This window comes from Zalophus californianus, chromosome 5 (assembly GCF_009762305.2).
Source record: "Zalophus californianus isolate mZalCal1 chromosome 5, mZalCal1.pri.v2, whole genome shotgun sequence".
NCBI classification, from domain to species: domain Eukaryota; kingdom Metazoa; phylum Chordata; class Mammalia; order Carnivora; family Otariidae; genus Zalophus; species Zalophus californianus.
This window is the reverse complement of record NC_045599.1, coordinates 10,838,537-10,982,715: the sequence shown is the minus strand read 5'-3', so window position 1 is coordinate 10,982,715 and position 144,179 is coordinate 10,838,537. Positions and strand designations below refer to the sequence as shown.

The following is a 144,179-nucleotide window of genomic DNA, read 5'->3' as shown; positions in this document are numbered from 1 at the left end:
CCAGAACCTCACTACTGGCAGCATTTTCCTGTGTCAGGTCCTTGAGTATCAGCATTTTCCTGTGTCAGGTCTTTGAGGCCCAAGCCCCACAGGACAATTCCAAGAAGGCCCGATGACCCCTCCATGTGCAGTGAGTTGCATTACAAGAGAGGAACCCTGAGCTTAAGAAAGCCCAATGTTTTATACACGGTGCGAGAAACATGCCTGCTCTTTGCTCTGGAGGGAGACAGGATCTCTGTTCTCCAAGGCTGTTCCCTGTACAAACATCCTTGAAAAGCTATGTCCAGAACAGAGGCAGCTGGTGCCTCTTTTCACAAGGCATGCAGCATTTTGAGAGACCCCAGGGAGAATTATCTCCCAGTAGATGTCGTTGGGCTATAAGTGAGTAGAAAAGTTAAATTATTTCTCCGTAGCAGGAAAGTTTAACATTTCTTACTTGGAGCATTTGACTAGTCCTCTGTTAGAGTAAGAATTGCCCTGTGTATGGTATGTTGGGTGGGGGACCAGAAATGTTCCTGGGCCCATATAGCAGAAGTCTTTTTTTTTTCCTTAAAGATTTTATTTATTTATTCGAGAGAGAGAGAGAGCAAGAGAGAGAGCGTGAGCAGGGCGAGGGGCAGAGGGAGAAGCAGGCTCCCCGCCCAGCAGGGAGCCCGACACGGGACTTGATCCCAGGACCCTGGGATCATGATCTGAGCCGAAGGCAGACGCTTAACCGACTGAGCCACCCAGGTGCCCCTCAGAAGTCTTAATAGATGAGGTGAACTTATTATGTATAATCAATACCCATGTACACAACTCTTACTGGCATATCTTACAAATGACACAGGCTAGTAGAAACTCTAGCACGTACATGGAAAACCCAACACAACACTCATCCACAACCAGATAATGTCTCCTCCCCTTAAATTAAATGGGCACTGAAGAGGCTGGATGCATCTGGAGAGAGGAGGATTGGCTTGTCTGTGAAAAGAGAGCAAGACAGAGAATGTTCAACAGGAGAGATCCATAGCTACGCAAAACTATCATTTAACAATAAACAAAGAGACAAAAGGTTTTCTGTAAACGTACAACAGCACCAGACCTCTACTTGAGTATCACAGCAGAAGCTGAACTTTGCTGCACTGATCCTAGCTCTTAGGACTGCAGTGGACTTTGGAGCCCAACAGACACCCCAGCCTCTGCAGCACGCCAGCTGTGTGAGCGTACGCGGGTTTCGCACTGAGGAATGTTTCTGTTCCTTCACTAAAACATAGAACTAATAGCATCTACCCCATAGGCCATTTTGAAGAATAAATTCTGAAACTGAGCTGAGCATAAAGCCCAGCGCACATTGTCAGTAAATGGTGGGTGAGATGCTTGCTTAAAAAACTTTACTGATGAGGGCGCCTGGGTGGCACCATCGGTTGGGCATCTGACTCTTGGTTTCGGCTCAGGTCATGATCTCAGGATCCTGAGATTGAGACCTACATCCAGCTCCGCGCTCAGTGGGGAATCGGCTTGAGGATTCTCTCTCCCTCTCCCTCACTCGTGCTATCTTTCTCTCTCAAATAAATAAATAAATCTTTAAAAAAAACTGATGACAGTCTTAATAATATATTCCCCAAAATGTGCCGTGTCTTCCATCTGTGTTTCTCATCAGACACATGTAGGACAAAAAGGCCATTTCATAAAGCACCTACCCACCGGGAGCTTAGACTGGTCATCAAAAGGATGAGGCATCCCAGAGGCTCAGTGCCCCCTGTGCGCCACCATAAGGTCTCTCCGGGTAATGCATCTCTCCATTTCCCGGACTGTGCGTCTGCAGAGCCAGCTCCCAGCTGTCGGAGTGATCAAATTCTAGAACTTTGGGCATGCATCCCAGCTCCTCATGTTTTTGACTGTAAACGGATCACCTCAACAAGGATTTGTAGTGCTTAAACAAAACACACTTGTTTTCTTTTTATAAAAAGATTTTATTTGAGAGACAGCACATGCACGTGCACATGTTGGTTGGGGGAGAGGGAGAGAATCTTAAGCAGACTCCCCACTGAGCGCAGAGCCTGAAGAGGGACTCGGTCTCACGACCCTGAAATCCCGACCTGAGCCAAAACCAGGAGTCCGACACTCAACTGAGGGCACCACCCAGGCACCCTGAAAACACATTTACTTTTAACTAGCGCTGTTTCTGGCACATTTTACACACTCAGTAATTACTTATGCCTTTCTTCCCATCCCTATTAAAATAGAACAGATGTTTTTCTCCAAGAGCTTGTCAAACTGTCACTTTTGGGTGGCTAGAAAGGACCAACCATTTCAGCGAATCTTGAACTCTTTAACTGTTAGCTGCAGAATCACTTGAGAAGCTAGTTAAAAATGCATTTCCCCAGGCCCCATGCACAGAGATGTTGCACGAATAAATCTGGGACGGTGCCCAGCAGTCTGCATTTTTAGCAGACTCTCCAGGGGATCCTTTGGGTGTTGGGGATGTGTGGACCACAATTGGAGAAACGCTGTCTCCGATGTACCAGACTGTGCTGGGCTCAGCGGTCTCTCTAGTATGGCTAGTGTCTTTTTTTTTTTTTTAACCATATTACACAATGAAAATTGGCTTTTCAATGTGAAATGTAGAGCAGTGGCAGAGGGGATCCACCAGGGTCCCGGAAGGCAGCTCCGCATTTCTATTTGAGAATCTTTGTTTGCTCCTTGGGGACCTAGAGGTGACCCTGTAGATAAAAAGTGAATTTTCCCGTGATTAGGAGACTTGATCGTGGTTGGAGGGAAGAGCCATGGAGGAGTGTTCTCACTGTAACAGCACTGAAACACACAAAAGTAAGGGCTTGTCCAAGAATAACAGAAAGGACTTTATGAAACCAGAAGAACACAATCCGGGGGCACCTGGGCGGCTCAGTCGGTTAAGCATTGGGCTCTTGATCTTGCTTAGGTCTGGGTCTCAGGGTCGTGAGTTCAAGCCCTGCGCTGGGTCTGTTGCTGGGCGTGAAGGCTACTTAAAAAAAAAAAAAGATGGAGAAGAAGAAGAAGAAGAAAAGAAGAAAAAGAAGAACACAATCCGCTAATGTGGTCAATGAGTATTCAGGTTATTATACAGATGAATTCAGAAGTGGTGTTTATAATTACTCGGGAATGAACATAGAGCCTCAGCTTCTTGCTCTGTTCATCTACAATGCTGATATCTCCTGTACTTGAGAAAACTCGTATGCAGGTAAAATTGGTAAGAAATGCCCCGCCCTCTTTCAAGATATAATATTGCACGTGAAGTGCCTGGTGGGGAATGGCTGTCACTCCTTCCCTACAACACGGGCCTTGGGATAAATGGGGTATCGTGGCCTAGTCCCAGCTGGCTATTTCTAAGCAATGAAGTATTTCTGTGACAGAGACTCCGTTCCTAAGGGAAGCTCCCTATTCATTATTCAAATCCATACACATCCCTGGAATGGGTTCAGCAACAGAAGATCCTTGCTTTAGGATGGTGAGGCATAAATAGTTCTGTAGAATTGAGTGCCCGTCTTATCTCATAATATTGAAGGCACTGGAATGTAGCTGTGAAGCAGGTTTCAAGCCGTTGTACTGTTTCTTGGGAGAAAAAATGACTTTAATTCATCCCTCCAAGGTCTAATGAATTTAATTGCTCCTATTTTGAGCCTAGCTTCCACCAGTCCGCCCAGTTAACCTGGCTGTATTTAAAGGAGGCGGGGGAGGATCATCAAGTCAATGAAGAAGTCAACACTCAGAAACACAAAACGGAAAAACAATGTTGATGAAATCGGCTTTGGACAGGAGTGGCGGACCTGGGGAGAAGTGTGACATCTCCGGGCCATCCTAAATTTGCGAGCGAACGTGGACACGGTGATGTGGAGGGACTGCTTTCCTTCACAGCGCCGAGGGGAGAAGCACCTTGCTCCTCGGGTTCTGAAGGAGACAATCTCACACCCCCCTGCCGTCCGTGGGGAGGAATGCCTTCCTCCAGCACCTTCCCAAATTCCATGGCAGAGGACAGACAGTGTGTGCGCGGTGCTGGAAACAGAACGCTGTCTGCCAGACATTTTCCATCTTTGGAACAACCCTGACTTTCCCTACATACTACTCTGCCCTCGTCCTTACTTAGATGCAGCGGTCCAGCTGTCCGTCCATCTCCTCCTCCGGCCCGCTCAGCCTCGCTGTCCCGAGATCTCGCTCCCGGCCCTTTCCCCAGGGTCACTAACAGGTCTAGCTTCCTGTTCCCTCTGTCCAAAACTTACCAAAGGAGAGTGAGGAAGCCCAGGGAGCTTGTGGGCACCTGCATCTCTGTGTGTGTTTGTGAAAAGCCCTGGTGTTGGGAAATCAAGCAATTATCACCAGCTGATAAGTTAGGAATGCTTGTCATGTGCCCCGCCTTGTCCTAATGTATTTAATCCTCGCATCAGGCCTGCGTTTCTTTCTCTTTTTTTTCATTAAAGCTTTTATTTATTTTTTATTGGTCAGAGAGAGCGAGCACAAGCAGGGGGAGCAGCAGGGGTACAGGGAGAAGCAGGTTACCTGCTGAACATGGAGCCCGATGCGGGACTTGATCCCAGGACCCTGAGATCATGACCTGAGCCGAAGGCAGACGCTCAACCGACTGAGCCACCCAGGCGCCCCAGGCCTGCGTTTCTTAGGTCTTTTCCAGAGAAGTAAAGCAAGGAAGGGAGAGGGGACGTCGCTTGCCCAGGGTGCCAGTTTGCAAGGCTTGGAGCCTGGCCTGGATCCTCAGAGTCTGAGCCTTTAACTGCTCTCGAAATGAGATGAACCGACAAGTTTCGCTCAGCCCCCGTTCTCCTGGCCAGACCTGACATGGACCGTGTGACTTGAAAAAGGAAAAAAAAAAAAAAGTAGGGGAAAGAGAGCACTGTGGCTGCTTCTTAGAGGCAAGAGGACTGGCTTGGCTCCCACCTGAGAACCCCTGCGGAGGAAGCGGACCTGGGGGTCTGGCAAATAGACGTCCTTCTTTCCAGAACACACAAGGCTCTTAGAAGAGCAATTTTCACTGCACTGAGCAGAACTACCTCTATGAAGAAGGTTCCATTTCGCTTGGAAGGGTCAGGACCCCTGTCACATGTTGGGGGGGTGGGGAGGAAGGTCATCATCTTATGTCCTGCACCTGCTCAGCTTCATTCCCCAAAGCAGAGGTGCTCCAACTACCCCCCCGCCCCCGCCAGTGCCCCTCTGGCTGGGCAGTGGTCTGGAGGTGGGAGGAGGAGCTGCCGGGGGTGGGGGGGGGGGGGCGGATTTTCCTTCTGTGAGCACATGCGCCCCCCCCGCCCCAGGCCCGGTGTAGCAGTGGGAGGGGGCTCCCCACGCTCAGGGCAGCACCTCCTGGCCCCCAGGTTCCCCTTTGTTAATATGTCCTGGGGTCGGATTCCAAGTGCAGAGGAACACAACAGGCTCTAAGTTACTTCAGATAGATACAAACGCTCAGAAAAAAAAAAAATCACTACTTGTTCGTTGCCTTTGTCTTTTCTTCTCCGGCACAGGCAAAGAGCGGGCGCCTTCGGCTGTGTGCGATCGCAGTTCACCCCCTCCACGGTGTTTGTCACCATAGTGCTTCCAGTAGTTTCCAAACTGAAACACAAGGCAAAGCTTGCTTATTTGGGACAAGGAGAAAAGGCAGTTTTGCAGAAACAGAACCGAAGATAAAGTGCCTGTTTATGTTTTTTAGTACGTCTGCATTAACGTGGAGGAGCGGGTGATGAGAGCACACCAGGTGACGAACCGTGGTTACCTCGCAGCGGGGGTGACAACAGAGAAGCAGCAGAGGTGGAGGGTGTATGCATATTATTTAGGTTTTCTCTATGCTTCTTTTTATCGTTTCACTTGTCAGGGTAAACAGGTATTATTTTGTAAATTAAATCAAAATCAAGAACTTTTTTTTAAAGATTTTATTCATTTATTTGAGAGAGGGAGAAGCAGGCTCCCCGCTGAGCAGGGAGCCCGACGTGGGGCTCGATCCCAGGACCCTGGGACCATGACCTGAGCCAAGGGCAGACGCTCAACTGATGAAGCCACCCAGGTGCCCCAAAATAGAGAACATTTTAAAAGGAATAAGTGGACTTCCATGTGTAGGAAGCTGGAACAGACACGCCTTTCTCTATCCTTCCCACTAAATACAACTAAAAACTCTAGACATTATATATAAAACAAAGATAAAAGACTCTGAAAGGTGACGAGAGGAGGTGGACAGTCTCTGGGCAGCAGGGATCCCCCAGAACAACTTGGCATTGGATTAACTGGGTTTTTTTCCTGCCCTCCTGCATCTCTCTCTCGGAGCTGAAGATGCCATCCTGCCAGGAAAAGCTCGCAGGGACAGACACACAGAGGCCCAAACAAAGCCTGCTCTCTGTAGCCAGAGGATGGGGAAAAGGGCAGCCTAGCAAGGCAGAGAACTTTGACATAACTTTACCATTTTACCCCAGCCACACACCACAGAGAAAACTGGGGCCCCAGCGCAGCAAAGGTTGAGCGAGGGCTTCTGCCTTCCCCAGGCTATAAGAAGGTGGTGGAGACTCCCCTCCATGGTGTTTGTAATCATCATGCTTCCACTGATTTCCAAACTGAAATGGTGAGTTTTCACTCTTTTCTTATGGCTGAGTAATATTCCACTGTAGATACGCACCACCTCTTCTTTACCCATTCATCAACTGATGGACACTTGGGGCTGCTTCCATAATTTGTCGACTGTAGATAATGCTGCAATCAACATGGGGGGAGGTATCCCTTTGAATTAGTAGTTTTGTGTTTTGGGGATAAAGACCCAGTAGTGCAATTACTGGATTGTAGGGTACTTCTGTTTTTAAGTTTCTGAGGAAACTCCATACTATTAAAAACTTTAATTTTAAAAAAAATTTGCACAATACATGAGTGTATTCTAATCTGTTTTCAAAGTTCAAACTTGGAGTGCCTGGGTGGCTCAGTGGGTTAAGCGTCTGCCTTCGGCTCAGGTCATGATCCCAGGGTCCCTGGATTGAGCCCCACATCGGGCTCCCTGCTCAGCGGGGAGTCTGCTTCTCCCTCTCCCTCTGCCGCTCCCCCTGCTTGTGCTCTCTCTCTCTGTCCGATAAATAAAATCTTAAAGAAAAAAGTCCAAACTCTATAGAAATATGTAGAAGAAGGCAATCATGGCTAACATCCTTTTAGTTTGATATACATCCTTCCAGACAATTTTATGTCCATTTATATAAATACATATTTATAGATCTACATTTAGAAAACTACCCATTGAAATTTTTTTAAATATAAGTGGCATCAGATTTTTGGATGGTTCTACTACCTTTTTTCAAAAGGTTTTATTTATTTATTTATTTGAGAGAGAGCAAGAGCACAAGCAGGGTAACCGCAGAGGGAGAGGGAGAACCAGGCTCCCCGCTGAGCAGAGATCCCAACGCAGGATTCAATCCTAAGACCCTGGGATCATGACCTGAGCCGAAGGCAGACGCTCAAACGACTGAGCCACCCAGGCGCCCCTTAAAGCTTTTTAAAAACACATTATCATGCTTCTACATGCTCATACATGATATTTACAGTCAGTACAGTTTTTTCCCCACTGTTATGAATATGTCACACAATTATATCATAAATCAATCACTCTCTTAAGGGACATATTGTTCATACTCTTTTTACATGTGTACAACTATTTTTCTGGGGACAATATCTAGAATGGGAATTTCCTGATTGAAAATCATGCACCTTTAAAGTGTTGATCCCGGGGGCGCCTGGGTGGCTCAGTCGGTTAAGCGTCTGCCTTCGGCTCAGGTCATGATCCTGGGGTCCTGGACTCGAGTCCCACATTGGGCTCCCTGCTTGGTGGGGAGTCTGCTTCTCCCTCTCCCTCTGCCCCTCCCCCGCTCATGCGCGCTCTCTCTCTCTCTCTCTCTCTCTCTCTCTCTCTCTCTCTCAAATAAATCTTAAAAAAAAAAAGATAAAAAAATAAAGTGTCGATCTGTTCTGCCACATGATTGTCAGTGGAGTGTGGACTGATGTGTCCTCCCAGTTGTGTGTCCCTGTCCCCACACGGGGAACCCAGCATCTCTGAGCTGAGAGCACTGGCCAGAACAGCTCCCACCCACCCCTGCGGCAACCATCTCCAGCAATGTCCTCTGTAGTCCAGTCCTGTCTTCTTTCTGCCTTCTGGGCGGTCCGCAACACGTCCTCCACGTCATGGTAACTCTTGTCTTCTAGCATGGCTGTATTACTTATTTTTTTAAAAGATTTTATTATTTATTTGAGAGAGAGAGAGAGAGAGAGAGCGCGCGGGGGGGGGGAGGGGCAGAGGGAGAAGCCGACTCCCTGCTGAGTGGGGAGCCCGATGCAGGACTCCATCCCAGGACTCCGGGATCATGACCTGAGCCAAAGGCAGTCACTCAACCAACTGAGCCACACAGGCACCCCAAGTATTACTTATTTTTTAAAATATATATCCTGTTAATTGAAAGGGTTTGGGGAGGTGGGCACGTGGGCTCAGTCTGACATCATATTTTCATCTTCCACCTCTCCCATATGGAGGGTGAGTGGTTCAGAATTGTCAAAAGAGAGGCCCTGGCTCTGAATCTTTACATAGAAACTCTCTAGGAAATTTTCCTCTTTTGGAAATCTCTGACCCTGAAATCCACCCGTGGGCTCTGTGAAACATCATCTGTACTGTTAGTTTTTCTGGTGAATGCCTCTAGCTGTGGGTCATGGAACAGAGGATGGAGATTTTTATATCACCCTAATGGATTAATGGCTCGAAATCAAATCCTGGCAGAGTATCAAAGACTCACATCAGAAACACAAGGGTAAAAGTTCTCTCTCTTGAAAATGTAGAATTGTGAGCTTGTTTGTTTGTTTTTTTTTAAACGCTGAGTATATTTATCATATTCTTTTAACCTAAGAACCCAAAAGAAAACCCCACAGTGCCAAGGAAAAAAAAGCCTCCAAGGAATAAAAAATCATTTTGGAAGCAATAAAATATCCCTTGAAAGGTTTGCTTGTTTTAAAGAGCAGCTAAATGACCTCATGTTCCATACAAAATTCTCAAATCTGGACACAGGCATTCTGTTTTCTATTTAAAATCCTGTACAAGAATCCAAGCAAATGCTTTGTCCTGCTGCTGTAATACCTTGAGCTACCACAGGATTTCATCTGCTCAAATCAGCAGGAAGTTTCTGGCCACAAACCCACCCTCAAGGCTGGATCTCAGCAAAGCTGTGAAGTAGAGAGATTATTATTATTTTTTTTTTTTTAGCACCTTGGTTTCCCAGTTTGGACAATCTTTTTCTTCTTTGTGTTTTCTTCTGTCTCCCAGCCCTTAAAAACGTAGATTCTTTATTAGATTTAGTGCAAATGACTGGCATTAGCTTCAACTTTTTACTGCTTGGAAAATACCTGCTTGTAACATACATGCTATAGTTTTGGAAGCCTGGAGTGAGCGAGCAGGTGTGGAGCAGGTGCGGCAGGACTATGGGCACCAGAACATTCCAAGTGGGCAAGCAGGTGCGGAGTGCCTCCTTCATCTGCACCCCTGGGTGCCACTTCAGTGTCTCACCAGGGCTTTCATCCAGTTGTGGCCGAAACAGGATGATACTTCTGTGCCTCTTAGGTTCAGAGACGAGGTAGGAGTCAGCTGGGCTTTGAGCAGTAACTGCTCAGAGATAAGCCTCTCAGATGCCTCCAAGGAAGGAAAGTGGTGAGAACAGGTGGGACCTTGACCCCTCCTCTACCTTCTTTTTAAAAAAAATATTTATTTAAGAGACCGCAAGAGAGGAAACACAAGCAGGGGGAGAGGGAGAGGGAGAAGCAGGCTTCCCGCCGAGCAGGGAGCCCGACGTGGGGCTCGATCCCAGGACCCTGAGGATCATGACCTGAGCCGAAGGCAGACACTCAATCGACTGAGCCACCCAGGTGCCCCTCTCCTCTACCTTCTTCTTCAACCAAAACAATCCCTGTTTGTCCTTTTTTTTTTTTTCCAGTGTAAAATGTTGAAGAAGGGAGTTCTGTGTCCCAAATAAAGATGGAAAACAATAGTGAAGGTGATCACGTTCTCTGGAATGGAAAAGGGCCCTTCTTCCCGCTTTCTGGAGCTCAGGTGAGTTCAGTATACAGTGGCCAAGATGAAGTAAGTCTCAGTCAAAGAAGACTTTGGGGCCCCTGAGTGGCTCAGATGGTTAAGCATCTGCCTTTGGCTCCAGTCATGATCCCGGGGTCCTGGGACCGAGCCCCCCGTTGGGCTCCCTGCTCAGTGCAGAGCCTGCTTCTCCCTCTCCCCCCTGCCATTCCCTCTGCTTGTGCTCTCTGGCTCTATTTCTCTGTCAAATAAATAAAATCTTCAAAAAAAATTAAAAATTAAAAAAAAAAAAGACTTTGGCCACAAGTCACATCAGGTCGAAGGAGATTGTGGCCTACAGCCATCCCCCAGCTCAGGCTGCACATTCCTAGGGAGGGGGCCTCGGGGGCAGGAAAGATAACATAGATGAGAGACATTTCAGTGACCAATGGAAAATCAGACTGTGGCAAAGGACATGTTGTATTTTAACCAACGCCCCGAGCCTCAGTGTCCTCATCTGTCAAATGGGAATGAGGATAGGCCCCTCACAGGGCTGTGGGGACAGTTGAACAAGTAATATGCAAAGCTCTCTGCCCAGCGTTTGGCCCGCGGTCAATGCACATGCGGGCTGTTGTCACTAAGCATATGCTGGCCTATGTCCATCTCCTTTCCCTTCATGGGGGAACCACGTGGCGCCCAGCTGGACAGGAAGTGCTTGGAGAGCATTATTCTTCCAGCCCATGTCCTCCCATCTCTCCAGCCAGCACGGTGTCGGGTGGGTAGTGAGTTCTCAACAGATACTTGTCCGTTGACTCCTAAGCTCTGCAGCTGAGCTCAGGCACCCCCTTTCCTCCTGTAGCCCCTGAGGTCCTGTGGCTCCACCTGCCCTTGTTTCTCTTTGCTCTTTTATAGAGAATGCCACCTGCTTCTAAGCACTTTCTGATTTTTTTTTTTTTTTTTTTTTTTTTTAGAAAAAGACGTTTCTGTGATTTGATCTTTTGGTCTGTCTACATGAGGTAAAGGAAAAGAAAGGAGAAAAATCAAGTTTTTTTAAGTGTACCTTTTGAGTCCACCCAGTAAGAGCTTGTTTTTTTTCTGCTCTTAAACTATAGGATATTAAGGGAAAGAAAATTTGGTTTCACTTTGCTTTAGATTCTCCACCTGGAAATAAGAAGGAGAGAAACACGTTTTTGAATGCAGTGGCGATTGTCTTGTTTTTATAAGATGATATCAATAAAGAGACACCCCATAAAATGTATTCAAGAGAAGGGACATGAAGGAGGTTTACATTCTCCTCCACCACTGGTGTGAATTTAGGTTAAAGGTAGATCTGATATAAGATGAATTTTGTACTCTGTCAGATAGCAAAAGAAATCATTGAATTAAATCTTAAAATATGCATAATAGATATTAGTTAATGTTGAACTCACAAAGGAGTTTTCTTGTTTAACATATACTTTATTTTTTTAAGATTTATTTCTTTATTTGAGGGGGGAGAGACAGGGAGAGGGAGAGAAAGAAACCTAAGCAGACTCCCTGCTGAGCCTTGAGCCCGATGTGGGGCTTGATCTTATGACCCTGAGATCATGACCTGAGCTGAAACCAAGAGTGGGATGCTTAACCCACTGAGCCACGCAGGAGCCCCAGTTTAACATATACTTTAAAAATAAATAAAAATAAAATAGTACAGTCACTTGGGGATACCGTGTGTGAGTTTCCTGAAAACGAAACATGCACTTTGTATCATCTAGCAATTGTGCTTGTGGGTATTTATTCCAGAAAAAATGAAAATTTATGTTTATACAAAAACTTGCCCATGCATACTCGTAGCTTTATTCACAGTATTCCCAAACTGGAAATAATCCAAATGTCCTTCCTTGGGGAACAGTTGAACAAATTGTTGCTTATTGCTACGTCCATACTGTGGATCACTCCTCAGCCAGAGAAAGGATGAATGCCAGATAGATGCATCAGGAATTTTGTGGAGGAAAGAAACCAGTCTCAAAAGGTTACATACTGCCTGACTTTTTATTTATGTGACATTCTTGAAGGAACAAAATTACAGAGATGGAGAACAAATCACTGGTTGCCAGACGGGAAGGAGAGAGGCCTTAGCTATAAAGGGGTAGCACAAGGGAAGCTTGGGTTGATGAAGCAGTTCTATATTCTGGTTGTGGTGGTGGTGATACTCCTCCACACCTGTGATAAAATTGCAGAGAACTACACACACACACACACACACACACACACACACACACACGCACACAACAGCATATAACACTGGTAACACCTGAATAAGCTCTGTGTCCTCGGCCAACATCAGTGTCCTGGTTTTGATGTTGAACCCTAGCTCTGCAAGGTGATACAGTTGGAGCAAGCTGGGTGAAGGGCACATGGGACCTCCCTGCACGGATATTTTGCAACTTCTTGTAAATCTGTAATTCTTCCAAAAATAAAAATTTAAAACAAAAATACGAAAAGGAAAAGTAGGAGTTCTGTGCAAAATAAATTTCCACTGCAGACATTAGTTTTTCTCTGTAGACATATCTAAAAAGGGAGCCGTGTGGTATTAGAAATGATATACAGAACGTGAGCCTTGGGGCCGCCTGGGTAGCTCAGTCAGTTAAGCTTCTGACTCTTGATTTCAGCTCAGGTCGTGATCTCAGGGTCGTGAGATCGAGCCCCTCATCCAGCTCCGTGCTCAGCGCAGAGTGTGCTTGAGCTCCTCTCCCTTTCCATCTGCCCCTCCCCCTCCTCATGTGCCTGTGTGCTCTCTCTCTCTCTCAAATAAATAAATACAACCTTTAAAAAAAAAAGAAAGCTTTGGGGCTCAAAAATGTAACCCAACAAACTTTCTCTTTGACTCAGCTTGTGAACACAGATGGGAGTCGGTTCGACCATAAAAACTTCACTCTCCAAAATAACAACTAAATTTGAACTCCCAAGGATTTTGATTGATCTCTTAAAAATCCAAGAGAGCTCCCAGCATATCTGTTAAAGAACACACACACTTGTCCATATTTTCAGAGGAAGAAAACGAAGCATGAAGTTTCTCCCTGAATGCATTCTACACACTACAGACTTGCTGTTAAAATTCCTTATTCTCCAGAATTCTCTGTATTCCTTTCTCTTCTATTTGATCCTTGTAATAATTGCATGAAGTATGTAGAGGAAAGGACAGATGCAGAAAAATCCTAGGCTGCTAATACTGCCATTTTTCTATGAACTGCCGAGATGATCACACGTAGCCAGATGCAGGTGTCCCCAGTAACTCAGAGGCCACCTCCCGGGCATCCCTCATATATGACACCAAAAGGCCACAAAAATGTGAAATGACTTGACAACTCCTCCAAAGCACTGGGCTGATGTAAACGTTGTACTGTTTGGTCCATTCCATTCCCCAACGTTTTATTCTCCTTATTACCCTGTGAGCTAGGCATCTGATAGGTAAAGAAACCACATCACTCATAAATTTGCAAGTGAAGCCTAGAGGTGACTGAGTCTGGGGCTTGTCCTGGCCCAGCCACACTCGTGGTGACTTGGCTGTCAGCTTCTGGAGCCATGCGGCGTGGGTGTGAATCTCAGCTCCGCCACACATGAGCTGTGCCACCCGGGCCAGTTACATGACCTCTCTGTGCCACAAGTCCCTCATCTATAAATTAAGGGCGATTTTGAGGATCAAAGAACTTCGTGTATGTAAATCACTTAGGAGTCATCAAGCTTGTCCACGACTTTGGACAAGCAATAGCCTGCTGCCTGTTTTGGGAAATTAGGTGTTATTGGAACAGGCCCACGCTCATTCCTTGTGTGTTACCTGTAGCTGCTTTCTCACTCCAACAGCAACATTGAGCAGTGGTGACAGAGATCATGGCCCAGAGCACCCAGAACATTTGCTAGCTGGTCCTTCCCAGAAAAAAGTTTGCCATCACCTGATTTAGTTGAATACGTGGCAAAAGTTAAGTGTTCAGTAAGCATTAGCATTTTGTCCCTGTTGCTGTTAACGTTCACACGGAAGGCTTGGAGGACAGACTCCCCCATCCACTGAGGGCCCGGGCACAGTTCATACGTCAAGTGATGTGTGTTCCGATCATAATTCACTTAGAAAACCCATACAGCTGGTTGTGTCTCAGGCCTGTGTTATGAGGGCAGCCTCCTGGTAGAACAGGTTTCTCCTTACTGAGAAAACTGCAGAGTCACTTTAGTTAATCTTTCGGGTTTTTGTTTTGTTTTGCTTTGTTTTGTTTTGTTTGTCTTGTCCAAAAATCAGTTTGGGGCATAGTTGCAGCATGAGTTTTCCAGGTCTGACCAACCCATGCATTTGCAAGACAGCATGAAACAGTGGACTGCGCCCCCACCAACCTGCCTCCCGGCCACCTGCTGGGTCCCCAGGGTCATGTTCTCTGCGGAGGGGAAGCATCATTACCTAAAAGGCCCTGCTGTTTAGGCAGTCCTCCCTGGAGGACTCCCCTGTCCCTCCCTTGAGTAAACCCCTTGAGTCACCCACCGAATTCTCATTTTAGCATAGGATCCAAATTCCATGACCCTGCTCCAACTTCTTCTCTGACCTTAGTCTGCCATTGCTCTCTCCCGCTCACTCCCCTGGGCTGACCACGGAGGCCTTCTTTGGTCACTAACCCTTGTGCCTGCTTTGCCCCCTCTTCTCCCTCGTTCCTGCTCATGTTTTTGGGTCCCAGCCCCAGCCAACTTTCTCTGGAGATCACTCACTCACATTTTTCCAGCACTCCTTCCCACTTGAGGTCATTCATCACCCTCATCACCAGCAGAAAGGATCTCGTTGATTTGCTTGCTGACTCCCTGGCGGTCTTTCTGCGCTAGCACCTAAGCTCTGGGAGAGCCTGGAATTTCTCTTACAAAATCGATACTTGATAAATAGTTGTTAAGTGAATGAATGAACGGGTGAGATTTTTAACCACACAACTTAAAAAAAAAACAAACTGGCTGAGATAGAAGATAAGAATGCTTCAGGGAACATTTATTTAGGTCAAGGAGCAGTATGTGGTTGGAGCGCAATCAAGGGACAGAAGACTGTGTCAGAACTATTTGGAATGTGCTTTCAAAATGTCTTCTTCTGATACACGCTTCCTCTCTCCTGCCATTTAGGCAGCTACTTGGAAAGTCTGCGGAAATATGTTTTAACCAGCAATTATACTCCTCCTTGTTAATCTTCCTCAAACTGCCCATAAAACCAGCAGGTGGATGCAGTTGCCCTGAGCACTGAGTCCCCTAAGTGCCTGCAGGTCATCATTCCCTTCAGTGTCTCTGGGATCATGGTCAAAAAGCCAAGTCCCTCCTTCAGAAGGCGAATGCAGATATCATTTATGAACACTCTTTGAACTTTCGGTTTATGGCTCCATTTCCTGTATTTAAAAAAAAAAAACATATATGTAAAGTTGGGGCACCTGGGTGGCTCAGTCGGTTGAGTATCTGCCTTCAGCTCAGGTCATGATCCCAGGGTCCCTGGATTGAGCCCCATGTTGGGCTCCCTGCTCAGTGGGGAGCCTGCTTCTCCCTCTCCCTCTGCTGCTCCCCCTGCTTGTGCTCTCTCTCTCTCTCGCTTGCTCGCTGTCAAATAAATAAATAAAATCTTTTAGAAATATATGTAAAGTTATTAACATAGAAAAAAGACCGTTAAGGAAAATAACCTTGCACCTCAGAGTAGTTCTTCAATATTTTCACAAAAAGTAAAAGTAGGCTTGTCGTAGGGAAGAAACGATGTCGTTAGCCCTTGGAAAGCCCTCTAAGAGAGTTCTATTTTTTTTAAGTTTTATTTATTTAAGGAATCTCTACACCCAACGTGGGGCTCGAACTCACGACCCCGAGATCCAGAGTCGCACGCTCTTCTGACAGAGCCAGCCAGGTACCCCCAGAGTTTTTTTTTTTCACTAGTACTAAAATTAGACAAACATTCCACACAGAATGAGAGATCTAAATAGCCCCTTAAATTACCTACACTAGGTTGCTGTGAAAACAGGCATGGGGGGCGCCTGGGTGGCTCAGATGGTTAAGCATCTGCCTTCGGCTCAGGTCATGATCCCAGGGTCCTGGGATCGAGTCCCACATCAGGCTCCTTGTTAAGCAGGGAGTCTGCTTCTCCCTCTCCCTCTGCCTTTCCCCCTGCTTCTTCTCTCTCTGTCTCTCCCACAAATGAATAAATAAAAATCTTTAATAAAAAAAAAAGAAAAGAAAGAAAACAGGCATGGGGCCCTGCAGGATCCACTCTGAGGACCAAGCATGTCCAGTGCATTTGACCAACCGTACATGGATATCATATTGAAAATGTATTTAAATTAACATACAACATAAAATGCACAACATAAAATGTGGAAAGCTCTGGATGAGCTTCAGAAATTAAAGGAAGGGGAGAATTTAAGATAATTCATTGGATTTGGAGGAAAAAAATGCATTTTGATGTAAGAAGCTCCTAAGTAGAGACCTTCATTTCTAGCTCATACATTGTTTTTCCAGTTGTGCAGTAAAAAACCTTGCTGCTTCATTCATTTGTTCATTCATTCATTCATTAAAAAATGACTTTTTTTTTAAGATTTTATTTATTTGAGAAGGAAAGAGCAGCAGAGGGAGAGGGAGAAGCAGGCTCAATCCCTCGATGTGGGGATTGATCCCAGGACCCCGGGATCATGACCCGAGCCGAAGGCAGATGCTTAACTGGCTGAGCCACCCAGGTGCCCTTAACAATGACTTCTTTTTTTTTTTTTTTTTTTTTTTGTAATGCAAATGAAGCATGGTCATCGAAGAATGCTCTGCATCAGAGGAGGAATTCTGGGCAGAGGTATGAGGCATTGACACTAAGGATTCTTCTTTTTTTTAATTAATTAATTTTTGTATTAACATATTATTTGTTTCAGGGGTACAGGTCTGTGATTCATCAGTCTTACACAATTCACAGTGCTCACCATAGCACATACCCTCCCCAGTGTCCATCACCTAGCCACCCCTCCCACCCCCTAAGAATGACTTTTTTTTTTTTATTAAAGATTTTATTTATTTGAGAGAGAGAGAATGACAGATGGAAAGCACGAGAGGGAAGAGGGCCAGAGGGAGAAGCAGACTCCCCGCTGAGCAGGAAGCCCGATGTGGGACTCGATCCCGGGACTCCAGGATCATGACCTGAGCCGAAGGCAGTCGCCCAACCAACTGAGCCACCCAGGCACCCCTAACAATGACTTCTTAACTACTGATTATGTACCAGGTGAAATTCTAGGCTCTCACAGAACTTATGTACTAGTGAAGCAAGACAGGGAATTATCAAATAGGCAAAAAAAAAAAAAAAAATTTCCAGATTTTAAAATGGAAGTTCTGAATGTCAACCAAAATATCTGAAAGAATTATAGTCTTGACTAATCTTTAATATTCTTCAGGTAAATTTAACATCTCTCTGGACAGACCTAGGGAATATTAACTCTGGCGAGAATTCTGAATTTCGCACAGACACAGATTTGAGTGAGAATTTCAAAGCAGGGCAGGCGAGACGTGTGTCTTCTGGGAGGATTACATTTTTATTGCACCGAAAGGATTGGGCTCAGATTTTATGGAAGCAAATTAAATGTAGGGCATTCGTTCTCAACATGGAATGAAAGGTATTTTCTAAATGGAGTTTATCAAATAAAATAAAATTTATGTATTTGGTGCAATAGAAAGATTAGTGTTTCATGGAGTGGGACATTTTGTGTTCTCCACAGAACGCACACTGAAGGAGAGCCCACCTGTACGGGAAAACGTGGGGCCTTGTTTGCAGATTGCTTGGTCTCTGCTAGGTGCGGGGACCTTATTCACACCCTGACCTCACTTAAACCATGGATATGGGAAACAAGGGGCTGATTACCAAATGGAGAGGGTTTGGGGAGCAGGCAAAATATGCAAAGGGGATTGAGAGGTTCAAACCTTCCAGTTATAAAATAAACAAGGCATGGGAATGAAAAGTACAGCCTGGGGAATATAGTCAATAATATCATAATAACTTTGTAAGGTGACAGATGGCGGCTACATTTACCATGGGGATCATTTTGTAAATGTGCAAAATAGTGAATCACTATGATGGACACCTGAAACTAATAGGATATTGTATGTTGATTATACTTCAATTTAAAAAAATTTTTAAGATTTATTTATTTGAGAGAGTGTGCAAGTGGATCCACAAGTAGGGGGAGGGCCAGGGGGAGAGGGAGGGAGAGAGAGAATCTCAAGCGGACTCCCCACTGAGCACAGGGCTCAATGCAGGGCTCCATCCTACAACCCTGAGATCATGACCTGAGCTGAAATCAAGAGTTGGACACTTAACTGAGTCACCCAGGTGCCCCAATAAAAAAATTTTTAATACATAAATAACCCTGACAAACAACCTGACCAGGCAGGTAGGAAAAGGGAGTTTAGCAATTTGCCCATGGTTGCCACACCTAGTAGGTCTGCAAGTTTAGACCTGCCTCTGGGGTCCATAAGCACTAAACCACTTTCCTGGGATCTCTCTCTTAGTTGAGAAATGTCCATTAAACTTGAATCTGAATCAAGAGGGCGTTATGGTTCATTTGGCTGTTTCTTTAAAGCGAAGTGCTCAGAGCCACTGGCCAAAACCCTAGGGTCTTTGAAGGGCTCGTTTTGACAATGCCCAGCAAAGGTGTTTGGTCTTCGTGCCTTGGTTCCTCACTGTGGATCATAATGCAAATGAAGCATGGTCATCGAAGAATGCTCTGCATCAGAGGAGGGCTTCTGGGCAGAGGAATGAGGCATTGACACTAAGGATTCTTCTTTTTTTTTAAGATTTTATTCACTTATTAGAGAGAGAGAGCACAAGGAGGCAGGGCGGCAGGCAGAGGGAGAGGGAGAAGCAGACTCCCCGCAGAGCAGGGAGCCTGATGTGGGGCTCGATCCCAGGACCCTGGGATCATGACCTGAGCTGAAGGCAGACGCTCAACCGACTGAGCCACCCAGGCGCCCCTACACTAAGGAGTCTTCTAACTTAACAATTTTAATTATGAAATATTTCAAATGCACAGAAGAGTACAGAAAATAATATAACAGATGCCTGTGTAACCACCTCCAGGATTAAGGAGATGCTAACTGCTGGGGAGAGAGTGGGTGCATTCTTATGCAGTCCTAAAATTTCCTCCTCTGTGAAGGATGCTGACGTACTGACACATTCCTGGTCTCTGGCCCATGGGAGGTGGAGGGTCTGCCCTCACTGGCAGGTTTGCAAACGGGGACTACTCATGCTCAGGGTTGTTCCTTGCTCCGTCCTTCCTCTTAAGAGCATGCTTGCCCACCGAGAGCATAAGCTCTCCATGGCTTTCTGCCAGGTAACAAGCCAAGTTTCAAAGGCACCCATGTGGGGGACCCTTTGAGGGTCCAGCCATGTTGGTGACTGGATCAACACTTCTGTTTCTGGGACTCAGTATTTAGAATTACAGAATTCCACATTTCCATCATTTGTTTACTTTAGTCATAAATATGATCTTTTGTTGTTGATTGGTCTGACTCTTTACCTTTCTTTTATTTGACTCAGAATTTTGGTGGGAAGAGGGGTGCTGTTTTGAGGAACCCTCAAACCGCAGCATTAGAATCTAACCATGCCAAGAGCCCACCTTCTTAAAATGAGTAACAGTTACAGGTGCACTGGGTGGCTCAGTTGGGTGAGCATCCGACTCTTGATTTTGGCTCAGGTCATGGTCTCAGCGTCCTGGGATTGAGCCCCGCGTCGGGCACCTCGCTCAGCGGGGAGTCTACAGGAGATTCTCTTTCTCCCTCTGCCCTGAAATAAGTAAATCTTTAAAAAAAATGAATAACAATTACAGTTACAGCTAAAGCTCTCCACCCACCTCATTTGCCTTTCCTTCCCTTCCCGGTGCTGACCCCTAACCGGAATGCTCCCTTCCCATACAGGTTTTTTGTATTTTTACTATATTGGCGTATGTCTGTAAACAATATTATGTTGTTTCATGTGCTTTAAAATTTCGTCAGATGATACCATCCTGTGCACATTCTTTTGTAACTTGCCTCTTCTGGTCATTATTGGTTTTGAGATTTTTCCCTATCGATATACATGGAGACTTCTTCGTTTCGTGTTTCACTGTATGAGTAAACTGAAGTTGTGTTCTCCCACGTATTTTCCTCGGAGTGAACAATGCTACGGTTTGTTTTAATTTGCAGATCTAATTGGCTTTATTAATTGATTCAGGCGCCAGGCAGCAGAGGGGAGCCCCTGAAACATTATCATTGATACGTTATCTGTTTCTGAGCACAAGAGATTTTCTAAGGCAGATACCTCTCTGAGTTAACACACGCTGGATGATTTAACAGACACACCCTGAAATCTCGATGATGTAACATAAGGGAAGTTTGTTTCTTGCTGATGTGAAGTCCCAAGTCCGAGGTGGGAGTGAGGAAGGCAGGAGAGAATTCTGTTCCAACAGAACCATTCCGAGACCAGGCTGAAGGACGTCCAGCCAGAAGACAGAGAAAGGGAAGGAGTGGGGAAAGTACACGAGCTCTTTACCCTCTTTGGTCCAGATAGTACACACCTGACTTCTACTTACCTCCCACTGGTGAGCACCAGTGCACCTGCCTGCAAGCTGGCCAGAAAATATTGACCCACTGCCTACCGAGCATGGTGTTTCAAATGCAGGATTAGAATCCAATGCAAGTAAACTTAGTAATTGTCACTTGAAATTAAGGGAGAAGGGAAGGCACATATGACAAGACCTATCCTCTATTTTTCCTAAGTTAATTCTGCTCGGTCTGGTTTTGGCCTAACGCACTGAGGGTACGATCCACGCCATTAAAGAACAGCCACTCCTCCTGAAAGTGATTCTCAGAGGGCTGCACACCCCACAGGGCCAGGACAGGTAGCCTTGAACTTATTCAAAGGGCCACGGGCAAAGAGGCATGGAGGAGCAGAATATTCCCAGAAATGTGATCACAGAATGGTTTCCTTTAGAGAAGCACCTCTTTATGAATTTATTAAACATACTCTTGCAAGAATGATTCGCTTGTATCCCCTCTTGTGACCAGTTTATTATTATTTTTTAAATATGTCTGTGTGTTCTGTTTGGGGAAGAGTTCTCTGGCATAGGGCCGTCTGGCCAGCTAATGCATTACAATGTTTCTGAGTAGGGGCGCCTGGGTAGCTCAGTTGGTTGAGCATTGGACTCTTGATTTCAGCTCAGGTCATGATCTCAGGGTCATGAGATCGAGCCCCACAGGAGGCTTTGCGCTCAGCACAGAGTCTACAGGAGATTCTTTCCCTCTCCCTCCCCCTCTGCCCCTCCCCTCTCCCATCCCCGCTCATGCACACACACTCTCTTAAAATAAAATTAAAATAAAAGTTTCTGAGTAGCCTGACCTAAACCTAATAGAGTACTCTGTTTCTTTGCCATCCTAACGTAAAGGGTAGCATAGGAGAACCACGGGGAAGGAGTGTGGTGATAGTATCCTTTGGTGATTCTGAAACACACCCCAACTAACACCCACACTCACTTACTCAGCCATCCTTGAGGAATCAATAACTCTAAATCAAAGATGGCTGGCGACGATTGGTCATGATAACCTTCCATTCAAGAGGGAAGTTAAACCAAATCAAAAGTAAATTTCACCATCTTCTTCTTAATGGGCAATAAGGGGAAAAAATTACCACAATGGTTTTAATAATTTGTGATCCTAGTACAATACACCTGGGATGCAAGTGGTTACTTTAAGGAGTTCTGCTCTCCAAAGATTCTGGTGGGTTTTGCCTTACATTTTTGTTTTTCCCACAAACTTACTAATCAGCCTTATCAAAAGGAAATTCGTGACATAGCTCAACGCTAAGAGACCAGGGAACAGACTTGGGGCTGGAAATAGTGACCTGGTTTCTCTAGATATTGCAGGAAAATTACGGATTTATAGGTCACTGTTGTTGTTTTTTTTTCCCCCTACCAGAAGTGGCTAACTAAATTAGATTATGGCCTGCAGGTCCTTCACCTGTCTCTCGTACAAATAAAATTTCCTAAGAGTGCCCTTTCGGCCCTACACGTTGGATGACTGGCGCAAAAACATTTCAGCTGGAACAAATTACCTTGTTTTTCTGTTTCAGCAGAAACTCGGTTCTCTCAAGTCGGGGGCAGAGGGGTGGTGATGTGAAAATCTGCTCAAAGCCAAAGGTGAGTGATAAAATACAATGGTGTCTAAAAGGATCCCTCTGCCGCTGAGACCCCAGAATCCTATGATTATAGCATGTGGAATGGAATTCAGTGAGATCTACTCCCCGCAAACGAGCAGACCGAGGATGAGAGGTCTGTCGGAGCTCGAAGATAACCTCAGACTTATTTTTAGGTTCTGCGAATCTTCCAAGGTTCTCGATTTCAGAAACGAAACCCGCTCTAGCTAGTCGAAGCAGAACAAGAATGTCGTTACAGGTTTAAAGTAGCCATCAGGATCTCAGTGAGGGCCACAGAACCTGCTAGAACCCCTGGCCGTGGTCCCGGGAGGCAGCGGCCTCTCCCCGCTACCTGCCACAATGGCTTCTGCATATAGGTCCCCATGAGCTGGCTCTCATCGGCAGAACCTGGACCCTCCATCCTCAGATCGAAGATGTCAGGAGGGTTTCCAACTTCTTTGGAGAGCAAATGCTATGAAATCAGGACATTCTCCAAACATAAAATGGGCTGAAAAGCAATGGGTGGCCCAAAAAAAAAAAAAAACATGTCAAATGCTCACTTTGGTAAAGTAGCATCACTCCGGCTTCTGCTTAGGTGCCTGGAGGGACTGAGGCACACCTTGCTGGGCAAGTTAATGACCTACAGGGCAGACTCTCGACCCGTTGGACATAGGCACTGGGAAAGAGCCGGCAGAGAAATTTTTTTCTTCTCTTGGGCACCTGGGTGGCTCAGTCAGTTAAGCATCTGCCTTCAGCTTAAGTCATGATCCCAGGGTCCTGGGATCGAGCCCCATGTCGGGCTCCTTGCAAGGAGTCTGCTTCTCCCTCTGCCGCTCCCCCGACTTGTTCTCTCACTCTCTCTCAAATAGATAAATAAAATCTCAAGAAAAGAAATTCTTTTCCCTTCCTGTCTCCTGAGGGACTGCCTTGAGATGCTGTAGTTTCTTTGGTTTTGCTGAACCCATCCTGGGAGAGGGAGCATTCACCTCTTGCAACAAATAACAGACTGACCAGCCTCTCTCGCGTTTGCCTGGGACTCCTTACCTTTTCCTTCACTCTCGCTTCCCTGGGCTTGCATCTCCCTACAAAGGGGCAGCTCCTAAGCTTTTCCCTTAGGCTCTGGTTTCTCAGGGAACCCACGCTACTAGAGCGGCTTACGGCAGGTGCAACACATTCTCCCTACTCCTAGCTGGGTCTCCATGACCAGCTTCAATTATTTTCCCTAGAAAACTAGTAATAGACGCTCATGCTGATGTATACACGGGCATTCGCCATACCTGTCGCTCATGCTGGAGGCTTCCCTTCTACTCTCTCACTTAGTGTTGCCTTATGCGCAAAAAGAGAATTTCTTATTGGTAGATTAGGGTTGGGAGAGTGGGAATGGAGGAATTCGCTTGCCAACTCTCTCAGGGTCCCTGAGAGTCTCCTAGCTTGTGGTTGAAACAGCCTCTTGCTTTGTTAGAGACATGCTGACTTTCTTTAGGTTCCCTAAACCAACCATCGTGCCCTTCCTCAAATTGTTCTCTAAAAAGCTCTGCTTCCTCTTCTCTTATTTCTCCAACTAAATGCTTCCTGTCCTTGAATATTAAGCTGGGGCGTGTCCTGTCCTTAAGGAAGCTCTCCCAAAGACCCCCCCCGACCATGACTCTACTTTCTGTTGAGCTGTGTATTCCTATAAGGCACTGTGCAGCATATCTATGTGGGCCATAGGGGACTTCAGTGATGGTTCTCCTGGCGTGTCTACCCTCAAAGATAATCAGGTTCTTTGGGGCCAGGACCATGTCTCATTTGGCTTTGTAGCCCCAGCTTTGAGCAGCGTAACAGGCACATAATGGTTATTCAGGAAAAAGCTGTTCAATGAATGCCTACAGTTTATGGGATAACTGGCGGAGTAGTCCCAATTGGAGTCCCTGTGCAGCGTCATGGTGGTGCCTGGAAAAATCCCCTTTCTGAGCCCTCCTCCCAGTAGAAGAGCTGCTCCACTCTTCCACCCGGGTGTGAAATAGTCACACTGCACTGTTATATACTCATTCATTTATTCATGGATCCATTTAGCAACATTGACGCTAATAGTGCGTCTCTATCAGGTCTAGAGTTGCAAAAGTGCACAGAGCAAAGATCATCCTTCAGGGAGCTTGCATTCTAATGGGCAAGGCACACAAACATTGTAATCCGTATTCAGGAATTGTTTCTTTCAACAGATATTTCTTAAGTGCTGTTGATTTAACTCTACTGTGGCTGACATGGCAGAGATACCAGGGTGCCCCAGGTAGGAGGTTCCCCTGTAGATCACATCATCACACAAATAGGTCATAACCAATGGCGGCATCTGTTATGAAGGAAAAGCAGATTGGAGAGACTCCAAATCTAAATGGCGCTGGAGGTGGCCAAGGAAGGCTTCCTCGGGAGCTGACATTCAAACTGTGTCCAGAAGGTTCATGACTAATAAGATAAAGGGAGGGTGGGAGGCTCATTCCAGACTGAGTCCCTAATATATGCAAACGGATGCTGGCGTATTCTGGGATCTGAAAGATGCCCAGGGCAGCTGGAGAGACAGGAGAGAAAGGGAAGCAGGAAAGGTGGCCTGGGCCAGATCATGCAGGGTTTGACAGGTCATGGAAGGAGTCTGGTCACACACGGAAGAAAATAATAGATTACAGAAGAGGGACTGGGGTTGGTAAAAATTAGTTCATGAACTTCAAAGTTTCTTGTCTCTATTCTTTTGTTTTACCTTCTGGTGTAAGTCGGTGAGTTTTGTCTTTTTTAGACCATATGGAAATTGGTGGCATTAAAAACTATCCCAGTGACTTCCACTAAAAAGAACTCTTAGATTTAGTATAACGTTTGGGAAACTGAAATCTATTTAAGTGAAACGTCAGTTGACTATATTTGAGAATCTGAATACGTGTAAATGTTTTTATTTATCTACTATGTTTCAACTGGCATGCACCTTCCTGCCCCTGTGGCTGAATGATATATCCTAATAAGGATATTCTAATTTTGTTGCCTAGAAGATGAAAATATTTTTCTTTTGCAAATTCAAGTGTAGACTCTTGCTTACTGTTTCTCAGGTGACATCTGGTGGTTGAAAAGTGAAATGCAGTTTTTGTAGTTAAGTGAGGTTCTCAAATTTGAGTAGGAAATCATTAAAGAATTTGAGTTGAATTGGTTGAAGATTAATTTTGCTTAAATTTTTGGCATTCTATGATCCACAGTGAGTAGGCATTATGGTAGGAGATGTGATGGAGAGAATGGTAGTGCTCCACTGGATTTGGATTTCAGTCCTGCTCAAACCTGACAATAGCTAGATTTGGATTTTGTGTTTGCTCTTCAAAAGCACTCGAAAGAGATGCTGAATGAGCCAACTGGGTGCACCCAACCATTTCCAACATAGTGAATTATGTTGAATCATTCTTGAAATCCTAAGGGGGAAAAAAATCTATTTTTCTCTTAATTCTTCTAAGGTACCTCTGGATTCCGTTTGCTAAAACTCTGCTCAACATTTTTTGCATCAGTGTTCATAATTGATTTTCATCAGCAGTTTGCTTTGTGCTGTTGCTGTCTGTTGTTGGTAACAAGCATATGGTACTTTTACTACTAGAATTTGGAAGATTTTCTCTTTTGTCTCTGTCCTGAAACAATTTTTAAAACGCATCAGAACCTATTTGTTTTCTAAGATTTGGTTAAGATTAGCCTGTGACATCCTCTGGGCCCTGTGTTCTTTGGGAGTCTACCATTTTAACATTGTTTTTCCTTTTCCTTTTTTTTTTTTTTTAAGATTTTCTTTATTTATTTGTCAGAGAGAGCTCATGCACAAGCAGGGGGAACAGTAGGTAGAGGGAGAAGCAGACTCTCCCCTGAACAAGGAGCCCGAAATGGGACTTGATCCCAGGACCCTGGGATCATGACCTGAGCCGAAGGCAGACGCTTAACCCACTGAACCACCCAGGCGTCCCACATTTTTTCCTTTTTCTTAGGTTTCTCATAGTTAATGTTTAGATGTTTCTCTTACCAATTTTTGTAAATTGTACTTTCTTAGAAAAATCATTCATTTCATCTGGATTTTGAAATTTATTTGCAGGCAATTGAGCAAAATTGTCTCTTGTGATTCTTTGACTTTCCTTTGCATTTTATATTATGTATATTTGTGCTTTCTTAATTCCCAGTCAGGTTAGCTAGTAGTTTACCTATCTTAATTGGTTAAAAAAATTTTTTTTAAGATTTTATTTATTTATTTATTTATTTATTTGAGAGAGGGAGAAACAGGCTCCTCACTGAGCAGGGAGCCCAAAGTGGGGCTTGATCCCAGGACCCTGGGATCATGACATGAGCCGAAGGCAGCCGCTTAACCGTTTGAGCCACTAGGCGTCCCTTAATTGGCTAATTCACTGAAATCATTTCTCCATTTTAAATTTTATTATTTTCTGATTTCACATTTCTCAATTCATTTTTCCTTCTTTCCTTTTTTGGCTGTTGATTTTTCCCCTGTCTTCTTGATAATTAGTTTACTTTTATTCTTTCTTATTTACTAATATAACTTTTGGCACCATGAATTTGCTTCTCACGATTGCTTTAGCTGTATTCCATGGACCCTAATATGTAGCGTTACCAGAATTTTTAGTTTTGATACCCTCTTTGGCTCTAGAGTTTTATGAGAATTTTAAAGTTTCAGGTAACAGGGTCTTTTTGTCTTCTCAATCCATTTGCTTAGTGATCAGAGAATTATATCTGTGTTATTTCTGCTTTTTTGGCATTTATTGAGGTTTTTGTGGCCTAAATATATGGTCAGTTTTTGTGAATGTTTCTTGAGTGTTAAAAAAGAAAGTACTTTCGGGGCGCCTGGGTGGCTCAGTTGGTTAAGCATCTGACTTCGGCTCAGGTCATGATCTGGGGGTCCTGGGATCAAGCCCCATGTGGGGCTCCCTGCTCAGCAGGAAGTCTGTTTCTTCCTCTCCCTCTGCCCCTCCCCCCACTCGTGCACGGGCACGCTCTCTCTCAAATAAATAAATAAATAAAAATGTAAAAAAAAGTATTACCTCTTTATTCAGTGAACAGAGTTCAATATATGTCAGATCTAGCTTATAAAATATATCATTTAGTCCACTCTATATCAAAAGCCCCTTCTCTATGTTCTCCAGGTAGTCATTCCTGTGGCTTGGCAGCCTTAAATGAGGAGAGTGGTTTTGCTCTAGGTGTTTCACAGCTATGTCCTAAGAGAGTGAACATCCCTGCCTCCCAAGCTAAAAACCGATCGTTAACAGGGGTATTGATAGGCAGAGGAAACAAACCTATAAGAACTAGTCCTTCATTTATACTGACCAGCAGCCAGCTCAGGCAAACACTTGGATTTACATATTATACGAAACCAAAACCTTGGGGCGCCTGGGTGGCTCCCTCTGTTAAGCATCTGACTCTTGGTTTCAGCTCAGGTCATGATCTCAGTTTCATGGGATCGAGCCCCACCGTGGGCTCCGTGCTTGGTGTAGAGTCAGCTTGAGAGTCTCCCTCTCTCTGCCCCTCCTCCCACTTGCAGGTGCATGCCCACACTCTCTCTCTCTCTAAAGTAAGTAAGTAAATAAAATCTTTTTTAAAAAAGGAAACTTTCCTTTTTTTCTTTCTTTTTCTTTTGATTCTACCAAGGTTTCCACCAGCTACTTCACACAGACTGATCCATATAACACCCTCTGAGCAGTCACTCAGTACAACTTACTTTCTTGCCCAAATCGGGGGGGGGATGTCCACCTCCATGTATTTCCCTGTCCTTGGCACCATGGCTTGGTGTCTACAGTCTTGCCTTGATAATGGCCCTAACATTTTATAGATTCTCCTTCCAGCATGAAGCCATAAAATGCTTCTGTGCACCGAGTTATGCACATCACTAGACGTTTACTTTTTGTTATATTTTATAGGCACCTGTTAATGTTAAATTGGCTGCATCAGGATTATCTCAGCCTATGTGTAATAAAAATCCAAAAAAAACCCCACAGGTATTTAAAAAAAAAAAAAGCTGTGGTTTTAAAAATACATGATTGTTTTTTTCCCATAAAAAGAAGCCCAGTATACCTGCTGAAATTAATACATGATAATTATAAAAAATTCCAACATCACGGAAGCCCCAACCACTACTTGATACTTTCTTTATTATTTTCTTGATGTACAATTTCTTAACTTCCACACTTATGTATAGGGAGATGCTTTTTATTCAAGCAAGAGTAAATACTTAATTGAAAAGGTATTTTGTTCCTATGAGCTAGAAGTTTCTGAAAAATTTCCTACACATCCAAGGAAATACAGAGATGACGCATGAGTTTCATTTTCTAGGAACCTGTAAAAGAATGACCCTGCGATAACATTTTCTGAAATTCATTTTTTTTCGGAAATGATAAGTTTACGATCATCCCATGGGTTGAAATTCTCAGGGAAAAGTGTTCTTTGGGGACTAAGTGTTGTGGCCATCAAACTATCTATTAACCACACTGAAGATTTTTCATTTCCCTGAGGCTGATGTGAGGGATGCCAGCCTAGGACCCCCTTCAAACCCAACTGATGATCTTCTTTATTGTCTACCGGCTGCCAGGAAAAAACTGATCTTCAAAAGAAGAAAAATAGACTTGGAGGTTATAGTGGTTTACAAAATTAAGTATTAATTGTAAAGGCAGGTCCAGGCTTTGTGGTCAACTCTACTATATTCAAAGCCATATTGTCTTTAAAAGTTTGTTAACTGGGGTGCTGGGGTGGCTTAATGGGTTAAGCGTCTGCCTTCGGCTCAGGTCATGATCCTGGGGTCCTGGGATCGAGCTCCTCATCGGGCTCCCTGCTCTGCGGGAAGACTGCTTCACCCTCTCCCTCTGCCTCTCCCCTGCTTGTGCTCTCTCTCTGTGTCTCTGTCAAATAAATAAATAAAATCTTTAAAAGAAAAAAAACAAAAGAAAAACATAAGTAAGGATTGGTAGGGAATACAATGATGTGGAGCAAAATCGACTGTAAGATAAACTATTATTTTCACTATTTACTGTTATAATAATAATACCTATATAATATATAATAGTATATATAATATATGATAGTAATAACTAAAAGAGTTTTTTTAGTAATAAATACATTTAGAGGAAAAATATGTTTGCATTTAAAGACTGAACCAGGAAATACAAGAACAGTTTAAAAAGCCCATCAAGGGTGCCTGGGTGGCTCAGTCCTTAAGCATCTGCCTTCGGCTCAGGTCATGATCCCGGGGTCCTGGGATCAAGCCCCGCATCAGGCTCCCTGCTCTGCGGGAAGCCTGCTTCTCCCTCTCCCACTCCCCCTGCTTCTGTTCCCTCTCTCGCTGTTTCTCTCTCTGTCAAATAAATAAATAAAATCTTTAAAAAATAATTAAAAATTTAAAAAAATTAAAAAATAAAAAGCCCATCAAGCTGGTGTGACAGGAGGTGCTAGTAACTTCTCATAGCAACCCAGATAAATACCTTTTCAGGATGTTTTGCAGGTAGGGGTGGCCCCCCGTGACTCAGTTATAGTTAATGATACATAAATGGAAGGCACTCAGTAGGGCTCTTAGGGGACCTTCTTAAAGAGGAACGGATTGAGCGCCTGGGTGGCTCAGTAGGTTAAATGTCTGCCTTCAGCTCAGGTCATGATTCCAGGGTCCTGGGATTGAGTCCCGCATCTAGCTCCCAGCGAGGAGCCTGCTTCTCCCTCTCCCTCTGCACCTCCCCGTCCTCCTGCGTGCTTGCATGTGTGTGTGTGTGCGCGTGCACATGCTCTCTTTCAAATAAATAAATAAAATCTTTAGGAAAAAAAGAAAGATTTAAATAAAAATAAAGAGGAATGGATTCACTGTCATGCTCCTTTTGCTCTTTGCCTCTGTAGCAGACATTGCAGGGGTCGCACCTCTGAATTAACCCATCTACACTGACAGTTCCCACTTGGGCCCACACCCCTCTGCTTCTTGGCTTAATGGCTTTCTCTGGGAGCTTGTTTGGTCTTTGTGTGTGGCAGCCTGTAAATACTGAAGTTTAATACCCACAGAGAAGTCTTCACCCAGGGAGTCTGGGGATTTGTTAGGTATCTCAGCTTCTCCATCTCTTGGTGGAGCAATTGTGAGGAACGTTCTGTGAGCTTCCTTAGGAGGTCCCTAGGTAGAGTGAGTCTATGTGTCCCCAGCAATAACCACTAAAGCCTCTTTATAGGCTTTTCTCCCTTCCCTTACTTTCTCCACTTTCTCACTTGGCTTCTTGGGACCACCTCCCAAATAAGCCCCCTCCACTACCCAAGTCCTTGACTCATGATCTGATTTCAGGGAAACCTAAACTTGCAGTCTTTTTCCTTCTTCCTAGTTGGAATATAGTCATGAAAATTAGAAGGGAAGATATACCAGGATTGTAGATAATATAATAGCATAAGTGGAAACTCTAAGAGAATCACTATAAAAACAGTACCAAAACTAAGGGAGTTGATTAAAGTAGCAATATAAAAAACTTACAAAATTCTATCTTCATATATTCAAAGAATAACTAGTGAGATGATATGAAGGGAGGGGAAATCACGCTTATAGTTGCAATAAAAAACAGGAATAAACTTAAAGGAAAATATTTACTCTTCAAAGATGTGAAAGTAGACATGAACAAATGTAAAAGCATACCTTGTTCCTGGTTAAGATAACTTATACATATGTTAATTATTCCCAAGTTAATAAATTTAATGTGATTTCAATAAATACCTGGATTTATTTTCCCCCAAAGTAGACTATTAATTCTAAATGAGAGGAATTAGGTCTATAATATACTAAAACATTTTATAAAGACTCTGTAATTTTAAAAGTGTATATTCATTGGTGCATAAATAGACACAGAATAATAGAAGAGAAAATTCAGAATAGGAGCACCTGGGTGGCTGAGTTGGTTAAGGGTCCAACTCTTGATTTCAGCTCAGGTCCTGATCTTAGGATTATGAGATTGGGGCCTGCATCAGGCACTGCGCTCAGCAGGGGTGGGGAGTCTGCTGGAGATTCCCTCTCCCTCTGCCCCTCCCTCCACTTGTGTTCTCTCTCTCTCAAGTAAATAAATCTTAAAAAAAAAAAAAAAGACAATTCAGGGGCGCCTGGGTGGCTCAGTGGGTTAAGCATCTGCCTTCGGCTCAGGTCATGATCCCAGGGTCCTGGGATCGCGTCCTGCATCGGGCTCCCTGCTCCTTGGGAGCCTGCTTCTCCCTCTGCCTCTCTCTCTCTCTGTCTCTCATGAATAAATAAATAAAAATCTTTTAAAAAAATTTTAAAAAGACAATTCAGAATAGGACAGTTATATGTGAAAAGTTAAGTGACACCTAAAAATCAGTGGTGAAAATATACTGTTTTTAATAAATGTTGTTGGCATAACTAGATAGCCATTTGGGAAAAAGCAAAATTGGATCCATATCTCACACTGGATATCAAAATGAAATCCAAATAATCTAGATATCTACATGTAAAAAGTGAAACCACACAAGAAAACAAAAATTCATTTCTTTACAAACTTGGAGTGAGAAAAGCCTTTCCAACTATGACTATAAATCCAGAAGCGTCAAAGACAATTCTAAAATATTGACAAATTTGACTACATAAAAATAAGAACTTGTTCAAAGCAAAAATCACAAAACCAAAACCTAGAAGAAAATATTTACAATTTATATCACAAAATTATATCAGAATCACCTAATTGATAAAAAGCTCTTTAAAAAAAATGGAAAGAGAAGCCCAAATGCCAATGGGGAGAGAATGTGAATAGAGAGTTCAAAGAAAAGGAAAGTCGATATCCTTCCACTTGTGGAAAAAGGCTGACCGTCACTCCTAAGAGAAAGGCATATTAAAATTACTGAGAGATATCATTTTCCACCTATTCTGATTGTCAAAAATCCAAAAAGTTAAAAAAATAAAGTGATAAAGAAACGGGCATCCTCAGGCTTTGCTAGTGGGAGTGCAAAATAATACAACTTCTATGGAAAGGAATTTAGCGATACCTGCGTTGTGTTTTCATTCATCTTTTGACTCAGCAGTTCTACTAAAGATATGCTTCCCTGATATGAAATACTGATGAATCATTACTTTTAACAGCAAAAGATTGTAAATAACCCATACATCTATCAGTAGAGGACTGGTTGAATAAAACAATGGAGTATGATGCATTAAAAAAAAAAAATGAGGAAGATTTCTGTGAACTGATACCAAGTGAGTTCCAGTAGATATTGTTAGGTGAAAAACGTAAAGTGTGGAGGATTATATGTAATATGTGTTATGAGTTGAATTGCATCTTTCAAAGAGATGCTGAAGTCCTAACGCCGAGTACCTGTGCACGTGAACTTATTTGGAAATAGGATCTTTGCAGTTGTAGTCAAGGCAAGGTCCTACTGGATTGGGATGAACCCTAATCCAGTGACTGCTTGTAAGAAGAGGAAAATTTGGGCACCTGGATGGCTCACAAAACTGTCAAATACAGTAAATACTCTGATGGGCTGTCTAGTGCAGGACATAGTCTAAGGGCAAAAAGAACACAAAAATGGTTTTAAAATTTCACTCAGTAGGTTTACTGTTAGTGGACATATTAGAACTATAATTTGAAAGCACGCAATTGTTGCAAGAAAACGCGAACAAGTACTATGTTGATAGTGTAAGGAGCCAAGATTTTCAGTGCAAGAGAAAAGAAAGGCAAATACAAAAGAGGTTAAGGAAAGGCAAACCTCTGATATTAAGTTAAAATTGGTGCAAAATGTAAGAAATGAAACCATACAATACGAATATATTTTGTAGCTCTGATCTCTGAAAGGGCCTGGACGTGAGGACCCAGGCAGCTGCCTAACCTCGTTGCAGAGGCCTGCTCTGGTTTTCTGTTGGTGAGATTCTTAATCACTTCTCGGAATTTCCCATTGTAATACATTACTGAGAGTCTGAAACAGCAGATGTCTCGCTTGTGCATGCATTCCCTTAGAGTATCCATGCTGGTGTTGCCCCTTGCGGAGACCCCTGAACTGAAGTTCTTGATGGACTGATTTCCCCTGAGGCTGCCAGATGTTTCTAGACTACCAGTTACAGGAGCTCAGGCGGTGCTATAGCAACAGACCTCATTTTGGACAAAATGCGCGGCTATAGAGAGGTTTTACCTTCGCAATACACCCAAGCTGCCTACTTCCTCCTACTTAGTGGGGAGAGGAGAGGGAGCCCATCTTCTGTCTCCACATCTGCCAATGACCTTGTGCTGCAACTCTCCAGTCCAGAAGAACCCATGCCCCTATCAAAGATGGACATTTCCCCTCGTGTCCTGGACTCCAGGGCACAGACACCCTCCACTAGTCTTCACCTTCAAACCTGACACATCTTCCAGCGACCACCTCATGTGTCTGATCACCTGTATCGCAGAACCATGGAAATCCCTGTCATTTCTATTCCTCACCTTCGATATCTCCTCGGCCCTCTCAGCGAGGCTTTGGTCCTCACCATCCCACTGCCAGGGCTCTTGCCGGGGCGGCCGAGGCTTCCCTGTTGCCAAACCCTACCAGCATTTCTGTTTTCATCTCACTCAGCCTCCGGGCGGCAGACCACAGCAGGTCTGTGATCATTCTCTCTTCCAAACACTTTTTTCTTCCACAGACTTCTGGTTTTCCTCTCTTCTCTGGGACCCTTCCTTCTTTTTTTTTTTTAATATTTTATTTATTTATTTGAGAGAGAGAGAATGAGAGATAGAGAGCACGAGAGGGAAGAGGGTCAGAGGGAGAAGCAGACTCCCCACTGAGCAGAGAGCCGATGCAGGACTCGATCCCGGGACTCCAGGATCATGACCTGAGCCGAAGGCAGTTGCTCAATCAACTGAGCCACCCAGGCGCCCGACCCCTCCTTCTGAGCCTCCGTCCTCCTTCTCCTCCTCCTTCTCCCCCTGTCTGTGCACCTATGTTGGAAGGCCCTAGGACTCAGTTCTCAGACTTCAATTTATCCTCTGCCTGTGTGAGCTCATTCGGAGTTATGTCAAATATTGTCTGCACGCAGGGGCACCTGGGTGGCTCAGTCGGTTAAGCATCCGACTCTTGATTTCGGCTCAGGTCATGAACTAGGGGTTATGAGATCGAGCCCCAGGTAGGGCGGGGAGCCTGCTGCAGTTTCTCTCTCCTTCTCCCTCTGCCCCTCCCCTTGCTCGGACTCTCTCTGTCTCTTTCTCTCAAATAAATAAATAAATCTTTAAAAATAAAACATTTTCTACATGCAGATGAAGACCAAAGTCACATCTTTAGCTCCAGTCTTTCTCAGGGCTCCAGAAGCATTTTATCCAGCTGCCTGTTCAACTTCTCTGCCGGGATGGTCTCTGGGGTCAGGCTGCCTAGGTTTGTACCTTCTGTGAAAAGGAGATAATTGCAGTACCTACTTCACTGGGTTACTTAGAACAGTGGGAACACAGTAAGTGCTCAGTAAATACCCTATTTGTTTACTTGTTTAAATTCCCTAGAAGTTAGGGGTGCCTGGGTGGCTCAGTCGTTAAGCGTCTGCCTTTGACTCAGGTCATGAGCCCAGGGGCCTGGGATCGAGCCCCGCATTGGGCTCTCCGCTCTGTGGGAAGCCTGCTTTTCCCTCTCTCTCTCCCCCTGCTTGTGTTCCCTCTCTCACTGTCTCTCTCTGTCAAATAAATAAATAAAATCTTTTAAAAAATAATAAATAAATAAATTCCCTAGAGTTAGAAAGAAGGAACCTGTGTGTGTGTGTGTGTGTGTGTGTGTCCGCGCATGTGCAGCATGTCTAACTACAATGAATTCTAAAGGCCTAGAACAGTGCCTGGCATCTAGTAGGAGCTGGGTATTGATTGAATGAGCGAAGAGTGAATGGATGAATCCATTTCTTTAGAAGAGGAAAAGGCGGTGCGCCCGGGAACCAGGCGAATTGCCACTGGTTGCCTGTGTTTTAACTACAGGAGTCACCTATTGGCTTTTTTCCAACCTCCCGACACAGTTATCTTTGAAATCTGTCTTCTTATTGATCAAGTGTGGCATTTCTGCCTCTGGTATCTGACAGGGTGGGGCATGCCCTGTTTCGTTTCTTTGAAAGTGTGAAATATAGTTAACTGTTCAAGCCCATAAATAAATGCTTTTTCACTTAGACTCGCTTTCACCAGCGCTTAGTAGGAACCTAGAAAGAAGTTCTATTACGTAAAATAGCTCTATGTATCTATAGAACTATATGTATATATGACACAAATAAGTTTGACAGTAACAGGTGGGTAGGGGAGCGGAGGTGAATGAGGGGTCTCTAAAGATGTTGCTGAATAAAAGTAGACAAGTGCACGGGAAAAGTTTACACAAACCCGCCGCAGCGCAGTGAGGCTCTGGCCGATCGCCCCGCCCCGCACGCCGGCTCCGCCCTTGTCTGTACTCCGGCCCGCACTCCGGCCCCGCCCTTTTCTGTGCCCCGGCCCCGCCCTGCCGGCGCTCTGGCCCAGCTCAGAGCTCGTTCCGGCCCCGCCCCACGTCTTGGCCCCGCCCCTCCCTGACCCACCCTGCACTCAGGTCCTGCCCAACATCTCGACACCTCCTGCGCTCCCGCCTCGCCCTGAATCCCGGACTCGCTCCTTGCTCCAGCCCCGCCCAGCACTCTGGCCCTGCCTAGCATCCCGGCAGAGCCCCCCGCTCGGTCTCCCGACCCCGCCCCATCCCTGGGCCCGCCTGGCACTTCGGCGCTCCTCCACCCCGGCCCCGCCCCACATCTCGGCCCCGCCCCGTGCTCCGGGCCGCCCAGCCCCGCCCCACACTTCGGCCCTGCCCCACATCTTGGCCCTGCCCCTCCCTGACCCACCCTGCACACAGAGCCTTCCCCACATCTCTACCCCGCCTGCGCTCCCGCCTCGCCCAGAGCCCCGGCCCCGCCCCTGCTCCTGTCCCGCCCAGCGTTCCGGCCCTGCTTTGCATCCCGGCAGAGCCCCGCCCTGTCCCCCGGCCCCGCCCTACATTCCGGCAGAGCCCCGCCCTGCCCGCCCTGAACTCCGGCTCGGCGGCGTCCGGCAACTTGGCAGAGCCCCGCCCTGAACCCCGGCCCCGCCCCGCGCCCCGGCCCCGCCCCATATCTCGGCCCCGCCCTGCGCCTTGGCTCCGCTGTGCTCTGCGTCCCGCGGAGCTCCGCCGTGCCCGCAACGGTCTGCAGGACCAGGAGCTCTCGCGGCCGGAACCCCGTGGCCCCGGGTGGCCGCTGCGGCCCGAGCAGCTTGGCGAGGAAAGATGGCCGCCCTGACGACGGTCGTGGTGGCGGCGGCGGCCACCGCGGTAGCCGGGGCTGTGGCGGGGGCGGGCGCGGCCACCGGGAGCGGAGTGGGAGCAGCGCAGGTGCCGCAACAGGTAAACCGAGACGGGCCAGAAGCCTCTCAGGCGGCGGGCGTGGGCCTGACTGAGGGGGATGTGGGTGCCGGGGGCGGGACGGGGTCCCGGCCCTCGCTGAACAGGTGTCCTCTGCGGCGCGGTTCCGCAGGCGGGAGGTGCGGCGTTCCCCTCCCTTTGCTCGCGGCCTGGCCCACCCAGGCGCTGTGCTTTGTTGGCTTGTGCGTTTAACTGCGCTTCCAGAGCCACCTCCATGTGGTTTTGGAATCGAGGAAAGATCTGGGTGGAAACCCGGGCTCTGCCGCTTTTTAGCCTTGTGATGAGAACATATCCTTTCCGCGACTTAGTGCCTTCTGCAAAAACTGGATCGGGTTAACTGCACCTTACGGAGCCGTGGTCCTTATGTCTGGGAAGGCCCTGGCACAGTGCTTGGTTGGAGAGAGATTCGGTGCCCAGTAATTTGCTGCTTTGTTATTGTACCTGCGTTGGGGTCACAAGGAGGAATAAATATGGGGTGGTCCGAGGCAGATGTGTTTCCAGAGATCTGCCTCGGACCCCTTTGTCTGGCAGCGTGAACCACAGGGATCCTCAAGAATGGTTGGATCCAGTGGCTTAAGCCAAGACCTTCACTGCCCTCATTGTCTCACAGCCCACACCCAAAGAGTGGGCAATTCCTCCACGTTCTACCTGCAGAATAAATCGGGAATCCCACTCTTCACACCTCCAGCGCCACTGTCTTTGGCCACGCCATCATTTCTCCCTGGCTGAAATACTTTTCTAGTTGGTTTCTGTTCTAACACTCTTGCCTTCCTAAAGTATTCACAACAGCCAGGGCGATTCAGTCCAATAAGGACACTCTTCTGCTCAGAACCCTCATAGCCAAAGCCAATGTCCTTACCATGGTCTACAGGGCCTGTGAGCTACCCCCACCCTCTCCCTGTTAGCTCTTCTCCAGTTCCCTGCTCTAAGTCTGCTGCAACCATACCCGCCTCCTGGTTGACCCTCAGACAGGCCTAGTTCTCTCCTACCGTATAAGCTTTGTAATTGCTATTCCCTTTGCTTGAAATGCTCTTCCCTCCTGGTTCTATGGCTAGTTGTGTTTCTTTCACTTAACTTTATTCAAATGCCATCAGCTCAGTGATTCTTTTCATGACCTCCCTAAACTGAATCCCCTTACTGAGCATGCCCTGTTCCCTTTTCTGGTTTTATTTTGCTCCATAGCACTTAGTACTATATGCTCAATTACATATTTTCATTTTTCTCCACACCTCTGCCTCCACCATGGGAATGTAAGCTGTAGGAAGGCAGAATCGTTTGGAAGTCTTATTCACTATTGTGTTCCCAGTTCCACTCTTGAGTTTAGTCCTGGAACATAGTAGGCACTCGCTAAATATTTGAGGATCAATCCAAACCTGAAGGAAGGCCGTTGTGAGCTGAGGACAGGTTCCATCTTTTTCTTCCTCTAAGGGAGTATAGCAATTTTTCTGTCTTTACTTGTATGAGCTCAGGAAATTCCACCTCAGGCAAATGTTTTCACACATCCTCTGTTCTCTTTATTATTCTAACTCTGGCCCAAATGTCTCAGGGGGGAAAAAAAGTAAAATATATAAAAATACATAATGCATAAAATATTTTAAAAGATAATTTTTAACATTTTGTTTAATGTATGATCCTAGTGGTTTAGCCATCTTTCTGGCTTTCTCCATGAAACCTTTCTGGCTTACTCTGGTTCAAATTCTTATAACCGTGTTTTGCCTCCTGGTTTGCATTCCTCACAAGTTGCATAATATTGTTATTGATGAACCTTTTTATCACTCCCTTCTGGTGATCCTCAGAGGTTTGCCTTTCCAGGGCTTGGACCAAAATCACCTGTGGAGCTGTTTCAAATGTTTTATCTGTTCCCGACATTGAGCAATGTCTGGAGATGTTTTTGATTGTCAGGACTGGGGCAGGGATGGGTTGTGTGGGCTACTAGCATCTAGTGAGTAGAAGCTGAAGGACAGCCCCCCACAACAAAAAAGTTATCTAGTCCAAAACGTCAGGAGTGTTGAGGTTGAGACACCCTGCTTTCTGCGCTCTCATCATTTTAAGGAAGGCAGAGCCTCATAGTTGATGACGACAACAGTAACAGAGTAGACTCTCGAGGGTGTTTGGACTTTAAACAAGGAATTAGAATCACAGCTGTACCATATTAAGGTTTTTGAGGATTGTAACTACATGTTATCCATCTTTGGACTTCCCTCAATATACCACACACATACCTACACACTCAAATTCTCAGCCTACCATTGAACTTGAATAATTGTCGTATGATTAAGTGAATGAATATTCCCACTGACTCTAATAGTGAAACCAACTAACGTTTTCTTGAGGAGAGATTTTCCTGATGACAACCTCATGATGTAAGAGATGTTCACTAAAGTACTTGAAAGTCCTGTATGTCTGTTAGGGTATCCATAACAAAATACCACAGACTGGGTGGCTTACACAATAGGAGTTAATTTTCTCACAGTTCTGGAGGCTAGAAGTCCAAGATCAAGGTACTGCCAGGATTGTTTGGTGGTGTAAGGTCTCTCCTTGGCGTGTAGATAGCTGCCTTCTCATGTGTCCTCAGGTGGCCTTTCCTCTGTGCACGCGTAGAGAGAGAGATCACCGATGTCGCCTCCTCTTACAAGGACACTAGTCCTGGTGGAATAGGACCTCACCCTTATGACCTCATTTAACTTTATTACTTTCTCAAAGGCCCTATCTCCAAATATAGTCACGAAGTGGGGATAGGGCCTCAATGTATGAACGGGGGCGGGGGGGACATAAATTAGTCTGTAACGGTTCTTTTAAGTTATTTTGGAGAAATTATCTTTGAGGTTTTAGAAACATTTTATATTTTATTTTATTCTACAACCTCCTTAGGGTGTGGAACCCTATAAATTTCTTACCCATATTGAAAAGTAATACCATGCCCTGTCTGTCCTTTCTAATATTTGCATATTATTTGTTTTGTTGTGTTGTGTTTTCTTTTTAAGATTTATTTATTTATTTGAGAAAGAGACAGAGATAGAGAGCACGAGCGGGGAGGAGAGGGAGAAGCAGGCTTCCCGCGGAGCAGGGAGCCCGATGCGGGGCTCAATCCCAGGACCCTGGGACCATGACCTGAGCCGAAGGCAGATGCCTAAATGACTGAGCCACCCAGGTGCTCCAAGTATATTATTTGCTGATAATCCCCCTCACTATTGCCTTTCAAGACTGAAGACCACAAATCTCTCTACCTTCCTCTCAAATGCCATTTCCCTCTTAATCATTTTAATACTTGAATTATGAGTTTTTAAAGGTATTTCTAACAGTGTCACACTAATGTATGGCCCTGCTTTAAACCATGATAGGGCTGTGTCTTCTGTTTTGTTTTGTTTGTTAAGTGAACTTCCCTCTGATGGCCTAAATGTTACGGCCCTTGGCTGCTTGGAGTAGTCCTTCAGTAATAACTACATTCTTTCTCCGACTTGACATGATAACTCACAAGGAATTTCCTCTAGAAGATCACACACATGCATAGGGTTATGTCCATGTTTAGGTGTGGTAGGCTGAATAATGGCCCCTCAAGCATATTCACATTCTAATCCCCAGTACTGTGACCCTGTGACCTTGCCTGGTAAAAGGGACTTTGCAGATGTGATTGAATTAGGTATCTTAACACGGGGAGATTATCCTGGATTATCTGTGTGAGCCTAATGTATTCACGAAGGTCCTTATAAGAGGAAGGCAGAAGGATCAGAGCCAGTGGTAGGAGATGTGACAACGGAAGAAAGAGGATGCAGTGATGTGAGGAAGGGGCACGAGCCAAGGATGAAGGTGGCTTCTAAGCTGAAAAAAAGTATGGAAGTAGATTCTCCTCTGAAGTCTCCAGAAGGAGCACAAACCTGCCACCACCTTAATGGTAACTGGGCCTCCAGAACTGTAAGAGAATAAATTTGTGTTGCTTAAGCCAGCAAGGTTGTATTAAACTAACCTGTAGTAAGTTGTTGCAGTAGCCGTAGGAAACCAGTACACCAGGGAGGATCTGAGAAAGACCTAAGCCTTCATCTTTGGCTGGCCTTGAAGCTCTGCGCAAGTGACAAGAAGGCTAAGGTTGACTTGTAAACTGCCTGCCTCCATGTCGAGGCTTCACGTCCTGGTATGCACACAGACCCCCTCAGCAAGGGCTCGGAGATGTATTGGTTCACGGCAGCTAGGAAGACCTCTGACCAGTCAACCATTAGGTGACGACTGAGCTAACCAAGCAGAGGTTTCAGAGCCACACAGACAAAGAATATAGACTTTGCAGAATCAGTGTCGGAAGTTGACTAAACAAACAGCAAAAACAACAAAGCTTGGGGTTGGAAGAGAATCTCAGTTTCAGAGTTAAATTATATTTTCTTAATATAATTGTTATATTTATAATATAATATAATAATAATTATATAGCAATATAATATTTAATTATATTAACAAAATTATAGTTTTTAACATCAAGTTTTTAACCAAAAAAAAAAAAGAGACATGCAAAAAACCATGGAAGTATGGTTCACACACAAGAGAATTTTTTTTTTTTAAAGCTATCTCAAAAGAAGACTAGATGTTGGAAATAATAGAGAAAAACTTTAAATAAGCTGTTTTAAATTCATTCAAAAAACTAAAGGAAACCATGGCTACAGAACTGAAAGAAAGCATGAGGATGGTTTCTCACCAAATTAAAAATACCTATAAGGAGATTAAAATTGTTTTAAAAAATCAAATGGAAATTCTGGAGTTAAAAAGTACAAGAACTCAAATGAAAAGTTCATTAGAGGGCCTCAGCATCCGATTTGAGCTTCAAGATTCAAGGAAACTTGAAGATAGGCCAATTCAGATTATCCACACTGAGGAACAGAAAGAAAAAAAAAATGAACAGAGCCTCAGAGTCCTGTGAGACATCATGAAGGTCATACATACTGAGAGTCTCAGAAGGAGAGGAAAGAGAAATGGGGAGGGGCAGAATATTAGAAGAAATAATGGCTGAAAACATCCCTAATTTTTTTTTTTTAAGTAGGCTCCACAGCCAGTGTGGAGCCCAATGTGGGGCTTGAACTCAGGACGACCCTGAGATCAAGACCTGAGCTGAGATTGAGAGTCAGAGGCTTAACCGACTGAGTGACCCAGCTGCCCTGAAAACTTCCCAAATTTGATGAAAAATATTAATCTACATATTGTTAGAGCTTGATGAACTCCAAGTAGAGTAAACTCAGGTCATACCTGGACACTTCATAATCAAACTGTTGGAAGACAAAAACAAAAAACTTGAAAGCACCAAAAGAGAAGCAATTCGGCACATACAAGGAATCTTCAGTAAGATTAACAGTGGACTTCTCAGAAACCTTGGATTCCAGAAGGCAGTGGGATGACATAGTGAAAGTGCTGAAAGAAAAGGACTGTCAACCAAGAATTCTATGTCCACCAAAATTATTCCTTAAAAATGGAAAAATTAAGACATTTCCAGACAAACACTAGCATATGCCAGCATATATGCCTTACAAGAAATATTAAAGGAAGTCCTTTAAACTGAAATAAAAACACTGCATAAAAATTCAAATCCACATGAAGAAGAGGATGAATAAAGAGTACTGGTAAGTAAACGGGGAGGTAAATATAGAAGTCAGTATAAATGTATTTTTTTGTTTCATAACAAACTTTTTTCAGAATATAGAGGAGGGAACATTTTTCAACTCATTTCAACATTTTTCAACTCATTATTTTTACCCTGATAGCACAATCAGACAAAGAAATCACAAGAAAGAAAATAACAAACTAAGATTTCTTATGAATATAGATGCAAATTTCCCAACAAAATACTAGCAACCCAAATCTAATAACATATGAAAAGGATTACATACCATGATCAGTTGGGATTTGTTCCAGACATGCAAGGTTAGTTCAGCACATGAAAATCTATCAATGTAATACAACTTATTAATAGAATAAAGGACAAACTACACGATCATCTCAATAGATGTAGAAGGAGCAATTTACAAGATCCAACACCTTTTCCTGATTTAAAAAAAAAAAACATTCAACAAACTAACAATATAAGGGAACTCCTCATTCTGATACAGGCATCTATAAAATGCCCACAGGTGACTTAATGACAAAGGATTAAAATCTTTCCACAGGGGCACCTGGGTGGCTCAGTCAGTTAAGTGTCTGCCTTTGGCTCAGGTCATGATCTCAGGATCCTGGGATTGAGTCCCGTGTCGGGGTCCCTGCTCAGTGGAGAATCTGCTTCTCCCTCTCTCTCTGACCCTCCTCCCTGCTTGTGTGCTCTCTCACTCTCAAAATAAAAAAATTAATAATAAATAAATAATAATTTTTTTAAAAAGCTTCCCATATAAGATAAGGAACAAGACAAGAATGTCCATTCTCACCACTTATTCACTGGAGATTCTAGCAAAGGCAATTAGGCAAGAGAAACAAATTGGAAAAGAAGTAAAACTATTCTTATTTGCAGGTGGCATGATTTGTATATAAAAAATTTAAAGGATCCGTGTAGAAACTACTAGAGCAAATAAATTCAGCAAGATTGAAGGATAAAAAAGCAATCAATAAAAATCAGTTTTAATTCTATATACTAGCAATGGACAATTCAAAATGGAATTAAGGAAATAATTCTGTTTACAGTAGTAGTACAAAAATAAAGTACATAGGAATGAATTTAACAAAAGAAGTACAAAGCTTATACTCTAAAAATTCCATCACTGAAAGAAAGGAAAGAAGACTTACATCATTGGATATTTTAGGTTTATGAATATGAAGAGTTAAGATGGCACTACTCCCCAGATTGATTTACAGAGTTAAAATCCATGTGAAAATCTTAAGTTGTCTTTTTGTGCATACATTGATAAACTGATCCTAAAATTCATATGGGAAATGCAAGGGTCCCAAAATAGCCAAAACAATCTTGAAGAACAGAGTTGGAGGACTCATACTTCCTGATTTCAAAACTTACTACAAAGCTATAGTAATCAACTGTGTGATACTGGCATAAGGATAGACATATAGATCAATGAGAGTTAAGAGGTAAACCCTATGTTTATGGACAGTTGATTTTCAACAAGGGTGCCAATTCAATAAGGAAAGAAGATTCTTTTCAACAGGTGACGTTGGAATAACTGGGTATGTACATACAAAACAGTGAAGTTGGACTCCTGCCACACACCATATATAAACATTAACCCTAAATGGATGGAGACCTAAATGTAAGAGATAAAACTATAAAATTCTTAGAAGAAATGTAGATGTGAGTCTTCATGACCTTTGAATGTTTCTTCTGTAGGATATCTAATGCACAAGCCGCCAAAGATAAAATGGATAAATTGGGCTTTATCAAAATTGAAAATATTTGTGCTTTGAAGGATATTATCAAGAAAATGGAAAGACGGCTCAGGGAAATTGGGAATATTTGCAGGTCTTTTATCTGATAAGGGAGTTATATCCCCAATATATAAAGAATGCTTCCAGCTCAACAAAAAGACAACGTGATTTTTATTTTTTTATTTTTATTTTTTAAAGATTTTATTTACTTGAGAGAGAGAGAGTGCATGAGCTGGGAGAGTGCTGAGCAGGGAGCCTGATGTGGGGCTCGATCCCATGACCCTGGGATCATGACCTGAGCCAAAGGCAGATGCTTAACCAACTGAGCCACCCAGGCTCCCCAACAACCCAGTTTTTAAAATGAGAAAATAAAACGTAGAATTAACCTTATGATCCAAAAATTCCACTGTGAGTTGTATGCTCAAGAGAAAGCGTATTCATATTAAAACTTGTACACAAATGTTCATAGTAGCATTATTCATATTGGCCAAATAGTGCAAATAGCCCATTGTCCATCAACTGATGAATGGATAAACCACATACAGTAGATCCATACAATAGAATATTATTCAGATATAAAAAGAAATGAAGTACAGATTTATGGTACAATACAGATGAATATTGAAAACATTATGCTAAGTGAAAGAAGCCAGACACAAAGGGTTACACATTGTGTGATCCCATTTATATTAATTGTCCAGAGCAGGCAAATCCATGGAGTCGAAAATAAGATTAAATGGTTGCCAGAGGCTTGTAGGGAAGAGGGGTGGAAGTATGATGGGTATGGGATTTCTTTTTGGTATGATGGAAATTTTCCGGAATTGGTAGTGATTTTGTACACATTTGTGAATATCTTAAAAACCATTGAATTGTACACTTTAGATGGATATACTATATGGTAATGTGAATTGTATCTCAGTGAAAATATCTCCTGAATTCATTACTTTTTTTTTTTTTTTTTTTAGCTTGCGCCTAGAAATGTAAAGCCTTGTTTCCTTTCTCTCTCATCTACATTAATCTGTCAGCAATTCCTCTTGGTTATAGATGCAAAATCTATTTAGTCTTACTTCTTTTTTTTTTTTTTAAGATTTCATTTATTTGAGAGAGAGAGAGAGAGAGAGAACGGGGAGGAGCAGAAGGGGAGGGAGAGGGGCAAGCAGATTCTGCACTGAGCGTGGAGCCAGACGTGGGACTCAGTCCCAGGACCCGGAGATCCTTCTTCTATCTGCGCCACCCCAGTGGTCCTAGACACCATCATTCCTCATCCGTACCAGCTACGTCCTTGATCCTTCTGCTTCCAGTCCTGCTTTACCTCTTCCCCCACCTCCCACCAATTTAGTCTCCAAAAATGGCCGGAAAGCGTTTCCTAAAAAATTACATGTGTCACGGTATTCTCCTGCTCAAAGCTCTTGAGTAAAATCCAGACCCCCTAAGTGACTTAAAATGCCACCGTGCTGGGCCACATACCTGCCTGTCTACCTTCATCTCCTACCAAGCTCCCCGCCTTTACTAACATCATGTCACCTTAGCTCTCTGTCTGCTTGAACCAGCCAAGGTCTTGCCTGCCCTGCGACTTTTGCACACGCTGCGCCCTCTGCCTGGGACCCCGTCCCCTACTGTTTTTGACATGGCTGGCTCCAGTCTTCCTTAAGCGTCATCCCCCTCGATAGAACCTCTGTGGCCATTCTTACTGAGAAAAGCAGTCCTTTAACCCATTATCTCCATCCCAGTCCTGTTCGTTTCTTAAGTAGCACTTACTGCAGTTGGTGTTTTTTTAATTTATTGTTTGTTTACCCTTTTCTTTGTAAATCTGTTTCCCTCACCAGACTTTCAGCCCGGGGCCATATTGATGTGGGTCATCACTGTTTCTGTGGTGTGTCTAGCGCACCACATGTCGTGTCGTAAGCGTCCCGATACATATTGCTAAATGACTGAAAGAATTAGATCTTTTTGTGAAAATCCCCAGAGACTTAATATTTCTTAATTTAGCATTTTAAGGTAGCTATTCCTTCTTCCACAAATATATTTTTAAAAAATTACATAAGACGGGCCCCCAGATTATCCCCCAAGAGACTTCATTATTATTACTGATGCTTTCTTTCTGAAAAAAAAGTCTGCCTTCATCTCTTGCCATTTTTCTTATTCATGGTAAATTTGTTTTTGTTCTCTGTGTAGAATGATAGCTGTTTCGGTAGTTCAGGTGGGATTCGTCCTTTTCAGCTTCAAAACTGGAAGCAGAAAGTTAGTCGGACAAAGAAAGCAGAGTTCATACGCACAGCAGAAAAATTAAAAAATCAGTAAGTATAAGAACATTATTTTCAATTAACATTACTAGCCGTGTTTTTGTGGACAGTATGAAGTTAATTCTACTCTACCCTCTCCAGTCCCACACTGAGTTACAAAATTCTAGTCACTGGCTTTCCAGAGATGAATGAGAAAGGCCGGGATATGAAAAAGACAAATGATAACAGACTATTTAATATAAAGGTTTAAGTAGAGTTATTTTCACATATTATTTTGAATCAGTGTGTTTGAAGGGAAACAAAACAGTTATTTCTTTAGATCGCATACATCAGTACATTTTCATTGCCCAACGTAAGCACTTGGTAACTGTTTTTGAGGGAGTCAGTAGTTTTAATGAAGAGTTTGTATCCCTCAAGTTATTTTTCTTGAAATGGCCTTTTAATTGATCTCCCTCCCTTGCTCTCCCCTTTCAGATCTGTCTTGCACATCATGACTAGAGTAACTGAGAAGTTGCCATTTATTTTAACTTTTAGTGTATGTGTATGTTTTTTCTTTTAATAGCCAGTGATATCTGTTGAATGTTCAGTATTGTCAGCAGCACCGTGATATGATAAATATTGTGCAGGATGATCAAAAGCATTAGAACTCGTACCACCCAACCCTACCCTGCAGCTGAGAGGTTTTTACAAACACTGCCTTGAATTTGTACAATATCAGTTTGCTAAAGAAATCAGGAGAAATGGAGCCTGTTATAAGAAATGGTCTCAGGCCCGGGATTAGTGGCAGTTCTGTTTAGAAAGTCTGCCAACAAAAAAGTATACTGTTTAAATTGTGCAATGTTATACCATACTGTAGCTTTGGGAGATTGAATGCTCTCCGCATTGATATAATACTTATATTTTTAACACTCAGAATTTGTGAAAATACAATTTTATTTTATTTTTTATTTCGAAAATGCATGACTTTAGGTAGGACTGGACTGTAGGTTAGGGGTCTGTCTTATGTTTGCCCCTAGATGGGTAATCGGCCAAGTGGTTAATGGCCATGTCTATAGCAAACCAGTAGATTATGGCAGTGTAGAGACTTTCTGTACCAGTATATGTTGGTTTTACAGCTCTGATTAGGCTTTCTTCATCTTGTTATAAAATCTTGGAAAAACTCATGGAAAGAGTATTAGAAAGAGCCGTTAATAGAGTGTCTCTGGCCAACAATTTTCATTGAATACAAAAAAACAAAGTTCAGAATATAATTCTGTTTTGTTTTCAGCATAGGTAATAATCTATTCACATGGTTCAAAAATCAGCACACATTGAGGGGTACACAGTGGAAAGTCTCTGTTTTACCCCGGGCCCCTGCCACCCACTTCTCTTCCCTTCAGATAGCCACTATTTTTAGTTTCTTATGTATCCTTCCACAGGATTTTTATGTGCTTAGGAGGAAAGAAAAATACATATTCAGAGTTTTCCTTTTTTATATAAATGGGAGCATACTGTACACACTACCGTGCATCTTGCTTTGTTTTGTTTTATTTTTAACTTAAGAGTATACCAAGGAATTGTTGATTTTGTCAGACAGGATCATGGCGTTGTAGCTAAGTATCCATAATCTCCAGAGATGCACACTCAAGTATGCTGGGGTGAAATTATATAATGCAGTGGATTTACTTTAGAATGCTTCAGTAAAAGGGAGAGAGAAAGAGAGATTAAAATAAGGAAAAGAGCTAGGTAAACCAAGAGAGGGCAAATTGTCAAATAAGAGTGGTGTGAGGATACGTAAGGGGAGTCATTAGATCACTCTCTACTTTTGGTTGTGTGTCTAACATTTTCACATAAAACCTTTGTTAGAAGAAGAGTGTATCTCGGGAGCTCTTTCCCTATCAGCACACAGAACCTGATACTGCTTCGCTGGGTCCCAGGGCATGAATGCACCGTAATTTATGTAACCTGCCCCATAGTGATGGACATTTAGGTTATAGTCAATCTTTGGCCATAACGAATCACAGTATCTACGTAGGTCCACATCATTTTGTGTATGTGTTAGTGCATCTTTAGGAAAAATTCCTAGAGGTAGAAATGCTCAGTCAAAGGCATATGGGTTTGCAGATGTAATAAATATTGCCAAACAGCGCTCCACAGGCGATTTGCAATTCCACGAATAACGTGTGAGAGGACCTATTTCCCCACAGTTTTGTCAACAGAATATGTATTTACACTTGTGATTTTTGCCAGTCTGATAGGTGTACGATGTTACTGTGGTCTAGTTTTACTTCGCATTTCTCCTGTTACGAGTGAGGTTGAGCATCTTTTCCTGTGTTTAGCTGTTTGTCTCCATTAGTACATATTGAATGTCTTTACAGGTGACTGTTTCTAATCCAGGAATCACAAAGCATAACTTACTGTCCTAGCGTATCCCCTGTACATGGAGACATTTCTGTCTGATCCTATCATTTCCCTCACCTGCAACCAGAGCCTGGATGGGCTTCCCAGTCCTCAGCACAGGACTCCAGTAGCCATGCTCAGTCCTTAAGACTTGACATGTAGACTGAGATCCATTTGACAGCTCTGTCCTACCCTTTGCTTCCTCTCCCAAGCCCACATACTACAGTATGATCTTCTCAGCCTTTGAGGCAGCCAGGTAGGGCCCATGGCTGTCCCATCTGTTTACCCCACTGAACTTTATAAATACTGACTTTTTTTTTTTTTATGGATGGCAAATTGGAAAATATTGGGAAACTCTTAGATAGTTACTCCTCAGGTTGTATGAAATTAAGTCAATGGCCCGAGACATTCCATCATTCATTAAATCCAGGATTCCTGGAGAAGAATTTGTGTTGATTTCTGGAAAAAGAAAATAAATTTCTTTGTCCAACCAGAAACTCTTCTTGCTAGTATCTGTTTTGTCTTACCCCAGGGTTCAAGCTACCATTAGAACTCCGTACTGGTAGATGGACTAGATCCAAGGAGCAAAGAGGACACAGAAGAAGCTTTGAAGTCCTTGTAGACAATATCCCTAATTATACCAAAATTCCTGTCTATGGAGATCGTTTGCTTCTTGAAATTTTAGTTTTATTAATTATATTAATAACGCATTTCCGTAGTACGTATTTACTGCATGGAGGTGTGCCCTTATATAATTTAATCACAGCCTTGCTTAGGTAGTAGAGAGCTGCCATTATTCACATTTTTGTGAGGAGGAGGTTCACCGCAGGAGAGGTGAAAGGTCTTGGCTCCGTTTACAAAGCTAACTGTATCTCCTGTTGAAAGCAGCCATCAGCAATGGTGGCCGCTTTGAGGCCACAGTAAGATTGAGTTGGAATCAAGAGCCAAATTGCTATTGTATTTTCAAAGCCAGTGCATGACTGCCTTTTCTGAAACTCACATTTTGTAATTTAACCAGCAATTCAAATTACTCATGATTATAGTTGAACTTGACTCTTTTCTAACTACTACTTTGACTCCTTAGCCTTATTAATTCTAGTAATTATATTTGGGCTCCTTAGATGAATTAATCCATCCATAAGTACTGATTATAATGAGTGTCTTCATATTTTAAACAATTAAAAATATATTTAAATCACATTTATGCCATTTGTTTCTTTTCCTAAAGAGTTATTAACATAGAAAAAGATAAACACAGTCATTTCTACAACCAAAAAAGTGACTTCAGAAGTGAGCATAGTATGCTGGAAGAATTGGAAAATAAATTGATTAACAGCAGGAAAACAGAAAGTAAGTTGAGTTCATGATGAGCTACAAACTGTTGAGTGACATCAAGTTGTAGTTGTTTTGCTTTGTCTTTGTGCTTTGACTGTTATATTCTCCATCAAAATACTTTCTAGTTGGTAATGAGTCTGTCTTTTAGGGATTTGTATCTCTTTTTTCAGGTCACTATTTGGTCATCCGAACTGGATTGTTTTCTATGTACATTTCTTTGTCTTTAAGAGGAAAAAGAGGGTTTTGTTTTTTGGTTGCCAAACCAATTAATGCTATTAAAATTTCTTAAAATGAAGGGAAATCGGTTCCTGGGCTTTCTAGTCTTAGCTCATCACCCTGGTATTGTTGACTGAATAGGTCAACATCAGTGGATGCAGAAGCTAGATTTCGTAGTGGTAGGAAGTGGGGAAGGTACACAGCTGCTCAAACCTGAGTTCACTTGTCTGTGATAGAAAACCTACCATTTCCGCCTCAGGGGAGTGGTCTGTGCATCCAGTGAGGTAATATATGCGAAAGTACCGTGTAAAGTGCACAATGAATATGTTGTTTGTTACAAATATTCATCATTGTTAACAGTGTACTAAATGTTGCCCTTAAGAAAAGAATTCTATAAAAATGTCTTGTTTTGTTGTAGATTTTATATGTTGCAAAATTTTTATGTTAGAATGAAAAAAAAAACTGCTTAGCATTACATAAAGGAAAAATAATGGTTATCAGCTAAGCCTTATGAACCGTTAAGACTTATATAAAAATTGCACTACCTCTACTCCTTTATAGTCAGTTAAAAGAAATTCTTAATAAATGTTTTCTTTCAGAATATACAACGGTAGTATTGTAAAAAGTCATCTTCTGTCAGGTAGTGGCAAGAATCATTCTTCCTCTTCTCTTGGGATGACAGCAGGACCTAATATAATTACCAAATGTCCAGTTCTCCTCTTTGATTTATGGAGACATCTAAACATCCCTAGTTTAATATTTTTTACTTTCTCTCAGTTCTTTAATAGATGACTAAGAAACTGATCTTTTTTTTTAAAGATTTTATTTGTTCACTTATTTATTTTAGAGAGAGAGAGCAAGAGTGTCAACAGGGGGAGGGAAGGAAGGAGACAGAGAATCTCAAGCGGACTCTCCGCTGAGCCAAAATCAAGAGTCAGACCCTTAGCTGACTGAGCCGCCCAGGCGCCCCAAGACTGATCTTTCTATCTCTTGATCATGCCATTATCACAGTGTCTCCCTTCTGTGCATTCCCTTTTGTAAGGCAACTTTATTTCTGTCTTTTCATTTCCCATTATTGTACAGTTTCGCCTCTCTTTGTTCACACTTTGTGTTCATCTTATCTAGGAGAGGAAGGAATGCACTGTCCCAGTATAAGTTTATAGACGTTTCTTCTTGCCATATTACAACTTAGAAGTAGTAAATACCTTTTCCTTGCCTCAATATCACACCACAATTTTGGCCTGTGTTTGTGTAATACTGTATTTAAAGGATGGCCCATACATACTGTCAGTTCCAAATGAATAATTAAGGGATCATTTGCCCTATCGCAGTATCACTGTAGTTGATCAAACGGTGACAAAAACAAAATAACAGAACTGTTTCCTACTTACTACACTTCTCTAGAGAAGTTGCCCGACCTACGTTTCCAACAGTGAATGAATGAAATCCTATAAAGTACACTGGACATATTTCTGCTTTTAGGGAACTCTTGAATTTTAATAGAAAGTAGAACAAATCCTGGGGCATCTGGCTGGCTCAGTAGGAAGAGCATGCGACTCTTGATCTCAGGACTGTGAGTTCAAGCCCCACGTTGGGTGTAGAGATTACTTAAATAAATAAATAAATTACTTTTAAGAAAAGATAGAACAAACCAAAGTCACATATACATGTGTGAGGTTTGTTTTGGGTATTAGCACTGGCTCTGGGCCTATAGGTAAACTTAAAAAATAATAATTGGTTTTAAGGGGCACCTGGGTGGCTCAGTAGCTAAGCATCTGCCTTCGACTCAGGTCATGATCCCAGGGTCCTGGGATCGAGCCCCGCATCGGGCTCCCTGCTCAGTGGGAAGCCTGCTTCTCCCTCTCCCACTCCCCCTGCTTGTGCTCTCGCTCTCTCTCTGTCTCTCTCTCTCTCTCTGATAGATAAATAAATAAAATCTTTTAAGAAATTAATTGGTTTTAAGGACTTTGGGACAGCTGTTTGGTACTTCATGCTTATTTGTGGAAAAGTTGCAATAAAGGAAGAGGGGGCACATAAAGTACCCAAAAATGATAAAATAATATTATCATATGAATATATATGAATATATGATACTAGCTTAATAATTTAAATAAACATTAAAGTAAGATTATTACTTCAGAAAGAAAATAGAGAAGAATCCGGTCTTTCTGCTGCTGATACAGAACATCTGCAAATGTCTTTGAGACCTTCATCAGGCTCTTACCGTGGGCCTAGCATGTTACTTTAGGTTAGACCGTTGGTTGAGCTTGGCAACCTGTAGCATATAGGTACCACTGCATGGCAGCTGGGCACCTCCTCAAGGCCATGACCGTGACACCAGTGGGTCTCACCGACCCCTGTCATGGAGGATGTGGTTAGATGACATTAATTCTCATCAGGAAGTTTGTTGGTATGCATAGAATTAATATTGGGTAGACAGTTTTCATATTCCAACAGTAGAGATCAAATTCTGTTTCCATAAATTATAACAAAAAGAAAAAAAAACTTTTTAAGAATAAAACATGACTACATCTGAGCTCCTGTTCCATGTATTTAGAACAGAGTCCAATCATTCAATCTCCAAAGAGTTCAAAAAAGGAGAGAGAGAGAAAGAATGAACATTTCCTTCTATAGTAAGACTTAACCCATTGTGCTTTTAAATATTGGAGGAAACTGGGAGATGCTGCTTTAGTTAAGCGAGGTTACTTAAAATGTTCAGGCTGTTTTGACACAAATATCTTTTGTGATTTTTTTTGACCATCTTTTGTCCTTTATTTAATTGCTCTTGGCTATCTTTTACTAAGTGCTAGTGATCAGCCTTACGTGTAGAACCCTGAGTTGTAACCACCTTTGTCATAGAGTTATTTAAAAGTACATACTTCTTCCTTGTAGGAGCAAAAATCCAGCAACAATTGGCCAAAATACATAACAATGTAAAGAAACTTCAGCACCAGTTAAAAGATGTGAAGCCTACACCTGATTGTGAGTGAATTTAGATTTCTGTTCTGCCTTATGTATTAGTATTTGCTGTTGCTCATTAGAAATATTTATATACTCTCCTAATAAGTGCTTGTTTTCCTTTGGCCTTAATGGAGCCAGGCCATAATCTATTGGTTAGGGATCAGGAAAGATACATTAATAATTAACTGTGACAGGTGGTGTTTATGTAGTTGCTTTACCTTTAAAATGCTATCACATCCTCGCAAATTATGAAGTTGACTGAACAGAAAATAGTGTCATGTACAGGATGGAACCTCTGGTTTGGAGGAGTTCAGATTCAGCTAATGAAGAAGAAAAGAGGGAATTTCCTGATTCCTAGCCTTGTGCTTTTCCCAACATTTGCTTTTTGAAATAATCGCCTTTCAAATAAATGCATTTTGAATACATAAGGAAAAGGTTAATAGTATTGGGGCAAATGCTAGCCATTTGGAAAAAAAGGAAATGGCATCCTTACCTCCCTGCGCACACCAACATTCATTCCTGAAGGATCAAATCACTTATTAGTTATGTGATTTTAGGCAAATTACTTGATCTCTCTGAGCTTTTATTTCCGTAGCTGTAAAATGGAGATAATCATAGGACCTCCCTCAGGATTCTTGGGGAGATGAAGTGAGATGATGCGTATAAAGCACCTGTCAAATGTTTATAACCTAGGAAGCACTAAGAAATGGTAACTGTGACTATCCTAATTATTATTTATTAAATTAATACATGAAGCCATAAATATCCTAGAAAAGAACATGAGTTCATATTTTTATAATTGTATTCTAGTTTATAAGAATGACAATCAGAAGCCATAGAGCCAAAAGTAGACATAATTGACTACTTCACACACACACAAAAAACCCCAAAAACATAAAGTTGACAAACAAATTGGGAAAATATCAGCAATACATATGTAACTTAAAAAACTAATGTCCATAACATATAAAGAGTACTGACAAATTGGAGCAACAAAGGTAAATAACCTAGTGGAAAGATGGGTAAAGATTATCAGGGGCTCGTTTATAGCAAAAGAAATACAAAACACATATGAGAAAAATGCTCAGGCTCGTTAATGTTCGCAAAAATGTCAGTGAAATCAGTCATGATCCATTTCGCCTCTCATTTTGGAAATGGTTCAAGGTGCACGGGAAGGGGACACTCAGGAACCGTAAGTGAGTAGAGCCTCCAAGCACCGTCAGGACAGTGTGCCATTGTGGACCATACTGTAAAGCACATACACTTTTTGATTTGGCATTCAAATTTTTCAATTATTGTCTAAAAACACTTGAGCATGCAAAATCACTACACAAAAGTATTTACCACTGAAGGGTTCATCACTTGAAGAATTAATGAAATGACTTAGGGTAAATGTAGACAATGAAATACCATGAAGCCATGGGGCACCTGGGTGGCTCAGTCGTTAAGCGTCTGCCTTCAGCCGCTTGATCCCAGGGTCCTCGGATCGAGCCCCGCATCGGGCTCCCTGCTCCACGGGAAGCCTGCTTCTCCCTCTCCCTCGCCCCCTGCTTGTGTTCCCTCTCTTGCCATGTCTCTCTCTCTCAAATAAATAAATACAATGTAAAAAAAAAAAAAAAGAAAGAAATACCATGAAGCCATGAAAAAAATGAGGGAGGGACATACGTATATTGACATGGAAACTTAACCACATGTATTTAACCATATTTTGTTAAATGAAAACTGCTTGTCACAAGGCAGTATGTGTAGTATAAAACATTTCTGTGGGAAAAATAATGACAGTATGGTTTAATAATACATGTGCACAGGAATAAATCTATAATCAGAAAAAAACTGCAGTCATAAACACTAGCTTTATAAAAGCACAACTGTCTTATCCTTTAGGTTAAGAAATGTTGATAAATTAAGGCAACATTCCATTTTCTCCTAACATTTTATTCTTAGTCCTACTAAAATACGACATAACCGTCTTTCCGTGTTATTTTTTTTTACAGTTGTTGAAAAGCTCAGAGAAATGATGGAAGAAATTGAAAATGCGATTAACACTTTTAAGGAAGAGCAGAGGTTGATGTATGTTTTAAATTCATTTTGATATAAAATTATTGACCTTTATTTTTCATTGCCTCTCCACTAGGTTGTTGTACACAAGCCATTTTATTGTTCTGTATTTGATATTAGTCTTACACAAGAGCAATATAGCACCTCTCTTCTTTTGTTTTAGGTTTCAGATTGCTTTTCATGTTTCAAGTGAATTTTCACTTATATTTGGACAAGATAGAAAACCCAAATAAGAATTTGAAAGATGGTTTTTTTCCCCCTCTGAGGAAACTCTTTTAAGGCTTAGATTTGTAATGTTAATAATTTTAAGTCGAGAAGATGACACGTAAAGAGTCAGGAATAATGAAATTTGAGGGGAAAAAAGGCAAGGTCGATATGGATTGGTTTGTATCTCATTATTCAAAGTTTACCTTTAAAAATTTCAGATATGAAGAGCTTCTTAAAGAAGAGAAAACCACCAATAATGAGTTAAGTGCCATATCAAGAAAAATCGACATGTGGGCTTTGGGTAACTCAGGAGCAGAGGCAGCTTTCAGAGCCATGTCAGGCAAGCTTCCTGTAGACAGAGAAATGCTGAGCACTCTTCCAGAAGAAGTGGTAGATTTCGAAAAATTCCTTCAGCAAACAGGAGGGCGACAAGGGGGCTGGGATGACTATGACCACCAGAACTTTGTGAAGGTGAGAAACAAACATAAAGGGAGGCCTACGTTCATGGGAGAAGTTCTAGAAAACCTTCCTGGAAGAACGCAGGAGGAAGTTCAGCAGCACGAGAAATGGTATCAAAAATTTCTGGCCCTGGAAGAAAGAAAAAAAGAGGTAATAATCACAACAATAGCTATTACTTGTATGTTTCTGTCTTCCAGGCACGGTGCTAGACTCTTTAACATGGATCATTAACTTTACAGTCACTCGTGAAGTGTGTTTATAGTCCCCCACCCCACTGTCCTATAAAAGAGAAACTGAAGCAGCGAGAAGTTAAGTAATCTTACCCAACTAAGGGAGCACCAGTTGAACTTCTTCAAGGCCAAACCTTTCTACCCTAAGAAATACAACGGGCCAGAAAACTTCTGATGGTGGGCAAAAACCCCCCTGTGTCCGCCTGAAATGTGGGAAATCCAGAACTACTTAGGCTTTTGGTAAAAGAAATCTTACCACCAAGGCCTGATTGTTTTCAAGAGAAAATAAAAAGGCAGTAGGGAAAGACTCTTTGATTCTTAAATGTTTCTTGGAGTTTTGGAGCTTAAGCCTCATTGTTTATTTTAAAAGACTCAAGATGTTGGCTACCCCAGAGGAAAGAGTAACTCTTACTGGTAGCAATACCTAACAGGTTCCATTTTCACAATAATGTTACTCTGGCATTGGTTTAAATCAGGACTTCTCAGCCTTGGCACCGTGAACTGTTTGGGCTGGAGTCTTCTTTGCTGTCCTGTGCATTGTAGATGGTTAGCAGCATCCCTAGCCTCAACCCTCTCAATGCCAGTAACACTCCCTTAAGTTGTGATCATCAACGTCTCCATACGTTACCCAGTGCTCCCTGGATGGCAAGAATTGCCCCTGGTTGAGTACCATGGGTTTAGATAGTCTGAGTCTGAGTCCCTTTTTTGTAGACTTCCACTATAATAAACATCAGCTAGCTTGGTTTGACAGCAAAAGTATGATTGTTCAACAGATGACATACCTGAGGAGCATTAAAGAAATGTCGATTCCACATTTAATTTAAAATTTTAGAGAAAATAACTAGGGTTCATTTGTTGTTGTTTTTTTCCCTTCGAAATAAGTTGAATGTAGGAAAATTGACATTTGGGACTCTAAGGAAATTTTTTTAAATAAGTTTTTTTTTGTTGTTTTTTAGAGTATGCAAATGTGCACTCATGGAGGGGGTGGGGAGGGCAGGAGGGGCAGAGGGAGAGGGAGGATCTTAAGCAGGCTCCACATCCAGCACGAAGCCCATCACAGGGCTCAATCTCATGACCCTGAGACCGTGACCTGAGCCAAAATCAAGAATCAGACGCTTAACCAACTGAGCCACCCAAGCACCTCGAAACAAGTCATTTTTAAAAATTCAAAATAATGAGCTGTTAAGAATTATTTGGGCTTTTTTTCCCAGGATACTGAAAACATGGGGTCCCTGGACCAGCAAAGTCAGCATCAGTAGGACTTGTTAGAACTTTCTGGGCCCCAACCCCAGACCTAATCTGAACTCTGGGTGTGGGGAGCAATCTATGTTTTCACAAGGCCACTGGGTTATTCCGTTACGAGCTCAAGTTTGAGAGCCACCTCTCTAGGGAAAAGGAGCAGGCACAGTGCTTCTTGTAATAAAGGTGAACCACCTGGATTCTAGCTCACTCTTCTTCTCAGTCTGTTTCCTGTTGTTTGACACCTGATTGAATGTAGGAGTGAGGTAGGTGGGGTGTCAGGTTGAGGGGCTGTTTACTGAAGTAGGACATGTTGGAGAAGAGGGAATTTGCGGGGAGAGCCTCAGGAACGTAGTTTTAACTCTACTGAGTTTAAGATGAGTAGGAAGGTGCCTGGCTGGCTAGTAAGTGGAGCGTGTGACTCTTCATCTCAGGGTTGGGAGTTCGAACCTCACGTTGGGTCTAGAGATTACTTAAAAATAAAATCTTTAAAAAAAAAAAGATGATGAGTAGGTGATTTTCCATTTTTATCTCCCACTTCCCTTAACATGTCCTGTGTTTTGCCCAACTGAAGATAATGATTTTCAGACGTGCTCTGAACTTACTGGCCCGAGCACCCTTGCTTGTCTTGTTCCATCCTTCTGGAGCCTCCATTCTTTCTTCCCCCGCTCCAGTGCCAGCCCATCAAAATCTGCCCAATCAGATGCTACTTCCTGCTTGCCCACTGAGACACAGGAAGTCCCTGCAGAATTCACAGACACTTCGTGTATACCTCTCTTTTTTTTTTTTTTTTTTGAGATAGAGTGAGTGTGAGCAGGGGGCGGAGGGAGGGCAGAAGGAGAGGGAGAGAGAGAATCTCAAGCAGTCTCCATACCCAGCACTGAGCCCAAACCCGGGCTCGATCCCACGACCCTGAGATCATGACCAGAGCCAAAATCAAGAATCGGACACTTAGGCAACTGAGCCACCCAAGTGCTCCTTGTTTACATGTCTTCTTTGACATGCTAGGGCACATATATGTGCTAGTGTTTATGCATGTACCTTATCTCACCTGGAGCTGTGCTACTCAAACTTGGTCCATGGACTAGATGTTAGTTCGTAAGCTGTTGCTGGTTTCCAGTAGGATAAATCGACTACACCAGAATCAGCTACTCAATAAGCACACTGTTTAGTTAAGTTCACTTTTTTTTTTTCTGTAGAAAACTTTCTCATTGAAGGAAGTAGTACACTGATTTACATTCTGGCATGAATTGCTGATATATTTGTGGACCTGCACTTTGAGAGACTCTGTTCTAGATGGCACTTGGTACTGTTTTAATTATCTGTAGCTCCTAGCACACCACCTTGCATATAGTACACGTACCACAGGGATTTATCTCATGAATGTATGATACGCCATGAGAAAAGATGACGAAACAGTGTCCTCACTGGAGGGAAAAGTCATTCAATAGATGTATCCTTTGTGGCTGCTAGCAGGCTGCTAGGATTCTAAATAATATTTATATACCCATAAATGCAATATAGCAATTTTACCTTTTTTTTCCCACTCGTGAATCAGTATGTGCCAGGCACTGATTCACTGAATCTTCACAACAACCCTGTTTGAGAGGTACTACCCACTGCCTTTACAGATGAGCAAAATGAGGTCAGAGAAGCTTCGTGACTCATGCAAGAGCACACCTACTAAACGGCAGAGCCAGGATTTGGTCCCAGACGGCTGGCTTCAGACCCATGCTCTCAAGCAGCCCACCTGTAATTCCTCTTCTGATATTTGACAGAGAAAAAGTCACTCAGCAAGTGTTCTAAGCCTAGACAGAGGGTTTGGAAGCAGAGTGAGATGATCAGAAGAAAGAGTTGTTCCCTAATGAATGCAAGTGAAAGGGGTACAGGAGAGGAGGCCACTTGATGAGGTGCAGTCTCTGTGAGCCTGGGGATTGAGAGAGGAAGAAGACCAAAAGGATAAACCAACACTCAGTGTTTAAAAGGTACATCATCGGGGCGCCTTGGTGGCTCCGTCGTTGGACGTCTGCCTTCGGCTCAGGTCATGGTCCCGGGGTCCTGGGATCGAGCCCCGCGTCGGGCTCCCTGCCCCATGGGGAGTCTGCTTCTCCCTCTCCCACGCTCCCTGCTTGTGTTGCCTCTCTCGCTGTCTCTCTCTGTCAAATAAATAAATAAAATCTTTAAACAAATAAATAAAAGGTCCATTATTTAAAAAAAAATGAAGTAGGAAAAAAATTGCATTGGTTTAGGAAAAAAAATGCTTTAAAACCAAAGCAACCAGCATCCTGCAAACAATATTTTCTTTTTTTTTTTTTTTTTACAATATTCTTTCTAGAAAGGTGGATTTGAGATTGCCTTTTCGAGTGCTCTTGGTTATTAAAAATGTTTTTCTCTTGCTGTCCTTCTTTGTTGTTTTTTTTTTAATCATTTAGTCTATTCAGAACTGGAAAACCAAAAAGCTGCAAAAGAAGGAGGAAATTTTCAAGTTGAAGGAAAAGGCAGAGAACATCTCTCTGCTCCTGCACAATAAAAAAGAAGATAATCAGAAGCGAGAAGAGGAGCAAAGAAAGAAGCAGAAACTGGCAGTGGAAGCGTGGAAGAAGCAGAAAAATCTCGAAAGATCAATGAGGCGTGCCTCCCAGGTGAAAGAAGAAGCAGAGAAAGAGAAGCATCAGCAGAAAGAGCGCCGTCGCCAGTTTAAACTAAAAGTGCTCCTGGAGAGTTACGCCCAGCAGAAGAAAGAGCAGGAAGCATTTCTGAGGCATGAAAAGGAGATGAGGGAAAAGGCAGAAAAGGCCGAAAGGAGGAAAACCGCTGCCGAGGAGATCTCCAGGTTTCAGGAACGAGTGAGTCAATAATGGTTTCTGGGTAGCCTTCAGGGCCCCCCATAGGGGTGTTGCCTCCAGACTGAGGTCAGCGAAAACGGGAGACCGCGCAGAAGTGGGGTGATGGAGGTGGTGGGCCTGGGACTTCAGGAGGCGGGCAGGCAGTGAGGGAAGCCTTCCAGGGCTGCGGGTGGCAGACCAAAGGTGATGCTGGGGTGGAGGCTTGGAGAAGAGAGGTGCGGGGGGTGGATCCTTCCTGGCAGAGGGAAGAGCATGAAGGGCAGCTCGCAGGAGGGTAACGGTGTGGTTTGGGGGGAAACCTGTAAGAACTGCAGGAATGTCAGGGCACCACACAGGAGCTGGGAAGCAGCAGGGGACGAGGCTGGAAAGGTAGCCATGGGCCGGGCCATGCTTGTCCTGTCTTCTCTGCCAGACCCCGCCGGTCCCTTCCCCACAGGTGATTTGCTTACTTGTTCACTTTTCCATCTCCCCACCACTGTGAAAGCTCCATGAGAGCAGAGGGTTTGTCCTTTTTGTTCAGCCTTGTACCCTAGGGTCTGGTACAGTATAGAAACTCAGTATGGACTTAAGGGAATCAAGGTTACTGCAGAGAGGTAGGGGATAATAGGGGAGTTTAAAAAAACATATACAAGAAAAATGCTAATAGAAGAAAGAGTTTACAGTTTTACTATTAAAGTGGAATTCAGTCCAAAAAGTATTTAAAAAGATAAGGAAGGCTGTTTTTTCAAGATTTATTTATTAGAGAGGGTTGGGGGCACGTGCATGCACGCATGGGGGGGGGCGGGTGGGCAGAGAGAATTTCCAGCAGACTCCCTGCTGAGCATGGAGCCCAGTGCAGGGCTCAGTCTCATGGCCCTGAGATCATGACCTGAAACCAGGAGTCGGGCACTTAACCAACTCTACCGCCCAGGCACCCCAGGGAAGGATACTTTAAAATGAAAAAGGGTTCAAATGAGATAGAACTAGGGGCGGCTGGGTGGCTCAGTCAGTTAAGTGTCTGCCTTCGACTCAAGTAATGATCCTAGGGTCCTGGAATCAAGCCCCCAGTCAGGCTTTCTGCTCAGCAGGGAGCCTGCTTCTCCCTCTGCCTGCCACTCCACCTGCTTGTGCACTCTCATAAATAAAATCTTTTTAAAAAAATGAGATATAACTGTTATGAAATAATTCTTACGAACTGTTATATGCATCAAAAGACATATAAGCAACTGTCATAAAGCAAAAAATAAGGGAAATACAAAGAAAAATAATAGACAAAAACACATTAATGGAATTTCCCATAGTCCATATGTAAAAATCTTCCTAAATAACAAAAGATCCCATGCATTCTCCCCACCGCCCACCAAAAAAGGCGAGCAGTCCGCACAATAAAAGACCAAGAAAAAAAAGAAATCATGTAAAACAAAATATGTGAGAGATCTAAAACCAGACATACCTGTATCAATAAGTGAAAATGGGCTTAGCTCAACTATTAAAAGAAAAGGAGTTTTAGATTGAACTATAAAATAAAACAAGAGATAGCTAAAGAAAGTGATTCAGAAAGGATGTGCATGTGTTACATTTATATTCAGGATAAATACAGCTCTTAGCCTTTGTTGGAAAAGGTTAATATTGAAGTCTTGATATTTAGGGTAATTTAATTTTACTTGCAACAAGCAACTGACCTTTGAAACAAATTCTGCTGAATTTTATTTTCTTAATGTTACTCTTCTTTTGTTGGTGTATTTTTTTAGGATTTACATAAACTCGAATTGAAAATTCTAGATCGACAGTTAAAGGAAGACGAAAAGGCAGAAAAACAAAGGAAACTGGCAAAATTAAAAGAAAAGGTGCTGTGTGCTAAGATTTATTTTTATTGTTACTATATCCTAACTCCTTGATTTGTAAGGAGACAAGCATAAAATCCATTTTCTTTATATCCAGAACTCTATTTCTGTATCACTTCCTCTAGATTTCGTACTTAACGGATTTACATATTACAAAGCACAGTTTAGTACAACTTAAGCAACTATTGTTGGAATTCTGCCATTTCACATTCTAAGCACCTTATTTTCTTTTACCCTGAATTAATTTTCTCTTCCTACTCTTCATTCTGTTTTTCATTTTTTTTTCTGTATATGCCTCTGTTTTAGACCTATGGCAGCTAGGAGCATTGCTTAATCTCCCTGGGAGTACACGGACTACAGATGTTGGTGACTCTCATGGGAACGGAAGGAATGAAGGACTTCTGGTGGTTATTTATCTTGGCCATCCCACTATCACACTTGGCGGCATTACATTTCCCTCAGAATAGAAACAAAAAATAGAACAACAGTGGAAGCAGAATAAAATAATTGAACTAGAAAAAAGAAGCTAAATTAACAGTTTATTAATAGATTGATGGAGTCCAGATTTTAGGTTAGCTCTCGGAACACAACCAGAAGTTTGCTGAAAAGGTTAACAGTTTTATTTCTGTTTAGCGAATGTCAAGGATGTTTCTTATAACTGCTTGCTGTTGTTACTAAAGATCTCACTCACTAGTCCAAACTTCATAGTTCATATAAAGTAACTGGCACTCATTTTCATTCTGATTACAGGTTGAAAACAACGTTAGTAGAGATCCCTCTAGGCTTTACAGACCTACCAAAGGTTGGGAGGAACGGACCAAGAAGACGGGACCCACAAGCTCTGGGCCACTTCTGCATATCCCACACAGGTAAAAAGGAGTTAGAGTGGGTGTCCACTTTGTAATAATTTAATAACTACGTATTTATATTTTATACAACTTCTATATGCATGCTAGATTTTACAGTAAAAAGCTGATAAAAGTTGCTAAGTAATGTTCAATTATATAGATGTTCTATCATTCCTTTTTTTTTTTTTAAAGATTTTATTTATTTATTTATTTGACAGAGAGAGAGGGAGAGCACAAGCAGGGGGAGTGGCAGGCAGAGGCAGAAGGAGAAGCAGACTCTCCACAGAGCAGGGGGAGCCTGATGTGGGACTCGATCCCAGGACCCCGGGATCATGACCTGAGCTGAAGGCAGTCGCTTAACCAACTGAGCCACCCAGGCGCCCGATGTTCTATCATTCCTATACGTTGAAAACTTGAGCTATTTACACTTTGTACCTAATAACATAGAGTGGCATTTTACATGGGTTAGATTCTGACATGCATATGTCAACAATCTTGTGTGGTCAAAGTCACCCGTGAAAAGCCTTTTACTTATCTAGGAGGCATATTATCTCTCAGTGAGTCCACCGTAGAATTTAATTAGGATTTTTTAAAAATTCCCTTTGTATTGGGCGCCTGGGTGGTTCAGTTGGTTGAGCGACTGCCTTCAGCTCAGGTCGTGATCCTGGAGCTCTGGGATCGAGTCCCGCATCGGGCTCCCCGCTCAGTGGGGAGTCTGCTTCTCCCTCTGGTCTTCCTCCCTCTCATGCTGTCTCTTATTCTCTCTCTCTCAAATAAATAAGTAAAAATCTTAAAAAAAAAATTCCCTTTGCATTTATAATTGCCCTTCTTCTTCTCCCTAGGGCTATTCCAACCTGGAGACAAGGACTTGACAAAAGAATATGAGATAATGAAGTTGGTATTCAGTTGATGAGAATGTCAGCATATTCATACCAGGAGAGAGTCACTAACCATGTTCTTTAAATAGTACTAGCCCCAGTCAGATTGATAACTGTGTTGTATGTGAATCGACAGGTACTGAGTTTCATGTGGCATTATTGTAGCTCATGTTTATACTCAGAGGGTATTTAATGTGTATGTTGGTCTATTATTGATGTAAACGTTTTTTGAATAAGTGTATGTTACAAACATGATTTCATTTAAATACTAGAACATTTCAAAGATATTTTGTTTTTGTTATGGCATAGCAAAATAAGTTGGGACAATCATAGAGTAACTTTTTTTTAAACAAAAATTTTTTAACATTTATAACTTGGATGTGAATTAGCTCAAGTAACAAAATGCAAAGGTTTTCCTTTTTGGGGGGAAGTAAGTTAGTACTTTTCTAAGTTTAACAAATTGGTAGTTTGTCAGTTGTTACATTTTTGTGTAATAAATATTTTGTATTTGTTGGAAGCATGCTTTGTTTTATATAGAGAATATTTATTTTAAAAATATGCCTCACCTCATATATATATATGCTATTATTTGTATTATCGATATCTTTTTGGTTTCCTTTAGCTATTCCCAATTTCCCTTTAGCCTTTCTGGATGTCACACATTTATAAAGCCTTTGTGTCTATCACATCTTCCTAGCTGGTACAGTTTTCTTTACTGCTTCTGTTTGGCTCAAAATATTTAGTCAAAAGAGTTAACTTTAAAATTTCCAAACTTTTGTACATGAAAACACAATTTAACTTAATTTGACTCAACTTTTCATATTATAAAATCTTAGTCCCTAACTTTAATCAGTTCCCATCTTATAGGAAAGATACCATATACGTAATAAATATAGAAAACTCGTTTCTTTTAACTTTTATCTTAGAATATCTTTAATTTATAACTTGATACATCTAGGTCAAATGACTCAGAAATTTACTAATAGTAGTAACCTTTACTTATTTCACAGTTAATCACCAAAGCAGATGGCTTCCAAATTTTGTAAACCAAATTCTGATTATACAATTATTGGTGCAAAATGAAAGAAATAACATAAAACATCCTTAATCAGGAATGCCTGTTTTATTTGTAGTCCTTGTTCTCTATAACTTTTTTTTAAATGATTGGAGGCAGTTTAAGAAATAAAATATTGAATTAGACAACAGATTTTAAACACAGAATGGAACTACTACAAGATAGAAAAAAGAAAGGTTTCTTACATATGGCTTTTGAACATGTTGCTTTTTACTGCACAGAAAGGCAGCTATCCATTTCCTGCATCTAAGGGAAGCATACTGGGTAGTGTGATTTTATGGCTTTTTGTGTGGTTTTTGGTTTGTTTCTTAATAAAAGTATGGAGTTTTCTTTGACAAAACCAGTCCTTCTAACTGAATCTAAAATAAATGAGGGATTTATTATATGGATCCCCTATATAAAAGGTATAGAATAAGCAATAATTAATAGTATCTTCAGATATAGGCTCATAGAAGAGATAAACATTTCTTATACTGATTTAAAAACGATATGAGTAAGAAATTTAGAAAAAATCCCTAAAAGGAAAATGTTAATAAAGCACCCATAATTCCATTACTCCAGGGTAACCTTTTCCAAAAATATGCCTACATATTTTAAAATAGCTACAGTCATAGAGTACATTTTATTTACTATACTAAATTACATTATACATACTTTCCTATGTTTCTATAGAATTCAAACATTATTGTTTAATGGCTAAATAATATTCAATTATATAGATGTTTTATCATTCCTATACTTTTTACATGGGGGTTGGATTCTGTCATGCATATGTCAGTAATCTTGTGTGGTCAAAGTCACCCATGAAAACCTTTTTTACTTACCTGGGAGGCATATTACATTATTTCTCTGTGAATCCATCATAGAATTTGGATCAGATTGCTGCTTCCTGAGCTGAGAATCAGATGAAAATATTTGGGTTCTCTTTAGTGGCCCAGTTGAACAGGATTGTCTTTCTGAGCATATATAGACTGCATTGTTCATCCTAATAAATTAAATATGTGTGATATGACTCCACTTTGAACATGCTCAGACATTTGGTGGTGCATGTTTGTGAGAGAGTAAGATCTTAACTGTAATAACAGAATGAAAACTCTAGACGGGGCATACCTGAAAAGCAAGGAGCGCGGCCTCCCTGTTTGTAAGGGAGCCTGAAGAACAACCCTCCGCGCATACCCAGCCCTTTGGTAATGCAGCATTTGTTAAAGACATACAGGAATACCTATGAATAAGTAGTTACTAGTACCTAAAATTGGGCGCTCTGGATTACTGAATAGGTAGAAGATAACTCCAGCCCACACAGTATGTATTTTAAGTAGATTTTTCTAAGAAAGCTAACAATTAAAATCATACTCAAACTTAGCCTAGCTGACTATAGGGAACCTAGGTTTGAGCCTGATCTTTGGGTGGATTTTTTGCCCAAAGACCGCCTCGTGACGCAAATTAAGTTCCTCTTAAAAAAAAAAAAATAGCCAGAAGCATGTTGTTTCATTTTTTATATACGGGTAGTTGGTGAACGTTTGAGCTTGTTTGCTTGGAAAATTGATGCAACGTTGATGAACACACAGACTCAAGCATTAAGAATACGATCTTTTAAGACTTGAAAAAGAAAATGATGCAGTCACACATATGAATATGTAGTAAGTCTATATTGTGTGTATATAGGTATACTGTGTATATATACAATATACGTATTTTAAGTGATTGCTGGTATCCTAGAGAGGACTAGGAACGTCTCTGAACTTAGGAAGCGTCAATAATTATTTAATAAACATTTATCTCCACGGCTTGATTTGAAGGTCTAGCCTCCCTATCCATTCAGTTTAAAACTGGGGCCTTCCAGAAAGGACTGATTCTGATCCATCCATTTTCACATATACCATCGTTTAGGGCCATGATTGTCTCAAAGCGAACTAGAAGCTTTTGATCGTGCACTTCCTTTCAAATATCTAACGAGAATAAAAAGTTCTGGAGGGATTTGTGGGCTGAATTTTACAAGGCTCGAGAGGGGTCTCCAAGCCTGCGGGGCACTGCCCGTCCCCGCGCGCCAGGTCCGCGCGCCAGTGTCGCCCCTCGGGGTTCCTTCACGCCGCGCGCCAACTGCTTCCGGGTCGCGGCGGACGTCGCTTCCGCAGCAGCATGGCGGCCACGGAGGATGAGCGGCCAGCGGGGAGCGGAGAGGGAGAGCGGCTGGATTTCCTGCGAGATCGGCACGTGCGGTTCTTTCAGCGCTGCCTCCAGGTCTTGCCCGAGCGTTATTCTTCGCTCGAGACCAGCAGGTAACTGGGGGCCACGGCCAACGGGGGTGGGCACGGGGCTCCGGCCCCAGCGGAAGGGCACCGCGGAGCCGTCCGGCTGACCCGGCGCCTGCGGGGCCTGCGCCGCCGCCCGCCCGGCACCGCCGCCCGCCTGGCACTGCCGGGTCCCTCTCCTCTCGGGTGGGTCTGCAGTCACCCTCACTTCCCCGAGCTATGGCGGGAGGATTGGGGCAGCAGTAAGTCGAGGGCTTGTGGAACCTCCAGTTTCTGCCTTTATCACTTCCCAACCATTTTTCCTGTCAAGTCTGAGCTTCCTCTTTATTCCCACTACGAGGCTGTGACTCACTTGGCCTCGTTACTTCCGAGGATAGAAGGAAAAAGACAAATCATTTTAGGTAAATAGCCTCGCCTGTGCTACCCTTTCCTCCAAAACGTTATTAACTCTTAATTGAATATCTGTATGGCGTGTCACGTATAGGAGCGGCGCAGAGCCTGTAAGGTTTGAGTAGAAATTAACTTTCCAGGAATTGTAAATCTAAGGGTAGGAGAAGGTTGGCGGAAGAGGTGCAGTGTTCCGTGAAGCAGCCTGTTAAAAGTGTATTTGCTGTAGCCTTGTGAGTTGGAGTTGGCTGAGGAGTGTGATTTGGCTGCGGCTAAAAAACTGTGAATTAGTCATTCAGAGTAAAAGTCTGGGGATGAGAAAAAGAAGGAGGCGGTCCTTGCTCTGCAGTGCTGTGTTTTGAAGTGAGGCTCCAACGCCGCATGGGACTGGATAAGGAGAGAGCCGATTGGTTTTGCTCTAATCTCCGTATTTTTTGAACTCTGATTCTCTGGTGTATATTTTGAACATTGCATGGCTGGGTCAGATTTGTAAGTTTTATAGTCTAGAAATTTCGTATGAGAGGTGCTGGAGTACAGCTGAACAGGACAAGTGGTTTCTATAGAGTTCTGTGCAGCATAGGGTTAATGTGTTTTAGCATAGGGTTAATGGGGGCGTGTAGAAAGGGCAGATATATAATCCAGACTTCTTTAGAGAGGCCTTCCCAAAAGAGATCCATCCCTTCCAGTCACCACCTTAAATTATATATATATTGGTTTAATATTTTTCTTCCACGCGGGATTGTAAACTTCACGAAAGATCTTTTTCTAGTTTACCTCTAGAGCTGTCCTGTCCGATGTAGTAGTTGCTAGCCACATTTGGTTTAAATTTGGATTAATTAAATCACATGAAAAATTCAGTTCTTCTGTTTGCAGTCGCCACTGCGTTTCAAGTGGCCAGTCACCACATTGGCCAATAGCTTTTGTTGCTATTTCACCATTTCCATCATCCCAGAAAGTCTATTGGGCGGTACTGCACTAGGACCTTGAATAGTATCTGGCATATAAGAGGCAGGAAGTAAATATTTGTTAAATAATGTGAGCAGAGCCCTGAATAATGAACACATTCTTGCTCAAGGAAGAGTGAAGCATTATTCCTTTCTCTGTCCATAGGTGTTGATCAGCAGAGCACATCCCTAGACCTAAATTAAGGTTTTCCAAAACATACCCCACTGAGTAGAACAATATGCTCTGAAACAAAGGATGTTAATAGATCACACATTTTATGGGGATTAATTTTATGTGAATTTGAAGCGTTTAGATAAAAAATCTTCCATCTTGTGCTTGTTAAACAGTTGAACTTTGCTCGTAGCTGTCATTTTAGGTCTGTGGTTGTATTTTCAAAGTGCCAGTGTTTGCTCTATTTAAAATTCCAGCATGGACAAAACCATGTATACTAATGCATGTTGGTAAACTGTGTAATGGTGCTCATAGCATAAGTAAAACTGCAAAAATTGTCTGATTGAACAACGGATTTCATAACTTCAGTATAATCTTCGAATCTACACCAGGCATTATATAGTAGATGATAATGTATGATGTCATGGTGTATTAGTTAAGAAATATTAGTTATGTCCTTTTTGTGCCTAATGTTTATCACTTGAGTAGAATATTTTTTATTTCCTGTTTTCTTATGGCACACTTAATAACCGCATTTAAACTAATGCGCACATAGCAGTTTTTGTAGTGATTTTTTCAAGTTTTTCAGTTTTTCTCTTTCCTGAGTCAGTCTTTGCTTTCCTTAGTTTAGCGTTAAGTCCTTTTGTGGTGTATGTGATTTATAATTGTATGCTTATGAAGGAGCAGCGAGCTTTTAAGCAAAGGCGACTGATCGCAAAATTTCTACTGATACCAGAGTTTTCAGATAAAACGATGTGTTTGCTAAGTCACAGTTCTTAACCTGGTATTGCTTTTTAATTCCATAGACAATTGTTGAGTGCCTACTGTTTGGGTACAGGGATGCAGTGCAAAACCGGTGATTTTTGGTGTGCCTTTCTTCTTACTGATCGATGTGACAAAGGAGACTCTCAGGAAGGCTGATAACGGACTAGACATTTAGATACTTATTTTTTGACCCACCATTTTGGCAAAATTACTTTCATTTCCCTTTTGCTTTTAGTTTGACAAATAGGACTGAATAATTTTTATTTTTCTAATAACAATGGCTTTATGAAAATAAAGTGTGTTGTTTTGCCTGTGGCTTTTTTTCATATTAACTTCTGAAAGGTGGTAGTTATTAGTTACCTCATGTGAATATTAAACCTTGGGTTGTGAGCTTTGTGCATTAACAGGCTTCTTTTTTGTGAGTGGTTTAGAGAGTTTTTTGGTCATAAGTTGTTATTGCCATTTGTATTTGGGTAATGGGAGTTAAAATAGGTTTTTTTAATCGGAGAACAAATGACCATTTTCTATGTATGTTATTTTTACAGATCCACCTGCTCTCAAAGAAGGGTTTAGATGTTTGGTTTTTATTTTACAGGACATCACAATCTACCTAGTCTTACCTAGTCCTTCCATATTCCCCTGTGTAGCCTGTGTTGTAACTGCTCAGCTGACTACCATCTAGCAACTACTCTGCTCTTTCATTCCCTCCCTTACCTGAAATATATTGCAGTCCAGCAGTGTGTTTCTCAAAGCGTGATGGCGACGACGGGAGGCTCTAAATCAGTGACATCCTCACATGCTTATAAGATGCAAGTATCTGGGGCGCCTGGGTGGCTGAGTCTGTTAAACGTCTGCCTTTGACTCAGGTCATGATCCCAGGGTCCTGGGATCAAGCCCAGTGTCAGACTCCTTGCCCAGCAGGGAGCCTGCTTCTCCCTCTCCTCTCTGCTTGTACTCTCTCACTGTCCTTCTCTCTCTCTCTCTCTCTCTCATATAAATAAATAAAATCTTAAAAAAAAAAAGAATGCAAGTACCTGGGCCCCTCCCCGGTTCTGCATCAGACTCTTTGTGGGCCTGCCAGTGTGCATTGTGACAAGCATCCCATATAGTACTCATGCACCCTAACATTTGAGACTGTTTGCCTGATAGGAGAAACAGATGTACAAACAGATTCTTAAAACAGTGCCTTCCAACTCTAATGTGCATATAAATTACCTGGGGATCATCTTAAAATGCAGATTCTGATTGCATAGGTCTGGGAGGGGTCTAAGGCCCTGCAGGTCTAACAGGTTCCCAGGTGATGCTGATGTTGCTGATCCCCTGACCACACTTGAATTTGTTTGCACAATGATTGTGGATTCACAGGATATTATGGAAGCACCTTAGCTCAACCTGAAGAGAGACATGTCTCAGAGATGGCTTCTTGGAAGAAGTAACCCTGGAGCTAAATACTAAAGAATGTGTTTAGTTTGGGGGCATGGGGGATGGATTATAGGCAAATGGAAAAGACAATAAAGGTAGATAAGTGAATGTTGAGCAGAGAAACTGCAATCATTTGTCTAATAGTGGTTCGAAATGTAAGGCAGGTGGTGGTAGGAATTTAGTCTGGCGGGCAGACATGGGCCAGATTACAGAAGGCTTTGTGTGCCAGGTCAGGAAACTTGAATTTGATATCACGTAAGTGATGGAAAGTTGCCAAGCAGTGGATCTTCCTGGTTAGATATGCATTTCAGAGTGATCGTTGAATTTGAGATTGGTTGTTGTAGTAGTAAGTGGGACCAGACCAGAACCAGGAAGACCAGTTAGGGAGCCAGATGCTGGGGCAGAATGGATAGGATGAAGGGGTAATAGGAAAAAGGCGGAGTTCCAGGATTCTAGGATTGGAACTGCCATCTGGTCTAGAGAACGAAGGGCAAAGGAGTAGGTTTAGAAAGGAAGATGATTCCTTTCCTTCCTCCCTTCCTTCCTCCCTTCCTTCCTCCCTTCCTTCCTCCCTCCCTCCCTTCCTCCCTCCCTCCCTCCCTCCCTTCCCTCCCTCCCCTCCCTCCCTACAGCGAGAGCACTAGTGGCCTGGGGAGGAAAGGTGGAGGGGAGAAGGGAGAGAGAGAATCTTAAGCAAGCTCCACGCCCAGCACCAGGCGAGTCAGGGCTGGATCTCACGACCCTGACGCTTAACCAACTGAGCCACCCAGGTGCCCTGAAGAAGATTTCTCTAATAGTACTTATTATATACTACTTATCTTTCCCCATAATTTAACCTGCTTAAGATTAGGAGGCTTGTTTTATTCTTTTTCGTCATGACATCTAGTCTGTAGTAGATGTTTAGTAAACATTTCTTATTGAAAAATTATTTTGCATGTAAAGTAATTCCAAAGATGTGTGACTGTCCTTAAAAATACTTACCATCAAGCCAGCTGCTGAAAAATATTAAAGATAAGAGTAAGGCTTGGGGCGCCTGGGTGGCTCAGTGGGTTAGGCGACTGCCTTCAGCTCAGGTCATGATCCTGGAATCCCAGGATCGAGACCCACATCGGGCTCCCTGCTCAGCAGGGAGTCTGCTTCTCCCTCTGACCCTCCTCCCTCTCGTGCTCTCTATCTCTCATTCTCTCTTTCTCAAATAAATAAAATCTTTAAAAAAAAAAAAAGAGTAAGGCTTAAAATTCTAGCATTCCTGCAGTGTTTCAGTCATTCATTCCGGAATGTTTTTGGGGCCTCTGTGTGCTGTGTATTTTAACTTCATGATTAATTTCCATCTGTCCTCTAAGGCTCTCTCATCATTTCCACTGTTATCAATTTTATTGATCAACTGTGTTCCTATTTCTAAATATTTCCTGTTTCTAAATGCCTGTTCATAATTCTAGAACTTTTTGCAGTATGATTTAGTTATCGCCCCACCTGAGATCTAGGCAGGAATGCAGTCACCTGTTAAAGACACTTGGAGATGCTGGTAAAGAGACTGTACTGGCAGAAAGGGGCAGAGCAGGTGATCCAAAGTTTGGGAATCTAGTCAGTGCCCATATATCAGTGTTTCCAGTATACTCGCAAATGGTCACTTACCTGCTCTAGCCTAACGGTACACTACTCCTTTATTAGCACAGGAAAGTTATTACTATTGCTCAATTCTTTTTTCCACTGCCCAGACTGGTTTTCCTTTTATTTTTTTACCCCTATGTAATCCTTGGGGGTTTTTTGGGGGGTGCTGTTTTTTAAGCCTGAAAATGTTGTTCTTAAGCCTGAAAAATTGGAGATCTTCTGGAGACATTATTTAGTTGATGCCTCCCATCTGTGAATTGATCCAATGGGGCAGCAACTTGATTTAGAGGAGACAAGCTTTACTACTTCATCCATGTAAGATGCACTTTCATATGTGTTGTTCAGAGTGGAAGAAGGGGCAGGAAGATGTGCCTGGCTTACTTTGCTTTTTCAGGTTATAGTTTCAGAGTTCAATTCTAGGGAAGAGAAGAAAGGAAAAGAACAAACAAATGCTCTCCAAAGTAACAAAGTCGAAATACCTACACCAGCCTGATTTTAGGCACGTGTCTTCGCATGACTTCCCCTCTAGACACCTGCCCCCAGGTGGGTTGCCAGCAGTCCATACCCCAAGTAGCCCTCACTGGGGCACCATAAAACCCTCCATTATTTCCTTCAGAGACCCACAGCCCAAAATTGCTTTTTTTTTTTTTAATGACTTATTTCTCTCCCTCTCAGAGTTTTAGGACTGCTTAAGAACTCTGGTGTGCTAAGAAAGGAGTATTTTCCCAGCCTATCTTAGAGGGGAGGCCAGACATTTGCTCCAAATTGACTTCTTGGTTCTGTCTGCTAGCCGCTGCTGGGCGCCTCACTTCATAAGCATAAGCTTTTCACTAGAGCTGTGTTAATCCTATAAACCTTGGTCTCACCTGCTAGGAGTTGAAAATACCGGACTCTCATAAGCCTTTAATAATTAAGTAGGCAAGATTTTAAAGTAGTTTACCAGCAACTGACTTGATTTTTGGTATTTGCACCCATATTCAGGAGCAAATAAAATGAAAAACAGATCATTCATATAACACTTATATGTAGGTAACAGTATGACTTTGGAGCAGGGTTACTTAACCTTAGCACTGTTGACATTTTGTTGAATGGCGCAGTCCTATTCTTTGTAGGTGGACATTTAGCGGCGTCCTTGGCATTTACCAGCTAGCTGCCATTGGCACCCTCCTCTGTGACAACCAAAAATGTCTTTAGAATGTCCCCTGGGGCATCACTGCTCTAAAGCGGTGCCCTTTTTTTTTCTCCAGATTTTATTTATTTCACAGAGATAGAGCCAGAGAGCACAAGCAGAGGGAGTGACAGAGGGAGAGGGAGAAGCAGGTTCTGTACTGAGCAGGGATCCCGATGTGGGACGTGATCCCCTGGGATCATGACCTGAGGCTAAGGCAGATGCTTAACCATCTGAGCCAACCAGGCGCCCCCCCCCTTTTTTTTAAACAGGCTCCATGCCCAGCATGGAGCCCAACACAGGGCTTGAACTCACGACCCTGAGATCAAGACCTGAGCTGAGATCAAGAGTCATACGCATAAATGACTGAGCCACCCAGGCTCCCCTAGAGCAGTGCTTCTAAAGCCTGGCTGCACATGACCCTCACCTGGGAAGCTTCCCACACGCCTCCCCCCCCCCCCATACCAGTTACGCAGACCCCACCTTCCACCTAGAATTTCCATTTCATTATCATAGAGTAAGGCCTGGGCCTCTCTGTTTTATTGGTGGTGTTTTAATGTTTTTAAGCTGATTCTAACAATGCAGCCAAGTTTGAGAAACATCCCTGTGGAGAACACCACCCTGCAACTCAGCGTTCCTAAGTAGTTTTCATTGGTTATCTAGTGTTGAAATCTCAAGCAAATTACTTGAGTTCTTTGGACTTCATGGTCCTGAGCTAAAAAAAATTTGAGAGTACTTAACTTAGAAAAGAGTACCGGCTTTTTCTAATCATGTTTTTTTTTTTATTGACAGGAAGATCTTTGATTTATCCAGCCTCTGTAGGTTGTCTTATCGACAACCTCATGTTGTCCTCCACTTTGTCTTTGTCTTCCTTTTGGTTTTTTCTATAATGCTTTAATAAACTAAATTACTAGATAATTTTAATTAATTATATCTGACTATAACGATTTATAGCAAAACCGAAAACCCTAGTGAGAGCTCTCCGGGGGGTTAGATGAAATATTGCAGGCCTTTTATCTGTTGGTGACTTCAATAAATATTTTGAGTATGTATCACCACAAGGCAGACTTATCTCCTGAGACATAATTGTCATGAAAAGCAGTGATTCCCAAACATGACTGCTGTTAGATAGAAGTGCTTCCCATTTCTAAAGTATCATTTTGTTTTGGGAAAGAGCAGGGTTGTCAGAGGGGGAAGAAGGTTGCCAACCAGTGACCTGAGAAAAGGCCTGTAGTGTAACAGCGTGTATAGATCCTGAGGTGGTCATTGACTCCTGTCAAATCAGGGAGATGACCAGTATTGATAGCTTCTGTTTGTTGAGTGCTTGCTTGTGGGCAGGGAGGGCAGTAATGTGAGGTGTAATAATTTATAGTTAAGGAAGCGGACTTAGAAAAGATTTAGAAAAGGGCCTCCCCAGGTTATAGATGGCTGTAAATCAGCCAGCCTAGGATTTGAACCTAGCTCATTTGACGGGAAAGTCTGAACTCTGAACTGTAGCCTCCCACATAAAGGGGTTCCACTGCTCTTAATTTAGTCCTGATCGTGCTCAGATAAATCACCTCCCTAATTCTGGTGGATCTCAGTGGTTTGTTAGAATTAAACTGAGATAGTATATAAGAAATTTTCTAGCTCAGTGTCTAGTACATAGTAATAGTCTCTCAGTAACGTAAGTTTCCCAAAATATGTTTTTCTTAAGTGTACCAGTATCGCATTATTTTTAGTTTTTGCCTTAAGCTTTGGTTAGAATTACTCTCTGATTTCTCCTGCTGTTATCTAATGTATGCCAGTCTTTTTCAACCAGGAATCAAGGAGAATTATACCCTTAAAAAAGAAAAAAGTGACTTTTCTCATTTTTCCTTAAGTTGGTAGTATTTTTCTAGATGCATGGGAAAGAAGTTAATTTATTACACACAGTGGATGCTTTAGGGCGTTAAGATTTATTTCTCTTTTGGAATCTTAGTTGAAAAGGTTATAGAATGTGTCCAGTGGCTTTGCTGTCAGATTTTAGACCAGATGATTTAAAGTATTAATTTGCTATATTAGTTATAGGGATTGTTAGAGTACAGAAATGAGATAACCATGCTCAGACAGCAGTATGGAATGCATCTCAGCCTGAAAAATAACAAATTCTTTATGTAAAAAGTAATCACTAAAGTACTAGTTTTTATATAAAAACAAAGTTTACATTTCTCATTTAGCATACAGTCTTGGAGGGGAGTGTGTTGCCTTACAGTTTTTCATTCCATCGAAGAATCCTCTCTGGGAAAATGGAGTTGAAATGCATATGTATTTTTTAAAGTATTATTTCCCAAAATTCATTTTAAGTTTTTTCCAGTCACATTATTTGTAAACAAATTTGAATACATAGATGGACTTATTCTAACATTCCTTAAGAATTACACACAAACTGTAAGTATAGTTGCTCTTGGCAAATAAGTGGAAATAGGGATTTTATATATTTTCAGCCTTTTGAATTTACTTGTACTAATTAGGTGCAGGAAATTCTTTTTTAAATCTGCTTTAGCCTTCAGGTTGCTTTAGTGAATCCACGCATGTATCAGATGAGTAGGACTGGTTTTTTAACCCCTAAATGTTCCTTTTACAAATGAAACAAAGGTTTGCTTGATATTAAACTCTAAGTATACATAGGGCTTTTTGGCTTTTGTAAAATGAGATTACTGTTTGAATTAAGTTTAAAATTAGAAAGACATTATTATGTTTTGAACCAGAAAGACTTCAGTGTTTTGACAGTTGAGATGGAATTTTACTTTTTTTTTTTTCTTTTAGGCTGACAATTGCATTTTTTGCGCTCTCCGGGCTGGATATGTTGGATTCCTTAGATGTGGTGAACAAAGATGATATAATAGAGTGGATTTACTCCCTGCAGGTCCTTCCCACAGAAGACAGTGAGTGAGTTTTTAGCATTTTATTTTTAGTGTGGCTAGTTAGTTGTACTTGGCATAACATGTGTCAGACTAGCAAATCTCAGTATTAATTCATAAACTATTAGCATATTTTATTCATCCGTGTTTTCCTTGCAATGCTGCACTCCCATCCCTTTCAAATACGACCCTTGAAAAGTCTAATCATAGGGGTACCTGGCTGGCTCAGTCAGTGGAGCGTGGAACTCTTGATCTCAGGGTCGTGAGTTCGAGCCCCACGTTGAGCGTAGAGATTACTTAAAAAAATAAATAAATAAAATAAAAAATTAAAAAGTCTAATCGTTAATCTCTTGAGAGAACCACTATGCAGTTGCCTGGAATTCGAGATTTGCAGTTGAAGCCACATGTTATGTTCTGCACTTCCGTGTGGATGACTACTTGTCAGTTATTTGTACTTGGTATTTTTGTTGGATTAGTTTTGTAGCATTTGCTGTATTTTTCATTCTCAGCCATTCTTTTTGCCTTTTCTGTGAACTCTTTGCCATCAGAAAGTTTCATTTCAGTCTCCTGTTGGTTTTCCTTTTCGGATTTCATTAGCGTTTCTCTGATGGTTTCTTAGAACTCTTACTAGCACTGCAGTCCTTTTCATGCTTATAAACTTTATAAATTTTGGTCAGTTAAGTTATTTTTCTTTTTTTTGTAATTAGTTTTCAAAATTTATACGTTACCTGATCAACTAAATGCACACAAGCTTTATACACCTTATTGTTCACTCTGTTCAGTGTAACATACCTAACATTGATTTAACTTGTAGGTGTTAGAAATTCTAACCTTGAAAAGAGAAGCAGATAAACTCCTAGGAAATGACACAGTTTTTATTATGGTTACCTGGCTTCTAAGAGCCAATATTTATAAATTGACCGTGTGTTTTGTTGGTTGGAATAAACATTTATAAATGTCTCACTTAGATGAACTTTAGGGAAATAATAAGCTAAAGCTTTGTTTAGAAAGAAAGAGGTTTGATCTATTAGCAGATGTTCTTGGACATAATTTTGTCTTTTTACTTTATTGTTCTTGGATTTCATAGTGTTTCTGTTTATATAATTTTTAAAATCTGCCTGTTGATGAATTCTTGTTTAAAAATGATTAAGCATTTTGGGGCGCCTGGGTGGCTCAGTCGTTAAGTGTCTGCCTTCGGCTCAGGTCATAATCCCAGGGTCCTGGGATCGAGCCCCACATTGGGCTCCCTGCTCCGCGGGAGGCCTGCTTCTCTCTCTCCCACTCCCCCTGCTTGTGTTCCCTCTCTCGCTGTGTCTCTGTCAAATAAATAAAATCTTTAAAAAAAATGATTAAGCATTTTGAACTAGGTCTGTTATACATAAATATCTACTCACTTTTCACCAGCTGCATAAAGCAGCATACGTGATATTATGGTCAATAGTTAGAGATTATAGCATGTTGGTGAGTAGGATTTATTGAATGCCCTAGTAAACCTGTGGAGAAGGGATGTGATAATTACAAGATATGCTGCTTATTCCCTTGGAGCTTGTGGCTGAGGTGATGTCACAGTTCTAGACACCCACAGAGTCAAAGTAATTTGTTTCCCCTTTTTACTAGATTTTTTTTTTTTTTACTAATTTAAGTGAGTCTGGGATTTTTTTCTTAAACTTTAAAAGTTATATTAGATATAGTAATTATAGATTCTAATTTTTGATTATTAAAAATACATATCCTGATTAAATTATACACTGTAGTTTCTTAAAGGGATGTACCTCACATAGTACGCATAGGAAATTATACAGTGTTAGTCATAGGAAAGCTATTCTGTATGTTTTTTGCTAAAATATATTTTATATTATTTTTAGAAAGAATTTACTGATACTCATTTCCCTGAAATAAAATAGCCATCACTACTCTAGAAAAATATGGATCATAACATTTGAGTGAGAGAACTCATAGGTTTTAGTTATCAGTAATTTGTCATGTATTCACTATGCTTTCTACTTCCTGTCTTCATATTTCTCCCCACTCTTGAGGATTCTTTGCTGGCCTCTGTGATTGAGCTGTGCTAATGTCTTCTCTTAAAATATGTTTATTTTCTTCTACCATTTTATTGTAAGATTTTCACAACCGCTTGATATCCATTAATACATGTATTCTTTTTTAAAATGCAACTTACAGAATGGTTAAAATAACTGGTTAATTCTTCTCCCATTGGAAAAGCAGTGCCACAAAATAATAGGCTCCTGTTTTTACGCTCTTAAATGTGGACTTTATACATGTCATTTTGTTATCCCTTGGGTGTGTGACTAAACAAGTCCGTGAACTTTTTTTGTGCAGTTAGTTTAATTAAAACCCATATTCTTGGGGCATTTGGGTGGCTCAGTCAGTTGGGCATCCAGCTCTTGGTTTTGGCTGAGGTCATGATCGCATTAAGCATGCGATCAGCTCTGCGCTGCATGGGGATATCTGCTGGAGATTCTCTCCCTCTGCCCCTCCCCCCTCCCATTCACACGCGCTTGCGCGCGTGTTCTCTCACTCTCAAATAATCTTTTTTATTTTAATTTTTTTTTAAGATTTTTTATCTATTTGACAGAGAGGCAGCGAGAGTGGGAACACAAGCAGGGGGAGTGGGAGAGGGAGAAGCAGGCTCCCCGCTGAGCAAGGAGCCCAATGTGGGGCTCAATCCCAGGACCCTGGGATCATGACCTGAGCCGAAGGCAGACGCTTAATGACTGAGCCACCCAGGTGCCCCTAAATAATCTTTTTTAAAAACCCATATTCTCTCTAAAGACTGCTTTGTTGTGAGAGATTTGCTATTATCTGAACTTTCATATTATAATAATTGCATTTGCTACATACTCACTAGAATGGCTAAAATGGAAAAGGTAGAAAATAAGTTGTTGGTGAGAATGTAGCACAACTGGAACTCTCATGGGGAGCTGAAGGAAAACTGTCCAAGAGTCAGAAAACTGGCAGTACTTACTAAAGCTGAACATCCGTGCAGTCCATGACCTAGCACTTCTGCTTCCTAGTTCATACCCAACAGAAGTGAAAATGTATTCACCAGAAGATACGTACTAGAATGTTCATAGCAGTGTTTTTCATAAGAGTCCAGAAGTAGGAACCATAAAAACTACCCATCATTGGTGGTAATGGATGAATGATGTATTAAAATATTCACACAATGGAATACTATGTGGTGGAAAATGAGAAAGAACAGTCTAACTATAAACAAAAATTTTGATGAATGTCACAAACATGTTTTGAGAGAAAGAAGTACCTAGTGTATTATTCTCTTTATACAAAGTATAAAAATAGACCAAACCAATGGGAGCTTTTGGGGAGTGAAGGAAGTATGAAGAAAAGAAGGTAGGAGCGAAGTAGGAGGGGGGCATCTAGGGTGCTGTCATGTACTTTTCTTGAGCTGAGCACTGGTTATGTGGATAGTTTACTTTGCAAAGTTCATTGAGTTGTTTCATTATAATAATATGCTTTTCTTATGTTTATTATAGTTTGATGGAAGTTTTAAAATTTTTCTTTGAATTCATATTGGTACTCACCATCTCTTTTGAGACCCATCAGGATTCTCTTTCTCATTGTACTATGAACTCCATGGATTTCATTGATTTGAAGCCCATTGCTTTTTTTTTTTTCCATTTGTCACTCCTTAACTATTACTTAAAGTATTTTTGCTTGCGTCTGAATTGTAAACTTCTAGCAGGGGAGAGAATGTGTCCATCTTAGATTTTTCTTTCAGTGCCTAAAGCTTTGTTGTGTCTCAGGAGTTGTTGGACTATTAAATCATCCATACCTCTTCCAACTTAACTGTTCCTCTTCTCTTTATTTTCACATTTGGTCTATAGCATCATGATATTGTGATTTATAAGAAATGTATATTTGGTCTTCAATCACAGTTCCAGGCTCACAGCTCCCAAAACCCTTGGCATTTCCTAAGCGTTGAGAGTGTTAAAAGATATCTTTTGTTATGTTAATGAGGTAACTTTTGGAAAGCACCTAAGGTTGAGGGCTATTGGTCCTTGGAGCCAGCCAGTGATTAGATGGTTGGAACTTTCAGTCCCACCACCTGACCTCCAGGGAGTGGAGAGGGGCCAGAGGTTGAAGCAATTGCCAGTGGCCAGTGATTTAATCATTCTTGCCTATGTTGTGGAATCTACATAAAAACCCAGAAGGACAGGGTTCAGAGCGCTTCCTGGTTGGCAAACATGTGGAGGTGCTGGGAGAGCAGGGCTCCTGGAGAGAATGGAAGCTCCCTGCCCCTTCCGCATACCTTGCCCTAAGGATCTCTTCCATCTGGCTGTTCCTGAGTTAATTCTTTTATTGTCAAGTAATAGGTTTCTCCGAGTTCTGTGAGCTGCTATGGGAAATTAATTGTACCCAAGGAGAGAGGCTCATGAGAACCTACAGTCCATCACCAGTCGGTCAGAAGCAGCACAGCTAATGGGGCTTGCATCTGGTGCCTGAAGTTGGGGGTGGGGGGGTAGTTTGGAGTCCTGACTGACTGAGCCCTCAGCCTGTGCAATCCGATGGCTATCTGTGCATAGTGTCAGAATTGAGTTGATGGCATTGAGTTGTATTCAGTTGAGTTGAATGAATGGCTCGTGTTCTAAGAATTGCTTGTTGGAAATTTCATCTCAGGACACCTAATTTAAGCATCCTCTGGCTCCTCAAATATTTTCTCATTCATAAGGCATTTGCAGACTGAGTAGAAGGTGCTTTCTGTAACTCATAGGTCTGTATTTGTCCTACTTTGTGATATCACATAAAATCTTAGGGAATTTAAAAACCTAGAAATATTAAAAACCCAGGACCATAAAAGAAAAATTTGGTAAGTTTGATTAAATAAATGCTTTTAAATGTTGTGTAGTAAGAGGTAAGGTTGAATAAGTGACAGGCTTGGAAATTGTGGCAATATATATAATAAAATATTAATATCCAGACTGTGAAGAATTCTTAAAGATTGAGAGGAAAATGGCACATCACTGTTTAGAAAATGACAAAATTTAAGAATAAGAGGATCTCAGAAGAAGTCAATAACGACGTGAAAGAGGATTAACCTTAAGAGAAAAGTCAGGGAGATACAGTAGAAACAATGGTGCATTATTTTTTATCTAACACGTCAATTTAGCCGGAAGTTTTGAAAGTTGGCAAGAATACAGGGGAAAGAGCACTTTGTTTTGTTTTTGTTTTTGTTTTTTTTAAAGATTTTATTTATTTATTCATGAGAGACAGAGAGAGAGAGAGAGGCAGAGGGAGAAGCAGGCTCCCAAGGAGCAGGGAGCCCGATGCAGGACTCGATCCCAGGACCCTGGGATCATGACCTGAGCCGAAGGCAGACACTTAACCATCTGAGCCACCCAGGCGCCCCTTGTTTTTGTTTTTTTTTAAGATTTTACTTATTTATTTGTCAGAGAGAGCACAAGGAGGGGGAGCGGCAGGCAGAGGCCGAGGGAGAATCAGGCTCCCCCCCGAGCAAGGACTCTATCCCAGGATCTGGGATCATGACCTGAGCCGAAGGCAGACTCTTAACTGACTGAGCCACCCAGGCGTCCCGAAAGAGCACCCTAATATCATTTTGGTGAAAGTGAAAATCATTGTAACCTTTTGAGAGGCATTTTTTAGTAAAATCTTTTATCGCATCTGACATATTCTCGTGTGTGTTGTAGTGGGTTGAATAATGGCCCCGAAAAGATAGGTCCTCTCAGAACCTCAGAATATGACCTTAGATGGAAGAAAGGCCTTTGCGGATGTAATTAAGGTAAGCATCTCCAGATCAGTGACTGGTGTCCTCCTAGGAGAAGGGAAGAGGGAGATTCCAGGCCCTGAGGGGAAGGCCCTGTTAGGGTAGAGGTGGAGGTTAGAGTGATGCTTACTACGTAGAGGAATGCCAGGATTGTCCAGAGCCACTAGAAGTTGAGAGAAAAGCATGAAACGGTTTCTCCCTCAGAACCTCCAGAAGGAACTGGTCCTGCCAACACCTTGATTTTGGACTTCTGGTTTCCAGAACTCCAAGAGAATAAATTTCCATTGTTGAAATCCTCCAGATTTGTGAGAATTTGATACCTCAGGAAACTAATAACGTGCACAAAAATCTGTGTAGAACATGTTTTGGCATTGTTCGTTACACTGACCAAGTAGAAGGGGAGTAAATGTGCACGGAAGTGAAACAGTTAACTAAACTATGGTCTACCAAGAATACTATGCAGTATTAAGTGATCGAGGTAGATCTATGTATATACCAACATGAAAATGTTCGTATATGGTTAAATTATAAATACCAACATCTACAGAGATGTTTCAACAATCTTTGGCTATCAACATACAGTGAAAACTCTGAAAGGACACATAGAAAATCTTGGGGGGGGGAGTTGGGAACAGACTTGGCGGGACGGCAGGATAAGGTAGTACTTAATTTTAATCTGCATACCTGCATTGTTTGTGTATTCACAGTAGGTTTCCATATTTAAAAATTCAAGTTAGAAAAAGCTTGAACCTCTCCTCAAAACACAACAAAAATAAAAAATTTAATGTTGCAGGGTTATTATGCACAGCAAATACATTGATATTTTGCTAATGCAGAAATAATGCTGTATGTTAATTAAAATTTTATGATTTTTAAGGCACTGTCAAATACATTGTCAAATTTGTTCTTCCCCTAATCTGCCTTCCCCAGACAAGGAAAATGAGAGACAGTGATTAAGAGACCTGCCTGAGGCCACACATAGCTATTAAGTGATAGAGTCAGACTGAAATCCCAGGCTTCTGAGAGTCAGACTGAAATCCCAGGCTTCTGACTCCCAGGCCCCAGTGCTGCTTTACTGGTGAAGTGTATAGGTCCCTTGTGGAGACTGTCATGTGTGACACTTAAGTACATCATGAATATTTAATCAGAGTTAACCCTGGCTTTTCACTTGACCCCAGGGTTGTAAAGACCCCAGTGGTACCTTACTATAAGTATGTGGTCAAACCATTGGAGGGTTGGGGCCCTTCCCGTCAACCTCAGAAAGTGTTTAGGAAACAGGGGATCAGGCTGGGAGTTGTGTGTTCCCTTCTCTCATCAAGGACACAGCCAGAGAATTTTGGAGCTAGAACAGAGCAAGGAATATTATAGTCCGTCATTGTACACATGAGGATATTAAGATCCAAAGGAATGAATAATTTGTCCATGATAATATAGCTCATTAATGCTAAAGGCAAAATTAGAGTACAGTTTTCTGTTTTCTGGTCCTTTGAGATTCCCATTCCTGGAGATTTCCAGTACTGATTCCATACAATAGGTGCTCTGTTTATCATGTGTGTTTTCCCGTAAGATTTTTTTTAAAGTAGATTTTTAAAGTCCCATTGCTGCCTTTTTAAAATAACATGCCTACAAGTGTAAGTATAGTTGCATGTGCCTAAACTGAGCATGTTGCACATTTTAAAAATTATAGCATGTCTATTTTGGAAGAATTATAGATCAAGAATTTTTTGCATAGAGCCCCGTAGTGATTATGTGCCCAACTGTCCCTCATCGTGTGTCTGGTAGGCCACACCACAGATCTTGCCACAGTCCAACTGCAATCCTCAGTTCTCCGTTTACTGTTTTGTTGCATGAAACTGTTAAGTCTCTATCTATGAAAAGAAGTCTCCCACCTGCCTTTTCCTTAGTTGGCCTAGGTCTGACTCTGAAACTAATCTGTGAAATTTAGAAAATAGGTATACAAACCCATTTTGTAGGCTCTAGAATGTTTTATTCACCTTGTCTAGGTCTCTTGACAGTCTGAAACAAGGAGTTGTGTAAGGTGTATCTGGATGCTTATGATATATTGCTATCTAAACGACTTCCCCGTAACAAGATAAACTAGTTTGACTCTGTGCCTCTGATAGTAGAGGATACATTCACCACATCAGTGGCTCTCGATTCTGACTTGTCTGTCAAACAGGGATTGTTTTTATTTTTATGTATGATTGTCCAGGCCCTACTCTGAGGGTTTTGATGTGGGCCTGAGATAGGACCCAAGAAGCCTGTATATTTTTTCAGACTATGCAATTGATCCTGTTGGGACCCAGACCCACCCTTCCGTTTTATTTCGCCGCTACTGAATTAGGAACACTAGATGGCGCCATCTAACAACCTCCAAGGAAGCTTAGTCTCGGGAATATGCATCCCGTTGTAAATTGGGAATGAATTGTGCGTTTATACTTAATAATTATCATGGGAAGCTAACTAGAATTATAAAGGAAAGCACAATAGCAGACAAATCTTGACAAGAATCAAAAAGGATTGCCTAATGAATTTTTTTTTCAGTGACAGTATACAGTCTTGAAAAGGGGGAAGAGAAGGCATTTTGATTTTACAGAAACTTTTCTTGGGGTTGCCTCGGTGGCTCAGTCAGTTAAGCGTCTGCCTTCGGCTCAGGTCATGAGAGCCCGATGCGGGCTCTGTACTCGGCTCCATGCTCAGCGGAGAGCCTGCTTCTCCCTCTCCCTCTCCCTCTGTTTCTCCTCAGTGTTCGCATGCATGCTCTAAATAAATAAATAAATAAATAAATAAATAAATAAATAAAATCTTTTTTTAAAAAACTTTTCTTGATCAATTACACAGAAGCTGTTACTTTCCTCCTATTTCACTTTTGTAAAAAGCTAATGAATCTGTTCGAACTGGTTACTGTTGACTATGCCTTGGTTACTGTGCTGAGCATAATCTGCCCGTGTCCTTTAAACCTTACAAGAACCCTGCAAAATACTGCTTGCTCTACATGACTGTTCCTCGTTCAGAAATGGAAGGAACTAGCTCAGAGAGGGTGTTATTTGCCTGTAGAACACAGAGCTAGTAAGAATGGGATCTTGAGTTTGACTCCACATGGCCATGCCGCAGTCTCCTAACCTTTGATGATGTTTTTGAACATCAGTATTTTTGATGCTGAAATTTTCAGGAAAGTTATTGATGTAAATAAGCTAAAAACATAGAAATGAACAAATAGAAATACTGTTTAGTCATTTACCTGTAAGGAAATATTTCATTCAGAAGGAGATTTTTTGTAACCCTAACAGGCGTTCCTCATGTTATTGCACTTCACTTTAATACGCCTTGCAGATACTGCATTTTTTTTACAGATGGAAGGTTTGTGGCAACTCTGTGTCGTGCAAGTCTATTGGTGCCATTTTTCTAACATTTGCTCACTTCAGGTCTCTGTTTTACATTTTGCAATGATTCATACTTTTTCATTATATTTACTATGATGATCTGTGATCATTGATCTTTGATGTTATTATTCTGATTGTTTCGGGATACGACAAATTGTGCCCATATAGGATGGTGCACTTAAATGATAAATGTGTGTGTTGTGACTGCTCCACTGAGCAGCGGTTCCCCTTCTTCCCTCTCCTCAGGGCTCCTTAATTCCTGAGACACAGCAGTACTGAAATTAGGCCAATTAGTAACCCCACAATGACCTCTGAGTGTTCAAGTGAAAGGAAGAGTCGCACATCTCGCTCTACATAATAAGCTAGAAATGATTAAGCTTGGTGAGGAAAGCATGTCAAAAGCCTAAATAGGCTGAAAGCTAGGTCTCTTATGCCAGTTGGCCACGTTGTGTATGCAAAGGAAAGGTTCTTGAAGGAAATTAAAAGTGCGACTCCAGGGGTGCCTGGCTGGCTCAGTTGGAAAAGCATGCAATTCTTGATCTCAGGGTTTTGAGTTTGAGCCCCATGTTGGGTGTAGAGATTACTTAAAAAGAAATAAAACTTAAAAAAAAAGTGATACTCCAGTGAATACACGAATGATAAGAAAGCAAAACCACCTTATTGTTGATGTGGTGGAAGTTTTATTGGTTTTAGTGGTTGTTCAGACTAGTGTCTGAACACTGGACTTTGAAGATGAAGTTAAGGTTACTAATCAGCTGACGTCAGAATAGGGAGATTACCTGCAGTTGTTTCATGGGCGGGGGGGGGGGGGGGGGGGGCGGGGGGAGTGTGCTAGGTGTTGCCCAGTACAACCACATGAGCCCTTTCAAGGAGAAGGCGGTACAGGGGCCCAGATGCAAGCAGTGGCAGGAATGGCCTCCAGGAGTGAGCAAACACTTGGAGCCCTCAGTCCCACACCCGCCAAACAAGCTGAAGGAACTTGAGGGGCATTGTTCCCCAGAGCCTCTAGCAGGGAGTGCAGCCCCTACCAGCACCCCGGTCCAGCCTGGTGGACCTCACGGACTTCGGAACGTACAGAACTGCGCGACAATAAATGGGTGTGGTTTCAAGGTAGTAAGTTTGTGATAATTTGTTAGGGCACAAATGACTCATACAAAGAACAAAATTCACTCTCCTGTCATACCACATAATTTTCTTTTGTTTATTCCCTTCTGGGTTTTGTTGATAAAGCATCCTTTGCTTAATTATAAACATAGTCACGGAAATGTTTGTGTCCTACTTTTGATCATTTCTCCATATTGCTACATAGTTTTCCCTAAGTATTTTAGCAGCAGTTTAATGTTCCTTTGAGGAGATAGAGTGTTGCATTAACCTGTTGGACTTCTGTTTGCTTCCGGATTTTACCGGTGTAATACTACATTGCGTGTTTCTGTGCATGTGACCTTTCTTATATTGGAAGTTACTGGAGTAAATTCTCAGATGTATCATTATCCAGTCAGAGTCTGAGCCTTTTTATTATTCTTACTGTATATTGACAAGTCTTAAGTGGCTTACCCATTTTTTAGCAAAATCTTTAGTAAAGATGGGAGAACTGTGTTTCTTAGTATCTTCACCATTAGACAATACCCTTTTTCGTGTAAATTTTTTGTTAAAGGGGGAAGGTGGTTAGTGGAAAGTTTTACATTTAGTGGGTAAAGTTCCCTAAATTGTTCAAGAAATTAATGTTTAAGTTACTATTCTAAGTGTTATTGGAGATAAAAAGCTGAATAGAGTACCTGATTTGAAGAAAAAGAAGAGTGAAAACTAATTAGTATGAATTAGTCATGTTCCAGTCATAAGAGATATGAAACTAGTTTCTCACCTCAAAACCTATTTATAGGGGCGCCTGGGTGGCTCAGTTGTTAAGCGTCTGCCTTCATCTCGGGTCATGATCCCAGGGCCCTGGGATCAAGCCCTGCATCGAGCTCCCTGTTCGGCGGGAAGCCTGCTTCTCCCTCTCCCACTCTCCCTGCTTGTGTTCCCTCTCTCACTGTCTCTCTCTCTCTCTGTCAAATAAATAAAATCTTTAAAAAAAAGAAACCAACCTATTTATACATCTACTTGATTTTTTTTTAAGATTTATTTATTTTTAGAGAGAGTGAGAAAGCACAGGGAGAGGGGCAGAGGGAGACGGTGAGAGAAACACAAACAGACTCTGTGCTGAGCGTGGAGCCAGACGTGGGGCTTGATCTCATGACCCTGAGATCACACTTCATCTGACACCAAGAGTCAAGCAGTCAACTGACTGCACCACCAAGGCACTCCAAATCTACTTGACTTTTTATTAAAATGCATGTACATTCTGTGGATACTTCACTTCTGTCCTCTACATCTGTCATGCTGATTTTCTAATAGCTATCAAAACCATAATTACTTTCTTATTGTGGGTGTAACTAATTTTTCATTTATAGTTATTTTTTTCCAGCTTTATAGAGGTATTATTGACATATATATGAGTGTAAGGTGTACAACATGATGATTTGATACATGACTGTATTGCAAAATGATTACCACAATCCCCTCACATAATTTCCTTTTGTGTGTGTGTGTGTGTGTGTGTGGTAACAACATTTAAGATTTCTCCTTATAACTTATTTTTTTGAGATTTTATTTATTTATTTGACAGAAAACGAGAACACAAGCAGGGGGAGCAAGAGAGGGAGAAGCAAACTCCCCGCTGAGCAGGGAGCCTGATGTAGGGCTCGATCCCAGGACCCCGGGATCATGACCTGAGCTGAAAGCAGACGTCCAACAACTGAGCCACCCAGGCGCCCCACTCTCCTTATAACTCTCAAGGATATGATACAGTCCTATGAATTATAGCTATCATGCTGTACATTAGATCCCCAGAATTTACTCATCTTACAGGTAGACGTTTGTACTTTTGCCCAACATCTCCCTGTTTCTCTCAGCCCCTGACAGCCACTATTCTACTCTGTTTCTGTGAGTTCAGCCTTTTTAAATTCCACATATAAGTGAGGACATAAAGTATTATAGTATTTCTTCTCTCTCTGACCTGCTTCATGTGGCATAATGCCCTCAAGTTCCATGTATTATGTCACATAAGGCAGAATTTTCTCTTTTATGGATGAATAACATTCTGGTGTTGTGTGTGTGTGTGTGTGTGTGTGTGTGACGAACAGAGAGAGAAAGAGAGAAATTTTCTTTATCCACTCATCTGTCATTGGACGCTTAGGTTGTTTCCATGTCTTGGCTATTATAAATTATGTTGCAGTGATCACAGGGTTGCAGACATATCTTCGAGGTAGTGATCCTGTTTCCTTTGGATATAGACCTGGTAGTGGATTGCTGGATCATATGGTAGTTCTAGTTAAAATTTTTTGAAGAACCTCCATACTATTTTCCATAATGGCTGGGCCAATTTATGTTCCAGACTCAGAATGAAGATTTGTCCAATACTAAAATACTAAGTACGTATATTTTTTGCAACTAGAACAGCTTATACCTTTAGTTTGCTCACATATAAAGAAGCAATGAGTTAAAGTAAAAACACACTGGATGGGAAATGAGAATTCCAGATTCTGATGTGTTACCTTGAACATGTCACTTAACCTCTGGGCTTCTGCTTTCTCTCCTTTAGCATGGGGTTAAATATGTTGATCACATGAAAAATGATCATATGGAAAAGGTATGGAAGCATTTTGTATGCACTGGGGTAGGCTATAAACTGAAGGTACATGGTAGGAAATCATTATTTTGTCTTTGACTGGTTTGAAAATGAGAAGGGCATCTGGCTGGCTCAGTCGGAAGAGTGTGCGACTGTTGATCCCAGGGTTGTAAGTTCGAGCCCCACATTGGGTGTGGAGATTGTTTTAAAATAAATAAACTTAAAATTTTTTTTGAAAGTTAAATGAGGAAATTCCCACAAAAAGAGAACAGCCCTGGCTCATGGTGAGCATTAACCAATGAAAATGGACACAGTAACAAAGCTTTGGTACTAAACCGTTAGCTAGAATGAAAATGGACACAGTGACAAAGTTTTCATACTAAAATGCTCAGTTTCTGAAAGAATGTTTAATTGAACTGCTGTAGAGTCCGAACAAAAATAAAGTATACTCTAAATAAGTACATGTATTTATTTTCTAGGATCAAATCTAAACCGCTGTGGTTTCCGAGGCTCTTCATACCTGGGTATTCCATTCAATCCATCAAAGGTGAGTTACTGTCTGGGTCAGGAGGAAGAAGGAGGGAGGTGGCTGATAAAATTAGTGAGAAAGAAAACTAAGAAATTACCCAGACAGAACCAAGCGTCCATGTTTTGATATAGCTAGATACTGTCTACTAATGTACATTATACGTGCAGCTCCTGAAAGGAGTGTGGTCCGCACCTCACTTCCTGGCAGAATGCACAGCCCATATGCACACACAGATCCCTGCTGTCCCAACTATCGTGACTCTCCTCCTGTCGTTTGTATAAAAATTATTGGTGATCTCCTGGAGAATTGGAAATCACTCATGCTTGGTGCTTGCTCTCTAGGAAGCCAGAGAACTTCTATGTTAGTGAAAGACTACATTCGACTCACGTTTCTTAGGAGTAAAAGAAAAAGCTCTTGCCAAGGCAGTGATTGAAGACCTGAGCAGTGATGAATTTGAGGACATTTGTGGCAACAAGCAGGCTCTCTTCAGGGTTACAGCCAGAGGCTTTGGTACCAGCACACACTGTGTAGAAAGCAGGGACTCCTCACAAAGGGAGGAGCTTCTGTCTTCCTCAAAGCAGCAGACCCAGAGCCAGCTCTGAAGGTGTTTGCATCTCGGCACAAAATCACTATTTTTCTATAGTAGAAGCAGAGAAAAACTTCCTCATTTTTTTCGAAAGAGGGCCACGCAGCATAGAAACTTTTCCTCTGATGGGGTCACTCTGCTTATATATTGGTTATAAGCTAGTGTCTAGCAACACTGAGTATGTTAAGATTTCTGTCCGGTTGCAATCTGAATGTAAGTGTCATATTGCCCATTTTTTCATGCTCTGCTTCAACATTTTGGAATAAATAGCAGTGATTTGGGAGAAGGCAACATGATTTCGTAGAGGCACTGCTTCAGCTTTCTTCCTCTGTCTTGGGCTGTAGATCTGCCTGCCTGTGTCAAGGTCCTGTGAATTTGCCAAGATGTCTCCAATCATGTGTACCCATTGCTTTTAGCAGGGAGTCTGCAAACAAAGGATTCATAAACTATGTTCCCTTTTTCCTATGAATGCAATCTTTTCCAGCTGATGCTGGTCCTGAAGAAGATAGCTCTCCCTTTACTCCTCGGGGACAGGCTATCTGAGCGCCCTGACGAGTGGTCATGATGACCATTCCCTAGTGCTATCCCTTCTGTGTACCCACCCTGGTTGAAATAAAATCAGGGCTTTGATACTTTTTTTTTTTAAGATTTTATTTATTTATTTATTTGAGAGAGAGAATGAGAGAGAGAGCATGAGAGGGGGGAGGGTCAGAGGGAGAAGCAGACTCCCTGCTGAGCAGGGAGCCCAATGCGGGACTCGATCCCGGGACTCCGGGATCATGACCTGAGCCGAAGGCAGACGCTTAACCAACTGAGCCACCCAGGCGCCCAGGGCTTTGACACTTTTGACAATCCCCTTGCTCTTGTCTTCCCTCACGACATTTTTAAACAGGAATAAAATTGAAGAAGAAACCATTTTTGCCTTGGTTGGCAGAGTCTCCTGACACCCGTTTTTGGTGTCATTCACCTAGACGCCTGGCATCTTCTGGGTAGGCCAGGTCCCACTCTATGCCACATTGTGTTCATCTGAATTTGAGTGGTGGAAGGAGCAAGAGATGCCAGGGGGACTCATATCAGCCTCCCAGGGGTTGTCACTGAGAGTGGTTGGCTGAGAGTCCGCAAGAATCTGAGGAGGCACACAGGATTGTCCGATAACGTATATAAATACAGTAGTGTCATCAGTTTTTCTTCCAAAACCACCAAACCACCTGCGGGCCATTGCCTTACCTGATACATGCCCAGGACCTTCCATGGCCATAGAGTATTTTTTGAGAAACACTGATGGATCCTCTCAACCCACTTTTCTCACTGTTTTCCTTCACAAATGCTATATTCTCTGTTAAATTATGTGTTGTCTCTAATACATGCTAGATGCCCAGAATTTTCTTTATCCACTTTGCTTTTGTCTTCTACCTATAAAGCCTTCTCGGGTGCCTGGGTGGCTCAGTTGGTTAAGCGACTGCCTTCGGCTCAGGTCATGATCCTGGAGTCCCGGGATCGAGTCCCGCATCGGGCTTCCTGCTCGGCAGGGAGTCTGCTTCTCCCTCTGACCCTCTTCCCTCTCGTGCTTTCTATCTCTCGTTCTCTCTGTCTCTCAAATAAATAAATAAAATCTTTAAAAATACATATATATATAAAGCCTTCTCTCCTTTCCACCCACCAAGCTCCTCTTCTGCTGCAGAAAAAAATCCCTTATTTAAGTCTTTGTGTTACTGGGGCGCCTGGCTGGCTCAGTCAGTAGAGCATGCAAATCTTGATCTCAGGGTGGTGAGTTCAAGCCCCACATTGGGCATGGAGCCTACTTAAAAAAAAATAGAGTGAAACAGTCTTCAGATTTGACTAACAGAAGATAAGATGACAATTTAAAAAAATAAATCTTGGGGTGCCTGGGTGACTCAGTCAGTTAAGCGTCTGCCTTCGGCTCAGGTCATGATCCCAGGGTCCTGGAATCAAGCCCCGCTTTGGGCTCTCTGCTCAGCGGGGAGTCTGCTTCTCCCTTTCCCTCTGCCTGCCACACTCCCTGTTTGTGCACTCTCTCAAATAAATAAAATCTTTTAAAAAAACAAAAAAAAAGTAAATCTTTGTGTTACTGTATCTCCCTCATGACGCTTATTACATTCTACTTTGTATTGTAATTACTTGACCAGACCCTTTCTTCTGCCCTTAAGGTTAAGCTTCACATTTGATTTCTGTTTGGATTCCCCACGGTGCTTTCCCCCCGCCCCCCCACGGTGCTTTTAACATAGTAGATGTTTAGTTTAAGTACCAAAAACTGAAATATGCTCTAGGAGTTCTAGGCAGGCTATTATAAATATGGAATAGAATAGCCAGGAGTACCAGAGTTTGAGCTCTAGGGAGGAACTCAGAACGAAAGGGTTAGCAAGATGAAAATGTGTTTGGCATGTTTGTGAGACCACATAAAGAATTGCATATATAAGGCCAGATGGGTGGGGTGGGTTCCGATTATAGAAGGTATTGAACACCTTGCAAGCTTGTTCTGTGAGGAACCACAGAAGGTGGGTGAGTAGGAAAATAATGTGATTCACTCCCCACTCCCTGGTGGGTCCAGGAACCTAGTTCAAGACTCCCAGGAAGTAGTGGCCCTTTGGATATTTGCCTTGTACTTGCATCATCATCAGGATAACTAGCATCTTTGTCACGGTAATTTTATTTAATCCTCACAGTAACCCCTTGAGGGAGGTATTAATATCCATTTTCCAGAAGGAGGAAGTGAAGCAAGCCAATGAGTAGTAAGAGGCAGGATTTGATGCATTTCAGTGGTTGTAGAAGTTAACATTTATTATAGTGGGTAGAGGAGTCTGCTTAAACCAAAACCTTGGTACAAGTTTCACTTTGACCTTCTAGTATGATGAGTATTATTCTAGGATTTGAAGCAATTACTGATGAATCCAAACTAAAATAGAAGGGAAACCTATGACAGATGAATTTTAAAATATGCTTGTATTCTGTCAAAATTAAAACGTTCTTCATTGTGTGTCAACTGTTCTTCAATTAAAAAAAAACCTTAAAAACTTTTTTTTTTTTTATTTTAAAGATTTGTTTATTTGAGAATGCCTGGGTGGCTCAGTCCATTAAGTACCTGCCTTTGGCTTAGGTTGTGATCACCAGGGTCCTGGGATCGAGTCCTGCATTGGGCTCCCTGCTCAGCGGGGAGCCTGCTTCTCCCTCTGCCTCTGCTGCTCCCCCTTCTTGTACTCTCTCTCTGTCTCTCTCTCATAAATAAAATCTTAAAAAAAAGATTTTATTTGGGGGCGGAGGAGCAGAGGAAGAGAGAGAATCCTGAAGCACACTACCACTGAGCAGGGAGCCGGACTGGGGCTCAATCTCAGGACCCTGGGATCATGTCCTGATCCGAAATCATGAGTTGGCCATTTAATCAACTGAGCCACCCTGGTGCCCCAAAACTTAAAACATTCTTAAACTGACAGATTTGTACAATGTGAAATTTTACATTTTTCAAGTGAAATCTTTTTTAAAGAATAATTGATTCAGGGCACCTGGGTGGCTCATTTGGTTGAGCGACTGCTTTTGGCTCGGGTCATGATCCTGGGGTCCTGGGATCGAGTCCCACATAGGACTTCCCTTGCTTTGCGGGGAGCCTGCTTCTCTCTCTGCCTCAGCCTCTGCCTGCCACTCCCCCTGCTTGTGCTCTCTCTCTGTCAAATAAGGAAATAAAAATCTTTAAAAAAAAATTGATTCATAGGATTGGCTGATTATTTGAAATTAATTATAAAACTCTAAATGCTTTGTATATTGTGGAACGTCAAGTTACTTGGCATAGTAAACACTTTTTATATCCAATTTTACCATTGCCGGTGTCAGCGCCTAGATTCTTTAGGTCCTTTTAGATTCTTTCCTACTTTGTCACGTATTTTGTAACATAAGAGATCTCTGATAACTGTAGTTAATCCAACACACAATGTGTTGATGGTTATTCTAAGTGCTAATGTTTCCTAGAAGCTCAAATAATTGTATATGAGAGCAGAATAAGGTTTTTCAACTGTATAATATTTTTATACAGTGATTACTGTGGTATTGAATTTGTTCAGTAAAAGAATTTTTATTTCTTTTATAAATCTTTTTTGATTGAAAGGCTGTATGCTTTTCTAACTTCATTGAGACTTAAGTTATAAATAATACGGTTGACTACATACGGAGTTCAAATAATTTGGTTTATTTGTGTATCAGAACTGCTTCCATAAAGCTTGAGGTTTGCGGGATAAATTTAAAAATTGTGTAGCCTGGAAAGCATGCAATTGTACTTACATTGAGACCTACAAAATGAAGGTTTGTTTTTTTCAATCAGGTATTGGTATAAGTCAGTGCAAACATTTAATTTTACTAGTTCCTGAAACCTAGTGTCAGATTACTTAATGAAATAAATTTTCAGTTTACTAGTTAATTAACATTATGTTAATTTTGAATTTAGAATCCTGGAACGGCTCATCCTTACGATAGTGGCCACATAGCAATGACCTACACTGGCCTTTCATGCTTAGTTATTCTTGGAGATGACCTAAGCCGAGTCAATAAGGAAGCTTGCTTAGCAGGCTTGAGAGCCCTTCAGCTGGAGGATGGAAGGTACGGGTCACTCTGGTTTTTTCCCTTTTCTTTTTTGGAAAAATTTTATAGAACTGAAAAATGGGTATAATACTATACTGGAACTTTAGAGTTTATCATAAACCCTTTTAGAATCCTTTAGTGTTCACTCTATGTACAATCCCTAATCAAAAAATAATCCAAGATTTCTTATTTCAGTAAAAAGAAATCTTAATAGCAGAGCTCCTTGTTTTTTTCTCTTGTTTAAACTGAGACAGTGAATACATTCCTAAGTAAGTGGCTGAATGGTTTTAATATTAGGATGGACTTTAATTTACCTTCTGGGTGACAAAAAAAGGATATTTTGAAGTAAGCATACACTACTCTGAACTTCTAGTGACTTAAGACATAGTGACTGGGGGAGAAAGGAATGAACATTGACTATTACGTTCTAGTGGAGGTAGATTCAGTGACCTTTGTAAAGGATAGAAAAAGAACTTAGTTCAGTAATATTTGGTGGTTTGTATGGTATGTTTAAGGACTCTTCCTAGAGTTTTAAGGTGAAACCTCCCCCCACCGCACCCCAAATCTAGGAAATGCAAACTGATACCATCTAGAGAAAAGAGTTTGCAAACCAATTCTGCTGTATTGTTATGTCAGTGCTTCATCAGCTGATATCTCTGGTTTCCTTTCAGTGTTAAAAAGACACTGTTCTTAATGAGGGGAAAATTAATTTAGACTTGTAAGATAAATTATCATTAATTGGAAATACTGTAGAACTTAATCTTTACCTCAGCCAGTGTATGTGACTAATATCTCAAAGTTTCCATATAGTCTTGATTACTGCCACCTTTTCCTTGTTTACAAATAAAGGAATAGATATCAGACTCAGACTGTTACCTCTCTAAAACTTAATGGAATAGGTGAAAAAAAATTACCACACAATATTGTGTTAGTTAGTGGTTATCTACATATACATTTAGGAGAAATTTCACATGTCAAAACTTGGGTTTGGAAATTTCTTACTGCCCAGTGGGTCCCAGGTGCTTTTCCCCCCATTAATTCTCAAGCTAGTGTGCCATGACTGTCCGGGATAGGGAGCAAAGAAACTTCAAGTGGTGCCATCTGGGAAGGAGTAACTGGTAGTGTATAAAGCTACCCAGAAATCAGAACTTTGAAATGGAGTGGTGATTTAGAGATCATTTTATATTATTCAAGTTAATATAGTCCTGTTCTTTATTGACTAATACAAGTAGTATATGGTTTTTAAATCCATATTTAATCATAGGTTTTTCTGTGAGTAAAGACATGAAGTAGGTGTTTCTCACCCCTCCCCCCCGCAAAAAAATAAAAACTATATTATAGTGCGATGGAATCATAAATCATACTGTTATTCCTTTCAGCTTCTGTGCAGTCCCTGAAGGCAGTGAAAACGATATGCGATTTGTATACTGTGCCTCCTGTATTTGCTATATGCTCAACAACTGGTCTGGCATGGATATGAAAAAAGCCATCAGTTATATTAGAAGAAGTATGGTGAGTGATGTTGATAAATGACCATTTTAGGTTATTATTGTTGCTATATGGGGACTGCACTGTAATGCACGTCTCATCTCTCCTCCGCCAAGCATCTGGAAATAAGGGCAGTAAGGTTGCTTTTGGTACGTTGTGTAATCAGAACGGCCAAATAGAAATAATTGTGAAGGACAGATTGATTAATTGGCCGTTAAAATTTAAACGTCATTTGATTGTATCTAAGGAAACAAATGTCTTTACTAGAAAGAGATTGGTCAGCCTTAGAAGGAAAGAAAAAAAAAGTAAAATCTCACAGGCACATGTTTGATAGCGTTAGCTAAGCAGGGGTCAGTGCAGAGCCCTGGCCAAGCGTAATGGAAAATTATGGTTTCCTAGGTGAGACTAGTTCTATTATTTGGTGTGAGGTGGGAGTTCCGTAAGTCATTTGACTAGCAAGAACCACATACAGCAAGATTGACTGGGCTAACAATAGATTTTTGGATCTTTTTGTTAATACTTGTGTGTGCCCCCCCTTTTTTTTTAAAGATTTTTTTATTTATTTGACACAGAGAGAGAGAGAGAGACAGCGAGATAGGGAACACAAGCAGGGGGAGTGGGAGAGGGAGAAGCAGGCTCTCCTCTGAGCAGGGAGCCTGATGCGGGGCTCGATCCCAGGACCCTGGGATCATGACCCGAGCCGAAGGCAGACGCTTAGCGACTGAGCCACCCAGGCGCCCTGTGCCCCCCCCCCCTTTTAATCTAAGGTTTATTTTAAGGCAAGTATCAAATAGAAAGTGCTATTCTTTCACAATACAACTTAATCTTTTCATTGGCAGTAGTAAGGAAAGCTTAGTCTCAGCCGGAATTATCCTTTGCTCTACTTTTTTGTCTTTTATAAGTAACTGAGGAGTGAAATTTTTTTTAACTGAATGTGTGAATATGGGTCAGATTTTGTAGAATCTGCAATAGCCCAAACTTCGGAGAGCCCGTGGAGCAGAAAGAACAGGCCCTTCAAGGAGCTTCAGAGGGAAAGGAGATTTTTGTTCAATAGAAGGATGGGTGATGTGTGTTTTGGCGTAACTGCTACGGCGGCAACGCTGTGTTCTTCTTCGTGTGTTGTATGTGGAAATACAGCGTATTGGTTTGCCCTGCTACCAGTGACGGTGACTTTGGAGCGCCGGTGAAGTTAGCATTTCTCTGCTTGTTATTATTCACTGTCTTGTGGTGAGGGATTTGGAGACTGTTAAATAACCTGTTCCTCATCAAACTTTTATCCGCTGGTGGTGGTATGCAGTTGAGGATTTTCCAGCTCTGTCGTTCCTTCTGTGATTTTCAGTTGAAATTCTGCTTTTAGAAAAAGCTTTCTCTTTACACGTGTCTGTATCACTTTGAACTCTAGATTCTTGCTTTATCCAGTGGGCTATCACCTGTTCCTGTCGTTACTTATTTTGATGGTCAGATTGTCCCAGATTCAGCCAGTGAGAGCCCCTCCAAGCGGACGCTTGTGCCTTTTTTTGTCTCAACCTCTTCATTCTTTGAGCAGCAGTTGACTTTCTGGCGCAAGATTTTCCAGGTTCATCTTGTACTTTCCTAGCCATAGCCCTGGAATCCGTCATTTTGGCAAGGAGCCCTGGTTCCTACTGAAGGATGGTGTGTAGAAACGAGAATTTGGGCCAATCGCTGTACTCACTGGCGTTGGGATATCATGGCGTCTAGTCCCTCTCTCAGCAGGCCGAGCTAGGAAATGTATGTATGCGTGTGTCTATGCACAGAATCCTCCCCCGCCCACTTACACGCACCCACTCCCCTCTATTTCCTTATCTTTGTGTGTGATAAAAACCATGAGTCCTACTGATACCTCAAATTTCAGTCCAGCGCCACAGTTCTTTTTTATCTTCCTCCTTCCTTTTTGTAACTCCCTTCGCAGACAGTCACCAGCCTGGTTCCCATTATCCAGGATACATTGGCTCTTTTGGTTTTGAACGTGAGGGTATATAGTCAAAATACCATATTTAAGAGATACTTGAGGGGCTCCTGGCTGACTCAGTTGATAGAGCATGCCCCTCTTGATCTTGGGGTTATGGGTTCAAGCCCCACATTGGGTATAGAGATGACTTAAAAATTAAATCTTTAAAAAAAATATGCTTGTATTACTTCTTTTATTCCCCCCCTTTAGTATGGTTATGTTATTTATTTAAAATACAGCTAAGTTTGTTGGTGTTTGAGCTTCATTTTAGGGTTTTCCCCCAATGTTGTTAATTTTTAAAAATTTACTCAGTTTGTGAAATAGTGACTTGGTTCTGAAAGTCAGAACTGTACAAAAAGGGATATTCCAAGATGTGTTACTCCTCACGTCCCTGTCCCTTCTGTGTCACCCCTGTCCTCACTCCCGTATTTGCCACCTTGTTCCGTTTACACTGCAGGGAACCAACCTCGTTAGCATTTGCTTTGTCCTTCCTGTATTTGATGAGCAGATACGTACATTTCTGTTTCTCCTTCCTTCTTCCTCACAAAGCAGGACACCACAGATACTTAGTTTCATAGTACTCTATTGTGTGCGCGTACCTAGTAGTTTCATGGAACGCATATTTTCCAAAGACATTGTTGAAATTAATAACCACCTGCATATGCATTTACATATTTCTGGAGATAGATCTTCAGAGTGAATTCCTCGTAGTGCAGTTTGCTTGATCAAAAGGTAAATGCATATGTAATTTTACTAGTTGCGTATTTTCTCTCCAAAAAGGGCAGACCAGTTTCTCTTCCCACCAGTGTAGGAGAGTGCCTGTTTCCACACCACCTTGCCAAAGCAATGTGTCGTCATCCTCTTTAATTTTTATCAGTCTGGTGGGTGAAGAATGATCTTTCAGTGTGTTTATTTTTAATTTGTATTTCTTTTATTATGAGTGAGCTTGACCACTTTCTTCACTCCAGGACGATAGAGCACCAGGCCACACACAAGCACCGGTAGCCTGCAGCCCAGTTTGCTAACCCGAGTTCGAGTCCAGTAGTTTGCTTTTCCTGTAGGACTCCAGTTTTGTGTATGCTCTTTCTTCTTTGCTTATCTTTGATTTCAGTCACTTTTTCTCTGACCCTTTTTACTGCTGTGTCTTAGTTTTAGTCTCTTGGCTGTTTTCTGCCTTTAGTCAGTATCCCTTACTGTCTTTTGAGACTGTTACTCCTTGGTCTTACAATTCCTTATTTTCTTCCATTCCTTTCCTGAAGTCATTGAACTCTGTATATTTCTTCCTACTGTTTGTCCTTTCTGTTTTTAACTTTTAGTTTCCTTCTCATACTCCCAGGTGCTTGCTTGATAATCACAGTTGAGTTTGGGCTGCTGTATTACAGTTTTCTTCTGCTTTATGTCCATTTTGGGGAGGCCAGGGGCAGATTTTCATACACCGAGATGTTTTCATTCCATTTGCTGTGTTTTCAGAGTTACATTATTTATATAGATTTGTCTCTTTGTTTAGTCATTTTGTCGATGTTCTTTCTTAGAAAAATTTCTATTTAAGAGTACACTTTTCAATCAATAAAATATGATTTCTTTAATGAGTTTTTGTGGGGTTTGATTTTGTTTGTTTTCATGTTGGGGAAAGTATGTGTTTCATGATTTCCTGGCAGGAGAGAGATTCTCTTGTTTCTCGTGTCTCTAAGTGTTGCTCCTTTGGTGTCCTTTATGACCTGATCTTCAGAGGGCCCGTCTCTCTTCCTTGTTAACTTGATTCATCAAAGTCGTGCCCTCTGAGCAGTGCACCCTCTGAAGTCCCTTCCCAGCGGTCAGCGCTCTATTGTTCCAGAACTCACATAGTCCCGGCAGCGCTCACCTGGCATGGTGGGGCCGGCCCGTGACAAGGGACGGTGACCATGCGGGCTGAGTGAGGCCCAGGGATCTGAGTCGTCAGGGGGAGATCACCACTGCTCTGGGGCCTGTGCAGCTTTTTGCCGTCATATCACAAACTCTCTGGGAGTCATAAGTGTGCGTACAGAGAAGTTTTAAGCGGTAAAACCAGTATTTATTTAGTACATTGTAATACTAAAACATTAGAAATATTGAGAAATATTGAGAGTTAAAGTGTTTTCTTTGTAAAAAAAAAAAAAACATATATATACACACATATGAAGTAGTTTGGACAGTGTTTGCCTTGTTTCCTTGTGTAACTTAGGACAGGGAGGGAGCATCTTTTCTGTCTCGGTAAATGATCAGACTCCTTCCTAAGTTCATAGCAGCTTCCAACACTTTCTCCTTTGTGTTTTCGTCGTTGTGAAACATCCCCAAGGATTCCTTTCCCGTGAAGTGTTTTGGCAGCATCTTCACCCTTTGTGTCACGGCCGCGGTCCTCACTCATGCAGGCCCCTGCCTTCACTTAGTTCTTCCGGCGGCAGCACCCGCAGCCTTCCCGGGGCCAGCCGTTTTTTTCTGTAACTCTGTGTTTGAGCTCAGTTTCACTTCTCGCGGTGCTGCTCCTCGTTTCTTGATTTGGTGGCCAGTCTGTTCTTTTGGTTCTGTCTTTTCAGAGACCATCTTGTGGGTTTACTACTAAGACAAAGGAAGAGACAACACAACCATACGTTTTGCTGTCTGTGCATGAACTCAATATGTGCAGTGACCAGTTACTAACAGACTCTGAAAACGTGGTGGGACTAGTTACTGATTATGATGCACATCTGTCATTTATGTAGTGACTTGTGAACTGAGGTGCTACAAGCAAGTTTGTACTCTGTGCAGTTGCTCATAGTTAATGTACCATGGTTGCGGAAATTGGAACCATATTGTGTTGTTTAGCTGAAGGATGGTACGTGGAATTTGTGCGTATCGGAACTGCACAAAGCAAGGACTACCTGTATTTCGCTTTTAGGGTGGACCTTCTCCCTCCAGCGGTAATTTTAGATCTGTCTCATGCCTACCATTGGCTCCCCCCACCTCCCCGACTTTCGACAAACTTCCCTTGCTCCCTGCAAAAGGGTGACAGGAGTGGGAGAGGCAGCTTGCTGGGATTTGAGGTTTCTCTTTCTATAGACAGGTAATTTAAAGCTTGCACACGTCTTCCAGCTTTGCTAAGGTTTCAGTTTTACATAATTGTATTGTTCTTCTGTTTTGATTTTGTAGGATATGTGGGGAGATCCACATTTAGGCAGGTGCTGTTACCCTCAGCTACCCACAGCCTCAAAATAGACTTGTTCCATGTTTATAATATTTTATTAGTACAGCATCTTTACATTTTCCTTAAACTTGTATAGTCTTGCAAGTAGGAAAAGAATAAGGGTTGGGGCTTTTTATTGGGTAGAAATCAAATATGTAGATGCCATCTTTGAACAATCTGTCTCAGAACGTGCCTGCTCTATGCATTGAGTGATTTGACTTGATGAATAAGCCAAGACCAGGTACTTGAAAATGCCTACAACTACTCCTTTGTGGGAAAGAGTGAGTATTTTGGAGATATGAGGGAGAAACCAAAATGGATCAAGAGACCAAAAATTAGCATAACGAGGACTTATTTATTATCATTTCCCTATTAAACTGAATAATGTTTTTCTTTTTCAGTCCTATGACAATGGGCTGGCACAGGGAGCTGGACTTGAATCTCATGGTAAGACATCTTAAAGTAAATGAACATGTAGTTTCTTTTGTTCCTTTAAATAACATAATGGCATCTGCGACATGGAGAACCCCAGATGTTTGCCTCAGCCCGTGGTTGTCGTCTTTCCTACTTCTCTCTTTTGACACTTTATGCCACTTTGAATGCCTTCTAGGTCAGCAATAGGTCAGAGAATGTACAGACTAGGATATTCATACTTTCCTAGTATTTTCAGGTTACCTATTTGACTGTCAGCTGTATGATAATATCCTGGGGTGATTTCTTAAGATAGCGCCAGAAGCCAGCAAGTTTTCTTTTTTGGCATAACACTGAAAAGCTAGATGCAGAATATGAAGCATGAATCAATGAATTTGTGAAGAAATGAAAATGTCTTTCTCAATATAATAATCCTTAGTCATTGCCATAAAACATTTTGCTGCATAGCCTATGTTCAGTGTATAAATTAATAGAATTTCTCCTTTCACCTTTCCCCACTTGGGGCAGAATCAGAATAGGGAGATGATATACTTAGTCTGTCAGCACATCAGTAGCCTGAAGTTTTTCAAATTGAGTATTTCCATGTAAGAGTAAGTAAGCGCCATGCTCCTTTTTAATTTTTTTTTAATTTCTTTCTTTCTTTCTTTCTTTTTTTTTTTTAGATTTCATTTTTAAGTAACCTCTACAGCTAGCGTAGGGCTCGACTCACGATCAAGAGTTGCATGCTCTACTGACTGAGCCAGCCAGGCCCCCAGCAATGTTCTTTTTTTTGAAAAGAAAGGGCCTAGATCAAGGAGGCTCTCTGAGTGAACTCCTTAAGTTTCCTCTTTATTACGGCAATCTCTTTGTGCTCGCCCTCTGGCAGCATAACACAGTGGCAAAAACAGGTCTCAGCCCTGATACCTGCTTGGGACCTGGCCCCTCACTTAATCACTCTGAGGGTTTCCTCATTGACCGACAAGAAATAACTGGACCTTCCTTTAATTTTAAAAGTGTTGCTAGGATTATAGGAGGTAGAGGGAAGGTGGTTTGTAAACTATAAAACATGTGTAAAAAGATATTTTTAACATCTACTCCTTGACCCCATCTCCTTATACTTCCCCTGAGACCATGTCCTGCTGGTCTTCTCCCTCTCACATATCTTCACTCCCTCCTTCAATGTAGATATTTGGAGGGTGCGTATCACGAAGGGCCATGTAGAAGACTGTCTGTCTTTCCTCTGAAGCTGTACTATAATCAGGACACCATAATTCCTGTGTGTGCCTACATTTGGATGAGATTGGGCTTGGGGCAAGCTGCAGTCGCAGTTCTGTCACTGGTCATCAGCACTTGGTGAGGAGGGATATGTACTCGTGGATGCAAGAAGAGGAAATCTGGTGTCTGAGAATTTCCGAGAAGCCAGGGCCTCGTGCTCGGTGTTGGAGAGGGTATTAACAGGCACTCTGGCTGAGGCGACACATTATCAGTACGGGAGACCTGTGATACAGATGCCGTGGGTCCCACGAAATTGTGATTGCGTTTGCCGGAACATGAAACAGAGGGCTGCTCAAACATGAGCCTCTGACAGCTCCTGTCAGGAAAGCATCTTGCTGAGTCACACTTAGTAGTGATTTTAAGTCTGTATGACTTGAGTAGGATTACACCCAATGAGATCATCAGTCATGGCCTGTGGTTCTTGCAAAAAGCTTAGATCTGTCTTCCTTTTCTCTTTGAATTTGTTTGGTGGGCTTGAGACCCAAAGCTCTAGAGAAGGGTGTCCTACTGAGGGTGCCACAGTGGGCTGGTGTCCTGCCGTTGGGCTCCAGGAACGCTCAGATACCGCTCCCTCCACCTTGGGGGCAGCCAAGCAAAGCTGTGGGTCTGGAGCCCCCGCTCAGGGCGCCACAGAGTGCTTACGCAGGTCAGGCATCCTGTTCTCTGGGTGCTGTGAGGTTAGGCTGAGGAGACTGCTCTGGAGGCCCTCGGCATGGCCTTTCTTCCATGCCTTCTCTCCTCTCAGCGCTGCCAGGCGAGACCTCCTCCTCAAAAGTCAGCCTGCAGTTTGGCCGCCCCTGTGAGCCTTTGTCTTCTCCCTTCTTCTTCTTTCTCTGGTTAATCTTTTCAGAGAAGCAGTCCAAATATACTCTTGGCCCTTCTCCACAAGTGGCTTATTCTTCAACCTTCTATATAAGCCTCAGCAGCTTCGGGAGTTTCTCTTGTAAAGTCACCAGTGATCGACATTTCAAACCCATTGTCACCTTCTCGCTCCTCGCCCTGTGTTTCCTGAAGCACTGGAAGCTGTTAGCCTCTCCCCTGCTTTCTGGAAGCGTCAGGTTCCTCTTGCCCCGCTTCCTCACGAGTTGTTTCTGGCTCCTTCACCATGTTTGTGTCTTCCTCTCACCCCCTTACCTGGACCCACCTTTTTCTTGCCTTTGGGTGGTTACTCTTTCTGAATCTCAGGGCTCTTCCTGCACTTGCTGTTCTGTGTACGGAAAACCCTCCACCCTCACCTCTAGCTTACACTTGGCTCTGTTTCATATCCCTAGGTCTTGGCTCCAATGATTGCTTTTAATTATCATTTTTGAGATTGCAAATCACCCACACACACTCCATTCCCTGTCCTCTTTTCTGCCCTTTTCTCTGTATTCTGTTGATCATGTGTGTGTTATCTGTCTGTCCACACACGGGAACAGAGATCTTTACACGTTTCAGTCACTCTTGTATCCCCCACACCTAGCACATGCGGCGCGTGCTGAGATGAACTAATGGATGGTTTTATTAGTCCCCCCTGTGCTGGTGGCACCAGAACTCTGTTCCAGATCTGTCTTACTGCTCCGGAGCTGCGGAGTACCCTTCCCACCTGCCTGCCAGGCCGAGCTCCCTCTGGAGCCCTTCAGCGTCGCAAGCTGCACGTTTGTAAAGCCATCGTGTTTTCGTTCCTTCCTCCCACGCCTGAATTTGCTCCTCAGGAATGTGGAGCAGCTACTTCCGGACCTACTGGTTTTTCAGTCCATAGAAGCCAGAAGTCTAGAATTCGGGGCATTTGATCTCATGTTTGTTTTGTTGTTTTATTTGCACTTACACCAGTGTTCTCCTGTAGGTTGCCTGTTTATAATCCTTGATCTCCAGACTGAAAGGACTGGAATTTATGATGAAGCAGCTGCCCTGTGCCAGCTACCAGTTAGTCTCATTTAATCCTCACACCAGCCCTCTGGGAGTAGGTATCTGTGTGTGACTTGGATTCCCTCAGAGAGCGAGACCACCATGAGTAGTAAAGAACTGGGATTTATCGTAGGAATAAGATTCTACACAACTGTGGAGGAATATGGAGAAGGAAGGGCCTGCAGGGCAAGTTGGTGGATCGGGGGGGAAGTCACTGGCAAGGCGTCCTGCGGCCCTGGCCCAGGTGGACAGCGACACCTGGCAGGTCAGATGCATCCAGCGACCGAAGCAGGGCTGTGGTACAGGAGTCTGGCAGGGGCCATTGCTCCAGCCTCTGACTGGGTCTTGGGTCACCAGGGCAAGAAGTAAAGCGGACTTGCATTCAAGTGTGTGAGAGAATAAGGGCAAGGTGCAGTCTCCTGGCACCTCTGCCTTTGTCTCTCAGCTCCTTGAACTGCAGCTGGGGTAGTGGGTGCTGCTTCTCTCCTTCCAGCGGATCCCACGCAGACTTCGCGGGCTGCAGACCATACAGGGAAGCACCTCTGGCCCAGGCGGGTGGACACGGAACCAAACCACTGCAGTAGCCATTGTCATTTTTCTCAGAGTTGTGACTTCCCCAGTAGGCTTATATATCATCGGGCATGTAACGTAGCCCACTGGAAACCCTGTGCGTGCTCAGCAGTGCCCCTCATTTTAGTTCTCTGTGTCCACTTCCATCCTTGCTTTGTAGGCGCTCCCGTGGGCCACCCCTTCCGTGCATCCCGGGCTGCAGAGAACGTGTGCTCCCCCCATGTTCTCAGGGGCCTTTTCCCCGAGGGATGGGGCCGACATTCTTCCCTTGCCCAAAATGCTTCCCCTCCCACCTGCTTCTCCTCTTTACCCTTTTCCTAACCTTCCGAGTTTTGCCAATCCTCTTCCTGTGGCTGGTTTCGTTCTCTCTCAAACTCTTCATCATCTCTCGTCCCCTGGACTTAAGCAATGCCTCCCTTTTCTGTATTCCAGCCATACTGGGCTCATACCGTCTTCATGGCACCTCCCTGTTTGCCTTAGCGTCCCTGCTACATTGTGAGCCGGTAGGTCTCATTCATTTACTCCACTTGCCCTCATACCGTGCACTTGTCCAGCAAATATTTGAATTGGCTGTCCTCTCTCCCCCTCGGCATCCCCAAGTGCGGGAGGCTGAGTGTGGGCTGCGTCCTTCTGCTGCAGTTCATCGGCTCTTCTCCCACGACTGCTTAGCCAAGAGCCCATTTGTCCTGCAAACCAGACAGGCACACAGTACCCTTCTAAGCCATGATCATCAGATGTGAGGATTCCTTTTTATCCTAGTGAGTCTCTTAAGCACTAGCACAGTTGTAGGGTAAAGTGTTCTTGAGTTTGGAAGAATTGGGTTTTCCTGCTCTGCTAGGATTAAAGCTATTTTTTTCTTCTCAGGATTCATGATATAAAAGTAATAGTTCACATAAATTAATTTGATTCCATGGTTCTTCAAAAATCTCTCTATTCCTTAATCCAGAAGAGAAATTTTCAATTCTTTGGCCTAATTTCATGTAAGCATTCAGCTCCTTGAATTTTCCTCACTTTACCTTTTCCATGGGGTATTTTAAGTGTGAAATGGTGTACTTTTATTTTTATACCTATTTTTAGCTTTCTACTTCATCTCTAGCTATATGATTGTTAACCTTCTTAAATGATATATTTCAGAGCACATGGACTCCTTCAGATAATTGGGTACATGCAAATAAATACAAGAGAATGCTTAAAATTGGGCTTTAAAACCTTATGGGAGCAGTAAGTTAGCTTACACCTGTTAAACACTGTTAAAATGTAAGTCAGTCCTAGCATCCAGGACTAGAGGCAGGAACACCTCCTTCACCCTGCCCCCAGGAGCACTGAGGTCGGCTGCTAGAACCAACCTCGGTGGTCCCTTCCATCTGTGGTGCCCATGACTGTGGTATTCTGCACCACACCTAAATGATCCATATGACCAAAGCATCTCACTTCAGGTGACAAACTCAGCAGGTGTCGTCTTTCTCTTGTTTGCACCTGCCTTAAAATGTCTTACTCTAAGAGCCTTCAGTACAGAAGGTTCTTTTCATACCTTCTTCAACCAGGGCATAATGAACACAACTTAACCTTTTCTTGTTGAATTCAGAAAATTATGAGAAGCAGTTTTGTATTGTTCTCTAATGATGTAGAGAGCATGAGCAAGCAGGGGGGAAAGAGCAGAGGGAGAGAGACAAGCAGACTGTCCGCTGAGCACGGAAGCCCAGGGCGGGGCTTGACTTCCTGACCCTGAGGTCATAACCTGAGCCTGGTCAGCTGCTCAACCGACTGAGCCGCCTGCGTGCCCCTGAAATTATGTAATATTCTTGAAATGTTTTGAAGCTTGTAGGAATCATTGATGTAAACTTTTTGAGCCCCTTTTGGTGCTAACTAGAATATGAGTTCCTGTGCCCACTTTTTTATATTTCTTAGTTGATTGCTTTCCTGAGACGTTGCCTGTCTTCTCTTGCTCTCTGTGTCCTCTGTGTCTGTGTCCCACAGTCTCCTAAGCTAATACCGTTAGCCCAGGTTTTTAGAATTAGTTTTTAAGAATTTTGTATAAAATAAGAACCTCTCAGGGGTAAGTGTTGGTGAATGAATTTTAGCTTAAAGCGTAGACTTTGCAGTAAGTGTTTTTGGCTACTCAGAGCTCAAACTTACTTCAGAAGTTATTGTGCAAAGCTGGTGATTTGGGCAAAGTAGAGAGTACTTTGAATTGTGCCACTTGGCTTTAAAGAATCCTAACAAGTAATTTGGAGAGTAACAGTTTTTAAATGCCTCTTTTTACCTTTTGGTAGGTTTTTTGTTTTTTTTTTTTAAGTTTGATTTATTTAAGTAATCTCTACACCCAATGTGGGGCTCGAACTCACGACCCTGAGATCAAGAGTTGCATGCTCTTCCGACTGAGCCAGCCAGGCACCCCTACGTTTTGGTAGTTAATGAGTACCATATTATCTGTTGGAGATTTTATATTTAATGATGTAATAATACCTGAAGTCATGGCCACGTTGTCACGAAAGAGAAATTGAAATTGGTGGGTCACTGAAGAGGAAATAAGATTGGTAGTTGCTTAATAGGAATTATTCTAAAAGGTTATTATAAATTTATTTTCCACTTTTTATTAACTCATGACTGCCATAGATCTCCCAAATCACTGGGAAAAATTCTGAAGATTAAATAGTTCTTACTGACAGTGACCTTTTTAATGTGCTGACTGCCTTGAGTTTTCTAGAGGGAATGCTCACTTTTCTTTTGCCAGAGAATGCATCCAAGGCGTGTAACAGTAAAAGGGAAGTTGTAGGATGAAGCGTATTATAAATGCTCCATTTCCATAACTGAAATTAATCAGTAGCGGAAAGTGTTGTTTCTTTTCCTTTCTGGAAAAATAAGGACTTTTCAGTTCCTGAGGAAAGGAATCACTTTTGCAAGTGTACTGGTTTCCTGTTGCCTCGGACTTAGAGGTATAAAAAAGTACAAGTCTATTCTCTTACAGTTCTGGAAGGCAGAAGTCTGAGCTGCACTTTACAGGGCTGCTTCCTTCTGGAGGCTCCAAGGGAGAGTCTGTTCCTTGCCTCTGCCAGCTTCTGGTGGCTTCCGACATTCCCCACGTGTTGCCAAGTCACTCCAGTCTCTGCTTCATAGTTTCATCGCTGCCTCTTTCTGTCATCCCCTTCTGCCCCTTCATAAGGACACTTGTGGTTGCATCTATCCAGGAAAATCTCTCCGTCTCAAAATCCATAGTCACATTTACGCAAAGTCCCTTCTGCCGTAGGAGGGAACGTTGCCGTGTTCCAGGGGTTAGGACCTGGACTTGATTTTTGCGGGTCATTATTCAGTCTGCCACAGGGAATGGATTCTCCCCGCGTGTCTCCTTCTCATAGACCCTTTTCTCCCTGCCCCCAACATGATCTCTCCTTCATCCCTCACTCAGACTTGCCTTCCTTAAATTTTTTAAGCTGAGTAGGTATCATATCTGCATATCTGCTTCTAGCTTGTCTGTGTTATATGTGAAAATTAGTCTGTGCGGGCTCAGGCAGATGGAACCGCAGTTCATGAGCGCTGTGTGGTTTTAAGGGAAAGAAATCAGACTGGGGCAACGGGGAGGAGGAGTCCTAGGTTTTAGTGTCAACTCTTCCATTAAACCATGTAATTTTGAACATGTTCTTTAACCTCCGAAGTCTTTTTTTTTTTCCCCCATAAGTAAAATATTTCTTGAGCTTTAAATTATTTTAAATTCCTGCCTGTTTCATCAGATTAATATTGAAGACTCCAACACCTCCTGGTTATTTTAAAGGTATAATTAATTGTCTTCTAAATTTACTTTATTTTACTGCTTTCCAGAATTGTATAACCATTGTTTTTTTTTTCCTCCAGCCATTTCATGCTATTTTCCTAGGCATCTGATTTGACGTTTGAAGTATTGTGTGGTTTCGATTAACAGGAGGATCGACTTTTTGTGGCATCGCATCACTGTGTCTGATGGGTAAACTAGAAGAAGTTTTTTCAGAAAAAGAATTGAACCGGATAAAGAGGTGGTGTATAATGAGGCAACAAAATGGTTACCATGGAAGACCTAATAAGCCCGTAGACACCTGTTACTCTTTTTGGGTAGGAGCAACTCTAAAGGTAAGAGAAAGAATAAAATTGAGAAACCTGTACTCTGTGTTGATACAAACTGTGCTTTAAAAGTTTTGGTCTTTGTAATGGTCACTAAATACTGTTCAATTTAGGCTGCCCTCGGAGTTTTTTCTGTTGCTCTGGCAAAGCTAATCTCTGTATGGTTTTTCCATAGAATTCAGGTATCTGTTGTGCTGCTTGAAAATTGCCATTCTTATAAAACTTAAGTGGCCTGGAACACAGATGAGAAAGGATAAAGGTATAAGGTATAAAGGTTGTAAAAATCTTGTTACCAAAACTGACCGACCAGTAGTCTATCTAGAGCAGGGATCTGTCTGAACATGATAGCCATAAAGGCTTTATGGGAAGTTACTAATCTTAAAAAGATAAACCATGGGTCATTCCCTTGAAAACAGTTTGTGGTTTTTAATTTTTTATTGATTTATATGCCTAACCCTTCTGAATAACTTACTGATTGACACTTTTGCACATTTCTCTCCATTTCTTACCTTTTGACATGCCTAATTTCATAAGCTTATTAACCACTAAATACCGTCAGGTTTGCTCTGTCTTAAAATTGCCTTTCCCCTTTAAAATGTTTCACCTAATTCTGATATTCTGAAATCTAACAAAAGTCCGTGTTCATCTTTTAAATAATATCCTAATTTTTTCTCTTAAATTCTGAAATGCTGAAAACAGAATGATTAAAATGAAGGCAGTATATCTCCCTCTCTCTCCTCCTAGTGCCATTCCTCGGGTGTACTGCTTTAATATTTTTTTAATTATGGAAAATTCCAAACATTCTTCATAAAGTAGAATAGTGTAATGAACCCCTGTAAGTCCACAGCTGGACTCATCAGCTTTTATCCCAAAGCCAGCCCCAGTCTTATCCATATTCCAACCCCTTGCCCTTCCCCTCACTGTATTATGTTAGGGCGGATCCCATATACCATTTTTTATATTATCTGGAAATTTTTCAGTATAGTTCCTAACCAGAAATAACTTTCTGAGTAACAGAACTGTGGTGTTATTGTCAGATCTGGAAAAATCAGCCATAATTCCTTGATACCTTTAGGTATCTAGTCATTGACTATGTATATTTCCTTTTGCATCACATCAAGAAGCACATAATCTTTGGTTATCTCCTTTTGATCAAAGGGCTCCAGAGCCGTCAAACCGGATTTATCCACTATAAAGTCCCCCATCAGCTTTTTATTTTATGATGGCAAAATATACATAATGTAATATTTATTAACTATTTGTAAGTATATAATACAGTGGTATTAATTATATTCACAATGTTATGTAACCCTCACCAGTATGTATACCCAAAACTTTCGTTATCCTCAGTATATACTCTGTACTCATTACCATTCTCCTCTCCCTCTGGCCCTTGGTCATCGCTCTTCTTTCTGTCTTTATGAATTTGCCTATTCTTGGTACATCATATAAGTGGAATCACACAATATGTGTCCTTCTATGTCTGGCTTATTTTGCTTAGCATAATGCTTTCAAGGTCCACCCACGTTGTAGCCTATATCAAAATTTCATTCCTTTTTATATGGCTGAGTAGTATGCTATTGTATGTTTATACCACATTTTGTTTACCCATTTATCCGCTGATGGACACTTGGGTATTTCCATGTTTTAGCTGTTGTGAATAAGGCAACTCTGAACATAGATGTACAAATAACTGGAGTTTATGTTTTCATTTCTTCTGTATATTTACCTAGGAGTGGAATTACTGGATCATATGGTAGTTCTCTGTTGAACTTTGTGAGGTACCGCCATGCTTTCCACAATGAGAGTGTGCACCATTTTCCATTCCTGCTAGCAGCGTACCAGGGTTCCAGTTTCCCTATACCCTCAGTAACACTTGATTTTTCTGTTTGGTTTTGGTTTTTATGATAGCCATCCCAGTGGGTGTGAAGTGCCCTCTCATTGTGGTTTTGATTGCATTTTCCTAATGATTAATAATATTGAGCATCTTCTGATGTGCTTATTGGCCATTTCTGTATCTTCTTGGGAGAAGTGTCAATTCAGGCCCTTCACCCCTTCTTTAATCATGTTTTTTGTTCTTCAAGTGTTTGGGATAACCCCTTATCAAGATATACAGGGGCGCCTGGGTGGCTCAGTTGGTTGGGCAACTGCCTTCGGCTCAGGTCATGATCCAGGAGTCCCGGGATCGAGTCCCACATCGGGCTCCCTGCTCTGCGGAGAGTCTGCTTCTCCCTCTGACCCTCCCCCCTCTCATGCTCGCTCGCTCGCTCTCTCTCATTCTCTCTCTCAAATAAATAAAATCTTTAAAAAAGAAAAAGATATACGGTATGCAGATAATTTTTTCCCATTCTCTGGTTGCCTTTCACTCTGTTGGTAATGTCCTTTGATGTACAAAAGTTTTTAATTGTGATCAAGTCCAGTTTATCTGTTTTTCATGAAATCATTGCCAAAGCCAATGTCATAAGGATTTTCCCCGGTATTTTCTTCCAACAGTTTTTGTAGTTTTAGCCCTTGAGTTTTAGGTCTTTGATTCATTTTGAGTTAATTTTTATATATGGTATAAACTTAAGCATTCAACTTCATTATTTTGCATGTGGATATCCTGCTTTCCCAGGTTCATTTGTTGAAAAACTGTTCTTTGCTCCATTAAATGGCCTTGGCCCCTTGTGGAAAATCAACTGAACACATACATGTGGGTTTGTTTGTTTTTTTTGTGGGCTCTCTATTCTGTTCCATTACTGTTCCATGCATCTGTCCCTATGCCAGTACCATACTGTTTTAATTCTTGGAGCTTTTGTAGTAAGTTTCAGAGCCAGGAAGTGTGAGTCCTTCAACTTTGTTCTTTTTCGTCATTGTTGGGGCTGTTCGGGCCCCTTGCAGTTTCATAGGAATTTGAGAATTGGTTTTTCCATTTTTTACAAAAAAGGCTATTGCATTGAATCTGAAGATCACTTTGGGTAGTATTGACTTTTAATAGCTTAAGTTCTCCTACAGTGAGCATGGGATGTCTTTCCATTTATTTAGATCTTTATTTTCTTTCAGCAGTATTTTGTAGTTTTCAGCATACAAGTCTCTCATGTCCTTGATCAGGTTTATTCCTAAGTATTTAATTCTTTTATATGCTGTTTTAAATGGAATTGCTTTCTAATTTCTTTTTGGATTGTTTGTTGCTGTTGTATAAAAACCTCATTGGTTTTTTTTTTTTTTTTTTTTTTTACAGAATCGTTTTAGCAGCCATTGAGGTTAACATATGTTTTAATCCATTATATTGTTCTTTTTGATGCTCAGAATATCCCATTTTTAGCCAAAGACCCTTCACATAGGCTCTTGAGTCTTTTCGATATGCCTTGGTAGTCTTTGACAATTTTCTGAAAGCAACCATTTTTAAACATTTTAAAAATTCTTAATTCTTATGGATATCACAAGTTTAACTGATTTTTTTTATTTTTAGAAATATTTTCTGTTTTATTTTTTTAAGTAAGTTCTCCACCCACCGTCGGGCATGAACTCACGATCCTGAGATCAAGAGTCGCATGTTCTACTGAGTGAGCCCGCCAGGCACCCCAACTTTAGATGATATCTTAATTTCTCTTTAGACATTATCTTTGATTCCCAACTATGAAGAATGAAGATTTAGCCTCCCTTTTTTCAAGCAGATTATTAGTGGTTATATATTTGTTAGTCCTGAAACTTTCCCTCTTGCACCTTCTAACTCTGTCATATTACCTTTACTTTTATAATGTCGAGTTAAGTAACATTCATATTTTATTTAGTAACAATATTCACATATTTTATGCTTTGCCTGTAGGTTGATTCTAAAATTTAAAAACCGAGAATCAGCACTTACTATGATCATGTAAATATTGTTTATTGCTGAACCAAGTACGTCTTAAGATTATAGTTTCTCCTTATGTAATGACCCATCGGCCACTTGATGGAAAATGTTTCTAGCTGATGGATTCTAAAGAGTCTCTTTCCTTTTTATTGTATTGACTAAATTAAAATGAACAAATGTGTTTCTTCTTTGTATCATAATTCTTTTAGGCTTTGTTTCTCTTTTTGAGAAATAAAGGTTCTTTAATCACTCATATCTTCTATGGCTCTTTGATTCATTAACATACTTTCAACTGCTTTGTGTCTTAACAGAAATTTTTTGAACTCTCTTGTCTACTACTCCACCCTCCCCAACACCCTCTTTCATAGTTTGAGTTATTCTTTATTTTTTCTATTTAACGGGATCTTGAGAGAGAGAGAATAAGCATATGTCTTAAATCTTAAAGCTACATAGTTTTTTCTGGTAAAAGTATACTTGTCTCACCTTTTACCTTTCCTGATTAAAAAGCTACAATTTTTTTTACTAGTCTCAAAACTGTCATCTGGTTAATAATTTTTGCTCTGTTTTGAAATATTTTTGGTTCCAGTTACTAACGGTTTGTAAGTAATAGTTCAAAAGCCTATAATAAGAATTAGAATATGGGTAGATAAAATTGTCCTTTTTTAAAATGACTGACTAAGTTGAACAGATTGGCAGAGTTGTGTTTTGGAACCTAGCTAAATGTGATGCAAAGAGATTAGTTGGGCGTGGTTCAGAAGAGGGAAGTAGCGAGTAGGTCAAGGAAAGGAGAGTAGTTGTGATCAGATGACAAAAATTATAATAATGTGGTTGACTGATTCTAAGTGCTCAGGTCTCCAGAGGCTTGCTTTTGAGAGCCTTAGCTACAGAAAAGCATATTTCATTGATGTATATCTGAAAATTGAGCCAAAGGTCAATATGAAAGTTTGATGTCAGTAAATTTATATTTGTCCTGTCATTTCAGCTTCTGAAAATTTTTCAATACACCAACTTTGAGAAAAATAGAAATTACATCTTATCAACTCAAGATCGCCTAGTAGGGGGATTTGCCAAGTGGCCAGATAGTCATCCAGGTAATTTATTTTTTGTATGACTCTAGAACAACTTTCTTTCTTTTTTTTTTTTTTTTTTAAGATTTTATTTATTTATTTAAGAGAGAATGAGAGACAGAGCACAAGAGGGAAGAGGGTCAGAGGGAGAAGCAGACTCCCCGCCGAGCAGGGAGCCCGATATGGGACTTGATCCCGGGACTCCAGGATCATGACCCGAGCTGAAGGCAGTCGCTTAACCAACTGAGCCACCCAGGCGCCCAAGAACAACTTTATTTCTTGAGTAGACCCTCAGGCATCTTTGTCAGAAAGGGCATAAGAGAAAATTCAGCTACAGTTGTAAACTTAAATAATATGTTTATTAAAAAGATAAATTGTTTAAGTTTAGGGGAAATTTAGCATGTTGAGGGGTGTAAAGGAAGGGTTGAATTATCAAGGTGTATTGCTATAGTATGCCTTGTTTTTCATATATGTCACTTACCAGTGTTTTATTTCATTTGAGGCAGTGAGGCAGATGGTCTCAATGGGCCCTGTCCAAAATAGAGGATCATTTGGTCCATCCAGAATCTTTAGGATTATTAGCTGTCACTAGAGCTAAGTAGAATGAATCATCAAGTCCAGAAGGGGAACCTGTTCTTACTCTGTTCAGAAGCCATTACATCACATATCTCTAATTCTGGAGGTAGCTGTCCCTCACTGTCCACACCCTTGTTCTCTGAATTTCAGCAGATTCAGGGTAATTTTTTTAGATGGGTACTTGGCTATCTGAACTCTTACCATTCACTGTCTAAAACTCAGGAGCCAAATAGATTCAGACAGTGTGATATTCATTGTTTTCCAAACTCAGGAGTGGCAGAGAAGAACAAAAGATTCTTGGATTTAGTAAGTACAGTCGATCCTTGAACCACACAGGTTTGAACTGTGCCTGTCCACTTATAAATGGATTTTTTCGATAAATATTATATTGTACCATAAATGTATTTTCTCCTCTTTAATGCTTTTAATTTCTAAAGCCAAAGAATATTTTTTCTAGTTTTATTAAGAAATCATTGACCTGCATCACTGTGTAAGTTGAAGGCATACAGCGTGATGGTTTGGTGCACATCTCTAGTGAAATGACTGCCAGAGTAGGCTCAGCTAGTGCCCACCTTCCCATAGAGATGCAGAAGAAAAGGTGGTAAAGGGCAGGCAGTTTATGTTTGTGATGAGCGGTCTTCGGGTTAACTGCCCTGCGCATTTCCGGTATGTGACACAGCAGTGAGCTGTAGCCCTCGTGTTGCGTCCTATGCCCCAGTACTTACTAGTGGCAGTGTGTCCAGTGTGTCCCTCTTGAACCCCTTCTTCCAGTTCCCCTCCCCCCGCCCCCCTAAGCACAGGTCCAATCTCTTTTTTTCTATGAGTTTGGTTTTTTGTTTTTGTTGTTTAGATTCCACATATAAGCGAGATCACACAGTATTTGTCTTTGCCTGACTTATTTCACTTAGCATTACACCTTCAAGGCCCATCCATGTTGCAGATAGTAGGATTTCCTCATCTTTGTGGCCGAATCATGTTCTGTTGTGTACGCATATACCACAAATTCTTTATCCACTCATCCATCGATAGACATTTAGGTTGTTTCTGTATCTTGGCTGTTGTACATAATTCTGTGAACATGGAGGTGTAGAAACCGAGTTAGTGTTTTCATTTCCTGTGGGGATATTACTGGATCGTATGGTAGTTCCATCTTTAATTTTTTGAGGCTTCTCCATACTTCTTTCCATAAGGGCTGTGCCAATTTACATTCCCACCAGCCGTGTACAAGGGTTCCGTTTTCCACTTACACGCCAGCATTTGTTACCACTTATTCTTCTGATGGCCATTCTAGCAAGAGTGACATAGTATCTCACTGTGGCTTTAATTTGCATTTCCCTCATGGTTATTGATGTCAAGCATCTTTTCATCTACTGGTTGGCCTTTTGTATGTCTTCTTTGGAGAAAGAGCTATTCAGATCCTTTGCCCCTTTTTCAGTTGGGTTACTTGTTGTGGGTTTTTTTTTTTTTTTTCTGTTGAGTTGTAGGAGTTCTTTCTGGGATTTTTTTTTATGTTCTAATTTCTAAAGCAAAATAATATTTTTAGATTTTGGTATGTGTAACCATAGCTATAAATATGTTAGAGCAGTACCTCAAGAAAACTGAGAATTGTCTTAATGACATTATTTTTCATCAGAGCTTGTACTATTTTAACAAATATACATTTTAACAAATGAGAATAGGGAAATGACAATATCTTGGAAAGCATGTCTGGCGTAAACATAACTTGAAATACATTTGGAGTATTTACAGTAGATTTTTTTTTAAGATTTATTTATTTGCCTTAGTGAGCAAGTGTGAATGGGGGGAGGGCAGAGGGAGAGAATCTTCAAGCAGACTCCCCACTGAGTGTGGAGCTCACTAGGGGCTTGATCTCACAACCCCTGAGACTATGACCTGAGCCAAAATCAAGAGTCGGATGCTTAACCAACTGAGCCACCCAGGCGCCCCAGAATAGATTTTTTTTTTTTTTTAATTCTTGAAGGTTTTTTCTAGCACTTAGTTGCTAACTTTAATATTTGTGTAAATACTTGGATGTAATACTTTTTACAGATACGGTAAAATGTCTTCAGAACCTGTAAACTGCAGAGCATAGAAAATCTGTGTATCATAAATTGAATTTATGTGGAAAGACCTGTTTCGTAGGGCCTTTGGGAAAATCATTTTTTAAGAGTCTTTAAAATTAGCATGTTCTTAGTTCTAGTTAATTTAGTAGCAGATTTGACACAGAGCAATTTTATACACATTTACAGAAGAAACTTATGAAACTAATGAACTTTTATTATGAAGAAACTGTATATTTCAGCATTTGATATGCTTGAATATACCTACAGATAAGTTTTTTAAAAAAAGCTTTGAGGGCGCCTGGGTGGCTCAGTCGTTGAGCATCTGCCTTCGGCTCAGGTCATGGTCCCAGGGTCCTGGGATCGAGCCCCACATCGGGCTCCCTGCTCCGCGGGAAGCCTGCTTCTCCCTCTTCCACTCCCCCTGCTCGTGTTCCCTCTCTCGCTGTGTCTCTCTCTGTCAAATAAATAAATAAAAAATCTTTAATAAATAAATAAATGAAGCTTTGAGGTTTGAAACAATTAAGTTCTGGTTCATTGGCTTTTACAAAAAGCTTTTTGAGAAAAGTTTTATTTTTACATTACGTGGAAAGTAGAAGATCCTATTTTATGTTATCCTGGATGGATTTTATTTCTCCTTCATTTGCATTTTTTCCTAGAAAAGTTTCCTTATTTCTAGTCAATAAAATATGATGTTGCTTTGTGCCTTCTGTAATTTTAGAATAACTAAAAGGAAAATTTCGTAGTACAGGGGAAATCAAATTTATTTTTTGTGGTCTGAAAATGAGAGAAAAGTGAGCCAGAAGAAACGTAAGCATTCTCTTGAGAAGACATGAAAGGAGATTGACATGGGCCTCCACTAGTGAGATAACATTTTCAGAAATAATCTTGAGTAAGCACAATTATCTGTCCCTCCGTTTTGAAAAGTAGATGATACTCATGTAAGTAAAACTTTCTAATACTTCTGACAAAGTTTGAGTCGGTAAGGTGTTCTGAACTTCAGTAGCTCTTGAGGCCATAAATGATGGCCAGTACAAAAATAGGAAAAATGCCTGATGGCTACAAAATCTGTTTTTTTGTAGTATGCCCCTAACTGCAGAGCTCTGAGCTCTTCAGAGTCCGTATAAGGCTGTCCAGCAGGCAACAGCCATGTGATTCCTGTGGCCACTGGAATGGAAGAGGGTCGCTGCCCCCAGAAGACGGGAAATATTAGTGAGGCCAGTATAGAAGAAAGGTTATGTTATTTATAACCACAGAGAATGTGAGTTTGTTTTCACTGTCAGGTCAGACATTTTTTGGATGATTGACATTCCCCTAAATAGGAAAACTAAATTTGGTACAGCATTCCACAGCGGATTATTCTGTTCAGGCATCTTTCACTGAACACAGTACTGAGGTCGTATTGGTTATGGCAATGTCAGAGGTAAAACTTAGTGGGGAGGGGTATTGCTACTTAGAATCAGAGGTTTATTTTCGTTTTTCAGGAAAATATTTCCTTTTATGATACAGAGCTAAAGCCCCTTATTTCGGTATTCTGTAGGAAGCAAAGGGGAAACCCCCTAAGTGAGAGGTCTTATATTACTGCTACTCTACTTTGTTTTTTTAATCACAGAGGATGTTGGGAGTGTCACCTTTTCATTTGATAACTGTTTTCCTTTGTTAATGATATTTTTTTTCGATAAAATATCTGATTTTGATCATCTGGTTTTTTTTTTAATTGGTGTTTTGACAAAGACTTTGAGAAAGTACATGTTTCAAAACCTGTATTGAACATTTTTCTAAATTTAATTTTAATGTGCTGGACTAATAGATATGTAGCTATAGTACTTTGCAGCATGTACGAACAAGAATGCCTGTCATGATAAAAAAAAAAAAATACCTTGTTTTCAGATGCTTTGCATGCATACTTTGGGATCTGTGGCCTGTCACTAATGGAGGAAAGTGGAATTTGTAAAGTTCATCCTGCCCTGAATGTAAGCACACGGACTTCTGAACGCCTTCGAGATCTCCATCAGAGCTGGAAAACCAAGGACTCTAAACAGTGCCCAGAGAATGTGCACATCTCCACATGACTGACTTCACTTAGGTTGGGAGGGTGGGGGGATTTGTAGCACAACTGTAGCTCAAGGTTAAAAGCCATGTATGACCAATGTGCTCTTTTTTTAAGAGGTAGTCTCACAATCAAATCTCGTGCCGATGTCACTTTGGAATATGGTCTTGAGCCAGGAACCTTTGTACTGGGTTTCAAGAAAATCTTTGTTGAAGTCTGAACCACAGTGGACTCTGTTGTGGTTCTTAAATGTTTATACTGTATTTCTAAGAAGTTCTTTGAGGCAAATTAACTATATGTATGTAGGTTATATTTTTAAAAAACTCTACAAATTGTATCATACTGTAAAATGGACGCAAATCTTCAAAACAAGTTTACGGTTCACATAGCAATGATAATCCTTGGGTGAACACTTAGTGATCATTTAAAAAGCTTGATAGCTGATGGTAGGAAATTGCTTTAATGAATTAAGTATTTAGGATTCTTCTTTGAAAACAGATGATTCCATAATTTTTAAAAAGAATGACTTACTTTGTCTTATTAAGTGTGCCAGTTAAACTTATGAGGCCTACATAAATGAAATTAACTTCATAGCAAGGATGAATAGGCTTAACTAATACAGTAATTTTCTAAAGGGACATTGATCTAAGAAGATTATTATGTAACTGAGGGAAAAATAATTTAACTGTATGTGATTGTGAATGAGAAAGTTTTGTGCTGTGTGGGTCACTTATTTAGATGTTGTGAGGGTGAATAACAGTTGTGTTTGATTTTAATTTCATTAGTTGCTTTTTCTCTCTGGGGAGAAAGTAGTCATCTAGAAGGAAAGACGTTGAGTGCTTTGGTTTATTTTTTTGAAATATGTGATACTGTAAATTGTACTTTTATAAGGGAGTTATTTTTAGCTATTGGTTTGTTTTTTTTTTTAGTTTGTTTCCTCCAGTGTGTTAGTGGTTCTGATTTCAAAATGACAATTTTCTAATTTTTTCGAAGCAAATAAGTAAAACTCAGTAAAAAACCAGAACCACTGAAGTAAATTTACTGGTGCAGCTCCATACATGGTCATTTATATTTTTATACTTTCAGGTAAGTGGAAGGGAGATGTTCTGTTTAGTTGTTAAAGACTGGGGTGTCGCTTTTGTTCTTCTTGTTTTGTTCATTCTGTGAACTAGCTAATTGTAAAGGAAATAGTGTAAAAACTCATCTTCATTAGTAACCAATTTATCAATAAATCACATCCATCACTATTGTTGGAATGATGTTCAAAGATGTGAGACAAGTACTGAAATGGAGAAGAAAATCTCTTCACTGAAGGAGATAGGTGAAAGTTAAAGTCTTGGTGATAATAAATGTTGAATTATTCTACACCTATCAGTATAAAAAATTACTAGTATTTCTGTTTAGGAATTATATTTAAATTTTAATTTCTTTCCTAAATTTGAGGAGAAAATGCCCTTAAGTAATGGTCCTTCCAAAGGGAAATCTGGTATGTGCTTAGAGAAATGATTCATTTGTTGTTGGCATCCTTAGTTTTAAAACTCCGCTTGCCCAGGTCAACTTTATTATTTTTTTTAATTAGAAATAAAATCCGTTTTCTGGTTGTGGGGGAAAATATAAGCTTAAAAGCAGATGTTATCTTTCAACGAGTTATTTTAGTTGCTTCTATTTAAATCCTGGCAAATTAAGACATCCCTATCTCAAACTAAGTCACTTCCTAGACATCGGGAGGTAAAATAGCATATATGAAATGGCTTTAGAGCTGTTACAAAAAACCCAGATTGTCTTTCCTGAACTGCCACTAGCAGTTAGAAGGTAAGAAAGTTAGTAATAATAGTAACCGTATCCGTAAGTGGAAGAGAAGTCCAAGTTTAAAAGTATTTCATAAAACTATTAAGAAATATTTCCTAACTCCTTGTATAAGTTAATGGCATAAGATTATAAATTACAATATGATTCTAAACAGTACACGTGTGAGGGCCCTTTTTGTGAAATCTTGTGGCCCAGTGAGTGTTCACCTTCCATCGTGATGTGCTCACCAAAACACACAGGCCAGGGACCTGCAGAGAGACGACTCTTGTTTCTAAACAGTTATTTACAAGAGCAGTATTTATTAAATAAACTAAATTATAAGTAATATTTCACATACTTATTCTTTGGCAGTGGTATTATAATGAGCAGGGAAGTAGGAAGTCCAAAATCTCAAATAACTCTGTGTTCTGCCCCTACCCTCATTATGGTATTTTTCAGAACTTAGTAGGAGAAGCTTTTTTTTTTGATCATCTGCCTGAAAACAAGATTAATCAGGTCATACAACACAGTTCAGTGTATTCATCATCTACAGTGTTTTTAGATTTGACCTGTAATATGTATACATTTTTATCAGATCTTTAAATAGTTAATATTTCATTTCATTTCACATAGAGGTTTTGCTTACAGTGGTCCAGAGTTTGGAAACGGTCGGACCTGCTAGTATTTGAGAGTCTGTTAAGTAAGGAGGTGCTCTGGAGTCTCATGACTTGAGTTTAAATCCCAGGTCTGCAAGTTCAGCACTGTAATCTTGGACCCTGACTTCCCCATCCATAAAATCAGGGAGGGAGGGCTAACTCCTGAGGTTATCCAAGGATGAAATGAGATAATGCATATAAAGCTTTTGACATAGTACCTGAAATACAGTAAATTCCTAATTATAATTTCTGTCCTAACCATCATAAAACGATTGTTATTAAAATCTCTCTTCCGTAATAGAGACCCCACAGGGGTTAAGCTCGGGGACGATGATGGCAATAGTGTACTTTCTGAACCTTCCAGAAAGAATACAGAGTAACCAGGGTAGCCCCAGACCCTGTTTCTACAAATCGAGATGACCGTTGTCCTCATGAACTTCAAAGTGCAAGTAAGGAAGGACAGACCACTGGCTGACATGGTTTCAGCATCTGTGGGGACGGGGAGAGCAGGCAGCTGTGTTTCTGACAGCCCCCCATTTCTCAGCCGACTGGCAGGGGGCCAGTCAACAGAAGCTGGAACTGTGCAGGCTTTGACAGGTTCCATTTGCAGGGGAGCATCACAGGAGTGTACCAAGGTCTGACCAGTGTGCCAGCGTAGTCTGGACCCAGTGCTGTGTGTGTCTCAGAGCTGATGAGACAGAGCCTAGCGCTGAGGAGAAACTGCTAGAATTAGGATTCCAGCTTGACAGGTATGGTAGGGCAAAGAGAGGAGAAAGTCCGGGTAGATGCTGGGAAGGAAGGTCAACAGTGATGTCCTGTCAACCACTGTCAAAATGAAAATGGAGCTTTAGGGCAGTGGAGCTAAGAAAAGTCATCGTAGGGGGCGCCTGGGTGGCTCAGTTGGTTAAGCGACTGCCTTCGGCTCAGGTCATGATCCTGGAGTCCCAGGATCGAGTCCCGCATCGGGCTCCCTGCTCGGCAGGGAGTCTGCTTCTCCCTCTGACCCTATCCCCTCTGATGTGCGCTCTCTCTCTCTCATTCTCTCTCTCTCAAATAAATAAATAAATAATCTTAAAAAAAAAAAAAAAGAAAGAAAAGTCATCGTAGAACACGCCCCTCCTAAAAAAGTACAGGAAAACTCTCTTCCAAAGAAAGAAACAAAACAAAACTGTGAGAAGGATTACAATCAAATCTCACTGAGAAGTTAGAAGAATTATTATTTTTTTTTTTAAGATTTTATATATTTGACAGAAAGAGACACAGCGAGGGAGGGAACACAAGCAGGGGGAGTGGGAGAGGGAGAAGCAGGCTTCCCGCGGAGCAGTGAGCCAGACGCGGGGCTCGATCCCAGGACGATGGGATCATGACCTGAGCCGAAGGCAGACGCCCAACAACTGAGCCACCCAGGCGCCCCAGAAGTTAGAAGAATTAAAAGAAGCAAGCCAGGGCGCCTGGGTGGCTCAGATGGTTAAGCATCTGCCTTGGGCTCAGGTCGTGATCCCAGGGTCCTGGGATCGAGTCCCGCATCGGGCTCCCTGCTCCTTGGGAGCCTGCTTCTCCCTCTGCTTCTCTCTCATCTCTCTCTCTCTCTCTCTCTCTCTCTCCCCGCCTCCCCTTCTCTCTCACTGTCTCTCGTGAATAAATAAATAAAATCTTTAAAAAAAAATAAAAGAAGCAAGCCAGCATCCCCAAAGATCGTGAGAGCACAGCAGAAAGATACTACCACAAGACTGATGAAGGCCTCAGTATTTTTTTAAAAAACAGTTATGACAGGAAATTTATAGTATTTAGAACTGTATCATTAAAAATGGGAGAAGCTGAAAATTATACAACCAAGCCTTAAAAACTGGAGGAAAAAAGCAAACCAGAAGAAAACAGAAGGAAGGAATTCGTAAAAAGGGAGAGAGGGAGGGAACTTAAATACACAAGCTACCGGCGAACCCCTTCCAAGGAAAAAGGGAGGACGCAGAAATACACATTGAAATGACAACGGGAGAAATAACCACAAAACAGGAAATTTTTCAAAATTCTAAGACTTCCATAATTAGAAAAATAGTTCAGAAATATGCAGATTGCCAGGATTTACCCTCATAGACACAGAAATTTAGAACAAACCAATTACCATAGAAGAAACTAATAAAGGACTTCTTACACAAAAAAGTGTCAGGCCTTGATGATTTCAAGGGATTTCTGCTAAACCTTTAAGATTAAATAATCCCGATGTTGATACAATTCCAGAAGCTAGAAAGAGAATCCTGAACATCAAAGTGCCAAAAAAAATTTTTTTAAGACTTCTGAATTGATTTTATAAAGTGAATACATTAGCGTTTCCAAAACTGGACAAAAGAGCATACCAAAGAGAAAATTATAGACCACTCACAAATATCAATGCAAAAACCTTAACAGTGTATTAGCAAACACTCCAACAGCACTTTAAAAAGGTAATAAATTGTGACAAAGTTGGGTTTATTATAAGAATGCAAGGATAATTCAATAGTTGACAATCCATCATATTAAAAGAGTTAAGGAGAAACTCATTCCATTTTTCAGAAAAGGCATTTGATGGAATTGAGCATTCAGTTCATGCTGAATGTACTCGGAAAACAGAGACATTCACACTGTACCTCTGCCCAAACGCCAGCATCTCAATGTCAAAACAAAAGAGGCTTTCCACAAAGTGAAACAAGACATGCCTCTATCCCTCTCTACCACTTAACGTTGGGTTGGTTTTAGCCAATGCAGTTTGACAAAACAAAGCCATGTGCATTTCATGGACAGGGGGAGGTTATTTGCAGATACGCATTTATATCTGGAAAACCCAAAGAAATTTGTTGAAAAACTATAGGAATTTACTAAAGTAGCAATTACAAATATACATTCAAATACCATACTTGGATATAAGTATCAGCACTCCCCAGACGTAAAAGAGTGTACATAACTCTGATTCCATTTAAATGAAGTTCAAAACAAGCAAACTTTATAGGTGTCAAAAATCAGCATCCCATTTCAGTCACTACCCGTTCCACAAAGGTAAGCACTATCATGACTAAATCACCAACGGTTTTGTCTGTTTTTAAACTTTATATAAGTGGAATCATAAACAGTATTTTTCATCTGGCTTCTTTAGCTCAACAAGCCCGGGAAGAGTACAAGGCAGCTTCTATGGTGCTGGTTACATAGGTGCATTCATTTTAAGACTACTTATCAAGCTGTATACTTAACGATTTGTGCACTTTATGTATAATTACAATTCAATAAAAATGTTTACTAAAAAGGATAAAAGACTTTATGTAAATACACAAACCTAGGTAGAAGGTGCCGTTGAAGAGAAGACCCCTTTCGTGATTACAAAAGAAACTTACGTGTAAACCTTTTTTAAAGTTTATTTTCAATCTCTACGCCCAACGTGGGGCTCAAACTCACGAACCCGAGGTCAGTAGTCACACGTTCTCCCGACTGAGCCAGCCAGGTGCCCCTATGAGGAAAACTAAAAAATACACTTTTGATCGAAAATTAGACTTTAGGGCGCCTGGATGGCTCAGTTGGTTAAGCGACTGCCTTCAGCTCAGGTCATGATCCTGGAGTCCTGGGATCGAGTCCCGCATTGGGCTCCCTGCTCGGCGGGGAGTCTGCTCCCTCTGACCCTCCCCCTTCTCATGTGCTCTCTCTCTCTCTCTCTCTCTCATTCTGTCTCAAATAAATAAAATCTTAAAAAAAAAGAAAATTAGACTTTAACAATTTAAAAAGATGTATCCTATTCTTAAGACTCAACATGAAAACATGTTTTTCTCCCAATAAAAATGATCATGTTTGCTTCTGTTTGAGAGAACATCCTAGAAAAGCTATGGAAACTGAAAAAAAAGAGAGGGACTAGCCCTACCAGACATTAAAACACACTCTTATTAAATCCTCCATAATTAGAAGTTTGGTATTGGCACATGAATTAGGCAGGACCGTGGAGAATTTCCAGGAATAGACCCAATGGTAGTCATATTGTAAAAGCGTCTCAACTCAGTGAGAAGAACTTTTTTCTTTTTATTTTTTTAAAGATTTTATGTTTAAGTAATCTCTACACCCAATGTGGGGCTCAAACCCAAAACCCCAAGATCAAGAGTTGCATGCTCTACCCACTAAGCCAGCCGGGCACCCCGAGAAGGTAAACTTTTAAAATAAATCGTATGGGAATGACCAGTGATTGATTAGTTGGATATCTACATATATTGTTAAAGAATTTATAGCTTCTTTAATTTCTAACCTTTTTTTTCTTTGTTACAATGAACATTTATTCTTTTAATTTAAAAAATACGAAAAACAGTGATAGTCCTCACCCCACCCCACCCCCATCCTATAATTCCTGAAGTTAATAATCACCACTGTTGTATAAATCCTCAATCCTTTCATCTCTCTCCATACACATGTATGTTTATGTATCTGTATATTTAAACACTGGTCATTCCAACACTACATATATACTTACAGAGTTACATATGGGTCGACATATAAACATGAGATATTATGTATTAGGTATTGCAACTTATTTCCATTCAGTGATATGAATGTCTTTCAATATCCATACTTTGTTTTCAACGGTGGTGTAATAGTAGTAGTATTAGTATTATTAGCATTATGTTGCATAAATGTATCATGATTAGTATCTTATTTCTCACAATTACAAAAATATTGTTGCAAGATCCTTGAAAATGTATCCTCGCCTACTTGGGTGACTCTTGAAGCTAAATTTATGGATGTGGAATGGCTGGGGCAGAGTATGCACATTTTAAATTCTGATAGCTTTTCCGAAAAAGACGTGTGATTCGAAGATTGTGCTGGGACATGCTTCTACCTTGACACTGAGATTTTAAATATCAGGAAATAATCTTCCGATAATAAAATACCTCTTTGTAATTCAGAACTGTGGCATTGGAGAAGACCTTAGTGGCTTCATTCCTCACCCTCATTTTACAAACTATAAATCTGAGGCCCGAGATGAAAGATCTCATGCAAGATCATATACGTACCATATTCTTAGATAGGAATGTATCTATATACATATCCTATATCCACATATAAATAGAGACATGTAAGACAGAGATAGATGTAGTTTCTAACATACATAAAGTTTGTGGCAGAGCTTTCCATCTGTAGGACAGGGATTCTGCTCCCCGCCCCCAGCACGTGGCATTCCTTTGCCCGAGGTATGCGTCCTCTTGCCCATTGTCACATTTTTCCAGATGTTCAGTTCTAATAACTTTTCACTGAGACTCCCAAGGCTTTGACCAAGGGTTGCCATTAAAAGTGTACGTGGGATTCCCTGAACTGATACGAGGCACTGCCTGCCGTTCTACACCATTGACGAAGCTGGATGATGGGTGCACGGGGCCTCTTCATAGTTCGCTCACAACCTACTGTGAGTCCCTAAACATTTCAAAAAGTTTTTAAAAGCGTCTGTGGGAACACGAAAGGCATGTAAAATTCACTAGAGGAACTCCAAGCCCCTTTTGTTTTCCTGTAAACCAGATGTGCAAGCCAGCAGTTTGGTAGGGCTTTATTATGAAGTCCCTGAGGAGTGAAAGAAAATCACTAAAGGAATCAATTTGATAAAGTACAGAAGTCACTCACTCAAATGTTAATGGATTTTCATCTTGCATGTGAATTTCAGCAGTTGACTTCCACACGAGAATATCCACAAGCGATATTCTGCTACAGAGTATCTTCCTTTCTGCTACAGAACATACTGTAGAAAATTATTCAGTGGTTAAATTATAGAGACATGCATAGAAGAATCATTCAGGTAAGGGCGCCTGGGTGGCTCAGTTGGTTGGGCGACTGCCTTCGGCTCAGGTCATGATCCTGGAGTCCCGGGATCGAGTCCCGCATCGGGCTCCCTGCTCAGCAGGGAGTCTGCTTCTCCCTCTGACCCTCCCCCCTCTCATGTGCTCTCTCTCTCTCTCTCTCTCTCGCTCTCTCTCTCTCTCTCGCTCTCTCATTCTCGCTCTCTCAAATAAATAAATAAAATCTAAAAAAAAAAAGAATCATTCAGGTAATACCTTTTACTTTTATGACTCTTGGTACTGATTTTAATATTTCTCATTCAGGGACATCTGATTATTTCCAACTTACAAGTGTTGCTGTGAACATCATATATGTTTTCCTGTGGGATTTCTAGCAGGCAATTTCTGGATTAAAGGATGTGTACTTAAAAAGTATTGGTAGTTGCCAGGTTGTGGCACCAAAAAAAAAAAAAAATAGTATTGGTAGTTACTATTAAATTGGATCCAAAAAGAGGGTAGCCATTCATAATAAGCTCACCAAGAGGAGATTGGAATACCTCTTCCTCATATCCTCTGGAACACTGGATATTATCAGTATTAAAGTTTTCCCATTCTGCATACAAAAAAAAATTGGCGTTCCCTTGTTGATAAACAACACGTGTAGTCAACAAGCCCTGCCAAGTCTGGGGGAGGTTGATTTGTGCTGTATCAGTCAAGGCTAATTGTTTCATGTCTTTGAGAGTGAAATCAGAATAATGTTTCTCCGTTAACGTAGGCTTTTAGCAATAGCTTTCAAAGTGTGTGGCCTGCAGACAGGAGCACTGGCATCATCTAGGAACTTGTAGAAATGCAAATCCTCTGGTCCCACTTGAGACCTACAGCATCAGAAGGGGGGTGGGGTGGGGGGGAGTGGCCATCTCTGTTTTAACAAGCCCTCTGAGTGGTTCTGCTGCGCTGTCAAGTTTGAGAACCAGTCACTGATGTAGAAGCAGCAGCTTGGGCAGGAGAAGCAAATGAGAACCCCATAAGTAATGGCAAATATAATTTTTAAAAGACAGGTTTTGGTTTTGGTTTTTCATTGAAGTAATCTCTACAGTCAATGCGGGGCTCAAACTCACGACCCCGAGATCAAGAGTCGCATGCTCCTCTGACTGAGCCCCCCAGGTGCCCCTAAAAAAGATAGGGGTTTGAGTCGACAGTAAGCTCAGCATGTTTCAACAATGTGATCTTCATTCCCAGCCCCAAAAGTTGATACTGTCTTTGTGTGTAGTGGTAGGGTTGCACATGCAGTCAATGCTCAGATGTGCAAAGAAAACATGCATTTTCTCAAACGGACCCGGGCTTCATTTGCCGGTAACTTTGGCTCTCGGGGTAGGGCAGGCCCAGGGGTGGGGCCGTTTAAATTCGTCAACTGACCGTTTCAGTGTTGGCCGGCATCAGTGGCCGCTTCTTCCGCTCCCTGCTGTCCCTGATGTGTGTGCCTCCTGGCGGTTGATGGGGTCTCTCTTGCAGGTTGCTGCTCTGATCTAGTCCCTCACCTGGTACCCACTGAGCGTCTGCCGGTCTGATGTGTCCATTCCAGGTGGGTTACTGCCCTTTGCCTCTGATGACACTGTCCCAGCACCAGGGCCTCTTTGCTCTTAGGCCAGTCCTAGATCTGTATGCCCAAATCTCTGTCTCCATTTGGTATTATCCAGCTACCTCCCCTCCCACTTCCGTGCTGGACGTGGAGCTAAGCTAAGTATGTTTCTTCTAGGACTCAGCCTCTTGGGGGCTATGCCTAGACAAGCAGGTCACAAGGCCACCCCATTACCCCATGTGTGAATATCTAAGAGTTATGTTTTCCTGTGGGATTTCTAGTTCCAGCAGGCAATTTCTGGATTAAAGGATGTGTACTTAAAAAGTATTGGTACATGCCAGGTTGCGGCACCAAAAAAAAAAAAAAAATAGTATTGGTAGTTACTATGAAATTAGATCCAAAAAGAGGGTAGCCATTCATAATAAGCTCACCAGAGGAGATTGGAATACCTCTTCCTCATATCCTCTGGAACACTGGATATTATCAGTATTAAAGTTTTCCCATTCTGCATACGAAAAAAATTAGCGTCAAACTCGAAAAGGATGATGGGTCTTCCTGGTTGACAAATACACATAATGACAGATTTGGAAAAACAGGTCATACAAATAACTGTGAATAACACAAATCCATAATTAACTTCATTTTCCACCCTAGGCCACGATCTGGCAGTGGCGGTTGCTGGCCTGGAACAGAGTGCACCGCATGCAAAGCTTTCTCCCTGGGGTGCTGGTTGGCCAGTCCTGGCTTTCTGCAACCCCTGGGGAGATCCACAGAATGAGTATCGGCTTTTCTCCTCTTATTTCATCTATTTATTTTTTTAGTAAACTCTGCCCAACATGGGGCTTGAACTCAGAATCTCGAGATCAAGAATTGCACGCTCTCGGGGCGCCTGGGTGGCTCAGTTGGTTAAACCGCTGCCTTCAGCTCAGGCCATGATCCCAGGGTCCTGGGATGGAGCCCCACATCGGGCTCCCTGCTCATGCAGGAAGCCTGCTTCTCCCTCTGCCTGCCGCTCCCCCTGCTTGTGCTCTCTCCCTCTCTCTCGCTCTCTCTGTGTGTCAAATAAATAAATAAAATCTTAAAAAAAAAAAAAAAAAGAATTGCACGCTCTACTTACTAAACCAGCCAGGTGCACCATCTCTCTCTTCTTAGAGGGGGTATAGGGGCAGCTCTTTACCCACCTGCACCCTCTCCATCTGAAGTGCCACACGGCCTGAGTCAGGCCATCTTTGCTCACATGTCCCCAGCCTCCTACCTCACCAACATCACCCTTTCGGGTGCCCTAGAGAAACGTAAGCCTGGAAAGCCGGGCTCAAATTTAGAAATCTTGGCCTCCTCAAGGTTCCTGGCCTGTGTCCAGCCCTCCTCTTCACCCCCTAGGCGCCCTCCCACACCTTGAGAAGCTTCCCTCCATCACATCCTGGACCTGGGGTGTACACCCTGACAAGGACGGTCCAAAAAGGATGCAGGGAAGAAGCCCATGCAGAGCCGGGAAGTGGGTTCAGGCGGGAGCACCAGGATCTCTGGTACCTGGAGCATGGTCTAGGAAGGGGCCTCAGCGATTCCTCATCTTACGGGGAGTGTTGGGATGGGGTGCCCTAAAGTGCGGGGGTGTGGGGGGGTTTGATCTCAGGGCCGTACCCGTGTTCATTCCTGTCGGGACCTTGGGCATCCTGACACCTCCCCTCCTCTGCCCCTGCCTTCTGCCCTTTCTGCATGGTCGCAGGGCCGGGGGTGGGGGGGGGCGGGTCACAGAATTACCCCCTTGGCCTGTGGCGGGGCCTTGCCTTTCTCCGCTTCCCAGGTCGTCTCTGCCACTGACCTGACGTGTTCATTGGGCTTGCAGGAAATCTGGAAAGTCCTCTCCCACGTGACCCAAGCCTGGCTTTAGGATTCTTGTTTTGCTATAACCTCAAAAGCTGCCCCTTTCTTCGCCTTTCTCCCTGCCAAAATACTCTAAACCTTTGGAGGCAAATGAGTGCTTCTGGAGGAACGGGAAATGCCAAGGCAAATACATTAAAATTTTTCAGAGTTGGCTAGAATGAAGGGAGGAGGAGACACCGGTGTGCTCTGAACTTTCAGGACACCACAGTCCGTTCAAGCCGCCACACATTCAAAAGGCCGGAGGTGGGAAGATCAGGTTTTTGGGGGAAGGGTGGGGGGGCAGGGAAAAATAGCCATTTGTCATATTCAGGGGGCTTGAGCTCACAATCTCAAGGCAGGGCCATCAGTAAGCAGGTGAGTCCTGGAGGACTTGCCTGGAAGGAGATTTGCATAACATTTGCAACTCCTTTTATTTATTAGGCATTTATGTCAGGTCACTTTAGAGGGAGCAGGTGAGGATTCAGGAGAGTCTTAACCGCACACCCCTGCTTAGGCACACTCTGGCCCCACCCGTACCGGGCTGCTGCAAACCCGAAGCACACACAACAAATAACACGTGGAATAATGGAATTAATCCAGGGATAGCTATGTGAGAAACCTACAGAACTTGGGGACACGGGAGCCGCAGGAAGCTGCCCCCCGCCCCTGGGAAGCCCCAGTAAGTCCCCTGGTGCTGGAAAAGGGGAGGCTTGGCGGGAAAGCAGGGATGGAGCTCAGGTCCGCAGGCTGGGAGGGCACAGCGAGACCCACTTGCAGACGGCATTCGGGCAGGACAGGGCGGTGTTTAATGCAAAAACAAACACATGCTTGTTTTATTTATTTATTTTATTTCTTAAGATTTATTTATTTGACAGAGCACAAGCAGGGGGAGTGGCAGGCAGAGGGAGAGGGAGAAGCAGACTCTCCACTGAGCTAGGAGCCCGATGCGGGACTCAATCCCAGGACCCTGGGATCATGACCTGAGCCGAAGGCAGTCACTGAACAGACTGAGCCACCCAGGCGCCCCGCACGCTTGTTTTATTAACCCATTTCCCTAAAAAGCAAGCATTTAGATCGCCTGTTCCGAACAAATTGCATTTTCAGAGCAAACAGATTATCCTAATTGGTGAGGGGAAGTTCCATTTATTTCAGAAAAATGCTCAGGTCATACACGGGGGGAGAACGGTGGGGATAAAAAAGAACTCTTTTGCAAACGCTAATGAGGTCTCGGCAACAAGCATCAACGGATACCAAAGCCTTTCGGAAAGAAGTTGATGGAGAGCTTCATGGTGGAAGGCCAGGTGCCTGCACCCGAATCCCTCAGCTTCCAAGAGAACAAATGGACCCCACGTGCCTCTCGATGAAATGCTCTGTGAGGTAAAGAGTATTATCAATGAAGTATCGCTGCCCGCAGAAAGTTGACACTGAATCTTAATCAGTCGGCTAGATCTAACTTCTCACAAGGGAAATGGGAACAAGTGAAATGGTACCACACAGAAGCCATCAGCCATACCCAGAAGGTAGGACATCCGAGAGGCGAGCCTGGTTTCTTCAACAAGTCAAGTAGCATAAAAAATACGGAGGGCCAGGGATAAGGTAGGCAGCTCTAGATTAAAAGAAATGCAAGAGAAAGAAAAGCAAATGCAACAACATGTGGGGTTTTTGGGGGTCCTAATTTGTACAAACTAACTTCTTTTTTTTTTTTTTAAGATTTATTTACTTGAGAGAGAGCGAACACGAGCCGGGGGAGGAGGAGGGGGAGAGGGAGAGAGAGGAACTCCAGCAGACTCCCTGCTTAGCTGGGAGCCTGACTCAGGGCTGGATCTCAGGACCCTGAGATCATGACCTGAGCTGAAATCAAGAGTCAGACGCCTAACTGGCTGAGCCACCCGCGCACCCTGTACAAAGTAACTTTTAAAAGACATTTCTTAGATGGTTAGAGAAATTTGGTGTTATGAACTAGATCTTAGAGAATATTAAAGAATTTTTAATTTCGCTAGTTGTGACAATGGCTTGTTATATAAAAAATTTTCTCTTGGGGCGCCTGGGTGGCTCAGTCATTAAGCGTCTGCCTTCGGCTCAGGTCATGATCCCGGGGTCCTGGGATCGAGCCCCGCATCAGGCTCCCTGCTCAGCAGGAAGTCTGCTTCTCCCTCTCCCACTCCCCCTGCTTGTGTTCCCTCTCTCGCTGTGTCTCTCTCTGTCAAATAAACAAATAAAATCTTTAAAAAAATTTTTTTTCTCTTGTTTTAGAGATATATACTGAATTTGGATTGACAAATTCAGAACTTTGCTTTATTTTTTTTTTAGAGATCTTATTTACTTATTTGAGAGAGAGCATACTCAAGTCGGGGAAAGCACAGAGGGAGAGGGAGAAACAGACTCCCCGCTGAGCAGGGAGCCCAGTGCGGGACTTGATTCGGGACTCGATCCAAGGACCCTGTGATCGTGACCTGAGCCAAAGGCAGATGCTTAACCGACTGAGTCACCCAGGCACCCCCAGAACTTTGCTTTAAAAAAAACTATGGGGGGTGGGGCAGGTGCCTGGGTGGGGCAGTAGGTTGGGTGTCTGACTCTTGTTGGTTTCTGCCCAGGTCTTGATCTCAGGTCTGGGATCAAGTCCTGCGTCGGGTTCCATGCTCAGAGGGGAGTCCACTTGGGTGGGACTCTCTCTCCTTTTGCCGCTCCCTCCCCCGTGTGCTTCTACGTGCTCTCTCTCTCTCAAATAAGTAAATCTTTAAAAAAAGAAAGACTATGGGGCACCTAGGTGGCTCCTTCGGTTGAGCATCTGCCTTAGGCCTCGGATGGTCTCAGGCTTCCTGCTCAGTGGGGAGTCTGCTTCTCCCTCTGCCTCTGCCCCTCCCCCGGTTTGTGCTCTCTCTCTCTCTCTCTTTCTCTCTTTCTCAAATAAGTAAACTCTTAAAAAAAAAAAAAAGAAAGAAAGAAAAAGACTATAGTGGAGTGCACCTGGCTGGCTCAGTTGGTGGAGCATGAAACTCTTGATCTTGGGGTTGTGAGTTTGAGCCCCGTGTTGGGTGTGGAGACTACTTAAAAATAAAATCTTTAAAAAAAAAATTAAAAATAAAAAGACTAGTGGGACTCACCTCCAAAGCTTTTTATTCACAAAACTATAGTAGAGACAAGAATCTTTTTGTGTTTTTAAGCTCTGTGGGCAATTTTGATGAGAAGCCAGTTTTAGGAATCACTACATTAAATAATTCAAAAGGTCCCCTCTAACAAGGAGAGTGTATGGCCTTAAGGTGACCTCAAGCTGGTAAATGCACTGTCTCTTAAAATAGCGGTTGGGAGCCATGGCTTTAGGAGGCTGTTAACGTTTCTAGCAAAAAGATCCGTTTCCTGGAAGGGGCATCAATAGTAGGAAGCCTGGAGATTAAAAAAAAAAAAAAAAAAAAAAATCAGAAGCCCAGAAGCTTTTACTTTTCCACTTCAGGCCTTGCTGGTCTAGGCTATGTCCACCACTGGTAAAGGAAGATGCTGTTATTGAAAACATTTCACAGTGGGGGTTGGCTCTATGATATTTGTCAACAGAAAACATTTCTATTTTATCTCTACATACCTCATAGATGAAACCGGCAAGAGAAGGAAGCATGTCTAAATGTAAGGCCTATTTAATACGTAAATAGACAAATAGAGTTTCAGGAAGCATGGCTCTCAAGCGTCTTACCCACCAGGAGGCGAGGTGATAGGGGACAGCATGACAGAGCTTCAAACCCAAATTATTTCGGCTCCTGTTTTTACAACGGGAACAGACTCACATTACTGTCGAGTCTAGAGTTCATGAAGCTCTCTCCAGTTTATTAAAATGAAATTGTATTTAAGTCATAGAGGATTACAAAAGTGGGTTATAGCCGGTGAGTGTTTAATTGTAGTATTTTTTTTTAAGATTTTATTTATTTATTTAAGAGACAGAGAATGAGAAATAGCACAAGAGGGAAGAGGGTCAGAGGGAGAAGCAGACTCCCTGCCGAGCAGGGAGCCCGATGCGGGACTCGATCCCGGGACTCCAGGATCATGACCCCAGCCGAAGGCAGTCACCTAACCAACTGAGCCACCCAGGCGCCCGTTATAAGAGACACAATAATGCCTCTTCCCTGCTTATAAATATATAATAACATAAAGCAGGTTATCCATTCAATGGTAAGAGCAAAGATGTCTTATCTCTGGGCCGTGCTTCTCCCCAAGGTTCTGTAATAGTGTATTTGGGGGCAGAGAGAGGGTGGTGGGGAAGGGCATCAAGGAAGATGCTTACTTGTGTTAAACACAAATATTTTCCCTCCAGTTCCTTTTTATGTTGTAATATTGTATCTCCTTTCGCTTATGTTTCACTGCTGTCTGAAGAGAGGGCAGAAGGTGTCAGCTGGGGACGGAACTAAAAACAATTCTGACTTATGGGGAATTTGTGATGATTTCAAAGGTTTATTTCCTCACGAACAGACTCCGGATAATGCAGCAGTGTGGGTTCAAAAACAGGAGACATAAGGGCTTTCCTCTGAAACCCACAGAACAGGAAGAGTCTCCAGGAGGAAAGTGAGTGTTCTACCCAAACCAGCCCAGCGAGGGGGTGCTGCGAATGTCATCAAGCTTTCCACACATGCAACACGACTCTGACTTTCTGGGTTTTTTTTGTTTTGTTTTGTTTTAAGAAAAGGTAAGTGATCATATCAGAAAAGTTGTGAGCAGGACAGAAGTCATTGTTGACAAGAAGGCCTCCGGGGTACCTGGCTGGCTCAGTGGGCGGAACATGCAACTCTTGATCTCAGGGTTGTGAGTTCGAGCCCCACGTTGGGGGTAGAGATTACTTAAAAAGAAAATCTTTTTTAAAAAAAAGTTGGGGAAATGCCTGCGTGGCTCAGTTGGTTAAGTGTCCGACTGTTGATTTCAGCTCAGGTCATGATCTCAGGGTCATGAGATCGAGCCCCAGATCGGGCACTGCGCTCAGCATAGAGCCTGGTTGGGATTTTCTCTCTCCCTCTCCCCCTGTTCTCTCTGTCAAATAAATAGAATCCTAAAAACAAAAAAACAAAAAAACAAAAAAAACAGGACCTCCCTCCCATTCCTTTTCTAGAAATGGACCCGCAGATATAACCAACTATGTGTGAATATGTTTATACTCACACACTTTCTTACAACAGTGACCCAAAGGCCAACAGACTCAGCAGAAATTCAAATTGGCATTCATTTGACACAGGTTGGCATTTTCCTATGCTGGATGGATGTCTATTACTGTCATTAGGAGAAATGGCCAAACTAATCATCTCAGTTCTGTTTTGAGGATGGACAAAGAAATGACTTAAGGGCCCCTGAGTGGCTCAGTCGGTTAAGCGACTGCCTTCAGCTCAGGTCATGATCTCAGGGTCCTGGGATCGAGCCCCACATCGGGCTCCCTGCTCAGTGGGGAGTCTGCTTCTCCCTCTGGCCTGCTTGTGTGCTCGCCGTCTCTCTCTCTTTCAAGTAAATAAAATCTTTTTTAAAAAAAGAAAAATGACTTAAGATAACATATAAAGCCATAAATATAATAATGAAACACTAAGAACTGGGAGGTCGCAGAACGCGATTCTGTTTTCAGTCCATCATTCCTTGGCTGCCACCACATAACAGAGTCTTGCCACTTTGAGAGACGGACAGAGGGACAGCGACAGAAACCACCGCAGGCTGGAATGAACTCAGCCCCACCAGCAGAGACGATTAGGAGTTGAGGTTTCAGTCTTCAAACGCTGAATGCTTGAGGAGACAAGGCTGGGGGCCACGCATGTTAACAGACCCTGTCGGTGTCTTTGGGCAACACTGTGGGTTCTTAGCAGAAAGCCAGGTTGTGCCTCTGAGAGCACACACCTGCGTGTCTGAGCCGGCCTTGCTTCCCCCTTTTCTTCCCATCACAGAATGTATGGAAAATACTACTTGTAGCACACCTGCCGTAAACCCAGGACGCAGCTTGTGGGCTCACGGCACAAGCTCCACAGCCTGGAGGCTCTGGTGGCCCAGGTCCCACTGCGCACCCCTCCTCCCAAAGGGCAGAAGGTATCAGAGCTTAGCACACACAAGCAGCCCAGTCCTGCTGCTGGAATCGTAATGATGGGCTCCCTCAGTGAGGCCTTCAGATCACGGGGTTGCAGCCCCAGAGCACCTGGGGCTTGTTAGAAATGGCGACACTCAGACCCATTGAACGTCATTTTATTTATTTTTAAAAAATTTATTCATTTTAGAGAGAGAGTGAGCAAGCAGGGGGAGAGGCAGAGGGAGAGAGAGAGAATCCTGAAGCCGATTCCCTGCTGAGCGTGGAGCCTGATGCAGGGCTCAATGTGGGGCTGGATCCCAGGACCCCGAGATCATGACCTGAACCCAAATCAAAAGTCGGCGGCCCAACTGACTGAGCCACCCAGGTGCCATCGAGTGTCGTTTTATTTTATTTTACTGACTTTCTTCGAGTATCATTTTAAAGGAGCTCCATAAGGGTGCCTTGTGGACACTGAAGTTTGAGAAGTGTTGGTCTACAGGGTAATGTCTAATGGCCTCCTCCTTTGCATGCTACATCAGGCGCTATATAAGGAGAGCTGGGCCCTACCGACCTTCCCAGCCACATCTTTGGTCATTCCACCTCCCCAGCCCAATCACAGTGAAGTGTCTATAGCCCCTGAATGTACTCTGCACTCTCTATTCTTTGCACGGCTGATTCTCTGCCGGGGATGCGTTTTGCCTGCCCTTCTGAACTCTTGCTTACACTTTGCTGTCAGTTTAAAAGTCAGGTGTCACCAGCCCCAGCTGACTGAGGCAGAGCAGGACACCGGCCCCTTATAAAGCCATCCTTCCACCTGGTGTTCCCATGGTCTGACTATGTGACTATTATAGAACACGTCATATCGGACAATAATTTTCTGTTGACTTACCTATTTTTTCAGGCAGACTGCGAGCTCTTGGTGTCAGCAGCTCGGATTTACTCATCTTTGAATTTGTGGGAAGTAACACAGCACATGGTAGGTACGAAAAGTCATGCTTATTGGATCCATCAATCAGGGAATCTTGCTGTCCGTTTCTTCCAGAAAACCATTTCCTCTAAAAGCAATAGCGTCGTGTATGATACGTATAAATCAGCTAAAAATAATTCTCTTTGTATTCCTCTGATTTGCAGCCAGTTTCATAAAATGCAAAATAACATGTAAACCCATTTCTTATCCCTCAGGCCAGATGTAAAATTATGGCCTATCTTTTCAAGACTGAACCTATTTTAACTGTAATAAAGGTTTTGCAAGGAGAAGTTAAATCACATCTAAATAAGTTATAGAAGAAAAACATCTTCTGATATGACCTCTGTCTATTCCATCACTGTTCAGTGCTTATGTTTCTAAAAATGTAAGCCTAGGGGCGCCTGGGTGGCTCAGTCGTTAAGCGTCTGCCTTCGGCTCAGGTCATGATCCCGGGGTTCTGGGATCGAGCGCCACATCGGGCTCCCTGCTCGGCGGGGAGTCTGCTTCTCCCTCTCCCACTCCCCCTGCTTGTGTTCCCTCTCTCGCTGTGTCTCTCTCTGTCAAATAAATAAATAAAATCTTTAAAAAAAATAAATAAATAAAAATAAAAATGTAAGCCTAAATATTGATCACAGTTTCTCTTTCCTTAAAGATACTAAGAAATCTGGGGTGCCTGGGTGGCTGTCGTTAAGTATCATGGCAAGCCTGCCTCTCCCTCCCCCACTTCCCCTGCTTGTGTTCCCTCTCTCGCTGTCTGTCTCTGTCAAATAAATAAATAAAATCTTTAAAACAAAAGATGCTAAGAAATCCTTATGATAGCTGATCTGTATCCGCTTTAAAAATCATATTCTCAAAATAAAACAAAACAAATCATGTTCTCCTATTACATCCTTTTTCTTCCTCAATAATTGTAAACATCTCCACACACATCCTCAGCTGGCCTCTACACACACCACTTTTTTTTTTTTTTTAAAGATTTTATTTATTTGACAGAGCATGAGTCGGGAGAGGAGCAGAGGAAGAGGGAGAAGCAGGCTCCCCACTGAGCAGGGAGCCTGACGCCGGGCTTGATCCAGGACCCTGAGATCATGACCTGAGCTGAAGGCAGACTCTTAGCCAACTGAGCCACCCAGGCGCCCCAAACACATACCAGCCCTCAGGAAACATGGAAAGAGGCAAGTAATTTCAAAATGTATGGAATAAAACTTAGCACAGATGACTGGTGGAGAGCCCCCAGTTTAGGCAACTGCTTCTTTTAATGCAGAGACTTACTATTAAAAAGAAAGAAAAAAAAATCTTTTTTTTCTATACAAGCAAAATGGGCTTGTACAGAGCTTTGACCTGAGGCCGAGAGGCCCAACGAGTAAAGAGAATGAGAGCAGGGAGAGGGAGAAGCAGACTCCCGGCTGAGCAGTGAGCCCAACTCAGGGCTCCATCCCAGGACCCCGGGAGCATGACTGAGCCGAAGGCAGATGCTCAACCGACTGAGCCCCCAGGCGTCCCTGAAATTACCTATTGCTACTATTATTTGCTCTCCAACTGTAGCACAAGGCCCTCGAGCAGGCAACTGAATCTTCCACGGTTTCAGATTTCCGGTGCTTCCAACACATAAGAGGGGCTAGTTCACTTTTGTTGAATAGAATTGTTCACTTTTGTTGAATAGAATTGAATTCCTCCCAGTTTCCCTGCACAGCCTGCAGTGGTCCTAGGAAAGGTAAACAAACAGGGCTCCCCACCCAGCTATGCCCTCGTCCTGGCAACTTTTAGCACGCCCTTCCCTGTGTCAGATCTCATTACTGTACAACACAGGAATCATAAAAGGTGCCACCTGGCTCAGCAGAAACAATAAAAACCAGTGTGTCGTTGTCTGGAAAGTGCCCCAAGCTCTTTAGAGTTGAGAGGGTGTTGGTTCAGGGTTTTTACAATAAGAGGACAGCCCGTCAGCTAGCCCAGGCAAATCTCAGAGAGAACAGGACTTTCGTCTTGCTTTTTTTCAAAAAAAAAAACAAAACAAAAAAAAACAACTTTTTATTTTGGAAGTTTTAGATTTATAGAAAAATTGCAAAGGTAGTACCGAGTTCCCAAATACTCTGCACCCAGTTTCCCCTATTTTTTAAGATTTTATTTTTTTTTAAGATTTATTTATTTATTTTGAGAGAGTGAGAATGAGAGAGAGAGAGTACACGAGAGCAGGGAGGGTTAGAGGGAGAAGCAGGCCCCTCGCCGAACAGGGAGCCCGATGCGGGACTCGATCCCGGGACTCCGGGATCATGACCTGAGCCGAAGGCAGTTGCTTAACCAACTGAGCCACCCAGGCGCCCAAGATTTTATTTTTAACTAATCTCTACACCCACCGTGGGACTTGAACTCGCAGCCCCAAGATGGAGAGTCGCACTCTCTACCGACGGAGGCAGCCAGGCGACCCCAGTTTCCCTATTATTAACATCTGCCATTAGTGTGGTACATTTGCTCCAATTAACTAACCAATATCAGTGCATTATTATTAACTATATTCCGATCTCCTTAAGTTTTACCTGGTGTCCTTTTTTCTGTTCCAGGATCCCACGCAGGACAGCATATTACATTTGGTTATCATGTCTCCTCTCGGTTGGGACAGTTTCCAGACTTCCCTTGTTCTTGATGACTGCAACAGTTTTGAGGAACGCTTGTCAGGTATTTTGCAGAATGTCCCTCAGTTGGCCTGTGTCTAATGTTTTTCTCCATATTAGATGGATTATGGGCTTGGGGAGGCAGATCAGAGAAGAGGACGCATTTTTGTACCTTTCTCCTTTTTAAAAATCCTGGGTCAATCCCCACCCCCACGGCCCATCTTTTCCTCCCACCTGCCCCACCCCCACACAAAGTTGTTATTGCTTTGAGGGTGTCTGTTAGGACCAAGGAAATAAGGGTTTATTCTAGGAAGTATTCCAGGGAGTCATTCTCGCCCAGTCGGATGTCCCTAGCAGGAATGGCTTTCGGAAAACAATTTCTTGTGGAGCAAGGTGGCCTCAGAGCCACAGACCAGAGGCCCTCGTGGGCTTTGGACAGTGAGCTCAGCTGAAGGACCAAGAAAAGGCAAGAAGCCTCTGGCATAGAGAACAGACTTCTTGTGGTTGCCAGGCCTGGAGGAAGACCCTGCCTGATGGATTTTATAATCCTTTGTGAGCAACAAGAGAGTGGAATGCAGAGCGACAAGCGATAAAAAATATGGCCACTGTCAGAGGCACCTGGTCCCAGAACCATCCCCGCTTTCTTGGGAGTGCCCGAGGCCTGAAGGAGAAAGACAGAAGGTGGAGAGGTTATGAATATGACAGATCCCGCATGGTGGTGAAGAGCCTGGGCCCTCTCCTGGCCCTGCGGCTACCTCCCCAGGTCACTTTGGGACAAGTCATCCCACTGTTAGTGTCTCAGGGTGCCCATCTCTGTAGGGAGGACGGAGCAGTGCATGCCTCGTCGAATTCTGCCGTGACCCAGCTGGGTGACGGAATTGATGGGTCGCCAGGGCCGGGAACAGAGGGTCAGGAAAGAATTCTTGAGACATTTGTGGTGCAAAAAGGTGGTTTTATTAAAGCACGGGACAGGCCCTGTGGGCAGAAGGAGCTACACTGGGTTTGTAAGGAGCGATTGATGATATACTTTTAAATTTGGGGGGGGAGGGTGGGGTAGAGATAAAGGAAGTTTCCAAAGGATTTTCATACGTAAAAGAAAACTTGAGCAGGACCCTGGAGGTCAGGTGATTGGCGAGCTAAGGTTGCTTTTTGCCTCTAGCAGAGCATTAGCAAGAAAGCAGTTTTGAACTCCTCGAGGAATATCCTGCCTGTCTCAAGTATTTGTCGATGGGCTGCAAGGTGTTTTTTTTTTTTTTAATATTTTATTTATTTATTAGAGAGCGAGCGAGAGAGAAACAGCACGAGAGGGGAGAGGCTCAGAGGGAGAAGCAGGCTCCCCACCAAGCCGGGAGCCCGATGTGGGACTCGATTCCGGGACCCCAGGATCACGACCTGAGCCGAAGGCAGTCGCTTAACCAACTGAGCCACCCAGGCGCCTGATGGGCTGCAAGTTGTAAGGAAACTTAATTTTATCTACATTTCTTTGGCCTTTGTTCTCCCCATCAGTAATTACTTAAAATAGTGCAAAACCCATAGTGAGCGCTCAATACGTATTAACTCTTACCATTATTATTATATGAAGATCAGAATGAAAATAATCTGGCAGTCATCCTAAAGTTGAAACCCTAAGGCTCAGAAGGCTTCTAAATAAACTAGCTGGGGGAAAAAAAAAATCAGACTTCTGGAAAAGATTCAGGAAGCTGCTCTCTTAAAGAGAAAAAAAAAAACAAAAACGGCTCTACTTACAACCCACCTAGGCACCTGTGGGCAGGGTTAGTGTTTCTCCAGAGCATGACTGAGTTATACTTCCTCATGTCCCCTCCCACATGATTTAAACTTGGAATTATGTTCAGAGGGCAGTTAACCAGGGCTGAGTACACTGCACTGTGTAGGCCATGAAATGGAACAAAGCCAACTGGCCCTCGTTGGAACAGCGAACTTGGATATCAGCCCCTGAGCCAGCAAGCGAATGACCTGCCACCGCAAACAAGCTCCAACCTTCGCTTCATCCCAGAACTCTGGTAAGGATGAGAGGAACTGTGGTTTCTGAAAATCGCTCCGTATCATCTGTAAAGTGCTTTTATTTACTTATTTATTTTGAGTATATAATTTCTTTATTTTTTTTAATTCCAGTGTAATTACTATCATGAATTGGTTCACATTGTTCATTAACAATGTTACATAGTTTCAGGTGTACAATACAGTGATTGGACAGTTCTGTACTCATCACAGTAAGTGTGCTCTTGATGCCCTGCACCTGCTTCCCCCACCCCCCCTTCTGGTAATCACCAGTGTGTTCTCTAGAGTTAAGAGCCTGCTTTTTGTCTCTTTTTCGCTTTGTTCATTCATTTTGTTTCTTAAATTCCACATATGAGTGAAATCATATGGTGTCTTTCTCTGACTTATTTTACTCAGCATTATATTCTCTAGATCCATCCATGTTGTTGCAAATGGCAACATTTCATTGTTTTTATGGATGAGTAATATTCTATTGTGTGTATGTATATATATTTATATATATATCTCCCCTTCTCTATCCATTCTTCTATCAATGGACACTCAGGTTGCTTCCATATTTTGGTTATTGTAAATGATGCTGCCATAAACATGGGGGTGCATATATCCTTTAGATTTAATGTTTTCTTACTCTTTGGGTAAACCCAGTCATGGAATTACTGGATCATATGATAATTCTGTTTTCAACTTTTTGAGGATCCTCCGTACTGTTCTCCAGAGCGGCTGCACCAGTTTGCATTCCCACCAACGGTGTAGGAGGGTTCCCTTTTCTCCACGTTCTCGCCAACACTTGTTGTTTCTTGTGTTTTTGATTTTAGCCATTCTGACAGGTGTGAGGCGATATCCCATTGTGGTTTTGATTTGCCCTTCCCTGATGATGATTGCTGTTGAGTTCTTTTCATGTGTCTGTTGGCCATCTAGATGTTTCTCTGGAGCAATGTCTGTTCATGTCTTCTGCCCATTTCTTAATTGCCTTATTTGTGATTTTTTGGTGTTGCGTTATATAAGTTCTTTATATATTTTGGATACCAACCCCTTATCATATATATCATTTGCAGATATCTTCTCCCTTCAGTAGGTTGTCTTTTTGTCTTATTGATTGTTTCTTTTGCTGTGCAGAAGCCTTTTATTTTGATGTAGTCCCGGTAGTTTTTTTTTTTTTTTTTGAGATTATTTTCAAATCATCTCTACACCCAACGTGGGGCTCAGACTTACACCCCCGAGATCAAGTGTCTCATGCTCCATGGACTGAGCCAGCCAGGCCCCCCTCAGTAGTTTATTTTTTATTTTGTTTCCCTTGCCTCAGGAGACACCTAGAAAATGTTGCTACCACCAGTATCAGAGACATCACTGTCCCTCCTCTCTTCTAGGATTTTTATGGTTTCAAGTCTCACATTTAGGTCTTTAATCGTTTTTTAGTTTATTTTTGTGTTTGGTATAAGGAAGTGGTCCATTTCATTCTTTTCCATGTAGCTGTCCAGTTTTCCCAGCACCATTTATTGAAAAGACTGTCTTTTCCCCCATGGTACATTCTTGCCTCCTTTGTCATAGATCAATTGACTATATAATTGTGGGTTTGTTGCTGGGCTCTCTATTCTGCCCCATTGATCTGTATGTCTATTTTTTGTGCCCGTCCCATACTGTCTGGATGACCACA

The 144,179-nt window shown here is 42.1% G+C and overlaps 2 protein-coding genes across 3 annotated transcripts; both read left to right on the top strand.

The window, feature by feature from the left end:
* Positions 1-36,264: 36,264 nt before the first annotated feature.
* On the top strand, positions 36,265-65,009 carry CCDC112 (coiled-coil domain containing 112). Its single transcript, XM_027607234.2, has 10 exons — positions 36,265-36,530; positions 46,062-46,183; positions 49,737-49,858; positions 52,952-53,041; positions 55,015-55,090; positions 55,504-55,894; positions 59,646-60,059; positions 61,790-61,885; positions 62,633-62,751; positions 63,573-65,009. Exons 1-10 carry the CDS (start codon positions 36,414-36,416, stop codon positions 63,613-63,615), a joined length of 1,590 nt encoding a protein of 529 aa, XP_027463035.1. The 5' UTR covers positions 36,265-36,413; the 3' UTR covers positions 63,616-65,009.
* Positions 65,010-66,822: 1,813 nt separating this feature from the next.
* On the top strand, positions 66,823-120,506 carry PGGT1B (protein geranylgeranyltransferase type I subunit beta). 2 transcript variants are annotated; one of them, XM_027606851.2, is made up of 9 exons: positions 66,823-66,962; positions 76,192-76,310; positions 89,580-89,647; positions 94,666-94,817; positions 96,179-96,311; positions 101,836-101,881; positions 109,494-109,678; positions 114,487-114,595; positions 119,098-120,506. In XM_027606851.2, exons 1-9 carry the CDS (start codon positions 66,823-66,825, stop codon positions 119,277-119,279), a joined length of 1,134 nt encoding a protein of 377 aa, XP_027462652.1. In that variant the 3' UTR covers positions 119,280-120,506. The 2 variants fall into 2 exon arrangements, with proteins under 2 accessions (XP_027462652.1, XP_027462654.1); XM_027606853.2 differs by lacking the exon at positions 66,823-66,962 and adding an exon at positions 67,021-67,336.
* The last annotated feature ends 23,673 nt before the right edge of the window (positions 120,507-144,179 follow it).

Excerpts from the sequence above, each read along its gene's own strand:
- CCDC112 (XM_027607234.2), top strand. The coding sequence starts at position 36,414 with ATGGCCGCCCTGACGACGGTCGTGGTGGCGGCGGCGGCCACCGCGGTA. Across the intron at positions 36,531-46,061 it reads CAGCGCAGGTGCCGCAACAG|AATGATAGCTGTTTCGGTAG; the intron begins GTAAACCGAGAC and ends TTCTCTGTGTAG. Across the intron at positions 46,184-49,736 it reads GCAGAAAAATTAAAAAATCA|AGTTATTAACATAGAAAAAG; the intron begins GTAAGTATAAGA and ends CTTTTCCTAAAG.
- PGGT1B (XM_027606851.2), top strand. The coding sequence starts at position 66,823 with ATGGCGGCCACGGAGGATGAGCGGCCAGCGGGGAGCGGAGAGGGAGAG. Across the intron at positions 96,312-101,835 it reads GTTATATTAGAAGAAGTATG|TCCTATGACAATGGGCTGGC; the intron begins GTGAGTGATGTT and ends TTTCTTTTTCAG. Across the intron at positions 109,679-114,486 it reads GGGTAGGAGCAACTCTAAAG|CTTCTGAAAATTTTTCAATA; the intron begins GTAAGAGAAAGA and ends CTGTCATTTCAG.